The sequence below is a fragment of the Anoplopoma fimbria genome, chromosome 24, assembly GCF_027596085.1.
Source record: "Anoplopoma fimbria isolate UVic2021 breed Golden Eagle Sablefish chromosome 24, Afim_UVic_2022, whole genome shotgun sequence".
NCBI lineage: Eukaryota > Metazoa > Chordata > Actinopteri > Perciformes > Anoplopomatidae > Anoplopoma > Anoplopoma fimbria.
This window is the reverse complement of record NC_072472.1, coordinates 25,197,590-25,308,490: the sequence shown is the minus strand read 5'-3', so window position 1 is coordinate 25,308,490 and position 110,901 is coordinate 25,197,590. Positions and strand designations below refer to the sequence as shown.

At 40.4% G+C, this 110,901-nt stretch overlaps 4 protein-coding genes across 6 annotated transcripts in view; 2 read left to right on the top strand and 2 right to left on the bottom strand.

The window, feature by feature from the left end:
• Window positions 1-8,264: 8,264 nt before the first annotated feature.
• timm22 (translocase of inner mitochondrial membrane 22 homolog (yeast)) lies at window positions 8,265-11,560 on the bottom strand. The gene is made up of 4 exons (XM_054626326.1): window positions 11,302-11,560; window positions 10,676-10,872; window positions 9,585-9,657; window positions 8,265-9,492 (listed from the first exon to the last, which is right to left on the bottom strand). The coding sequence occupies exons 1-4, from the start codon at window positions 11,558-11,560 to the stop codon at window positions 9,416-9,418; spliced, it is 606 nt and encodes a 201-aa protein (XP_054482301.1). The 3' UTR covers window positions 8,265-9,415.
• An 11,090-nt stretch (window positions 11,561-22,650) lies between these two features.
• Window positions 22,651-84,447, top strand: specc1 (sperm antigen with calponin homology and coiled-coil domains 1). Of its 3 annotated transcripts, XM_054625890.1 has the most exons (15): window positions 22,651-22,737; window positions 27,262-27,446; window positions 27,591-27,726; window positions 47,434-48,995; window positions 51,487-51,694; window positions 52,339-52,412; window positions 53,773-53,948; window positions 57,857-58,020; window positions 58,591-58,691; window positions 58,808-58,883; window positions 59,994-60,138; window positions 62,461-62,563; window positions 72,942-73,058; window positions 81,329-81,388; window positions 84,018-84,447. In XM_054625890.1, the coding sequence occupies exons 2-15, from the start codon at window positions 27,285-27,287 to the stop codon at window positions 84,105-84,107; spliced, it is 3,174 nt and encodes a 1,057-aa protein (XP_054481865.1). In that variant the 5' UTR covers window positions 22,651-22,737; window positions 27,262-27,284; the 3' UTR covers window positions 84,108-84,447. The 3 variants fall into 3 exon arrangements, with proteins under 3 accessions (XP_054481865.1, XP_054481866.1, XP_054481867.1); XM_054625891.1 differs by lacking the exons at window positions 57,857-58,020; window positions 58,591-58,691; window positions 58,808-58,883; ... (3 more) ...; window positions 81,329-81,388; window positions 84,018-84,447 and adding an exon at window positions 55,806-57,426; XM_054625892.1 differs by lacking the exons at window positions 22,651-22,737; window positions 27,262-27,446; window positions 27,591-27,726; ... (6 more) ...; window positions 81,329-81,388; window positions 84,018-84,447 and adding exons at window positions 37,390-37,771; window positions 55,806-57,426.
• Window positions 84,448-87,548: 3,101 nt separating this feature from the next.
• Window positions 87,549-101,162, top strand: adora2b (adenosine A2b receptor). The gene is made up of 2 exons (XM_054626341.1): window positions 87,549-87,868; window positions 100,451-101,162. The coding sequence occupies exons 1-2, from the start codon at window positions 87,549-87,551 to the stop codon at window positions 101,160-101,162; spliced, it is 1,032 nt and encodes a 343-aa protein (XP_054482316.1).
• Window positions 101,163-101,183: 21 nt separating this feature from the next.
• zswim7 (zinc finger, SWIM-type containing 7) overlaps window positions 101,184-110,901 on the bottom strand; it is a 13,627-nt gene continuing 3,909 nt past the window's right edge. The window contains exons 4-5 of the mRNA XM_054626342.1: window positions 106,249-106,353; window positions 101,184-104,148 (exon numbers count right to left, since the gene is read on the bottom strand). Of these exons, the coding sequence (XP_054482317.1) occupies window positions 104,038-104,148; window positions 106,249-106,353 (216 nt within the window). The 3' untranslated portion in view covers window positions 101,184-104,037. The remainder of the gene's footprint in view (window positions 104,149-106,248; window positions 106,354-110,901) is intronic.

Below are 110,901 nucleotides of genomic sequence, written 5' to 3'. Positions count from 1 at the left end.
GTACCATTGGAAAGGCCGTGCCCTACTTACTATAGATGTACGTTAGAAAAAAGTTTGTAGGATCTTCAGAAAAAATGTTATTCAAAAAGGCGTCTTGATCCTTTTTCATTTTTTGCCCGTTTCACCCCCTTCCCGAAGTCCTACAGACTCGGGGTCGGTACCATTCGATCGGGCTTGGCCTAATTAGTGGGGGCGGAGACCGTTTCCAAGGCTCTACCACATTCGGAAGAGGGTGTATTTTCAAAAAGGATCAAGAATCTGTGGTTTTCATCCCTTATCCTAACCCTAACCCTAACCCTAACCCCTAACCCTAACCCTAACCCTAACCCTAACCCTAACCCTAACCCTAACCCTAAACCCTAACCCTAACCCTAACCCTAACCCTAACCCTAACCCCTAACCCTAACCCTAACCCTAACCCTAAACCCTAACCCTAACCCTAACCCTAACCCCTAACCCTAACCCTAACCCTAACCCTACCCTAACCCTAACCCTAACCCTAACCCCTAACCAGCTATACCACTAAGCACAGCTAACCCTAGACCGACTCAGGGGTAGTACCATTGGAAAGGCCGTGCCTTACTATAGATGTACGTTAGAAAAAGTTTGTAGGATCTTCAGAAAAAATGTTATTCAAAAGGCGTCTTGATCCTTTTTCATTTTTTGCCGTTTCACCCCCTTCCCGAAGTCCTACAGACTCGGGTCGATCACCATTCGATCGGGCTTGGCCTAATTAGTGGGGGCGGAGACCGTTTCCAAGGCTCTGCCACATTCGGAAGAGGGTGTATTTTCAAAAAGGATCAGAATCTGTGGTTTTCATCCCTTATCTATCCATATCCTACGAGTCAATGGCCTACATCAAAGGAAGGACCTAACCCATACCAAACGGTGGACTCATTAGTGGGAGTGACCCTGACCCTAACCCTAAACCCTAAACTAACCCAAGTCTCTACCACCTTCCAGAAAAAAGTTATTCAAGAATATGTAATCCTCCATGTGTAATCGTGGTTTCATCCCTATTCTAACCCCAACCTAAACCCTAACCCTAACTAACCCTAACCCTAACCTAACCCTAACCCCTAACCCTTAACCCTAACTAACCTAACCCTAACCCTAAACCTAACCTAACCCTAAACCCAAACGGAAAAAAATTAACCCTAGTCTAACCTAACTAACACAGGAAGGACCTAGAGACTACCTAACTAACCATTAACCGTGCCTACTAACCCTAACCCTAACCGTTAACCTAAGTTTGTAACCTTCAGAAAAAATGTTATTCAAACGTCTTATCCTTTTTCATTTTTAACCCGTTTAACCCCAACTTCCCGAAGTCCTAACCTAACCTAAACCAAACCTAACGGGCTTGGCCTAATTAACCTAACCCTAACCCCTAAGGCTAACTACCTGCACCCTGACCTAAGGGTGTATTTTCAACCCCAGGATCAAGAAACCTAACCTAACCTAACCTAACCCTAACCCCTAACCTAAACCCTAACCCTAACCCTAACCTAACCCCCTAACCCTAACCCTAAACCCCTAACCCTAACCCTAACCTAACCCTAACCCTAACCCTAACCTAACCCCTAACCCTAACCCCTAACCCTCTTCACAATACAATAACAGACAGAGTGAGACCTCTTCACAATAACAGACAGGGTGAGACCTCTTCACAATAGAATAACAGACAGAGTGAGACCTCTTCACAATAAATAGCAGACAGAGTGAGACCTCTTCACAATAAAATAGCAGACAGAGTGAGACCTCTTCACAATAAAATAGCAGACAGAGTGAGACCTCTTCACAATAACAGACAGAGTGAGACCTCTTCACAATAACAGACAGAGTGAGACCTCTTCACAATAACAGACAGAGTGAGACCTCTTCACAATAACAGACAGAGTGAGACCTCTTCATAATAACAGACAGAGTGAGACCTCTTCACAATAACAGACAGAGTGAGACCTCTTCACAATAACAGACAGGGTGAGACCTCTTCACAATAACAGACAGGGTGAGACCTCTTCACAATAACAGACAGGGTGAGACCTCTTTGTTACACACTGAATGATGATCATTTCCATTCAGTCGCCAGATGAGTTTTTAATTCTGTGAATACAAACAGAAAGACAGTCTCGGGTGAATATCTTCCACTGCTGCTATCCTGTGTGATCCTACATCAGTGAAACCATCTAATACAACTGTAATTAGGTTAAACAAAATATAAATACACAACCTAAAATGTACAGCTTAACATAACTAATAAAGCACTGCTTATCACCAGCACAGGACAACACATGTATCTGTGTACAGCTTAACATAACTAATAAAGCACTGCTTATCACCAGCACAGGACAACACATGTATCTGTGTACAGGGTTAGGGTTAGGTTATGGTTAGGTTACACATGTATCTGTGTACAGGGTTAGGGTTAGGTTACACATGTATCTGTGTACAGGGTTAGGGTTAGGGTCTGTGTACAGGGTTACACATGTATCTGTACAGGGTACAGGTTAAGGGTTAGTTCACCACATGTATCTGTGTACAGGGTTAGGGTTAGGTTACACATGTATCTGTGTACAGGGTTAGGGTTAGGTTAGGGTTAGGTTACACATGTATCTGTGTACAGCCTGCATGAACAATGCAGTTATAGGCTAGGTTAGTGACGTCACGCTGGCGCCAAACAGCCAGCGGGCTCGACCTTCTTAGTTTAGCTACTGATGCTAGCTTCAGTTAGCTGCCTTATATGTCAACAATAAACACTTCATAAACATGAAAACATGTGAACTTAACATAATGTATATGACGCTTGTGTACTTCTCTCACCTGTGAATACAAACAGAAAGACAGTCTCGGGTGAATATCTTCCACTGCCGCTATCCTGACTGTCCTTTCTTACGGCTTCACTAACTTGCTTCTCTTAAGACTTACAGCGTCACCACCATACAGAAGCCGCTACTGCCCCCTATTGGCGAAAGTGATTTTCGCCCTCCGATTACTTAAAGTGAAAGCAGGTTAGTTTAGAAGTAACACAAAGCGTTTTAAATTATAATAACCAGAAAATAATGGTGTGGGGGGACAAGTTAATAACACACACTAATACATTAACAATCCTGCAAATAATTGTAGCCATTCAAATGTCCAGGGTGCCACACCCTCCCCTACTTAATAAAAAGAAAAAGAAAAATGTTGTTACTCTTTTTCTTTTTTCCCATAACTCCATAAACACTTATTACTGCTCTGATGGTGTCCGTACTTACAGGTCTCAGTGCTAGAGAGCCTGTGTGCAGATGATGTGTGCCTGTGAAAACAGGAATAAATGAAGAAGCAGGCAGTTCTGTGGCGTCTTCATTACATATTTCTTTCAAGTGCATTGTCTTTCACAAAATCACATAAATGTACAACAACTTAAATAAGCAACATTCACACATTCATATATTCACTATCCCACTTAAACACTCCATCCAGCCAGTATAACTGGGACAGCTGGGCATAAAACCCTCTCTAAAACCCTCTCTAGCCGTCCCACAGCTACTGTGGTGTAGGTGACGTCACGGATCTCTAACAATGGCGGCGCCAACAATACGACGAGCGCTAACACAGGCTAACAAACAGGCACAACACTAATATACATCTTTCGGTCACATTTAACCAACATACTCAGTGTGACACAACTCATTGAACATACAGATTTATATCACTTCATTATTTACAAATATTATGATGTGCAGGAGCCAGAAAACCCAGAGGAATGTACTGCTATTATCATTCAGCTAAGCTAACGTTAGCATCCGACAGTCAGTCTTAATACCGAACTCACGTTGCCTCTAAACAAATACATGAAACACAAATTTTAACAATTGTTCTATAAACATTGGTCTCTATTTAAATGGTGTTTATTTTGTATTTACATATATTACTAACCTGTGAGAGCAGGCAGTTCTGTGGCGTCTTCATTGAGAGTTTTCCCGCTGTGGGAAGACGTTGCGTGCGCACATCCTGAACCACAGCGCTGCACTGCCGCCTAGTGGCCACAGGGTGAAATACACTTCTGAGGAAGTTAGTATAATAGATGATTCTATTTCATTGAATATTTTAACTAACAGTACATTACATCATATATTAATCAAATAAACAAAAATGGGGTTCATATATTTTTAACTTGTGCCAGTGCCATTCCAACACACTAGTGTGTTGAGACAACAGTTCTCCTAAAAACTAAAACCCTCTCTAAAACCCTCTCTAGCCGTCCCACAGCTACTGTGGTGTAGGTGACGTCACGGATCTCTAACAATGGCGGCGCCAACAATACGACGAGGCTAACACAGGCTAACAAACAGGCACAACACTAATATACATCTTTCGGTCACATTTAACCAACATACTCAGTGTGACACAACTCATTGAACATACAGATTTATATCACTTCATTATTTACAAATATTATGATGTGCAGGAGCCAGAAAACCCAGAGGAATGTACTGCTATTATCATTCAGCTAAGCTAACGTTAGCATCCGACAGTCAGTCTTAATACCGAACTCACGTTGCCTCTAAACAAATACATGAAACACAAATTTTAACAATTGTTCTATAAACATTTGTCTCTATTTAAATGGTGTTTATTTTGTATTTACATATATTACTAACCTGTGAGAGCAGGCAGTTCTGTGGCGTCTTCATTGAGAGTTTTCCCGCGCTGTGGGAAGACGTTGCGTGCGCACATCCTGAACCACAGCGCTGCACTGCCGCCTAGTGGCCACAGGGTGAAATACACTTCTGAGGAAGTTAGTATAATAGATGATTCTATTTCATTGAATATTTTAACTAACAGTACATTACATCATATATTAATCAAATAAACAAAAATGGGGTTCATATATTTTTAACTTGTGCCAGTGCCATTCCAACACACTAGTGTGTTGAGACAACAGTTCTCCTAAAAACTAAAACCCTCTCTAAAACCCTCTCTAGCCGTCCCACAGCTACTGTGGTGTAGGTGACGTCACGGATCTCTAACAATGGCGGCGCCAACAATACGACGAGGCTAACACAGGCTAACAAACAGGCACAACACTAATATACATCTTTCGGTCACATTTAACCAACATACTCAGTGTGACACAACTCATTGAACATACAGATTTATATCACTTCATTATTTACAAATATTATGATGTGCAGGAGCCAGAAAACCCAGAGGAATGTACTGCTATTATCGTTCAGCTAAGCTAACGTTAGCATCCGACAGTCAGTCTTAATACCGAACTCACGTTGCCTCTAAACAAATACATGAAACACAAATTTTAACAATTGTTCTATAAACATTTGTCTCTATTCAAATCGTGTTTATTTTGTATTTACATATATTACTAACCTGTGAAAACAGGAATAAATGAAGAAGCAGGCAGTTCTGTGGTGTCTTCATTGAGAGTTTTCCCGCGCTGTGGGAAGACGTTGCGTGCGCACATCCTGAACCACAGCGCTGCACTGCCGCCTAGTGGCCACAGGGTGAAATACACTTCTGAGGAAGTTAGTATAATAGATGATTCTATTTCATTGAATATTTTAACTAACAGTACATTACATCATATATTAATCAAATAAACAAAAATGTGACCATACATTTTGTGTGCGTCACACAGGGCTACACTTATATAAAACAGATCTCAAGGATAGCCTTTTTTCATTTACGTAACATTGCGAAAATCAGGCAAATCCTGTCTCAAAGCGATGCAGAAAAACTAGTTCATGCATTTGTTCCCTGTAGACTAGATTACTGTAACTCCTTATTATCAGGCTGCTCTAATAGGTCTCTTAGATCTTTACAGTTGATCCAGAATGCTGCAGCACGTGTTCTAACAAAAACTAAGAAAAGAGATCATATTACTCCAGTATTAGCTTCTCTGCACTGGCTCCCTGTTAAATCAAGAATAGAATTTAAAATTATTTTACTTACCTACAAAGCTCTAACTGGTCAGGCACCGTCTTATCTTAAGGAACTTATAGTTCCATATTACCCAACTAGAGAGCTGCGCTCCATCAATGCAGGGTTACTTGTGGTTCCTAGAGTATATAAAAGTAGGATGGGAGCCAGAGCCTTCAGTTATCAGGCTCCTCTTCTGTGGAACCAGGTTCCAGTTTCAGTCCGGGGGGGCAGACACACTCACCACTTTCAAGAGCAGGCTTAAGACCTTCCTTTTTGATAGCGCTTATAGTTAGGGCTGGTTCAGGTTGGCCTTGGTCCAGCCCCTAGATATGCTGCTATATGCCTAGACAGCCGGGGACTACCTAGGATACGCTGAGCTCCTCTCTCCTCTTCTCTCCCTCCATCTTTATGTATTAATCTCCTATTTATGCACATTACTGATTTTGCTTCTTCCCCGGAGTTCTTGTGCTTTCTCGCCTCGCAGGTTCCCAGGAATCGGGGTTATATTTGGACTGTCATCGTGCCACCTACTGAGGCCCTGCTGACACCCACTACTACTACCACTATCATTATTAGTCACATTACTATTATTATTGCCTGTACTATTACGCTTATTGACTTGCTTGTACCCTGGAGTCTTTGTGCTTTCTCGCTTCGCAGGCTTCTATAAATCGTGGCTGTACCTGGACCGTGGTCGTGCATCCTGCTACGGCCCTGCTGACACCGACTGCTACCACCATTATTATTACTAGTCACATTACTATTACTATTACCTGTACCATTAAGCATTTTAGCTTTACTTCCACCCTGAAGCCCTTTTTGCTTTCTCGCTCTGCAGGTTTCCATGAATCGTTGTGGTACCTGGACCGTAGTCGTGCCTCCTGCTGTGAGCCGACTGACACCCACTGCTACTTCGATTATTATTATTAATCACATTACTATCCCTATTTTCATAATTATAATTCTACTATAATAATTGCTGCTGTTATTATAAGTAGTCTTATTATATGAATCATTTATGTCATATACATTGAATGTGTTGTATCTCTGTTATGCTGTTCGTTCTGTACACATGACATTTATTGCATTCTGTCCATCCTGGGAGAAGGATCCCTCCTCTGTCGTTCTCCCATAGGTTTCTTCCTTTTTTCTCCCTGTTAAAGGGGTTTTTAGGGGAGTTTTTCCTGTGCCGATGTGAGGGAAGGACAGAGGATGTCGCATGTGTACAGATTGTAAAGCCCTCTGAGGCAAATTTGTAATTTGTGATTCTGGGCTATACAAAATAAACTGAATTGAATTGAATTGAATTGAATTGAATTGAACTTTACACAGATTCCCTGACTCAGATACCCACTGAGCCTTTAGGCCCCCAGGACTGCTATGTGAAGAGCCCCTCAAAGTTCACATTCAGGATGACTCTTATTGCTCTTATTCTTCTAATGTAAAGTAAGTATTATGTATAAGGGCTTGAAGTCTTAAGACTCGTTCTCAACTCACAAATATGTTACAAAAAATATCTAACTAATTAACAAACGTGATTTTTTTATATGTTTTTTTACATTTTCTTATTGTAAGTCGCTTTGGATAAAAGCGTCTGCTTAATGACTGTAATGTAATGTAATGTAATGTAATGTATATATATAATACTAATGTCTCGCTGTCTTGCTCACGCCAACGAACGCACGTCAGAAAACGTCATGGAGACGACGCAACCGAGGTTATAAAAGGTCAGCAGACCACTCGGCCTCCTCACTGTGCATTTGAACTTGGACACGAGCTGACAGAGGTTTAAAAATAAATTCATCACAACCTGCTAACATTAATAAGTCCACTATTCAATTTCAGACCTATTCACTGCTCATTGATAACCGTTTTAAAATAAAACCAGATGTGATAAATTATAAAAGGAAAATAAGGGTTGTTTCCTGATGGCACAGGTGTGAATTGCAAATGATATTCAGTCTTAATAATATTAAATGAACCAAAAAAACTGCTGAAAAACTGACCCTTTCACCCCTTAATAATCTTTATTAATTAGAAGATTATAATAACTTAACATATGTATATAGATCCTCCCCAATAACCATTGACACTAACCAATGTGTTCAGGCTAAAATAGTTACAACTCAAGTAAAACAATGTTTAAAATGTTTGAACTATAGGAATTGTTCATGTATTATAATATCGCCATGGATTCAGTGATTCAACTCTGATCTGCCCTGGAAAGCATATTTGGGATACTGTAAAATAAATGTGGGGTGCTTTATATTCATATTGATGGTGATGATTTATAAAGATTATCATCTTATCTTATCTTATGTATAGCAATATCCAGGGAAGTTTGTATTTTAACTGAACACACAGGATGTAGTTACATTGTTGTTTGTGTATTTATTTCATTTTGACTTAAAATTAACTCTAATCTTGAGATCAGTATTCCGTTTGTCAACTCTAAGAGGATCAGTGTTGGATCCTGTCCAGACCAGTAGGGGGCAGTAGTGGAGCAGAGTGGCTGACATCACCACTCTAACCTTCTTCTTTATGCAAACATTTCACACTTTAGCCCTTATAAGCCTCACAAATGTCCCTTCTGAAACAAAATCGATACATTAAAACATAGATATTTTTGTCCTTTTGCACATTTAGGCCATAAAACTGAGTAATCTCGCTCAAAGCACTAACAGAGCCCTAAAGCTCTCTCATTCACTGTTAAAATGTTAATATGTCCAGTTATTTCACATCTGAAAGTCTTGAGCAAAAACACAAATGTGGAGATTTTTTAAACTGATATCCGCCATTTTTTATATCCTCATACAAAGATTCATATGGTGAATTTTTTTGAACAGTTTGATGTGACACATTTCCTGAACCTCAGACAACAGTATGTTGGTGGATATATCGTTTCCTAAAGCCATCTAACCAACATGTTTCAGCACAAAGGCTTACTGACACTAAACTCATCTATACTATTCACTTACTTTGAACTTTATTTGTCCAACACTAATATTTAAAGGCAGTTTAAGATTTTATTGTCATGGATACTTGTAAACAAAGAAGAAATGTTCTTAACAACTTAACAAAACAACATGTTTAATACAAATAATTTGATGTGGATTAGTTCAGTAGACACATGTTCTTCAATAAGAACAGCGTTTATCTGAGTCTGATTTGAGGTGGTTGTGAATGAAGAGTGAACGTGATTATGCCTCCAACACAGAGGCAGATCCCCTTTGCTCAGTTTCTGCAGATTCTCCACATGAAGTTGCTTTGCTTTGTTCAAACTGTCCATATGATAAAAGTAGTCTCTGGGAAATACATACATCTTGTTCAGCCCACTGTACACGAATAGGAACCCGTCGCTTTCACCAAAAACATCAGCTCTGCTTTTGCAGCAATCCTCCATGTGCAGGTAAATATTGACGAGTCCTACACCTCACAGGGCTCGTCCACGCGCGCATCCATTTAGTCCATAGAGTCACTCTTCTGTGGTTCACCTCAAATAATATTCAATGGCAGCGGAGAATGCAGCAAAGCCTCCACATCCCAGCACCCCAGCCTTCAGACCAGCTACAAAAGAGAAAGATAATACGTGTGAGGTCAAAAGAAACAGCCTGCCTTCAATTTAAAACATCAAAGCAGAATATACCAGGGTCACATACCACGAAATCCAATGGCTCCTCCTGTCACACAGCCGCTGTACACAGCGTTCTGCCAGTCAGATTTACCTCGGTGCTAAAAATGAAAAACAGACACAAGAAATAAGTTAATACATTGTTGTGCACTTGAGCCAGAGGGGGGGAAAGTTGAGAGGCTTCAATAAGAACTACCAGTTAGCAGACATCATACAACATTTTGTACCTCACTTAGAGAATAAAAAACAGTTGTGCACTAGAGGGCGCTGTCAGACCATTTCGAAGAGGAAGCAGAACACAAGTCCCATGAGGTTCCCAAAACATCACAAACATTCTACATTAACAAAAATAATAGTTTTGTCAAAGAGCCACCGGGGAGCGTTTGAAACAGAGCTACAAAGCCAAAGAATACATCAAGCCTTGAACATCACTGTGCACTTTTACAACAATAAAAAGCCAATAGAACACTGCTCTCAAGTCAATCTGAAAACCAAAATTGTCGGAACAATTCCCTGAAAGATGAAACGAGTAATTAACGTTGGATAATATTAGTTTCTAGCTCATTTATCAACCCCGTTTCAACCTTTAATTACAGTTCCTCTCTGCTGATGTTTGCAATCTGTATTATGATTTTTTTATATTATTCTAATTGAAGTATGAAATCACTCTGCTGTGTTTTTCACTGATGCCCCTTACATTTGACCGCAAATAATGTATTTGGTCTTTTGGGTGCTGTGTCAGTAAAATCATGCAATTTAAAAAGAACTCCCATGTCACCTAATGTGACCCAGCCTTGTAGAAGTGTTTGTAGTAAAGACACTCGAGTTATAAAGATATAGTTGAAATCCTTGTACAAAGTATTTACATTTCTTGTATATTTCCTGTATTGCTACAGAGAACTGGGAACTGATTTATTAGTTTGTTTTGAGCTCCTGTCAGTAATTATTTACAATTTAGTTATCTTGTTGTATATCTTAAATACAACTCAATGCGATTTAATTTGATTTAATTATTTTATCATGCATTCCAGTGGTGTCTAGATCATAATCACACAATGTCTGATGCTGTTTTTTTGTTTACCAGATGAGGAGATAATGAAGGGAAGGGGTGTGACCTACTGATTCTATGATGCACTCTGTGCAGGAGAACATGGCGCCCACGATGGCAAAGTTCTTGGCGTATGACATCCCCCTCTGGCCCATGTCTTTGAGGACTTCTCGTGCTGATGGAGTCTTCAGAGGGTCTTTGGGGTCGAAGCCAACATTGGTATCGATGCCTGCGGTGAAAACACCAAAAGCTCCTCCGAGGACAAATCCTGTGGAGAACAAAAAACACCTGAGTGTCTGGACAAGAAATCACAACAATATATACAGACTGAGGGAAATACAAGATACCACTCTTCTCTGATCTGAGAAATATTGCTCCCCTTTAGGTTATTGAGCATGCATGTGTAATGTACAGGAAACATTATGCTATTATCAATCATTTGTTTTGTCTGTAAAATACTGAAACATCATCACAGATTCCCAACGCCCAAGTTCTTCATCTTTAAATTGCTTCAAGAGAATATTGTTTTCTGTCAGTAAATCATTTCAGCCCATCATTACAGAAACCACATACTAAAGTCCTAAACCCACTCACTTCCACATATACGATAGAGCTCGGATCTGACTCCAGTTTTTATGCAGTTATCTCATATATATATATATATTTTTAAAGTTGTGATGTTAGTGTCATTGCTTACCTCCCACACAGGCCAAAACCGCCTTGAAGGCGCAGCTCTCCATTCCCCTCTCGATCATCTTCTGCTCGTCGCTTTTGAGAGGCACCGGCAGTCCCCCCATAATGCCGGGGCTCAGCTCCTTCACGGGCCTCTTGTCCCCGATGAGATGCTCCAGAATCACACTGTACTGAATTGGTGGGCTGTCCATACTCGAACCGTCCGAAGCTAGACCTTGTAAATCGGACGAGCCAGCGTTTGCAGCACCCGTGGAGGCAGCCATGTTTCTCAATGACAGACAGAGCTGCAGGTAAATAAAGTCAAAGACGAGCGGCTGCAGATTCGCCACATTTGTAATGTCTGCAGTCTATGGATAATTCTGAAATGATACAAACACAATTCAAGCATGTATATTTGAATAATGTACATTAATGAGCTGTAGTGAGAAAACATATATAATTAAGCTTTAAAAATATATTATTTAGTGCGAGATAGCTAATTTCGTGTCAGCACATTCGACACCAGACTTCAACAGCAGCCCTGCAGTGAATTATATATATATTATATATATATATATATATATATATATATATATATATATATATATATATATATATATATATATATATATATATATATATATATACCTTCAAGGAGGTTACAGAATGTTTTTGTTGAAACCTTATGGTCATTATGGAGGCTGTAGCTTGGTGTTGCGTTACATATGTGCTTCTGACATTGTTCCACCTCACTTAACTATATTAATAGGGGTACACTTAACTATATTAATAGGGGTACACTTAACTGTATTAATAGGGGTACACTTAACTGTATTAATAGGGGTACACTTAACTGTATTAATAGGGGTACACTTAACTATATTAATAGGGGTACACTTAACTGTATTAATAGGGGTACACTTAACTGTATTAATAGGGGTACACTTAACTATATTAATAGGGGTACACTTAACTGTATTAATAGGGGTACACTTAACTGTATTAATAGGGGTAACTATATTAATAGGGGTACACTTAACTATATTAATAGGGGTACACTTAACTGTATTAATAGGGGTACACTTAACTATATTAATAGGGGTACACTTAACTATATTAATAGGGGTACACTTAACTATATTAATAGGGGTACACTTAACTATATTAATAGGGGTACACTTAACTATATTAATAGGGGTACACTTAACTATATTACTAGGGGTACACTTAACTGTATTAATAGGGGTACACTTAACTAAGTATCATGAATAATGTTAACCTCCTATAAATCCCATTGGTTCACCTTGAATATACACATTGCTATTGCAACAGTGTCAGAGTAGTTTGGATTCCATAATAACTGTTCACTAAATGGACTACATATCCCAGAAACCTACCCGAGCACTGCACCAAACTCTGCACGCGCTCCACCTACTGGCTTCAGCACGAGCTGAGACACTGGAATGACTCGCGTGAGCGAAGCAGCATCCTGGACAAACAGCAGCATCGATACTGGACACTGGACAGGTGAGACACTGGACAGGTGAGACACTGGACAGGTGAGACACTGGACAGGTGAGACGCTCATTTACTCCTGACAGTCAACAGCAGCTGCTCCTCTTTTCCACCAATGTGTTGAGTTCAAATGTGTAAACTTTATCGGTGACGCTGCTGTCGGTGACGTGAAGCTGTCAGAGAGAGACGGGCTGTAGAGAGAGACGGGCTGCTCACAGACGGGCTGCTCACAGACGGGTTAGTCAGTCAGTCAGTCAGACGGGCTGACTGACTGACTGACTGATGGCAGCCCGTCTCTCTCTACAGCCCGTCTGTGAGCAGCACAGTCTCAGTCTCTGCTCCTTTAACGAATGACTGGAGCAGACGTGTCTTTCCTGAGACGACAACGACTGTCGTGTAATATATATAATATATCGTATAATATATATATATATATATATATATATATATATATATATATATATATATATATATATATATATATATACAGCCGAAGGACAGGTTGTTTTCGGGCTAATTGAACGTGTCACTGTATGACTGGGATGTTAGTCCGATACATGGAATAACATCTGATGATAATAATAACAATATAATAACAATATAATAATAATAATAATAATATCTTCAGATACTTACAGCGTTAAACCGAGAAGTCGTGATCGATACCGATACTTCACATCTGCTTCATAAACAACCCTTTTATCGGCTCAGTTCTCATTCCACCATGTTAACAACGTAGTGAAAGTCCTGATACAGTGATCATGTTCAGTATTATATCAGTTATTGTATTTATCTGACAGGGCTGTGAAGATACACATACCATCCCTACAAAATTCTGAAACTTAAATAATTAGGGTTTTTTTGCTATTAAGATGATGTGGCTTTTATTTATTTATTGTAAATTGTTTTGGCCTAAACTCAGTCAAGTTTAAATACATTGAGTCTTAAAATATTGGAATTGGTTTAAAGAATACACACCATGTTTAAGTTTTCAAAATGTAAAGTCCCTTCAGGTTGCTATAACCTCAAGTTCTTTTTAATAATACAAATATTTACTTTTATCATTAACTTTCAAGTATTTTAATCAATGAACAGTAGTAACAAGGCACTGTTCAGCACCTGCTTTTTCACAGAGTTATCATACTTTGCTTGCTAAAATAAACCTGGGAATATACAAATTAATTTGCTAAATTAGCTGTACTGCTTAGGTTTTCGTGTAAATTTTACATTTGCTGTCAATGGCAAGTTTCCTTTGGAACCACTTTTGTGCTGCAAGCAGTTTTTCTTCACATGACCAGCCAGCCGTTTGTTCCTCATTAGATCAGTGCCATGTGAAGCAGTCAAACAAGGCCCTGTTGTGTTAAGTTTAGTTGTTTTTGAAAGGTTGTTGTTAATGTCTTTAACAGGTCCTTAATTGCTTAATTACAGCAAACCATCCTGACTAAGCTCCTGTGTGCACTTCTACTCCTGCCACGTAACATTTTACCTGTAACCCCCATTACCCGAGTGTTCCAGTAACATCAGATCCCTGTCCAAATGAGTAATGCTTGAATAAAAACCTTTTCTATTTTGGTTAATGGCTTGCTGTGCAGCATAATTGGAAATCTCAATAATGAAAAAAAGGGAAAATAAAGTTGTAAAATATCCTAATTGCAGAGCTTACGTTGCAGTCTTGTGTTTATAGAAGAGGCCAGCCTTGCAATGGAACGCGCATGTGTTCTTTGGTAGAAAAACCAAATGGGCAACAAATGACAGCTTTCACTTTCCTCTGTTCCTTTTGATTATGTCAGTAGAAAGGAGAGTTCAAACATGAGCCGGGCACCAGTCATTTATGAGGCAGTCAATGTGAATTTTGTTTGTTGGTAATTATACCCTTTGTTTTTCTCATGGTTAACCATCCAAGAAGGGGAAATAGTTGGAAATCTGTCTTTGGCCTTTGGTTCAGGACAGGCGGTGCTAGACACAAAAAGCACCAAAGGAGGCTTATGTCAATGTAATGATGGGCATTCAGACTGCAGCACTGAGTAAAGGGATGGAAACGGTTTTTTTAACCGTTGACATTTACTAATAGATGTCACGTGAAGGGGCTCCTGTCTTTTTCTGTGTCTGTGATGTCTAATGTAAAACATAAATTGCATGAACACGTCTGTCGACAATTAATACGACCGCTAACTTTGCAATGAAATTAATTTATTATTGATTTCATGACCTTCTGTTTGTCATTGATGGAGGTATGAGGATCTGTTGCCTGGACGCATACTTAGCATGTCCTTGTAGAGCCTGAAACGGTGAATCTCCCTCATTTTTTCATCCTCTGTTCAACGCGTTATCCAGGCTGTTCCTGTCATTGTTTTGCTATTTATAGCCAGGGGTTATGTGGGGAGCACCCATGTCTGTGTTGGTACAGTGGTGGTGTGGCTGGTTTTGTTGGACAGTAAAGGATACCCGGTGATCTCCTTGCTGGATGGGAATAATTAAATGTCTGAAGCTCTGAAGGAAATGCATGGTCTCCTCTCATTGTAGTCCCACACTCGAGAAACATCGCCTACCAGTGCTGGTGTCCTGGATTCACTTCTGTAAACTACACACTAAGGGACTGTGCGTAGAAAATTAGCAGCGGCACTGGAGTCTTTCACCGACATGCTGTAACTGACATGTGAAATGAGCAAGGGTGGGGGTTGGGTGACAACGCTTATTGTGACCTTGTCCAGCCGTGGTAAGAAGGTTTAAAGGCAGATACTGCAGTGATGTATATATCGATATACACTGTACGTCAGATGCTCACTGTCCTCTTCAGATGCTGAATTCACTTCCCGGTTACTGTCTAGTGAATGAGATAGCACCATAACAAGGACCTGTAGGGGCACTATAACCCTAAGACATCCATCTGGGTTGACACTCTTAGGAATGGGGAACATGCACACTTATCAAACAGTAAATCCAGTAATCCAAATATATTTATGGCAAGTCTAAATGCTGTCAAGAGATGCAATCACATGCATGTCCAAATATGTGGACATACCCCTGAGAATACACCTATGAGAATACATTGTGAGAAGGACTGGTCTTGTGGCGCAGTTTGACAATGTGAGTAACCAGGGCAGGGGTTCACTAAGTAAAGATACGAGCACCACGTTGAGCTTGCATGACACTTTGGCCACAAGGAGTAATAGCTGAGATGCCCATTTTACCACAACACACATCACCCCACTCCCTACAATACTGAGGATCCAGGAGGCAGCCGAGCCGTACCAGTTCGGACCTGTGGGCTGAGTTCATCAAGTCCATCAGTGGCTGTGTAGTGTTACCTGTCAATCATTGTGGTCTGACAGTTCTGTGCTTCGAATTTTGTTAGATGGGCAACCAAAGTCAGATGTACAACATATTCTGCAATGGAAATGGCCACATTTTTTAAATCGTTTTGTGAGATTTCATCTTTAGTAATGACAAGCAGTAATCTTTGTTTGCAGAAATGTAGTTTAAGGTCGGGCTGTCCTCAACCAAAGAAACTCTATGACGACTTCCACTCAAACATTTCGTTGACTTATCAATTAGTTGATTTAACTGATAGATCAGATCTGTAAAACTGACTAAAGAATCACACACAATCACCAAGATACATCTTGTGTCTACCAGAGATGTGCTCATAAGTTTCTTGTAAATAAGTCATTAATCATGTAAAAAAGTTCAATAGTCGGCCAATCGTCTAAGAGGGGGCAGCCTTAGTGTGATGTAAAATGACTATCTCTAAACAAACTCATGACCAGATGGTGGATTTCCTGCTGTCTATATCAGAGCGGAGCTGTTTTGGAAGCTGGTTCATAAAGGATCAACTGAGCAACAATTCCCCTGCAATATATTATCAGGTAAAGCCATTAGGAACTAATGGTTGAATCCAATGTGTTGCTTAGAAGGCGAGTTGTCTTCTTCAAGTTAGCTATTGTATTTAAGATTAAAATATAAACAAGGCCCAAGATATTGTGTATTGATTTGAAAGTAAGTGGTGACTAGATCATACGTAAATATGCCCTAGCCTGGTTGGCTGTAGATGTACCAGAGAGAGGGGCTGACTGGGTATAGCTCATGAATCCTGAGAAACATATCCGTTCAGTGGGATACAAAGAACAAATGACAAAAATCACAAATGCTCATCACAAGACGCTTAGTACATTTACCAAAGGAGCTTGAATAGTTTTGTGTTGAGGTCAGTTTGCCGGAGCACTCTTGTTCGTCCCTATGTAATCCTTCATTTAGCCTTTAGAGCTGTGAGTATTGACGCTCTTGTTTGTAACAGGATTAGCCTTCACCCTCTTCAGCATGAGGATCTTAGGAAATTACTAATATCGTCAGAAACACATTTCTCTCTCCCACTCTCTTTCACACACATTCAGGGGAAAGAACTCAGTGTAATCTTAGAAGAAAAGGGACGTAATCTGTCCTCAAGAGGCGAGGGCTGGTCTGCATACAGCTGGAGTGGCACGTCCTTTACTGCAGTGGAGGAGGCTTTAATTGAGGAGATAATAGGAGATGGACTGATTGGAGCAGGAATGTACACTGATATGGCATTTAGTCAGTTGGATAAATAAAAGCACCCCTATTTCTGACAGAATGTGAGGCTGCTCAGTATGCTGTCAGCAGGTTACAGATATTTTACGTAATATTTAAACTCAATGCTTTTGCCTTGCAAAGTCACAGATGGCTCCCAGCCTCCACAGTATTTGCCAGACTTCCTTTTCTCAGTTTCTTCTTAAGCTTCATCTACCAAAAGGCTAGGGGAAAGAAAAACACTGCACTGGCACAGCAATGTTTTCTGTCTAAGAGGCATACTTTATATTTGCCGTGAAGGAGGGTATCGGCCAAGAATCTTCTTCCGCTGGCTCTTTTTTTTTTTTTTTTTAGTTCAAGAACTTCCAGGAAACAGACTGCACACTTGACAAGCATCACAGTCTAACTCACTGGCTCCAAGGAATGCTAGCGTTTCTGTAAATGGGTCATCTGGGCCACGTCTGAGGTAAAGCAAATATATGGCCTTTTGACATGAATGCCAGGCTTCTTTGGCCTCCACTATAGAACAGCGTCTTGCAGAGGTGACAAGAGGGATGATTTGACATAATGTTGAGTTATCCCATCCAGGTAAACAGGATACGCAAGTTTGTGACAAGTGTGACGTTTACACATGCACGGGGAGTGTCGGTGTCTTTAAATATTTGCTTGGTCTGACCTATTGTTGTCTTTTTCAAGTCTCTCATACAGGTTACATTGAACACACCCACAATGCACATCAAATAGTTCTCATGCCACAAGTCTGTGTACTGTTGCAAACTGAAAAGACAGAGCAGGGATCGGTTCTTTTAGGTTGGACAGCAATTCTACTCAGTGGCACCAATACTATGATGTTCCACTGTGGAAAACCACTGAGCTCTGTTAAGTGGTTGTCCTTTTATTTCCTCACGGTTCTCATGGATGCTATGCTAGTGTTTCTATGGAATCTGCCCACTCGCTGTATAAGTAGCCAGCAAGACCGACAGGAAAGCAGCTGAAGTTTCTGCAGTGTTGCTCTGACTGACTGTTTATCAGACAAGAACTTTGACACCATTACAACAGGAAGTTTGGCCCCTCGAGGGAGCCCAGCTCTGAGAAAGATGAAACAGAAGATGAAGTAGATTAAATATGCAAGAAAACTGTATCTTTATCAGCCCCTACTACTTTATGCCTGGTGAATCCAGGCAGAGCATTTTTTGGGGTAGATACTGTATAGCTGTGGCTGCTGCAAGGTGGCACAGTTCCGCTGTACATGCCTTTTTATCCAATTTTTAATGAAGGGATTCCTTTTGTTTGTGTCCATTTAGTTAATATAATTCCACAAGATCCAGCAATATCACAGAAAATTCAGAGCACCTAAATGTAAGGATTTTGTGATTTGGCAAACATGATTATCATAATGGACATTTTTCAATGTTTTCTGGCATTTCATAGACAAAACAATGAATAGAGCAAATAATTGACGGATTAACAGTTACAGCCCTATTTAAGAGGACTAACTGTTCTGTTGGAGTTGGTGCTTGGAAATGTATTGTACTAACACAGGTTATAATATACCAATGTAGTAGTTAAGCATAATTATTATGCCCCTGAGTCATTTCTTATTATGAAATAGAAAATTATATTATCTGATGTTTTAGAAATTTCTATAGAAGTTAGTATAGAGGACAAAGTTATATCTGAGTACATGATGTGAAAAAAAGTTTTGAAGTGTGATTCTTTTTTTTCTTTTTTTTTAATTAAATGTAAAATTGAACTCCCCAGCTCCCCTTTTGGGTATGAACTGTCACAAGTAAAGAGCCAAGATCTCATAGTAAGCACTTAATATTTTGAAAGTTTGGGAACTCCTGCTGTATAGGCCCAGAAGCCAGTCAAACAACCTATTGATTTCAATCCAGATCAAAGGAAATCATCAACTCAGCACTTTCCTCACAAGCTCTGCTTTCATCTCATCTCTCTAGGATCTAAATGATGGTGATTTAAGCAGCAGCTCTCCTCTTATTTTATATTCAAATGCTGAGGAGGAGAATTTCTATGTTTTTGGTAGAGAAATTATAGTATCATACTGGATGGCTTGATAGGGTGCTTGTTTTAATCTTTCTAAGAATAGTTCACATCAAAGACACCACACAAAGGCAGTTAGCACATTAATCAGTAGCCTCAAACACTATACATACAAGCATACATACCACTTAGTAGGTTCATGGCTCCATTCACAGGAGTGCAATTTAAACAATTTAAAGTCAAAAGTATTTGTACAGCTGTAGGCCTTCTAGTGTGTTTGGTTTTGCTCACATTCAACTAAAATTCAACTCAAAATGTCCCACATTTGCTGCACTGTTTTGTGTGAAACCAGGCTGCCACTTCCCAGTTACTGTTTTTGGGAAGGAGGTTTGCGTACTACTTTCAGATCCCTTCAGACTAAAGGGGAAACCCAGAGGGAGAGCAGAGACCATCTCACAGCATGGGAGACAGACTAATCCCACCCTCACTTCCTGTTTCACTTTAGCTGAGATAATGACTTACACACCGCTTCCTTCAACCCAGGTGCTGTACAGATGCTCTAGAGCTGCCGACGTGGTAAGGCCCCCTTAAGATATTAATGAATGTATGAAAGCACACAGAGTGAATGATGATACAGTACACTCTATATTTGTATTGGAAGTTATCCGTTCTGGCTTCACCAGCTCTAGTGCTGATGTTAGATGTGCAGCTGCTGTCATGGTAATGTGATATCAGTAGCAGCGTGTCAATATCACACCAACAGAAACGGATGAAATGATAATATCTGCTTCTGGTTGTATGGTTGCCATTTTTAATCACCTTATATTTTGAGTAATTAAGATAGTATGCAGCAAATCAGCGGTTGCTTGCTCATCCGTTCTCTCCCTTTCAAATGTTGTTTTCTGGACCTTTGTGCTGATTCATGTGTTGAATCCCCTCTCACATACAGCTGGAGAGAATGGAATGAACCTTTTGCTGTTTTTAGATGTTTCTTTATTTTTTAAATGCTAATAAATTGTTTGCCACTGGTGGAAATCAAAGGCCAATATTTCATTTCCAATGTGAATCTGGCAACCGTTGCTGTCCAGCCCTGATATTCTACAGTCAGTATTACATGATCTATTGTTTTTCTTTGCAAAATTGAAGCTTGACATGATGCTTGCATGCCATCTAAATCCTACAGTATCTTTACAATTACAACGTTTGTTTTGTACAGTTTTGGATGGTATAAAGAGAGTAAGCTCTACTTTCAATGATCATGGAAAACAGAGTATTTTTAGCCACACACTCACCATCATTCTGCATTATACATTTGTTTTCACATCCTTTGCGACAGTTGTGTCTATGTGGAGAGTCTGACTCAGTGCTTTTTCCTGTGGACGGAGGGAGGAAAAAGGAAGAGAATGAGAAGCAGGCGGCTATAAGGAGCTCCAGCGTGTCTGCTGCCACCTCACCTAGTGAGCATTCAGCCACACGGCTCTATGTTCCATCATTATTTATTAATATTTGGCCGGTTTAATGCTCCAGGGGATTGCTGTTTCCCGTTTCCTTTCCGTAAGTGTTCGATTTTACTGTATACAAAGGATCCTGTCACTATGGAAGCGTATTTCAGTTGGCTGTTTTTATGGCTGAAAAATGATCCAGTTACTGTAAATTACAAGTTTATAGTAGTAAGCTTTTCCTCCAGGTCCATGTCCTATATTGGGACACCTTGGACTGTGTTGTTCTTCTTACACTATGTCCTCTTAGCAATGGAAAATATATGTACTGTTGGCGTCACTGGGGACTCCTACAAGTTGGTCGGGATCATGGTGGTGGAAAAGTCATGTAGCGTGCTTTTCAGTGAAATGTCTCAGCAGCTATTGCATGGCTGGCTGGAATTTTCCCATCTTCAGCAGGCTCTCCACATCTGATAATAAAAATATGCTCTCAGGAATGTTTGTTCAATATTCAGCCATCCATAAACGGTACGCTAGAATAGAAAACAAAGTCACACATGTCTACTATATCTCTACAGATGACTTTGCCATCCTAAGAAAAAAACAAATAAATAGACAGTTTATTAGAACTATGTTTCAGGTGTCATGATACGTAATTTCAACAGAGACCTTCTAAACATAAAAAGATGTGTTTTCTGTGGTCAGGGTGTAATCCACAGTTGCCACACAGACACATGTGACCACTGGTAGTGAACAATCCCAGGCACAGTACAATGTTTTGACAGCATATGGTAGTGTATGCCAGTTGCAACATCGCAGAATCAGTGTATTCAATAGCATGCAGCATAATCTTCGTCAAATCACACTTGAAATCTACATCTGCAGCAGCAGGGTGTGAAACAGTCTGCAGTGGCAAAAAAATATATATTTATGAACTGTTTCTCAACCCTTTGCAGCATCCTTTTTTAAAAAGCTGTTTTCGTGGTGGTGTAGGGGTGTGGTCAGACCAAGTTCCTCAGTTTACCACTAGCCACAAACTGAAGCCTGTTTCATCCCGGACCAGAGTGCAGAACAGTTTCTACCCACATGCTTTACGGCCTTGGCATGCCGTACGTTGTGGGATCCGAATTAGACCAGAATGGTAGAGTATGAAATGCAGACCCCTCCACAAATTATCCACCCTCACATTAAGAAGCGTTTCTCACATAAAGATTGGCTTTGTCACTGTTGGTAGCTGTTGTTTATGCCCAAACAGCCTACAGTTCACTTAGGAAAGAAAGAGCTCATAACAATATAATGAATCAATCCTTTTTTCCAGACTCCATTGCAAAGAATCAGACATGAGTCGGACATAGTGCACAAAAATCTCTCTGAGGTAGCACAAGAACTTGCCTTGCTGTGTTTTTTTATTTTATTTAAGAATACAATGAAACAGTTGTGTGTAACCCCACAAACCACAAACTCACATGGTCCCGTGTTAAATCAAATTACAAGCCACTGCCGTGAGAACAAAGTGCAGACACCTGCATTTCTAACAGCTGTTTGGGCTGTGTGATCATAATAAAAAGTTGTTACCCTTATTCAGACAGTGCTTGACCATATGTTGGAGATCTGTTCCTCCTCCTTGTCCGTTCTCCCTTTCTTGCTGTGTGTTCATCTCAAGTAAGAACAAGTCTGGAAAAAGTGTGAGAGGAGAAAAACATGCCCATGGCTGAGACTCTGCTCCTCTCATCCTCTTTGTATGAGTGAGAGTGAAAGAGGCAACGTCACAGGCAGCACAGCGGTTGGCAACCTGCAGTACTTCCTCATCCTGACTGCCGTGTGTGTTGCTCCTGACCCTTTCGTATTGGCCCTCAGAGTCTCTTCGAAGAGCTCAGCAAAGGACAGATATTTTTGGTCTGCTGTGCTTCAGGGCTCCCTGGCAGAGGGCAGGCTCTAGGACAGCGTTGAGTACCGAACACGTGAGTGAACTGCACCAGTGTTGTTTTTTTTTGTTGTAGCATTTCCCTGACACCGATCTGTCATCATCCTCTTTCTCACTACTCACTTTTTTAAGCTCTTAGACAATATCGGGATATGTTGTTTTATCTTCCGTCATTGTTTTACAGCTTTAAAGGCACAATGGAGTTTGTTTGGGCTTGAAGATGATTGATGACTGGAATAGAAAAAGTTTTGAATAGAAAAAAAAAAATTGGTATAATAAGTTATAGGAAGAAAGTGAAGTAAGAACATCTGCTGCTGATATCTCTTCTGCCAGGTTTTTCACATTTCTGTCAACCACTGAAAGTAAAATGCTGAAAGGGAAATGTGGCCTGTGAAGTACTATTTGCAGGAGTAGTATTTATTCACCGTTTTACAACCGTAGCTAACCAGAGATTGCTATTTTAGGCTTATGTTATGCTTAGTATGGTATCTTGAGTTTATGTTAGCCTTTTAAAAGCTAAATAATGAATCCGACAGGAAAAAATACATGAGAGGATGTGATGACACACATTCTGCGTGGCATCTTATATCCTTTTATGTTTCCAAATGCAGTTAGAAGCTTATAAGATGATTATTAGTTGAATCACTCCCGTTGCTGCTATGATGGTGGAGGTCAGCATGAATATGTGATCAAACAGACACTTAATGTCCATGTTATGATGGTAAAGAAATGCCTTAATTCAACCTTGTTCAGTTATGCTTTGTTGTGTGTTAAAATGCTTGAATCTGTTGAAAGTTATTCACTATATATAGAACAGAATATATTATATTGATTGAAGCAAAGCAGAACAGTCACACCTGAATGCACTTTGCCTGATTAATGGGCGCCACAAGAAGGCAGCGGGTTTTGCAGTCACATCTCTGCAGGACTGCAGTTTGTTTCCTCCCATTATCACCACATATACAGACAGGATGCTTGTAGTTATACAGTTCCTGGTGATGAGAGGAAGCATTTCACTCTCTTCTGCTCCATTTTTCTACGCAAACACATAGACTGAATAGTTGAAGTGTAGTTCACATGGCCTGTCCTGCACTGTACCAGGTCAGCCTGCATTTAATGTCAGAGAATGGTCCGGACTGGTTGGCTCGGATTTCCCTTGTCAGCCAAGTTACACATTTGTGCAATGAATGTGTGCATGCAAGAAGGTATTTCCCCTGTAACGGTTACATAGTATTGGGTTTGTGCAGTACAGAGTAATTATTGGTTAAGTCTTAAAATCTGTCCTATTTTTGCCGTACAGCAGTTCGGCTGCTGGTTGCACCTTTAAAATAATTATACATGTGGATCTTTGCCAATGAAAATATAAATAATATTGTATTCTAAATACTGGATGTATATTTATGTGTATACTGTTAGAGGCAAATGAATCTTAATAGTTTTTTCCTTGTGAGTCTGTTTGTATAATTCATCATAGCAAAACATGGCTGTGGAGGCACTTACTATAGCGGCTACTGCAGAAGCGTGTTTATATGTCTTTCTGTCTGTCTGTGGACAGATTTCCTCACGTGTGTAGTGCAGAACGAAATGGAGGTTGAACTAGAAGATGGGTGCAGTCCGAGCAAGGAGAAGCCAAGTAGAATGTAGGGAGGGGCCAATGGTTCCCCAACTTTACATCCCCGTCGCTGCTGGTTTGATCTCATTGCAAGATGATCTATAGTTTATGAGCGTGATCTCTTCTCGATGTATGAGATATTCACTTTTGCCAAACGAATGGACTGAATATAGGGGATTACGCGTAGCTCAAAATACGTACTTCAATTGTTGACGCAATTAAGTAGTGTGCTGTAATGTATGGTTTCTCAACCTTTTTGTAACTTAAGGGCCCACCTCTGATTGTTTAAAAAAAAATCAGCGGACCACTTTCCCAAATAAACATGACACAACATGACAAAAAAAAGAGAATCACACTTGTGCTACTGTCAGATGTAATGACAACAATGAATATTCTGCTTACTCTCAACCATTACTGTCTGTCATTAGGAATCCAATCTGTCCACAATGCACGCTTTGGAGCTGTTACTGGTGCAGGGTTGTCTCCCACATACATGTTTCATTTCAAAAACAGCTTTGTGTCCCTGCCTCCGAGGGAATGTTAGCTAGCTTAAAGGTGCAACACACGTTTGTCTCTACCTGCTGATTGCCCCGTCCCTGTGGTTGAGAATAGCTGCTGTAATGTCTTGTAAATGACAAATCATTTGTTGACCTTTTGTACTTCATTTGATTTGATTTGAGCTATTTACATTGTGTATAGGTGTTGATCTGGCTTGTGTGATCAAAGCACTTCTACTCCCTCAGGTTTCAGGTCAGATGATATGTGAGGCATGGTTTGAACCAGGACCAAACTGATAACAGTCAGCCGTCCAGTCCAGCAGCAACTGTCAGAAATAACTTGAGAGGCTCTTCCACCACTCTGTCCCATATTTAAGCATTTACATTCATCTTCCTGTTTTTGGAAGCAATATAATTAAGGCGGATGACAACCCATTACTTATGACTGTGTGGTGACTACAAGTTATATTTGGTTTTCTGATTTGGTATTTTTTTAAAGCAAAGTCCATATTTATTTTTTTACCAGCCTTGTATAAGCAACGATGTCATCATCCTACATGTTTGTTCTGTCAGACCGTGCAAGCTGTAGTCATCTTTGGTGGCTGAGTTGCTTTCACAGGAAGATGCCCAACTCACACTCTGTGCCTTAGCTCTTGGCTAGTTCATGTTTAAAATACAACCCGCTGTCTGTCTCTCAAAGACATTTAGGTTCCTATTTCTAATGAGGCCGTTGTAAAGTAAGTGGGACACAGTTCTGGCTCCTGAGGATAAAATCTCTGCAGAGAAATATGGAGAGGTCATATTTGCAGAAATGAGCTCCACAGTGGTCCAAAGAAGGTAAAAACTAAGTATATTTGACTTAAACTGGACAGGATTTTGCTTTACAGATGTTTTTGCAATTTTTTGGGCATTTCTTTTTAAACATTACATTATTGTTTCACAATTGTTTGAATTATTTGGTTGGTTGTTGCTTAGTTCCCTCCGATTTAAAAAGTAAACTAATATAACCTCAAGGGGAACATCCTCAATTTGCCTCACTTCCTCATTAAGCCTTCAAAGGCATCATAGCAGCGTGTGCTTGTCAACGAGTGGCGCCCGAGCCTTGTTAACTGATCTAAAATGAGATGTTAGACTACCAGGCCAGGCAGGAGTTAGTCACAGGATCATGCCTAGAGAGTTCTTGGTATCATATGATGGGCCAGCAGGGGGATAGACACAAGCTCTCGTATGGGCAAAAAAACAAGAAAAAGTACATGCAGAGTGTTCCTCATCAAATAGGTTCCTAAGCAACCAGAAACTTCCCTTAATACAAAAGCAGTGTCAAATGTACAGAATTGATGAACATTTTACTGATGTGGATCCCCAGTATTGTTATTGTCTCTAGTGGTGAGTGCCTACACTGTTCCTATTACACATCATAACATTATCTATAGGACTGCCAACTATTAGTTACTGCAGATTTTTTTATTGCAGCATCACTTTTCCCTGCTCTGAGCTGTGAACTGTTGCAAAATTTAAGTCACTGCAGTAAATTAAATATGTATAACAGTTTAGAGCACGCTTGCGGAGTCTAGAGGCTATCCCCATTAGCAGCACTCTGACTCTAAGATTAAGTTACCTCAACCCAGATCAATGACTCAGCCAGTCATCGGGGAGCAACAGAGGCCTTTACCAGCACACACTCTCCTTGGTTAAGTGCACTCCTACCTCTTTCCATTTCCAACAGCTTGTCTTTGCCCAGATGAGTACATTTCCTTCTGGACGTCAAATGCTCACCTTTAACAGTCTGTGTGACCACATCCTGTTGGAGCTGGAAAAAATGAAGCCATTATTGTACTGCTTGTTTAAACATATTCCTTACAGAGGAATGAGTGCTTGAGGGAGAGATTTAAATTTTCACTTGCATATTTAGCTAGTGTATTTCTAAAACTTTTTATTTGTATTGTGATTATTGCTTTATATTTTTTATTTTTTATTTTGATATATCTGTATGTATGTGTTCTTCTGCACTAGTGGTAATTTCCTGAGTAGATTTAGTTACTGCCCGATAAAGGAAAGAGGCAGAAAAATCAGCTTTTTCAACAAAGTGTATTTATAAAGTTATTTGTTTTAATTAGATACCGGTTACCGTCAAAAACAGCAATTTTACAGGTCAAAGTATCGCACAGCGTCACTCGTGTTGTTTTCAGAGACTTTTTTCTTGTTCAAATAGTTTTTTTAGTGAATGGAAGATCATGCATTCCTATTTCAGCAATGCTAACTGATGCCTTTGGCATATTGGTTTAAGAGAGCAACCTTCAATGAGACAATAGCCTACTGAGCATCTGTTCTGGAAGAATCTGCCCGCAAGCTCTAGGGGAGCTGAATACACAGGCATATTAATGCCTGAGGATAACCATGCAAGGAGTTTGTTATTGAACAATTTCCTCTCTTCTCCTGACTTCTCTCACAGGTGTAGTTAGCTGACGCACAGCCATGATGAAATCGGGCGCCACAAAGGTGGGGCTGCCCAAGTCGGGACTCCAGGAGCGGACTAAGCAAGCCTCCTTGGCCCCATCTTCCTCCACCACCACCTCCACAGCCATGAAGACCTCCAGATCCTCTAACATGCTGGCCTCAGACCAGCGCTTGAGCAGGGTGGGTCACAAGCACACTACAGTCTACCACAAACTAACACGATGATACCTTTACACAAGTAATGAAACATTCAATCACTTCAGAACTTTATCTTATCATTATTAGACCTTATGTTGTTGATACTAACAGCAGATGTGTTTCTAGCTTAAAAGAGCCAGCAGTGATGATGCCTTGACAAAGCCTGCACTGGGAGCCGCTGCCTCTGGCTCCCGGCTGAAGAAGACCGTGACCACTGGAGCCATCTCAGATCTCACGGAGGCCCGCCCTCGCAGCCTGTCTGGTAGGGAAATACCACTCTTATCAGATACCTTCAAATAACTCATTTTAGAGACTTGGTTTGATATAAAAAAAAAGCAATATGTTGCTGGAAAGCAAGGGAAACAGCTGTGATCTTCACAATTCATGGATTTGATTTGTATTTTGTGTCAGAGTTCAGAGATCATCATACTTCAGTATGAAAGTAGTTCAACTAACCACATGTGACCACTAGAGGGCCACAGTACACCACTGAAGCTCCCTGTCTCAACTCCCAAGCACTGGTTGTAACTAGAGGCTCGAGAGATGCTGCTCTTTCCCCTCTACTCTTGTTTATATTGCGTCTCTTTTTTCTTGTTTGGTTGGCATGGATGAGATGCAGGTGGCTGAGGACTAAGATTCTCAGGATATGGTCCAAAACTGAGAGACTGGATGCATTCATAGTCTGCTCCTCACGTGACATCTGGTCAACCGTGTGAGCAGCAGGCTATGTTTTACATGACAAACTAGGAAAAATGAACTTCTTTTCTATCTAAGGACAAAAGACAGAAAAGTTATGTGTTTTTTGGCTACTATGGGGTCAGATCAGTCGCAATATTCGTAAATGCAGGCAGAAAGATTCACTAATGTATTTTGTGCTTTATATATGATATATGTATAATGACTCGCTTCCCAAAAATATTTCTGATGCACACGCAAATATTTCTTGTTTTAAACAAATAATATAAATCCCCAAAAACATGCATTTGAAAGTATTTGTAATTTTCATCAAAAACATATTTTAGTCTGTAAAGATCTGAAAGTATTCAAACAAAAGGATACAGCAAATGGTGAAGGTAACATCCATGATGTTGAGTAAAGACCAATGGCACCTGGCTTGTTGCTATTTAACATTAGCTAAATGAAGTGGTCAAGTAGCAAATCCACTGGCTTAAGTTGTCATAAGAAATCCATGCCTTGGCTTTGAGCGTCGACATTACCATTAACTATGTTTATTGTTATTGTTCTGTCGAGTGGCAGACTTAATCTTAGCTCTAATGTGGCAATCTGGAGCAGAGATGATGGACATGCAGGAAGGAACTGTGGCAGGGTCAAGAGGCAAGCCCGCTACCAGGTCCACCGGCTCGCTCACTTCCCGGCCGAACATCATTGAGTTTGGAGTGCTCCTGATTGCATGCAGCTGTTGTCATATGACGCTGCTCCCTTGATGGTCTCATGGCAACAGACGGTGTCATAAGCTTGAGACAGCTCTTCGTGTGCTGTTCTAGCAGTTTCTGCACAATTTCTGGATCCCTATCGCCTTAAACTACTGACATTTTTTCCATATATGTTGTCTCTCAAAACATGAAAAGCCTTACCCAGTTTGTGGACCCTTTTGCCTCAGTTTAATGGCCACTGCAGCAGCATACTCTGAAAAAGGGCCATATGCGATCTCCGTCTCTTTCCTCAGGCAGCAGTATTCCCACTGAGAAGACAGTGGATTTCTGTGGATGCTTGCCCCCGTCGTACCCACCAAGCAGAACGTTAACTGGACAACCATTGTCTTTTCTGACCAGCTGTTTAGCTAAAGCAGAGCTCTAAAAACCAGCAGTAGAAACTCTTTCAAACGCGTACTGACCAGCAAGTAAGGTGGGTACTCTTTCTCTGTCGTCATAGTCTTCTTCACTCTCAGATGACGGCTAGTGTGCATGGGATGGCTGGGGACTCGGGTCACTCACATTTTAGGGAATCTGTCCAAGTGTCTTTTATTGGGTTTACAGCAATTGGTGTGCAGCCCTGGGCATATGAAGTTTGGGGGATAACGGGACTGGTGTGTTCTAGAAGAAACTCCCCAGGTGGGCATGGGAAAAGGTGTTGGCATGGGGTGTTGCATTAACAGCAGCTGTTGGCATAACCGTGTTTTGCGGCCTTATTGGTGCTGGATGCAAGTTGTCTTTTCTTTAACATTGGATCCAGTGTCTGCATCCCTTTGTTCGGATTGTTTCGGAGATCGTGACAGACTTATCTGTCCAGGTTTGATTGTTTCAACCCTAAGCTGGGGTGCACAAGTCAAATGCACTACTTCGCCAAAGCTAGCTGTCTGACTAGTTTCCGGGAGAGTCCTTTCCACAACGCTCACCATGTATGGTGTGACATCTGATTGGCTACAGCTAATTCCCTGTAGGAATTTAAGTGTCCTCAGTGAATTCTCAGTAATCCACACATATATGCAGTGAAGTTTGACAAGCAGTAAATGCAGGTTGACAAAAATGAAAATTAATTCAGCAAACATCCAAGGTAACATTATGCATGCATGTAGATCTGTTATGGCTGTAGTGTTGCATGGGAACGCCAGAAGAATTGTGTAGATACCTGACAGTCTCAAGCTATTTGATGATTACCTCAGATGCTGATAGTTAAAAACATATGGGATGGATTCTGCCGACCTCCTGTATTTGAACACATTGCTGTTGTCAGAGATTTGTGGTCCATGCTTCAATTTTTATTTCCTGCGAGTGAATCACACACTGTAATTTTTTCAGCTTTCCTAGTCACTGAAAATACTACATTATCAACAGGATGCCATGTCACGACAAACACTTTTTTTTTCACTGGATAAGCACAGCAACTACAAATTAACCTGATAGCAAAACATGTATTACACATAAGAGAAATATGGCGGTAGATTATGACAGGGATTTGTTTGCAGTATTTAATGTTGTTCCCAACACATCATTGGAAAGTCCTCTGTGAGAGCAGATAACTGTGTTTGTTTTGATGGCCCATTTACACATTGTGTAGATGCTGTGCTCTAGTGGAATCCTCCTTCAAAGGGCTGTTGAGCTGAAGCAAAGATAATTTAATTCTACTTGACAAAAGACTCCAGAGGAGCTGAGAATCCAAGGCCAACGGAGGCTCCTGATTCTTCAAACACTATTAGACCATGATTTCACCCGGCTTTCATTGGATTGGGCTCTGAATGTTTGGACAAGAACAGATTCACATTTTGTGCTGTTCATGATACATTCATTACTCTACACATACTTCTTATGCACTAGTTTGACTAGCCAATTTCTGCCAGCCAACCAGAGAATATTAATAATTCATAACATTCTTGGTAAACAAAAAACATCTTTAAAATAGGTCAGAATTGTGATGCTGTTATGTAGCTGACATTTACATCGGGCAGAGTGGCATCCTTTATCCTTTATGTAAAATAAACCCGGGTGTTTGCCATCACTGAACAAAATAAATCAAATAATCAGTCAGATGGGGCATTCTCTGCGTTTTAGCTTCAAAAGAATCCTGATTTTTTTTACTTTTATGTGCTCAAGAACAATAAAGTGGTGGTTTGATGTCATCAAGCATGTTTAACCTGAATAATGTTCTCATAAGGCAAGCTGTATTGTTCTCCACCTGGGTTGGGACTCTACACATCAGTGCACATCAAGACCTATAATGACAGACATGTCAAGCAGGTCTCAAAAATCAAGCCAATCAGCAAGTGGAAAATCAAATCTGACACCTGAAAGTGCGTCAGTGGTTAACTATGCATGCAAGCAGTGACAATCATCATTTATCCTCCTGCTCTCAATCCTAAGTCACTGAGTCTGACCTGAGAGTTCTGCTGAAATATCCACACAGGGGAAATGCCATGATTTGAATATAGATTGGGGTGGTGATCCGTGGTGTTTATAACTCATTGATGTTGAAATGTAATGCTCTGAAATGTCTCGAGTGTTTTCATTTATTGATGTGGACGGGAAGTCTCTGAAGTGAAATCTGTTTTTGGGTGAAGAGAAGATTCAAAAATTCAGCGCTTGCTTTCTGACATTTTTGTCTTCAGGCTTTTCTTAGTAATATTGTCACCCATCAGTGTCGTCAGGTTGGTCATAAACAGATTGGGTTTTTCCCTAGTCGATATGTGACATTACACACTGACAAGATTCAAACAGGACTTACTCACCTCTAAGGCACACTGCAGCAGAACTGTCATCATACCCGTCAGGCAGTAATGGAGTCTTTTCTCAGAGGCCATCCTAGTACATTTTGACAGTGTATGCATGAAAGAATCCCCACTGAGTGGTGAAAACATACTTTTATTTTAGTTGCATGGACTTGTAAAGGTTATTTACGAGGCAATCCACCATCATTTGTACTCCATTTCTGTATCTTGTTTCGAACTGTAATTGGACATCCCTTTTAGCAAATCATTGCTAATTCATTTTTGAAATGAGGACTGCAGTGGCTAGATGCATACTTTTTTTTAAAACCAGAACTGGGTCAGATATGCCTGAGAAACTGTGCATACAGGAGAAGGCAAAGACACAAGCAATGTAGCATCCTTGTGTAATTTAAAAAATGCAGCATTCTGAGGAGCTGCCAACACACTGCTATTCCACATTTTGTCAAATTTCGATTTGTGCAACTGTCTGGCATGTTGGTGAAGTGGTGAGCACTTCCACCTCACAGCAAGAATGTTTTGGGTTCCCCTGGATGCCACTTTCTGCGGGCCTGTGTTCGCGTCGGTCCCCTCTTGGTGTATCCCTTGTCTCATCATCTGGCGCAAAAGCTAATCAAAATATGCCGATCATTAAATCAGATTTCCATTTCGGATTGTCGCGGCCTGGGTTACCAACTAGATGGAAATAGATGATCCGCTGTGGCAATCGCTAACAGGAACAGCCATAAGAAGAAGCAACAGTCCGTCTTCAGTCAGGAAATTGGATTTCGCTGGTTGCAATCAACCAAGACGGCCACAATCATTATTATGATCTTTAAAGTTATTATGACGGTACTTTCTCTACTCCAGTTCCAACTAGACATCAGCTATGCGGCTAAGCAAATGACCGATCTGACTAAAGTCATTATTTTCTGAAAGGTTAAGTCTTGAGCATAAAAAATAAGATTCAAGCCCAGTAGCTATACATTTATTAGACGTTAGTAGAATGCAATAAGATCACAGTAGGCATAGAGGCTGTAAAACTGCAGCGGTCCCTTGGAAATACTTTGTGGTGCTCATGTTCACACACACACACACACACACACACACACACACACACACACACACACACACACACACACACACACACACACACACACACACAGTATTGGCTAAAAGGGTCAGCTGACTGACAGTTTGACCCCACCCTTGTCTGCCCTCACAGCATGCTGTGCTAATGAGTCAAAACTGTTATTCTTGCTAATGGTGTCTCTTCCCCCTATCCCACTTGGCACTTAACCAACTCTACCGTGCTGTCAGACAACGGGTTAAAACCCAGCCTCTTCCTGATGACTTATTTAAAACAACTCATCAATAATTCAGTAAAGCTTTCACTTGGAGAGAGAGTCCGTGTGGAGTGTGCAAGGAGCAGAGGCAGGAGGAGATAACACTGTCCTGCTCTATAAATAACAAGCCTGCTGGGTGGGGGTGACTGCAGGGCATAACTTTACAAATGGGCACTTCAATGCGCTCACATTGATCGTTAATGTTTCGGTGAGGGGAGTTGAGTTTCACATAAGTGTCTTTCAGTCAGTCTTTTCCTTGTCTGATTCACTAAAGTACTGCTTCAGCATTAATCCAACTGTACACATTTTTAACCACCTTTGCAAGTCACAGAGAGTTAAGAGAGTACTCTACAGATGTTGGATTGCATTAGTATAGAATCGTCAAACCCACGATGGAGATTGGGGTGTGGACTGCTAGTAGCAGCTAATGTAGCCTCCAGCAGAGATGAGGAGCAGGCTACATATGTCTGTAACATTCACTTCATTCATTCTCCATACACCCAGATTTTATTCATATTCAAGTTTGTAATCTTCAGCTCCAACTGCTGATTCAAGTTTCATCACCTAAGTAAATATAGCTCCCTCTTCAGCAGCAAAAGCCTTTCTACAATCTTGTACTCCCCAAGATCTATAAACAGACTTTGATGTTTTACGTTCCCCTTAAAGTCCCACATTTGTGTGACTTTTAATGCTACTTGCTGTTTCAGTAGTTGCACCTCAGATAATACATTTGAATAACTTTCATGGGAGATAAGAAAATAGGATAAATTGATTTTTGTTAATATATTTATAATACAAATGGCTTAACAATATACTCTTTGGGATCCATTTGGAGCCCATCATTGGAAATAGAATACAAAATGATATTAAAGGACAAAAGTATATCATACTAAATTCAATTGAGACCTAAAAGCGATCATTTAAATGTTTGTAACTCGACTTTCTGTATTTACCGGTTGAGCCAGAAAGAAATCTGCTTTGCACTAATCATATTTTCTTTTGCCGTATTACATGATTTATTCCTTGTTCCACTTGTGTATGTTTGTAGCATCTAGCATATATTTTCAGTCTTTTACAAGAGTGCAGATTTTGAAACACATGCAGCCGCCAGTTTTACTGCGTTTCGGCTACATGCTGTTTTTGAGTGACAATGTCAGCGCAATACTGTCGCCTCATAAATCTTCCTTAGCAAGACAATTAAAGTGAATGAACTGGAGTAGCTTAGCTTTACCAACAAGCATCACACTCTCTCATGACAAAGTCTTCACTTTTCTGTCCTCGTCATCTGTGACGGACATTCTACTTGATTGTGAACTTAGAATAGTGAAAGCTATCACATACAGAGATAATGTTTCACTGTGCTCTCTACTAACAGTATTGTTGTCATGATATCATCTAGTCAAGAAGAGTTGTTGCATGCTGTTTACTAAACTCTGAATCAAATGAATCTCGTGCTTTTTTTTTTTCTGGTTGAATGCAAAATACTGCATGCTGAAGATTTACAGAAAACCATGTGTCATTCCCCAAAAAGGCATCAGTCAGACACAGGACGTTCTTTTTGTTACCCACCAGCCTTTGCTCTATGAAAGGTCTGCTCTCCGTGCGTAATGGACATTAAGTTGCTCTCAGATTGATTGCCATTCTTGCGGTTTGCCAGCCACACCAGATGGACTATGATTTTCTATTCCCTATCAATCAGCTAATAGCTCATATCCTTTCCTCATAGCAACAATTTGCAGGGAAGATGAATGTATGATGCAAGTGACAGTTGACCTTGGTGAATAGTCACCGTTAAGGATAAGCAGAGCAGACAGGTGCACTAGAACTACCATGGACCCAGAGTGTGTTTGAGCTTTACTATGCACAACTCAGACACCAGACTCAGCCGTAACATGTGGTCCCAGCGGGGGCCCTTCTGTCTGTGTGTCAGTGTTTGGGAGGCAGGAGAGAGAGAGAGAGAGAGAGAGAGAGAGGGAGAGAGAGAGAGAGAGAGGTATGGCCCTTGAGCTCCTCATAACTGTCAGATTAATTAATCAAACACGCTTCGGTCCACAGGGACACCTCAGCCTGCATAAGCATTCAGCCATGACAGACACAAACCGACTCAAGCAGTAGAAAGACGTACACGCATGTACATGCAGATGGACACACACAGATAAGCATGAAAATAATTCACACCTTTACCTTTTATGTCCCCTGTACTGTCCTGTCCAAGTCTAAATACACAATACAATATATGCAGTATTATGGTGCACCCTCTGTCTATAATAAAGTGTTAAAAGGATTATGGCAAGAGGGAACAGCTTTACTCCACTGTATCTACGCATCTGGCATCAACCTTGACATAAACACACCTGGCCCCTTTTAGGTTTGTTGATCAGAGTTTTGGCATCAGTTTGAAATTCCTCTTATGAGAAGCTCGTGACCTCAGCACGTCCCCTAAAGATGCACAACAGAGAGAAATGGTCTTGCCAGATCCTGAAAGAGGCCTGTTTGGGCGCACAGAGATGGACGTCCTGTGGTGAGGAGAACATTCTTAGCTGGATTAGAGGCATGTTTGTTTACCAAGGTAGATGTGCTGCTCCGAGACGAGGAGAGAGGAGAATATTAAGAAAGGAAGAGAAAAATGTTCCAACAGTTTATGCAACATTCATAAGATATAAAAAGGCTTGGAAGCTGCCGTGTACAGTATTGTATCAGAGGGTTGAACATTCAACCTGACGTGGGCAGACTCCTGCAGCAGACATGACCTTCCTAACAGCAACGAGGGATTATTTATTTTTAAATTGCAGCTACGACTTTAAATGTCTATTGCTTTGGTATTCTGCTTATTCCTTTTTATTTCCATGGTTCTTTTCAGCAGTGGACTCGAAGGAAATTTTATGGTAGCCCTGAGCTTATATAACAGTGATGCTCATCCTACAAAAAATATCACTGCTTATCTGTGTCAAGTATGGCTTTAGAAAAATTGATGATGCAGTTGAGATGATTTTGGATGTCTGATAAATAGAACTTCAAACAGAGCTGTGCTCTTGGCTAACAGAGGATTATTTTTGGTTCATAACAGTACGGCACTCTGTATCGTAGACACACGGATGACGTGACTTAGCCAGTCTATTGTAAGCTTTCATTGTTTACAGGTTCCTCCTCAGAAGGGTGTGAATAAAAAATATTTTGGTTGCTTAACTTGCTGCTCTTTTGAACAATTTGTGCGGTTTTAATCATTGTTTATTTATTTTAACAGTAAAAAGTTGCAGGGACATTCATTGCCATTTCTGTAAATGTGCCAGTTTAGCCATTTTAGCTAATTTTCAACTGCAGTACCCAGGCAAGTATTTTCTTGTAACTGGGTATAACCCTGATCTAGATGTATTTTTTGCCCATAGATAAATTAGAATTATCCTTTTTTTATTAATTACTTACAGCAATTAGTGTAGTGCAGAAGAGTAGTTTCTGACTTCTTGTGTTTTGGCCAAACTTCCAAGAGGCGTGAATTTCCTGATAGTTGCACATACGTGCATACACAAGAACACAGCAATGAAGATTGGGGACCCCAAAAAAGACAAGGGCAACTGAAAAAGACAAGTCATTCTTTCTTCTAACTTGGTTTCTCCATGTAGTTCGTGCCATCATAAATATTTAACACGTGAATACATTGTGAATGAGAAAGGACAGAAAAAAAACTAGCCTTACCCTCGCTGGCTTCAGAAAAACTAGAACACCACCCCCCATCTTCATACACATGTAGTCACACTCGCATGCATGCACATGCTATTGTTCCTGTGGAGAAAAACGGGGCTTGCAGGCCTGGGGTGGCCTCTTATCCCCTAGAACAGCATCTCCTTTCCCTTTTTATTAAGACTTTTGTTGGGAAATTGCAGTTGTGATTTTGTGAGGGGGGACGGTCACAGGAGACTTTGTGTGAGGTCCCTGTCTGCAAGTTCCCTTAGCAAGAAGAGACAAGAGCTGCACTGTCACCCTCTGCCAAAAATACAAATAGTGCCTTTCCTTTCTTCCTGCTCCTCTTTCCTTCCTTCTCCCTCTACTCTCTCTCTCTCTCTCTCTCTCTCTCTCTCTCTCTCTCTCTCTCTCTCTCTCTCTCTCTCTCTCTCTCTTATACTCACTTGTCTTTTCAGTTCCAGTGAGAGGGTTGGTTCATCTCACCATTGTTCAACTGGTATTGCTGAGAGTAAACTGGCGGGCAGCAGTGGGAGGAGGTGTGTTAATGTGTGTGTGTGTGTGTGTGTGTGTGTGTGTGTGTGTGTGTGTGTGTGTGTGTGTGTGTGTGTGTGTGTGTGTGTGTGTGTGTGTGGCCGGGTAAGCCACTCCCCTCTGAGCTGATTCTAGTCATCACAGCAATAATGAAGTGCACACGATGCTGCCTGCCTGCCCGCCCGCCTGCCTGCCAGTGTGACATACTGTCACCGTTCTGGAGGACGTGCACACTCGCAAACATTCACACACACTCGCAGTCACTCACTGACAGGACACGCAGCCTGCCTCCTCACACATGCATACACACAGTCACCCACACAGTCCTGGGAAGGAGTGGAGAAAGGAAAAGAAGACCAGTAGGAGGGAAGAATAAGAAGGATTGTATGTCTCTTATGGACTCCTCTCTATGTGACTGACCGACGCTGGTTGTGGGCGCTGAACAGAGACAGAAACCCCGACTCAAACGCACACACCTCTCCCCCGCAGCCACGGATTCTTGGATTAGTCCGCCCCGGTGTGGAGAGTGGGAGTCGCAGAGCGGACCAACATGGGGAACCAGGCGGGGAGACAGGAGGAAACAGAGTCAGGTCTGCTTCTGTTGTTTGGCCGTTTGTCTCAGCATCACTTATCCCTCTTTGTCCTTTGTCTGTCTTTCTCTTTTGACGTAAAAGATAAAGACATGCATTTGCTAAATACAAAAGATATGAGATAATCTTTTGTCATGTCATGTCAGAGTACATCTCTGACACGACAAGTCCTGACTGATGAATACGGACTAGATGAACCCTGACTGACAAGTACTAATTAATATGCCCTGGCGTTATAGAAGCTGTTTAAATGGGTTGCAAGTTAGTCATTTGCTCTGTTCTTGTGCCATTATTTGTGTGAGCGTGTCCACACTTTTTGTGTGTGTAATTATTGATCTGTTGTGTTGTGTTCCTGTATTCAGCGTTTGCACCTGCGTGTAAATATTGGGCGGGGGGGAAAGTGCTGAGTGAGATTTGCCTGACAGTAAGCATGAGGGAACCTGTCAAAGGAGATGGTATCATCAGTCTCAGGCTCACATCACTCCACTGCCCGGAGCTCACTGCGCCTCACTAAGATTTCCATTTCAAAGTCCCTCTGAACTGCATTCAGCAGCAACTTCCCACTCATCGAATCCTCTCCGAATTTCTTTAACAAAAAGAGCATTTGCATCTGAAATGTGTATGTGCAGAGAGGCTCCTAATATGTGTACCCACACTTATTAATCTGTACATACATGTATATATATATATATATATATATATACACCTTTTTTATTATTATTATTTTATTTTTTAATGTGATTATATTTCAATGTTTTCATCTCAACAAAAATGTATGCTGGCTAAATAGCCCAATGCCAGGATGCTTGCTGGGGCAACAGGCACAAACACGCAGACACACACACACACACACACACACACACACACACACACGCACACAATGCAAAATAGAGTGAAGTATTTTGTTAGTAGTGGGTGTTGAGCTGCAACCCTTCATAGCTGTAGCGTGTGTTGCTTGAAGATAGAGCACAGTAGGCTCATACTGGAAGGCAATGTTAGCAAGCTGCTGCATGCTTGAAAAGATTAGCTCCCAGTTTCCTCTCCACGCACGCACCCACACACATACAGCATACAGTGCACAGGTAATACATTATACACAAAACAAAAGATTGTTGAGTCAAAAAGTAAAAACAAAAGAAGATAATAGATCTGTCTATAATCTCAATAATTGTTCTCTATAGTTACTAAGTAAAATCTGGCTGCTTGTTGATGAGTATTCTTGGTGCAAACAATAATTCTGAGATTGTTACAGATAGGTGGTGTGTTGAAGTATGTGGGATGAAAATGAAATGAGTCAGAGTAAAATGTTTGCTCAGCGAGTGAAAAAATACGCTATCACAGTCGCACTCCCTATAATCAATCATCTTCTTCTCCAGGCTATGAGAAGTATTTAAACTCTGCTTGGTACAGTACTTCATGATCCCCGCTCCTACTTCCCACATGAACCTCCATTATGAAATGAACCAGTCAGCAATATTATTAATTGAGCTGGCTGTTATTCATATAAATTAGCACTCTCCATTTTCTCAATTGAGCCTCTATAGTAAATGAGGATTGATCATCAAATGGCTTGATTTTTCATTTTGCCTGCCCATGACATGAAGCCAGATCGATAGATCCAAGAGGGCTAAGACCAAAGATGCAGAAGCCGTTTAATCTATTTTTCACAAGGCACTGAAGTAGTATAATAGTAAACATGCAGACGTTTAAACGTCTGATAGAAACGGTAGTTAATTGTCTGATCTGTTCTGTTGAATGGCAATATCTATATTTAACTCTTTAAATAAGCTGACCTTCGACCTAGACTGTAAAACGGCCAGCTGAGGTTTGTTAGACTTTGGGCTTGGAAAGTAAAATAACAGTTCTGGTGCTGGAAGTAAGGAAAGCAATGTGGGAACGGGAGGAACTCGTTCAGATTTGATTGATGGTGTTATCGCTGAATTGGCAGGCTAAGGAGTAAGCTGTCTGCTGCAGTGATAAGGAGGTCGTTATCAAAACCAAATTGTACTGAGGGCTACTACACCGAGCCCTCCTGGGTCCTTACTGGCTCAGCATGAGAACGGCCAAGACCAGAGCCTGCGGCTCAGCTGTTGTCGGCTGTTGATGAATTATCAGTAATATAGTTTCCAATAACAGTGGGTCTATTTTCAGGGCTACAACTCAAGTAACTTGTACCCATTCGGGCACAGGATTAAAGGAAAGTTAAACATGTTTGTGTAGTGAGGTAAAATAGTTTGTCATGACTTTCACATGGGCTAAAATGGGAAAACATCACACACTTGTGGTTTCTCAGAATTCTTTGGGGGGGATACAAATAGGGAGCTGTAATGTAAAGCACAGTGATTTTTGAAACTGGAGGTTGCTATCAATGTATCAGTTAGTGTGTTGTCATTGAAATACCATTTTCGTTTCTGTTCGCCGTGCAGCACAGTAACATCAAGTTATCATTTTGTATTGGTGCTGATACAAGTAAGCCAGCTCAGCTCAGATGAGATTTTTCAATTTTGAACACTATAATTGCAAAATTAACTGTAAATCTAAAGTCTTCCTGACTTTCCAGTCAGCTTTGATGCATCTGTTAGTGCGAGGAAAGTAAACTAATGCCTTTGTCACCCTAACTGGTGTATGGAGTTTGGTGAACTTGCCAACCGACAAGAACGTAAGCAACCGAAAAATATCTTCTTAGCCAAGATAAGTGCCACTTCAGGGACCACCAGGCAACAGTATTTTAGTCTCAGACAAGCGAAAGCTACATCTCTCCTTACCATTTTCTTCAGTCAGATATTTTTGTTTATTGGAATCTTTTTAACAGCTGCCTTTCTGACAAATATCATATCACAGCATTTAACTCCTAACTCTTGTGTGAAATGCTTATCTGTCTGGTGAAGCACTGATACATTGTGCCCGGTGGGTATCTCTCCCAGTCGGAGCACACTTCAACACCACTGTGAACAACAGGACAGAAGGTGGAAATACGTAGATAATTGTGCTATCTCAACACCATATCGGATCAAATTGACGTAGAGCAGGGATTCAACACGAGGAAGCAAGTTTGTCCAACCTCTGATAGCTGGGACACTGTGAGGAAGTTACATCAGTCATACTTTCCATGGCAGTTAACAGTTTGTACAGTAAACACACCGTCCATTCCACAGAGCTTTGTGTTTACAGAGGGAGGTGTATCTTGTTTAAATGTCCTGTTTGTGTAACAGGAGACTATAGCCCAGACATCAAAAGTTGGTATATTATAGCCTTGAGGCCTAAGCTCATAAAAATCACTAATTTATGGTTGAGCAACTAACAATACTTGTATAAAATTGACACCCCAAAAACCTTGACTTGGATCTGACTTGTAAACCACTAAGCCTGTGATGGTGTGTTTAATGCACACCGTAACGACCTGATATGGATTGTGTATCTTTCTGCAGTTGGCTGTGGTTCGTCCTCACTCTGGGAACAGTAAACTTGGCCTTTCTGTGATTGAAGGTTCTGCTGTCAGCCATCCAGCAGTATTTATGTCTTGAGAGCAGCAGCTCACTGACAGATCAGATCACTGTCACTCTCTGAGAGTGAAGTTGGCAAAACCGGGTGCCATCTTGTTGATTAAGCGTCTTTGTCCAGTCAACCCAGAAAGTGGCACAGCGAAACTCACTGTGCTTGAAAGCAACACATGAATTTACTTTGCCTTGTCTACAATTTTGCTTTTCTAAATGCTGGTTAGACTGAGCCCTTCTTTAGAATCGGTTGCCTCTGTTGGTTATGTTTTAAGCTGTGGAAAGGGAGCCACAGTACCCAAGTGTTGCTTGAGATTAGAAGCTGATGTCTTTTTTTATATATTTACAGCTTAATATTTCCACATAATATGTTTTATGTTTATATATATATATGTTTTTTTGTTTTTTTTTATCCTTTCTGTGGTCAACCCAGGAAAGTAGATCACAGCTTAATACATCCTAAATCTTGTAACATTTATTCCAAAGGTATAAGGCTAAGATGGTAATCATCAGAAGCTTAAAACAAAGTTTAGCAATACTCAAGTACAACCTGTTACCCATCACACAAACTGATCCTATAAACCTGCAATCATGTAAAATGGCATACTATTACTCTGTCAGTGAGTTCTGTGTTAAACACTTTTCCATTTGGAGCATAGAGAAAATTCTCTCTTTCAGTTGGCCCGTGCTATTGGATATCTCTGTAGGGCATTGGCTCCATAAGTAACATTAAGCGGAGTGGATCAGCATAAGGATGCTGTGTTAAAAGTCTTAGCATGCAGGCCAGTTGAAATGATTCAATCAAAATGATTAAAGGAGCCAAAGAACCCAGGCCAAGTGGCCCTCTGTGGCTTGCCAGCTCTCATGGTGCACTTTCATGCTGTGCTGCAGAGGAAGCACAGAGCTGTTCACTTCTCCGGCAGAAACAAACATCTCAGCTCAAATACACAATGAAGTCTCTTTTTATCGAGGCAGGGTGAGGGGTCTGCCTGGTCAGTTGTATGCACGATTGATTAACATGCCACCTGCTGACAAGAGAGTCATAATAATGACTTAAGATTAAGAATGTGTAAAGGTTTATTTCTGCACATTAGTCAGTCGACATTAATCAGAGCCAGTCCATGCTTAATGATTTCTTAAGACTATCCTTCTACCTTATTATGGTATTCAGCGTCTTTATGACCTAGACACAACCAAAACATTTCTTTGATTTGCTAAATAGTTTTTCTACTATCTGCTATTATATTAATATCCCATGAGCTCAGCTAATGAGAACTTTTCTCGTCTCCTCTCGTGCATCTAAAACTTTCTCCTGACTCCCATCATGTAGAAACCTCCTCACAAATACCTTTTTATGTTATTTTTTCGTACTCTGAACATTAAACCCTTATATGCAGCTAAGATTTTGAGTTGAGCCTACTGATGATATTGTACATTAGCAACTTCATAATGCTGATGGCAAAGATCTTTTGCAAATAAAAAATAAAAAAGTATGTATGCAACCAACTGGGTCATTAGGGGGGTTAGCTGACAAAATATAATATAATTGATTTTATTGGGTTGCAAGTCACAGAAGACCCTTCTTCCAATGAATCTCAAATATTTAGCCAAAGGAAAGTTTTGTTTTGGAATCCGTTGATTATGTGATTAACTTCTCCAAAGTGCAATTAGCCATTCAAATCCTCTGTGTTGTCAATCTTTAAACTCAGTTTCAAAGATGGTGTTACACTGTTGACAGCCGTCAGTGAATCTCTGCAGTTTTATGGTATAGTTTAGTATTTCTGGTTTACACAGCTAACTAGTGCAAACACTGCTCTTACAGTAAATTAGATTGCCCCAGTTTTGTATTGTCTGTACTGTTTGCCACCTTGCATATGATGTCATGTCCTAGACTGGAAGTAGAGTCAGAGGTTCAAGCTGTTTTTTGAGGAAATGTTGTGCAAAAAAAACGTCATGCTGTATTCACAAAACATGTTATCTTTATTACAAAAACCAACTTGTGTTCCATGTTTTTGATTTGCAAAGTTCCTTATCATCATGAAAGAATTTTTATTTTTTTTACCTTCAACAAGTGGTGTTGTCATGGTTTTCAGTGGAATATAGTGAGGTTGTGGCGCAGTTTACCATCCAGGCTAATCTCTGCTCAGTCACTGTGGCAGTCATGGAGTCTCGCCTCTGTCTATCTCCCGTCCCAGTAAGAGGAAAGGAATGCCTCTGAGTCCCAGCGTCTGACTGATAGGCGCCTGTTGACCTATTTCATGCCCTGACTTTGGAGAACAGGAAGGCCAGAAACACAGACTGAGTTTTCTGGCTCTCCTCTCCATTTCCACCTGACTAAAAAACTGCACACAACATTTCCTGGAACACAGAAGGGCAGACAGAGGAAAGGCAGCGAGATTCCCATCCAAAGCTTTGTTTGTGCGAATGACGAAGCCAGTGAGTCATTTCAGGTGCCAAATCTCTGACACTTGACCATTAATTCATCATGGCTCGTCCTCACCCATGACCCTACTGTTCTCTTAATTGAAGACTCTGTGCATCCTGCTCACAATGCACTCTGTCACCTATTGGCTGGCAGGCAGGCTAGCTGCAGTTAACCGGCTGGCGCTGGACGGCGTCCAGACACACGGCTCCTGCTGTGATTTGAAAGCTTATCTTCATTAGAAAGAAAGAAGCCAGCACAGTGCATTACTGAGATCAAGGAGCTGACTTCCCATGGAATAACTGACTGGTTTGGAGTACTGGAATTCAGTCTGTGCAATTAATTTAGATAAAATGTAAACAACACAATCGTTTCATACGCTCAGTCTCGTTAATCAGTTTTGGTATTTGTCTGAACCGGACACATCCGTGACTGGTGGCATCATCTTTTCGGGTTGTCTGTCCATCTGTTTGTCTGTCCAACCGTCTGTTTCTTCAAAGTTGGCACACTTGGACTCAAGGATGAACGGATTAGATTTTGGTGGTTAAAGGTCACCGTGACCTCACAAAATACGTTTTTGGCCACAACTCAAGAATTCAATTGCTAATTATGACAATTTCACACAGATGTGTAATTGGTTAAATTGATGAAGTGATGACATTTTGGTTAAACATGGATGTAAATTGCAACATGAAACATGAAATTTACAACCGAAAGGTGGTAATTCTAGTTAAAGTTGGTAGAAAGTCTGTTTTAATAGCTGCTGTCTCGACTCTCATTGCACATAAAAAATTCCTAATGTGGAATAATCGAATATTCTCCTTTAATCCATAATGTAAGCAGTTCATTTTATTTAGACTTTAAGAGGGAGTGTGAAACCGTTCCGGAGACATTGAATATGAATATCTTATCTGTTACGATGTTTTCTGTCACTGGGAATAATTTTCTTCTCTTCCTCCAAAAATGGTGTGTGGTGGTATTTGCGCTTTGGAGCTAGTCTCCTAAAACTGCATGAGGATTTATTCCTTGCTCAAGGAAGAAAAGCTTCTTCGTGAGCCAGTTAACTGCCCACTCCACTCCTTTTCACAGATTTAGTGCTTCTGAGGGGTAGCTATAAATGATCCTGGACCTGAGCCGGCCTACATCAAAGACAGCACTAAATTAAGACTAAGCTAACTCTTTCCCACCTTGGTCTTGGATATTTTTGATTTGTGAAAGAAAGATTTGCACACCTAGTCGAAGTAATTTTCTGTGAATACTATAAAGTAATGCAGTTATTGTGCCCTCTTGAACCAGAAAAACAGTGTATAAAAACTGTGATGCAGTGTGTGAGCTTTGTGATGGGGTGGACATTTTATAAGCTACTATACCCCTCTCTCCTTTTCTGCCGCCATTAAGAAATAGGGTGATGTCAGTGTCACTCTAATACTTTATAGATGCCACTGAGCAGCTCAGCTAGAGCACTTGGAGGTTAATTGCCTCTTTCAGGGACTTCTCAACTGTAATATCCGAGTAAGGGAAATGCTTCTTTCAGTCTTTCTTTCTCCACACTAAACATTCTCCAGCCGCTGTGTTGGTCTTGGAAACAGGTTGTTTAACGGGGGTGCAAATATCAGCTTTAGAAAACAATATTGTTTTTTCGGTCAAATAACGTTTTTCATAGCGGTGGATTTGATCTTTTTATGATAATTATTTGTGGCAGTATATCCCAGTAATATAGAGACTGTCTAACTATCTGCTGCTGTACTTTAGTAGCAGTTTCTTCCTCTTCAGGATCCTCCTGTCTGACTCCTGGCATCTAGTCTGGTGTCATTTCTAAGCATTAAACAGCTGTGGTGATGTCATGGTTAAAGAGGTGGGCGATCTAAAGATGAGTGAGTTCATGTGCTCCATCAGGGTTTTATTCACTAAGAGGGCAAGAGAAAAACAGAATATGAAGGAACAAAAAATGAAAGGTTGTACTACAGTCCCACTCCTCACTCGTCCTCGTTGGAATAGACTGATGTTAATCACATGTCATTCCTTTTTCTGCCCTGTCTGGATGATGCCTCCAGTAGTGCATACTGGTAAATAGTAATTTATAACACACAGTGTTGATCTAGTGTTAACATCTTCCATGTGACACTACATCATTTTGGAGTGCATGTTGTCCTCATTCTGTCAGTCATGGCTTCATCCTCTGTGAAGTGCACAGAAAAGTGGATCTTTGTCAAGTGCAGCTCTGTTTAGTAGCAAATGAATCTAAATGATATGGATGAAGTGCTGCATTGGTTATTGTGAATTTTACAGGACAGCAGTTATTTCTAAAGAGTGGCTTTTAACCGGGAGCCTAACCCACCTCACTTTTTCAACCACAGCTGCACACTCCGGGAATGTTAAACGGCTTTGTACCCCAGTATTTGTGCCAGTGTTGGCAGCTCCTGCCACAGTTGCTAGTTTATTCAAAGAGGGGATAGTCAGTGCAAAGTGCCTATCAATGGCAGAGTACTTAAAGAACCCACAGGGATATAGGATTTCCATCCTAAACTAGGCCATTTGTTTGTGGATTTTATGTGTGTGTGTGTGCTGCTCAGGGTGATGCGCTGTCTATCTCTGCACACAGGCTGTCTGTCTAGCCTCTGCTCTGTGGGTTTGATGATGATGATGATGTATGCATGGGAGAGACACAGGGCCGTCTTTGTCTCTCCACTGCTTAAGCTGCTTTGTGCCTGAACGCTCCACGTGCACAGGGACCTTTGTCATCCTTTGAAACAAGCAACCCCGTTGTGTCTGCATCGCCGTTTGCTGATGATTGGAAAATAAACAATAAAACGTTTTCAGCCGGCACCCTGCTCACGCCGGACATCAGTAAATACTCTTCATATCTGAGAGAGGTCTGGAAAAGGCCAGCGACCCACGCTGATGCCTTTTGAAATGCCACAGTGGAGCTCTGCTGCAGTGATGAATGACAACAGACAGACAGTGCCAGGCAGATGGTTTGCTGTCAAAGCAGAGAACAATACGTGAATAGAGTACAGTGACCAGCAACATAAAACTGCTGAATAATACAAGCATCTGAATGTGACACACTGTCCATTCAATTAGTGTCATTACATTGTGTTAACAAATCCATGGTCCCAGCTTGTCTGTATGCTTATTACATTAACCTTCTCTTTCCAAAGTCAAGCATGCTATATTGCAACTCTACTGAGGAACATTTGATTTTTGAAACTTTAAACTTCCTGAATGTAAATTTGAATCCGTGTTCAATCAGCACTGTAACCAAAATTGCAGTCCAAATGAGTCTTCTTGTTAATTAGATTTATCTAAATCTCAGTCGAACACAATTAATTATTTTCTGTCTGCTTATAATGTTTTTGTAAAGTTTGCAGATATTGTAGCAATATTTCCCTCTTTAATTTACACAGAGATAACACTTTTCTATTGCTCATTAGTGAATGTAGGTTATGGTTATTATTCATGCTTATTTAAAAAGGTTATTAAGATTTTAACTTTAAAGGGCTTATATTGACAGTATCATATTTGGGCGTTTTTAAAGGCTTCATGACTCATGATATAGGACTCAGTCTGCTGAAGTGTCTGTGTAGCTGAAATAGAGAAAGAAACGAAAAACCTTTATCTCCCATTTTACATTTCTAAATCAGACAGCTCCGTCAACTGCTTTGTGGATGGTCCACAGCAAATGTTGATTTAATCTCGTAGGTACACTTTTTCAATATGTACCTCTGCTTTTAATTGTGTTGCAGGTGCACAAGCAACCAAAAAGTCTGGTATCCCAGCTCCTAGAGAGCTCTCTTCTACCATAACAAGAGACCGCATCTCTTTGAGGGACCAGCTAAGGAGCTCTACCAATAAGAGGATGGTTTCTAGTGCCAGCACTTCCAGCCTCTCCACCCTGGCAAAGCAGACACGTAGTTCAACCAAGTCCCGTGGAGATGCAGAGGGCCAGGAAAGGGGCGTTCTGGAGGGCCAGGTGAAGGAGCTGCTGGCTGAGGCCAAGGCCAAAGATTTAGAGATCAGCAATCTCAGGATGGAGTTGCAGCGCTGCAAAGGTAAAGCCTCCAATTCACCCTCACCCAACTCTGTCTCATGGCAAGAGCCTGCTGCAGATCCAGAGCAGGGACAGGTGGCGGAGGCCCTTGTGCTGGTTGGAGAGCTGAGGGAGAAGAACGGGAAGTTTCAGAGAGAGCTTGCAGGACTTAGAGAGGAGAACCAGTCACTGAAGGAAAAGCTGCTTTCCTTGGAGGCCTCTCCTCTCTCTAGTACCAACTCAAGCTCCCCCTCCAAGCCTTTGGTGAATGGCCTACCCTCAGACTCCAACTCCTCAACTCAACAACAGGACAGTCTCCCCTGTCCTACCAGTCCTCTCCAAACCTCTATCTCTTCCAGTTCTGACATCACCAAGGACTCACCATCACCCGACTCCTCAGAGTTTGAGAAGATCCCATCTCTTTCAGAATCAACGAGCAGCGGTGTCAGTGGCGAAGTCGTTGTAGCGGGGGCACTAACCAATGCAGGAGGGCAGGACATGTCATCAGTGCAGAGCCTGACAGAACAGATTCACAAGATGGAGGAGAGCCACCACAGCACGGCGGAGGAGCTGCAGGCAACTCTGCAGGAGCTGTCCGACCAGCAGCAAGTGGTGCAGGAGCTGACGGCTGAGAACGAGCGTCTGGCTGAGGAGAAGCGCCTCCTGCAGACCTCACTTCAACAGCAGAGAGAGCGCCTGGAAATGATGGCCCAGAAGAACGATACACTCGCTGGCAGACTTCAAGAGCAAGCCCAAGCTCAGGCCCAGAGGGAAGAGGAGCTCGGTAGCCAAGGGCCTCGGCTTGCCGAGCTGGAGCAAAGGTATACCGAGCTGGTTGAGAGCTCGCGTTTCGAACGGGAGAAGCTGGTTGACATCCAGCAGCAGTTGACAGGCAGCCTTCGGGCTCTGGAGGAGGAGAACCAGGAGGCCCAGGGCCAGGAGCGCTGCCTCAGAGAGGAGATGGACAGGCTGCAAGCCCAGCTGGACAGAGAGCTGGAGGCCGGAGGTCAGGCAGCACAGGCCGCAGAGGAGCAGAGGGCGACAGCAGACAGTCTCAGGCTGGAAAACAGTAGGCTGAAAGCGCAGGTGGACATTGAGAGGCAAAAAGTTGGTGAGTTGAAGGCCATGCAGAGTGCCAGTGACAGCTCTGAGGTGCAGAACCTGCTGAAAACAGCCCACGCTGAGAGAGACATGCTGGAGGAGGAGCTGACAGAGCTGAGGCAGGAGCTGCTACAGGCCCAGGCCGAGACTGAGCATGTACGATCCACAATGTCCAAGGTAGGAGTGTTGTATGTTTATGTGTGTAACATACAGTATATACACTATAAAGGAAATACTGAATGGTAGAGATATTTTGCTATTTAAAAATGACTCACAAAATTCAGTCAAAACGTAACAAAAGGAATTAGTATTTATCACTGAACATAACATGTTGTTTGTTTGGAGACAAATGTCGACAAATATTCAAATTAATCTATTTAAAACTGGACAAGTCTCTGTTGGTTGGAGAATGTCTCTTCACAGTTCAAACTTTTTCCACTTGGTTGCTTCCATTGTGTTGTACTAAGTGATGTGTGTCAAAACCAGGGCTTGAATTGTACTGTATATGACTCACTGTTATGCTAGTAAGCTCATTAGTTTTCTTGTGTTTGACAAAACTTCCAGGAATTCCCAAAAGAACAATCTCTCCGTCCATATTTACTGTAACATTTGAAAAAGTGAGGCAGCAGTTCATTAGTTTAAAAAACAGTTGATTAACTTTTCTTCATATTCTGTACTAGCAATGCAGTCATTTTCAGGAATAGATTTGGAAGAGACCAGAATATCCAGACAGCATCTAGTACTTGCTAATGATTAAAAAATAACATAACATTTGAAATCATTTTTGGCAGTCACCACTTATTGAATGTGAACATAAGGACACACTATTTCCATTATGAGTCAAACATGACCATTAAACAGGCTTTACAGCTGGTATTAGGTCTTGTTCATCACTTCACCACCACAGCACATGAACTCATGTTCACTCAAATAGTTTTCATATGATTCTAGGGAGTCACTTTGGTTTTCCCCTTCAACACCACAAACACCAGAATGGCTGAGGCAGTGTAAGTTCGGGGTCATATTTGGGGTTGTTGATTCCAATTCAGGGCGTGTCACCATCAGCTTAGTGATGTCGTCATTGTTGGACTGTGACTGCCGTGCCAACAATAGGGTGGTCCACCAGTGTGTGACCCTCCTGAGGCACTGCCACATGGGTGTGAGGGTGAGGCCACTCCATAACTTCACTCACGAACATCCTGATCTATTAGAGCCACATGGTGTGAGGGAAAGGGAGAGAATCCTGCACAACTACATCTATTACTTATTTTAGATCACTATGCTCAGAGATCTGCTTTATGGATGACGAGAATCCTCATGGTACACTGACTTCAGCTTGTATGTAATTCAATAGTTGAACCTATGAAAACATTGATGCGGTCAGAACTAATCCAGTCTGATCTCTTATTTCCATGAGTCACTGTCACCTTGCTTGTTAGTATCATACTGTGACCCAGCGGTCATTGTCAGACATAGTTAAGCTCATGTGTAAACAGCACTGTGTGGACTCAAGCATAACTGCTGTAAGCATTTATTAACATTCACAACCCAGTTGAATGTTTACATGTACCATTGTTTCTATGTGACTTTTATCATATATGAAAATGGGCTTGACATATGTGTAATAAGTAAGTAAGTAATTGTGGAAGCTGCACCAAATGTGCAATGTGTACTTATGTGCAGTAGTCAAACTGGAAATTATGCCACCACCCAATGTCCTAAACAGGACTAAAAGTTTACATTTTTTTCCAAACGGCAGATTAGAGTCAATCCACACATTTCTAGCCAAAAGAACAACCTGATAGTAATGTATGTAACTTGCTAACACACAATATACAGTGGGTACGGAAAGTATTCAGACCCCTTTAAATTTTTCACCCTTTGTTTCATTGCAGCCATTTGCTAAAATCGAAAAAGTGACCATGTGATATTTCAGTTTTTCTTTTTTAATAAATTTGCAAAAATTTCTACATTTCTGTTTTTTTCTGTCAAGATGGGTTGCTGAGTGTACATTAATGCGAAAAAAAATGAACTTTTTCGATTTTAGCAAATGGCTGCAATGAAACAAAGAGTGAAAAATTTAAAGGGGTCAGAATACTTTCCGTACCCACTGTATGTACCTTGTTTTCATCGTGCATGTAGAAATGAAATCTCACCTGAAGAAAAAATCCCCTGCCTGAACTTTGTTTTTCAACTGTTCTTAATTAACACAGGAGAGAAAACAATTTATATCAGCCTTAGATAATTGGATCACCAGAAAAAAAAATGTATCACTTCAATATAAAACACTACTATACCATGAGATTCAAGACTGCTTTAATTACATTTTGGTCAGTGGTTTCCTCACACATACTGCTTGTCTTTTTCAACCAGCCACCCACAAATCTTGACACAGCTTTTTCTGTTGAGAGCATCTTTAATCTAATCATTTGAAAGACAGAGATGTAAAAAAGCAAAAAGAAAGAAATGGAAATGGAATCGCTGCACAACAAGGATGTCTGGGAGATTTCATAAAACATCTGTATTGAGCCAAATGTGACTTAAGTGCTTCCATCTAATTAGCACAGTGGCAGCCAGTAATTACTTTCACATGAAACACAGCCTCTTTCATTTAATCCATCACTGTACTGAACCCATCATAATCTCACAAATGTACACACATACACAGGTGGAGGCTAAATGCCAGCAGGTTCAGGAGCGGGCTGAGAGGAGGGAGCAGGAGCTCAGTGGCCGGGTTACTGCGCTGGAGGAGGCCGGGATCCACGCTGAGAACCAGGTGAAGGAGCTGAAGGAGACCATCTTTGAACTGGAGGACCAGGTGGAGCAGCAGAGGGCCGTCAACTGCCACACCAACCAAGCCGTTCTGGATATGGAGAGTATGTCCTTTCACTGGCTGTTCAGTTTTCTGTGCAGACTTTTAGTCAGCAGTCGAAAATGTTATAAAGAGAAATAAATCAGTTCAGTGTTTTCCAATTTTGAGCTTGCGAGAAAATATTAGAAACACCTCCAAAATGACCATAAAGTTGAAATGATACCACTTTTAACACTTCCAATAATACCTGTATATTATAATCTCCATGGAAGAAGGATTTATTCCAGGGCTGCATTAGTTTTGGCCATGTGTATTCTATAACTAACCTTACAAACTGGAGTGAGAATCAGGCAGGAAAATGAGGCCATACTGTAACACAGCTGTCTCTGACTTGCTAGTGGTGCAGTTGGCAAATATGAAATGGGTGGACACACTGTTTCCACAAGCTGTTATGAATTATGGCAGATGAGATGGGTCTGATACGAATATTATTGCAGTAATGAGAATAATTTCAAGAGTGATCTAATACAGTCCAGATAACTGTTACTTTTATAGGAGCATTTTTGCTAAAGATGGTCTGCTGTATCCTCACACAGAAAACTGTTTGATTAATTGTGAATGCTGTGTTTGATTACTGTGAATCCGTCCTGAATCTACAGTACGTTACACCTGTGGTTCTCAAACAGCTTGAATAATTTGTCATTGCAGATCTTGTCAAAAAGCTGGAGGAGCAGAAAGCTGAATCAGACCGACAACTGAAAGTCTTGGGTAGACAGATTAAGGTAAGGAAGTTTCAGTAAGAAGACAGATGAAGCTCATATAACGTCTGTGATGTGTTATTTATTTATTTTATCAGAAATTTGGCCATCACAGGCTAAAGACACTTAACAGTTGTCAACAAAACAAAAATGATTGAGGTTGTTTTAAAGATAATATAGAAGAAAGTTTCAAATTTCAAATTAGCGGTGTCACTTCGCTACTTTGATCAGATCTACCTTTGTTGCACGTCTGTCTCTTTTCCTGTCTCTCTCTTTTCACCTTGTGAAATAAATAAAAAATAATAAAAGCAAAATTGCATAATAAATTAGGCAGGGCCTCTGAGTTATGATTAGGGCTATAGCATGACACTGAAGCCGGGAATTAACTGTAGCCATAATATTGTGGTTGAATGATGAGTATTTTGAACAGAATGGGCATACAGAGGGACGGACGAAGAGTGGTTTATCTTTCAGTTGTGTATTCAAAAGTCAGTATGGAAGTTTTTATGCCTTTTACTGCCATGATTTTGTGTGGGGTGAGTGAGTGATACTAAAAAGAGAATTTTAGGTGGAGTACTGTACCACTTTAAGGCCAGGATGATGTTCTAGTGCTCCGTTTTTTGTCTTTTTACCAAAATGTTCGACCTTGGAGGCATCTGTCCACCGAGTATTATTCCAGTAGCGTCCAGTTGGGCTGTTCAGACAAGCAGCTATGTATTTTTTTTTATATTCTCCCATGAATATCACCTTTGTTTTCAGTTTTTTGTTAGAAATAAACATTATCAAGAGCACCAGATACCACTTTCCTGGGTTTCGCTGTCATCTCCTTTTTGTACAGTGCTCTGTTTGATCCTTCGAACCCCCTCTCCTTTCTGTCACGTATCTGCCTGATGGACACACAAGTCTTGGTAGATGATGAAAAAACATTCGAAAAATTATAAATGTAGCTAAAAGCCATAACTAAAAACAAGACTACAAGGTACTGATTTTTGCCTCAACAAAATTGAATATAGGCCTACATATTTTTGCAGTGTCTTTTGCCTGCTTCAATGCAAAGAGCAGCTGTTGTTCTGCTTCTCTTTTGGAGTGTTTTTCTTACTGTTTCATTAAAGGGGAAATCTAGAAGTTCATATAGTTTTTCCAGCCTAAACTATAAATGTTGGTGTCTTCAGTAAGTACACGAGAAATTACATTGTTTGTGTTTCATTTGTTTATCAGAATTAATTCATCAGCTGTTAGCCTTTAGTTTAGAAGCACTCAATGCTGACGTCCAACTAGATCCAAAGGGTCCACAAACAGATCCTGTGTCTGTATGACTTTGCATGTGTCTATACTTGCGTCTTCCTGTGCTTCATACTGTATATCCATATGTTTCTTTCTTTAGGACGAAAAAGAAGAGTGGCGTCGGTTCCAGGCGGACCTCCAGACAGCAGTGGTGGTGGCAAATGACATCAAGGTGGAGGCTCAGCAGGAGCTGCGTACACTCAGGAGGCAGCTGCAGGAGGAACAGGATCGCAGTGCAAAGCTTTCTACAGACCTGGAAGCCCTGCAGGGTGTCAGGTACCATATCCACCATACTGCTTTTTTTACAATTCCTCCCACTCCACCAATCTCCCACCTCCCGCCTCCCCTGTTCAGCATCGGGCTGCAGATCCTTTCTCTCTAAACACAATGTGGACATGAGATACCTGCCAGAGTCTTGCCATATCCCCAATCTACTGTTTTAAACATGTGATACAAACAGTAATATATTATAAATTTAACTCTCAATAATCTCTTAAGAGGTTTCCAAAAGTTGTATCTGTTGTAAAAGCAGGATACAATATTTACCTGGATGTATTTAGTGTTTAGACATTATTGGGTTCATGTCTTGGTATTTCACAAGATTAAATCCTCAGAGTTTCAGTGTTTAGGTTTCTGGGGTTTGGCAGACTCTGTTGGTAAATTAGCAGTCTCCTGCGGTATTTCCCTCTGTGTATTCTACTCCTTTAAGCTGCTGCCCTCTCTGTCTCCCTCTTCCACACTGAGCATTGCCCTAAAGTGACATTCAAACCTCACACTGCACAATAAACTACAGAATATTTATTAGAGGAATTATTATTATATAAGAAGGAAAGATGTGCTCTACGCACAGATGCTGCTTTGAAGTGATTTACAATTCAACACAGAAGCAACTGTAACTCTGTCAATATTTCACGGCAATTTGTCATGCTTTTTAAGAATTTATGGAGTGTCGTCGCACTGTGGCCATGCAGTAATGTGATTGATGTACTTATAAAGAGAGTTGCATTGGTTTTTGTGTGGTTATACTGTATATATAAGTGTTTTTGAGCGTGCAATTGCATCGTGTTTTTGACAGTGTTGTCCCCTTTCATAATCATGCCAGGTCAATACTTCCTGTGGCAAAGTCTGTTTAGATTTGCTACTGTATAGCTCTCTGTTTATTTGTTTGGCCAGTCATGGTATAGTGCTTAAAGAAAGCAAATGATCTCTAAACGATTCTACTTGAAACCTATTCAGTCGTACTATATCACCTCACAAACCTCATGAGAGCAGTTTGAGTGTATAAGAAATATTTGGTTTAAAACCAAATATGACTTGTTCACATTGTATGCAGTCCTTGTGAATTTAGTATATTACTTTGCTAGTTTGAGGCCATGGATAAAACAGCAAACTTTCCCCGAGATTAGCTGTTGCGCTGCGTCCGCTCCCCACCTCCAGCAGCTCCCTGTGATGACCCTGTCAAAGATGCCCCTCTGACAAGCCTCCTTATGTAAAGTCCAGGTGAGTTCCCTGCCCTGTCAGCCCTCTGTCAGCCAGCCTGCATCCCCTCCTCTGTGTGCTGCTGCTGCTGCTGCTGCTGCTGCTGCTGCTGCTGTTCACTGACCTTCCTATCTGTGTTTGGCTTCGTGTTGCTGCTACAGCCTGTCTCACTCTGTCCGTCTTTCTGTATGCCGGCTGATTGCACCTTCAGGACTATCTAATCCTTCTGGTTTGCTTTGCCTTGTTCTTTAAACCTGCCGTTCAAGTAGATGTATCTGGTGCCACCTGCTGTTCTTTGAATGAATAATCCTCCGACATATTTGGTGAGATAGCAGGATGGGCTGCACCGCATGATTGGATTAAACTCATGCTATGCATCATGTTCTTCAGATACATTTGCATAGCGTCTTCATCAGCGAGTGAACTAGTCATAATAGACATTATGAGTGACCTTATTAATCCTATGAGGTATGCATGGAACGGAGTTTAAAAAATAGGCCAGAAGTTTCCAGCGGTCTGCTTTTTATAGTATCAAAGTTCAAAAAGAAATATAAGATCTCAAGATTTGCTGCACATGTACAATGCACATACACATACACAGCCATGTTTAAATACAGTATAAAGTAGTACATCCTCCTTCTTCTTTTCTTTCAGATTAAGCACCGGAGCCACTTTTGATACCAAGACGGCAGTAGAAGGGCACTAGAGAGGTGCCCTCCACCACGTGAAGACAGTGTTATTGTTGCACTTATTAACTTTCTCTGTCATTCAAAATGTAATGTTGTGAACCAGTCTCATTCAAAGCCACAGTGACCAGTGTAGATGCAGTACACAAAGAGTCTTGTGATACAGAGTCTGGCTTGAATTTCTTTACATGTCTTATGGAACCTTTTGAATAATAATTCTGTATTTTTCTTTCTCAATGAATGTATTCTTTGTTTGTAGATTTTCTTGACCCGTGTTAAAGAAACGAAAGACATCTTTTCATACTGTGCAAAGCTGATTTGTGCCTTTTTAGAAAGTTAAAGGATAATAATCTGTTACATAAAGCCCAAGAACAAAGTAACATCAGAAAACTTAAAGGCAAGAGCAATGCAGCAGAATTGAGTCAAGTTGATATTATTAAAAAACAGCTGGCTCATGTTTTTTATACTATTTCTCTATCAGTCAAATTACTTTCACGTTGGCCTAAGTCTGCATACTTTAAAGATAGACATTTATGATCTGTTGAAAGAAAAACAACAACCTCACTTTAAGATATAAGTTTGGTCTTTGGTCATGAAATGAAACTGAATGCAGTATCATTATTTATCCATTAGATGGCACTACGGAACAGATAATTACCATACAGGTTTCTTCAATGTGGATATACTGGTATCATTTTCTCTGTTGCTGTTGTATATGTACTTTTGATGATTGCTATGTAACCAGGATGAGTTTGATTTCAGCAATGCAGGCAGATCCAGAACACTGCCAAAATTAGATTTTAAGACTGCCATAAACACAAACAGCCGTACCTCAGAGTCATGTTTTACTATCCTCAAACATACCAAAAGGTTAATAGACCATTTTGACACAACAAATAAGAAGATTTCTTAAATGATTATTTTTCCACTGTCGGATGAGTTGAACTCATTTTCTACCCTTCCTCTTTTCAGCAACATCCCTGATAAGTTCATAAAGAATCAAACACGTAGACCTTTTAACTGAACCTCAAAAGGACACTCAAAGCTCTGATACCTGTTGATCAATCTTAAATCACTATGTTAAACATATTGACAGATATTTTCAGCATCCTTTTGATCCTCATGGTGTGATGTTGCTTACTTAAAAAGATACATCACTTACCACATGGTTGATTTATTTCACCTTTGAGCCAAACCCATACACATTATCCGGTGTTGTTGTAGTACAATGGCATGTTTCAGGATCTCAGGTTCCATTTAGAGAAGTTACATTTTTATCAAAGAAATTCAATTTGTGCATATTTTATTAAAAGCCATACTGCTCTACCAGATAAGGTATTGGTGCTCAAAATGTAAACATTGGAATATGCTCAAAAATACCATCTAGAAAAAAAGAAGATGGTAACTGTTTAATAAGTCATTTTCTGTCTATGGTTAAGCCATATACAAAACAATACAGTGAATGTGTTGTTAATTTATTGTGCAAAGAAAGACTAGAAAGACTGGTTCTCTGCCTGTGAAAGAATACATAAAGTGTACCGTATGTCTGTTTGACTGTTGTTCATTAGGCAAACGAATAAATGACATTACACCAGTCCAACTGTGGTTGTGTATCTCTTTGAGTCTACACTCTTTGGAGGTGAGTTGAGTGCAAAGTTAAAGACACAAATTCCTTACTTGTCATTCATCACTGATAAAGATAGTCCAAATCCCCTCACTCTGTAGCCGGGAGTCCAATGTCCACCGGGGGGCAATGAGTACAAAGTGCCGTGATGACCGGACAGCTCAGATTTAGTGTTCCAAGTTTAAATCTGCAGTTGATCATTGGTTATTGACAGTTCTTCAGTTCAAACTTTGTTCACATGATCTTGTCAATACACTGAGTAAACACTCATTCATTCTAATCAGCAGATAATCTCATAAAATAAATAGTAAAGTAAGGGGTTTTGATTCTCATCTCCACAGATGTATGTATTGTGTATGTGTCTACACAGCAACCCTGTTCATTTTGTCTGTTAGGTCCCAAGGTGACGAGGAGAGGGTGTTCGACTTCGATATCAACCGTCACTGGTGCAGCATCTCCATGATCCCGACCACGACCTCCGACGCCACAGGAGATGCCGACTCAGAATCCGGAGCTACTGTCAAATCCCTCATTAAGTCCTTTGATACTGTTGGACAGAGTGAGCACCGAGCACTCCAACACCACACACACACACACACACACACACAGTGAACCCCAACACAGCAGTGTAACTATAGAGAAGAACAGCTGATGAGATCTCCAGCGTGGATTTCTGTCACATCTCTTCAGCGAAGTCATGAGTAGTTCACTGTTTTGGAGTCTGTGTGGCCTGGGCTGACCTTTGGGACAGTGTCAACAAAAACTGGATATAATAGCCATCATAAAGGTAGACCTTATGGCAGAAGAGTTGTATTGGATTCCATTAGGCTGTGTAGTTGTACCTAATGAAGTGGACACTGCATATAATCAAATAATAAGTAAACATAGCTAATAATCTAACCAACAAATGAATGCTGTCTGTACTGGATACTACAAATTGATTTCAGGATGAAGAGAGGCCAAACACTTGGATGTTATTCTGCTCCTGGTTTTAAGTGCAGTTCTCTCCTTGCTTCTTTTTATATTTGTTTAATCTCAAGCTATACTGAAGACTGAAGAGTCATTTTCTTTCTGCCTTACAGTTCTCTTTCGGTACAATAATCAATGGGTATATTATCTTGGCTTCCAGATGGACCAGGACACACAGTTCAAATGCATTCCTCTCCAAGAACCCCGCTGAGTGGGATCCCGGTACGCACTGCACCTGCTGCTGCTGTCTCCCCTATCCAGGTATACACTTAGATATTTTCCCTCTTCAAATGTAAAGAAAATAACTTCCTACAAGTGATTCACTGTTACACACTCTGATGTGACGAGATCTCTGTTTTTGTTTTATATTCTTTTAGAGACACACGTACATAAAGCCACTTTCAAAGACATTAGAAAAAAGAATCCACCATGGAGAGTTCTCTCATCATCATGGTATGTAACACAAATGTGGATTTAGTTGGAGGTCATGATGTTTCATTAACATGTTTATCCATATTTAATTTATGATTACAAATAAAGGGCCTCTCACACTGCTTTTAGGGCAAAGCACAGCCAGCCAAAGTGCTACTATGAGTCAGATCGTTTAAAAATGGCTGAAATGTTTACACAGAGAGTTAAATAAAGATGTGTCATCACCCGACTTCCGTTGGTTTTGTGGGTAGTTTTATGATTTGATTCTCTGAAAGCAAATACTGTAAATATGGTGACTAAACTCTTAAAATGTCTGCATCTACAGTCAACAGATGTTCCAGCTCCTTCATTCATAAGTTGACTGAGAAAAATACAGTAACATGTGCACGCTAATGTCTATAATGCATTATAAACAGACTTATAACGCGTTATGATCTCATAGCATTGTATAACTAACTATAGCAACTATAGTTATAAGCATTCAAATATTCATAATGCATTATAACAAGAAACATAACACATTATAAAACATTTTATAACGATCTCTAAGGTCAAGTTTTCGAAGGATCATAGTGTACTGTAATTCCCGTAGTTGTAATACATTATCATTTTTTTTATAATGGTTTGTAATGCGATTAGAAGTTGCATGGACATTATAGAAAGCATAACCATGTAGTGTGCTGTTTCAGTAAAACAGCAGGTCAAAATTTTGCGTTTCTTCCATGATCTTTTTAAACTGTCTGCCTTCTCTCAAGCTGAAAACTTCACCCCTCAGTTGCTAAAGTATAGACTTGTTTAGGCAGGACAGAGGCCCTCCGGCAGCGCTATTTAGAGTATTTTGAAGACTGGGATGAAAACGGAAGGTGGCAGGGTTTTCCTATTTAGGACCCGTGGACCATACTTTGACATTTCTTAAAAGATTTGAAAAATCTCTGACTTTTTAGTCCTACAGTAGCATGAATTTGCTTTCCATTTCCAGTTGTTCATTTTTATCTTTTCAAAACCTGCTCTTGAATGTTTATACTCACCCATACTTTTTTTTGCAGTCCTACTACTGCAACAAAATAACTAATGCATCTTACAATGTGTTTATAAAATATATCATGATCCCTCTGTTTCTGACTACCGCAGATAAGTTGTCGGGTTGCGGGGAAGACCTGAAACCTAACAGCCTGATGAGGAAGAGTCCTTCTCTGGAGTCTGTAATCAAACCCCCCGCCTCCCTCAGCAGCCGCACATCATCCTTCAGCTACAACCGAGGCAACAGCAAACTTAGGTTGGCTTCCCCAAATGATTTTGTCCAATTCAATGTTGGATAATTCCACTTGTTTAGCTGTGCAGGTTTCATTGGAACTAGGGGAGCTAGCCTTAACAACCTTCCTTAAACAGCAAAACATTTGTTTCCTTTAGCCTAAAATTAGAAAACTTTTTTATAAACTATAAAAAAGTTTATATAATGACTTCTCTACATGCAACACTTTGGTGGTTGAAATACACAGGAAATCAGACAGAATGAATGTTGTGAAACCAGGTTTGTGCCCTCTCTAACACATCTGCAATCGCACACACATGCTCTGACTAATACAAAAATGCAACAGAACAGACGGTGGAATAATCACTTACATTACAAAAACTTCTGCATTTCAGTGAAACAGAAGTTCCTCCTTCATTCCTTGATAACAGGTTTGGTGTTAATGCAACTACTACTTTGCAACATTGTAGGGTTTTTAAGTAACAACATATTTTACTACAATACAGTTTTAAATATTCAAGTCCAAGTTGAGCAACTTTAGAGTTGTACAACATTAATTACCCACGGTGTTGACACAGAGTGTTCTTATCAGAAGGGGAAGAGAGACGGAAGTTAAACAAACATCTTCCATCTTCTGACCTCTGGCATTAAAGGCTATGATGTTCCAGTACAGATCACTCCCCCTTTGAGTGTACACTCAAAAGTGACCAATTGTAGCACTCCACTTAGTTAGACCCATGCTCAACTACCACTGCAACCAGTTGGATTTTTACATGTTGTCACACAGAGCCAAGCAGCAGTGAGAAGCAGTCAAATAATATGTCATCACACAGGACATTACCCTCAGCTTCAACCAAATGATTATGTACTGTTAACATTGATAAACACTACTGTCAGTGTTACTGTCTGTCCAGCAGCACTTCTTCTTCCTCTGGTATCATGACATTATTGAGTTATATTATTGAATCAATCTATCTATCTATCAAGCTGTGTAAATGCTCTCACATATTTACATCTTTGTACATTATTAATGTAAATGCGTGGAACCATATTGCAGACCTTCACACAGGCCTTATCTCTCAAACAGCAGATCAGCAGCAGGACATTACCGTGTTTGGTATGGTTTCAGGCTTATGTCATGATAAAGCTAATCTATCACTGCTGATGAACGTATACGCACCCTCTGGCCCCTGTGAAATGAGTTTGGACAAGGCCTTGCAGCTTCTGGCCTTGCGGTGACTTAAACAGAGAAATAATGAATTTAACAGCAGAGTTGCTGCAAGGTGTGAAATGTTCACCATGCTCAGAGCAACGACCGTGTCTTGTTGTCTTCCCATGGCCTCAGTTCCAGCACAAACCCCCAGGGAGCAGACCCTCTGAATAAACTTCAGATATGCATTTCAAACAATCTGTTGTACCACTTTGTCATTTCTGTGTCCTATATTAGTGAGCACATGGAGATGGAATTAAGTAAAAAAGTATAGAGAGAGGGAGGGATTCCAAAACAAGCCTGTGCTAAAGCCTTACATTCTACCAAACTTAAAGCCAAACTGAACACTGAGCTGTATATGGTTGACTTGAGCCAAGTCTAGACTCTAACACAAATACACTGAACTGCAAAGATGCTTCAATCTTGTGATGATACCATACAACTCAAGATCAAATAATAAAGTTCCTTTTGTTGATTTAAATCCTGGTTTTCAGAGAGGGAACATATGGAAATTAGATTAACTATGTAGGAAAGGTTAGTAACGGAGTCTCAAATGATTATATGAATGGATCACTTTAGTTCTTTAACTAAAACTTATTTTCATTTTCTCCCTCATGGTTCGTTCTGTGCAGACCATTATACAATATCATCCTGTCATTATGCCTCTATATTAACAGTATTAAGTTTTAAGCTATAGAGGATATTAATGCAATATACATCCATGTTTTTTGAATACATTATATTTAATGGTCTCATTATCATAATTTGATGCACAATGTTAATGGTCAAATGATTTGCATTAAATGGTCCTTTTCAACTGTTTTCCCTCTGGTGTGTAAACAGGACTGCTTACCCTTTTTATCTTTCCTGATCTAAGCCATATTTTCAAAAAGAATCATCAATAATTTAGCTTTTTACATTAATGCCACTTAGACAACAACATTTTTGAAAGGAAATTTGTTTGGAAAAATGTTACACATTCTTAAACTATAAGTAATTACTTACAGAACTTGTATTATTATGACTTTATGACGTTTTGTAACCGCTCCCACTCTCTCTCTCTCTCTCTCTCTCTCTCTCTCTCTCTCTCTCTCTCTCTGTGTGTGTGATTGCTGTTTGTGTTCCCCTGGTGACAGTGTGGAAAGAAAGGACCCCTTGGCTGCACTGGCGCGGGAGTATGGGGGATCTAAGAGAAACGCTTTACTGAAGTGGTGCCAGAAGAAAACAGAAGGCTATCCGGTAGGGATCACAGGCCAGAGACCTCTCTCATATACAAGGCGGAATCCATTCACTTTCACACCCTGCTTTTCTCTGTTACATTGTCCAGCAGCTTTATTTTAGTCTGGTCAGGTTTTTATTGAAAAGTGACATGACAGCTCCCACTCCCTCACTTTATATTGCATTGCTGCAGCATTGGACTGTCTGTAACCCCGGGCTCTGTAGTTTTTTCAGCCATCACTGAGGTGTTACAGTGTAGTGGCACATAACTGTTTGTAGCCCCACCATTCACCCACCTGTCATCTCACTGGGAATATGAAGTCACTGGCACAGAGGTAATGGAAACAATGATGCAAAGCCCTCCATGTTACAGACACACTGGATTTATACAGGTGTGTATATATATATAGCCCTGCTTGTTTTTATGCATGTCCATTTGTTTATGCATTGTTATTGTGTCGTGTCCCCATCTGTGTTCCCTGTGTCCATGGAGCCAAGTGCTGACAATCACCTGGTTTAGCTGCTCCCCTAATACCCAGTTTAAGGAGCCCATTGAGCCCTGTGGGATTAGAGATTTGTAATCATCATGTTTGTGTGCCAGATTGCCAGCTAGCTAATGCTAAAACTCATTACCGACAGGCAGACTGGTCCCAACCTGTAAACTCTCGTTGAGGAGGAAAAAGGAGTCATTTAAAACCTACAGCGTGTATCCCTGTGTCTTGAAAAGCCAAGGGTGTCAATAACTGCTAAAAATAGACCCAGTTTTGCCAGTGATAAATGCCCTGAATAATAGGATAAGTTGTCAGATCAATAGTTCCTATTTCTCAAGCACAATGCTGCTCGGTGAACTTTGAGTCACCCTCCCTTCATCTGAGGTTGGATGTTTGATGGTCACACACGGCAGTGTTAGTAAAACACACACAGCAAATCGTCTGTGATGGAAATATCAGACCAGATGAGATAAAACTGCTGTTGAGCAACAGTCTGATGATCCGCTGTCATAATACGACACACCTGTATAAGGTCTTCCGGGGCTCACATTGTTTAGATTTTTACACATTTTACACATTTTGACACCGGTTTGCAATAGAAGGTCAGCGGTTCAGTACCAATTTCCACCATGAGCCTCATGCATATTTAGCTGAGAACTTCAATTAAAAGTGCTACAAAGAAAAAATAACAAGAAACTTAATTATATTAGTAGAAACCCGTAACGTAAAGTAATGCTACTGATTCGGAAGAGAGACAGCAGCAAATATTTTCAGTATACAAAATCAAGTTTATAAAAACAAGTTTTTAAAAGAGATTAAAAAGGCTTAAGAAAGTCATGCGGTCTGATGTCCTCAGGCAGTTTAAGTTGCCCTGGGTAAGAGCACCAGCTAATAGTCAGTGGTGGAGGTAGAACTCAGATCCTTAACTTTAGTCAAAGAAGTAATACTACACTCCGTTATTAGCAATATTCCTGAATTCAGAATTTAACTTTCTAAAATTACCTAACTACTATCTATATATATATGTATATATATATATATAGATATATGTATGTATATATATATGTATATATATGTATATATGTATGTATATATATATATATATGTGTATATATGTATATATATGTATATATGTATATATATGTATATATATATATATATATGTATATATATGTATATATATGTATGTATATATATATATATATATATATATATATATATATATATATATATATATATATATATATATATATATATATATATATGTATACATATGTATATATATGTATATATATGTGTGTATATATATATATATAGACATATATATATATATATATGTGTATATATATGTATATACACATATATATATATATATATATATATATATATATATGTATATATGTATATATATGTATATATATATATATGTGTATATATATATATACATATATATATATATGTATATATATGTATATATATATATATGTATATATATATGTATATATATATATATGTATACAGTACCAGTCAAAAGTTTGGACACACCTTCTCATTCAACTACTTTGAAGAATCTAAAATATAAAACATATTCTGGTTTGTTGAGCATTTGTTTGTTTACCACATAATTCCATATGTGTTCCTTCATAGTTTGGATGTCTTCAATATTAATCTACAATGTAGAAAAAAATAAAGATAAAAATAAAGAAAAACCATTGAATGAGAAGGTGTGTCCAAACTTTTGACTGGTACTGTACATATTCACTAACAAGTCCAGTAGTTAAATTAGCTTGAAAAGTGCAGTGTTATCAATCAATCTTAGCAATGATCAATCACCAGAAAATACAAAACCAAACAAAAATGACACATTTTCTCTGGTTCAAACTATATATATATATATATATATATAGAGCTTATATTTGAGGAGTTTGATCATTGCTAATATTGATTGATAACGCTGGACTTGTTGGGTATATTTTAATCTACAAACCTCTGTCAAATGTTATTGGTTCATCATATGTTATGTGTGTTAAATCTTACTATGGCAACTTAATGTGTTAAATCACACACTTTCCACCGCTGCTTGAATTTAAACTGACACTTGTTAAATAGTAACCAAAAGGAATTGCAAATCTCGGTTCAGTCCAGGACAGTAGGGTCCAGCGACATGAAACCCCAAACGGAGCCTTGTTTCCATTTAAGTATGGAAACTATGATCCCCTCTCACAAAGGGCTTAGCAACACAGTGTGATTATATGCAAGTATCAGGAATGCAGTAAGAAGATTTGGCTACTAGGAGAGTTTCAGTGTGCGGCATAATCAGTCCTCTCCTGGAGTAACAGTTCCTTGATTTGCTCTGTGATCCTTCATGTTTTTTCTCCATATGGGTCCATGTGCCTGACCTGTAATTGGATTTATTTAAGACTATTAGGCAGTTAACCATAAGTGTTATTCATTTCTAATGAATGAGTTTCCAGCAAACTTGGGTGGATGGAACTTATGTGTGTTTTTTAACAAACCTGATATCTAAAGGGAATAAGGATTTTTATATCTATTGACCAGATCAAGTTTTTATGGAACTTTTTAACATTATGTGGGGTAGTGGATTAAGAGAAGCAGATGAGATAAGATACCCTTATACATTGAGACATCTGAGGTGTAGGATGAGGCCCTGCGACTTAGATTTTCCCAAATATTTTGAACATAAATTTGAGTTTCCCAGCAGAGATATATGAGAGCGGCTGCTTTTGACCTCTAGGGATTCTTTGCTTTTTATGGTGAATTCCACCACCTTCCACAGGGATTTCAGATTTCTAGGATTCATGGATATGCCCTGTATGTTTGTGTGTGTGACATATAGTGCCTGTGCACCACTTACAGTAGATGGAGCCCAGTTGAGTGCTCTGCACCAGAACATATGTGGCCACAGGCCCACGCTTGAGTCTGGCAAGCCTAGGCAAAAGGTTACTGTCAGAGGATGTGTTGCACTTCATATGTCAGGTGAAAGGTCAAGCTGTTACAGTGTTATGAGACCACCATCCACGTGGAAGCCACTAACTACAGGCCTAATACCCAGAGACCGTCTGATCTGTCACACTGTTTGTAGCTCCAGGACAGAGACTACGACAGTCGCCTGAAATACAACGACATCCAGGTCGGCTGCTTTGTCTTTCTTTCTCTCTGTCATGCTTGTGTTCTGCTCTGATAAAGGTCATTGAGGTTTAGTTTTAACAATACATCCAGATGCATTTAGCAGCTCCTCTCCTCTCTGCTGTGAAGTAAGGTCAAAGAGGTAATAACTCAAGACTAATTGGCTTGTTTGGAGTGACCCAGTTGTAATTTATGCTTGGCCTCTTCAAGCTACATAATTAATGGTCACTTGGAAGAGGCAGCTTTGGCTGTCGCTGTTCACTTTGATAACAAGATCTTATATCGTGCTCATCTGCCAGCACGGAGCCAGAAATGCTGCTTTGTGAGACAGGGACAAAGCCGAAGGGGTCAGCCCTGTGCCAGTTCTTATTACAGACCCATTGTTGGCCGACCTTTGGTCAAACAGCAGCCTAATTAAAGTGAAACAGAAAACGTGATCTATTGTAAGAACGCCGGGAGGTTATTTGATGTTTAGATGAAAATAGCTGCCGAGGGCACAATAAATCTGTGTGATTATAGCTGGACACAAAGCCTGGTGTCACACTTAGCCTGTTTACTGTGATCATTAAAGGCATGAGAGAGATGAGAGCTTGTACTCATCACATGGGGAAGATTAAATTAGACGACAGTGTAGGTTGTGATGGACTAAAAAGACAAGAATGAAGCGTCACCTTGTTGATTCATGTGAGGTAAGGTGTGGTTCTGCAAATGCATGCTTATATGCCTCTTTCATGCATATGGGTGACATGGGAAAACAATCATGATCAAAGCAGTAATCATGGCCTACGTGCCTTAAATCATGCATCCTGTTGAGCCATGTGTGTATGTCCGTGTTTATGTATGGATGTGTGTGTGGATGTGTTGGTGTGAACATAGCCTGTCATGTGGATCTTGTCCCTGGACAGCCTGTGACAGCTAACAGTTAGGGAAATAAAAACACACACAGGATAGATAGGATGGCTGTGCCATCACCATGGAGAAGAGCACTTGAACCCCTGAGGGAGAATGAAGTGTAGGAAGGGGTTTATTCACCCAACAGCTGCCTCAATACCCGAGTAATGCAGAGGTCCCCAGAGCAGTTGAAAACGTGACCTGCCGAGGATGAGTCCAGTCAAGCTCCGACACTACAAATGTCAGATTCTGGGAAGCACAGATCGATCGGTGAAGACCTTAAGCTCACTCTGATTGACTCTGCCCCGTGGGAGAGACTAAAGGGGCCTCTCACAGGAAATTGGTATTCACAAGGGATCAGTGCTGGCTTGGACACAGACAGCTTTTAAACAACTTCTGTTACGCTGGTTTTCAAGGTGGTTTGTAAGATCTGGCTCAAATGAGCGTGTTGCTGCACGGCCTGTAACTGGATGTTTTGTGACTTTTATGTGTGTGACTTTTTCCTGCTTCAAAGTCTCAAAGTCTTTACATAGCCAGATTAGAAGGCTGTTTGACCACAAAGCAAGCTGGACCATTTTCATATCTAATTTTGAATTTTTAAGAAGAAAGATCTCTTATTTATGTGAAAAACGTTTGACACCTTAGTTGCAAAATATCTACACATTTGTTGTCTTGTATTTAGAAGCAAAATGCTTTCTTGTTGTGGTTCAAGTTTAACAAAAGTGGCCATTTCTGGCCACGTTCAGCGAGCAGAGTGTTTCTAGAACGTCTGGTCAGTTGAAAATAACTCTAGCCTCATACTGTATATTTATCAGGCTCTTTGATGTCTGAATTTAGGACAGCTCCGGACACTTTTTAAACTTTTCTCAATTAACCATGGAAACCAAACAAAAATAAATAAGCTGTTTGTTCAAGATGGGAACAATGAGCAAAGGCTCTGAACATCAGGCTCAGCTGGGCCTGACAGAGCACAGTTCATCCGGCCACGTCTGGGAAACTCACACACGCACACACACACACGCACAAAGCCATTGAAGAGACAGGAATGGACCCCAGGCGAGTGAGGAATGGAGGTCAGACATCGAGGAGGGGAAAAGGTTTGGAGTTCAAAGAGTAGCCATTAATGTAAACTCTAATAATGTAGGATGAACAACAATAGTAATCTGAGTGTAAAATTACAGAATACAGTTGTTATTAATAAATGTGCTGTATTTTTATTCCTCAAATTATCAGCTATCATAATAACTAAATAATATCTGGTTTAAATTTGAATAGAAACTTGAAACTTTTTTTCTTTGCTTAAGTGCAAAAAAAACATATTGAAGGACATATTGAGTTTAAGAATGAAAATAAATCAATGGTACAGCTATGATGATGTTTGGCTCCCTTTATATAATAATAATATAAAAAAGGCTATGTGCTGTTGTTTTCTGTCTAAGGTAGATCTGTCATAAAGCATCAGTACAGCTGATTTGTGCCCTCTTTAACCTGTGTCGCCCTACCCACCCTTTACCCTGCCATGTGTGCAGAATACATCCATTAAATCCGATGTAGAGATAGGCTGAATCTATGGAGAGCAGCACTCTCCAGCTCCACCAGCTCTGTGACCTTCCCTGTTGCCCTGTCTATTTCTCCATAGTGCCACCATTGGCCAAGTGTCATGAAAGCATGACAGCAGAGAGGCTTCACTCCGTGTTACTGGATGTGACACCAGTCCAGTAGCTTTCCATGTGGCATCAGAGTGCACACACTGAACTCCAATTGCTGCACACAATGTTAAATTGATGTCGGTGCTGCGTTCAGTGCTTGGCTTGTGTCCAGCTCTTCTGTGAATTCCATCTCTAAATGGTTTACTTAAGTCCCATGTAGGTCTGAAATGATTGCTCGATTAATTGATTAGTTGATCAACAGAAAAATAGTCAGCAACATTTTTGACAATCAATTAATTAATAAAGGCATTTTCTCTTCAAGAATAATGATTAACAATTGCTGTTTCCATCTTCTCCACTTTTCCTGCTTTTCTCTGTTTTCTATTATTGTAAACTTAATATTTGGGACTTTTGTTATCTGACGAAACAACATATTTGAGACAGAATCTTGGGCTCTGGGAAAGTGTACAGTCTTTTCTGACTCAATAGTAAGAAATAAGTGTAAGGTACAGCTCTATTTGTATATATTGTTTTGTGAAAATTATAGAAAGTAAATATAACATTAAATCTACACAAATTTCCAACCACTTTTTCCACTTTTCAACGAGCAGTTTCTTCATTAGCTGCTTATATTTTTTATGCTTGTTTTTAGTGACATCTGCAATGTCTTTTATATCAGCTGTGTCTTTCTTATGCACCATTAAAAGGCTAAGAATCAGATCTGTAGCATGGACCCATTTAGTCTGGCATGTCTTTGTCTACATTTTGTTAACGGATGAAACTTTCAAGGCTCATTTTCACTTGAAATTTAAATACTAATTCTACCATAGAATTGATCAGAACTGATCTGAACTGATCTGATTCCCACTTTGAGTCAGAACAATGTAGGCCTATACCGATAAACTTGACATTAACAATTTTTTTTCTCTGTCCAATCATCCTCTGTACAATCCCCTGCTTCTCTCTCATATACTCTCTTTCTCTGAGCCCTAAAAAGCCACGGCTCTGCCTTTTGTGCAGAGGGAGACGCTTCCTGTCGCTTGATGCTGTGTTTGCTTTTCTGAGCCGGCTCCCAGAGAGCTGTTGTTGTCCACTGCTGTTTTAGCATTCATGCCTCTCCCTCTCTTTCTACCCTAAACGAATCCCAACCCCCACAGGCAACCACTTTCTGCTCCCACTCCCACCCTGGACTCAAACCTACCTACTTGCCCTGGCCTGGATAAGGGCATGTGTTCTCCTCAGATCACCCAGACACACACTCTTACACACACATATATAAACTGCACTCTGCAACCTCTCTTATCAGCTTATTTGTCATTGTCTATGTTAGTGTCGGAGTCTCTGGGCTCTGATCAACCCCTGTCACTCCCTCTGTGAGTGTGTGTGTGTGTATGTCTTGCTGCACATACACACACATATATCACATATACATCACACACACACACACACACACACACACACACACACACACACACACACACACACACACACACACACACACACACACACACACACACACACACACACACACACACACACACACACACACACAGCTAATAGTGCTGTTGATGAGCCAGCTAAGAGAGAGACAGAGGGAGTTATGAGAAGAATGTGGGCTGACATGACTGCACAGGTCTGCCCTCCAGACATAATAGACAGGCAGTGAGTGATGGAGAGGAGACTCGAGCATCCAAACACTCTCATTCTAAGCCTCTGTTATACCATGAAAACATTACATGAACAAAATGTTATCTGCACAATAGAGATCACTCTTGGGCTTGATGTAAAACATTGCTGTTATTCATACTGTCGTACATGCTAGTATCAGAGTGTTTTTTTAGTATATAATGATGGAAGTTTTCTTTAAAAGATATACTTTTTATGACTGTGATTGTTTATCTTATGGTAATCAGAATTATGTGACTTATTGGGTGATTCTTGATCACAAACAGATCGACTGCACTGCATGACAAATAATAGAGAACGCAAACAAAGCCTCGGCCCAGGCATCTGCATCCTGCTCAGCTTCATTCATATCCCATTGTGACCACAAATGCTCTGTGACTTTCCATGATAACAATGATTGGATGCACTTTCAGTCATATGTTATTAATATAAAATCTGATTTAAGGCTGATAGATGCTCCCTGGCATGATATAAGGGATGTTCAGTTTCAAATTTAAGGAGATGTTTAACAGTAACATAATTCAATATTTAATGTATATTAATATAGAAAAAGACATGACATCATTTAACAAAACATGACATTTGAAAACAATTAATAAGACTAAGAGTCTACAGTCATGCTAGCAGCAGTGGCTAAGCTAACAGTTAGGTTAGCTGTTTTTCCATCCTATCAGGTAGTTAATTACATTCCCCTGGTGTCACATTTATGGATCAGGCACTGGTTGGATTAGCTCTGGTTCTCAGGGCCAGCACTAAAGACCAATGGCTTAGAGCAACAGTAAACAACACATACTGCATTCCCAATCTTTAGCATCTAACTAGAGCCAATGCTTTGTGTACAGACAAACAGATATACCCAAAGATTTTTTTATGCAGTGCAGTTTATCCCAAACATTAAAAAAAAATTCTAATCCCTTTTCAACAAGTCTTAAACAATTTCAAATGTAACTTTCTTGTTTCATGTCTTTCTGCTTTTTGCAGCATGGTAACAGTACGGCAGGGCTTATCCAGAAAGACACAACTCAATCCCTGTGTGGGGCTGTACCACACACATCTGCATGCCGATAGATATAAATGGAGAAGCAATTTAATGCAAACAGAGGTTTCAGTCTGCACACACTGGTCCACAATCAGAAAAAAGAGTAATCATTTCTGGCATAACTACAGGGACGGTACTGTTTGCACAGTCATGAAGTTCATATTTTTGTTTCTTAGTGAAACGTCTCAACAGCTATTGGATGAATTGCCATGAAATTTGGTACAGACATTCATCTTCCCCAGAGGAAAAAATAAAGAGTAATCTCTTTGGTGATCCATTGACTTTCCATACAATGCCATCAACAGGTCAAATTTTCTGTGTCAAATCCTGGTTTATGGCCAAATACCTGTACACTGATGACATTCACATCGACCTCAGCTGTAATTTGGGCTAATTAGAAATAATATAATACAAAAAACTAAGATGTGAACATTACAGTATATCTGCTAAACATCAGCATGTTAGCATTGCCATTGTGTGCATGATGCTGTAGTTAGTATACTATAAATTTACTTATTTTTAATGTGAGATGTCGAAGTTGCATATTGTAGCTAAAGTTGATTTTGTTCCAAGTCTCTGCTAGCACAATAATCAAAAAGTAGTGGAATTAATAACTTAGTATTAATGAGGGAATATGTCATAATAATAACAAAAATATCTTGATATAATGTGAAAAGAATCTTAGAAAAACAAGAAACTGAGTTTTTTGGGGGTGTCATGGTGGCAGCAATATGTTGCTGTATTTAACACAATATATGCATAGGTTAAGGTTTTTTTTAACCTATACTCGATGGACCAGGATCTAAACTCTGTAAGTTACCCTGGTTCAGTGTGTGCTTGGGTATGGGAGTCCTATGAAACCTCACAGACATAAACTCCTGATCTGGGAGAGTCTCCCTGGCGGTGAGCCCCATTCCCAAAGCTCATGGGACGGCTAAATGAGAAGACACTGGAAATAACTTATCTATCAAAAAGTGAGCCAAACAATGGCCCGGAGGATGTCTTTCCTCCGAACTCTCTACTCTTATCAAGCCTTGAATACGCTGTATGCGAGTACGGGGTGACAATTCGCTGTGAACAGCGCACACACACACACAGACAAACAAAAACACAACAGACTGGACATGCTGCTTTGTACGTTCCTCACACCGAGGAGAGATCAGAGAGAGCATTGGAGTCTTAAATGGGATCCAAGAAGAAAAACCTCCCATTCTCTTCCAAAGGAAACATGATTAGACATTAATGAACTCTGAAAGACCCAGAACAGCATACAATAGCATTCAAATTTAATTGTCATGTTGTTTCCTGTGGTTCTGTGACTTAATGGTGTTTTTCATGGCCTGTTTTCATGGCCTGTTATAAAGAGGCCATTTGCTCTCCTACACAAATCATGGGCACTTTAAGCTCATTATCATTATGATATATTGATTTTGACTTGTCTGTAACTTTTATGTTTTTTTCTCTGACCTTTGCCTACTCTTCTTTGGTTTCTACAGAATATTGATGTGACCAACTTCAGCAGCAGTTGGAGTGACGGATTGGCTTTCTGTGCGCTCTTGCACACATATCTGCCCGCCCACATCCCTTACCAGGAACTCATCAGTCAAGATAAGGTAGAAAGTTACAGGAAGATTGCACACACTCAAGTCCTATTTCACACTAGTCTCAGTCTTAACAGGCAGGTCTGTGCCTCACCAGCATATAAAAACTGCAACTTCAACACACCAAAGTAATCAGAAACTAATGTATTTATGGAAGGGACACACCCATATACAACACCTTTTATGCAATTTTCTCTCTTCATACCCTTAAATGTAGACTTTCCTTACACACATACATCTCCAATCACCGGATCAAAATGCCTACTTGCTTGCATACTTGGATTCACTTATTACTGGGTCGTGACCAACACATACTTGTATATTTAAGTCACATGCAAACTCTGTTGTTTCTCATCAGTTTGTACCAGAAAAGTGAGGTCCTACATAGCTTTAACTTGTAACTTTAGTGTTAACTAAATGCATTCCGATTTGGACGCCTCAGTTGTTAATTGGATCAGAATTTAATGTAAATTGAAACAAGGTCCAAAAGACACTCAAGAGGCAAGTGACAACGACGGCCTTGACAGTTCAGGGTCAGACCAACCACACAATGCCAGTGCCACTTCCAGCCAAATGAAAAGACGTTACAAGGCTAGCTACAACAATCTGGGATTTACCGTAACAGGGCCAGAGGAACTGCAAAGGCTGTATATAGGGGGGTTACTCTTCATTGTTTCATTGTTGGTATAGCATAAGATGACTCCAAGCTCACCCTGTAGCGAGTGCCCAATGTAGGCCTTGGCAGCGGCCAGGGTTTGAGTCACACCTATGGCCCTTCGTGTGTCATCCTCTGTCTCTCTTGCGTCTTTCCTGTCATTCTCCAGCTGCACTAATAAAGTCAAAGAAAGCAAATAAAGGAATAGTATGCTATGAAATGTAAAAAAAAGTCATAGTAAACTATATCATGAAAAAGATATACTAAACCATATCATAAAAAAGTCGTAGCATAGTATGTCGGAAAAAATATCATACTAAAGTATGTCATTAAAAATGTCATAGTATGGTATATCATAAAAAAGTTATAGTCAAGTCATATTTCAGTACATTGAAAAAAGTAATTTAAAAGTCAAACTATAGTATGTTGAAAAAGTGATAGTATAGAATGCCAAAATAAGTCATAAAAAGTCATAGTATACTATTATGTTGAAAGAAATAAAAAAAAAGTCATAGCATAGCATTTAAAAAAAATCATATGTATCGTATGTCAAAAGAAAGTCATGATATAGTATGTCTAAAAAATCCATAAAAAGTCATAATATACAGTGGGTACGGAAAGTATTCAGACCTCTTTAAATTTTTCACCCTTTGTTTCATTGCAGCCATTTGCTAAAATCGAAAAAGTTCATTTTTTTTCAGCAACCCATCTTGACAGAAAAAAACAGAAATGTAGAAATTTTTGCAAATTTATTAAAAAAGAAAAACTGAAATATCACATGGTCATAAGTATTCAGACCCTTTGCTCAGTATTGAGTAGAAGCACCCTTTTGAGCTAGTACAGCCATGAGTCTTCTTGGGAATGATGCAACAAGTTTCTCACACCTGGATTTGGGGATCCTCTGCCATTCTTCCTTGCAGATCCTCTCCAGTTCTGTCAGGTTGGATGGTGAACGTTGGTGGACAGCCATTTTCAGGTCTCTCCAGAGATGCTCAATTGGGTTTAGGTCAGGGCTCTGGCTGGGCCAGTCAAGAATGGTCACAGACTTGTTCCGAAGCCACTCCTTTGTTATTTTAGCTGTGTGCTTCGGGTCATTGTCTTGTTGGAAGGTGAACCTTCGGCCCAGTCTGAGGTCCTGAGCACTCTGGAGGAGGTTTTCTTCCAGGATATCTCTGTACTTGGCCGCATTCATCTTTCCTTCAATTGCAACCAGTCGTCCTGTCCCTGCAGCTGAAAAACACCCCCATAGCATGATGCTGCCACCACCATGTTTCACTGTTGGGATTGTATTGGGCAGGTGATGAGCAGTGCCTGGTTTTCTCCACACATACCGTTTAGAATTAACGCCAAAAAGTTCAATCTTGGTCTCATCAGACCAGAGAATCTTATTTCTCATAGTTTGGGAGTCCTCCATGTGTTTTTTGGCAAACTCTATGCGGGCTTTCATATGTCTTGCACTGAGGAGAGGCTTCCGTCGGGCCACTCTGCCATAAAGCCCCGACTGGTGGAGGGCTGCAGTGATAGTTGACTTTGTGGAACTTTCTCCCATCTCCCTACTGCATCTCTGGAGCTCAGCCACAGTGATCTTTGGGCTCTTCTCCCACGATTGCTCAGTTTGGCTGGACGGCCAGGTCTAGGAAGAGTTCTGGTCATCCCATACTTCTTCCATTTAAGGATTATGGAGGCCACTGTGCTCTTAGGAACCTTGAGTGCTGCAGAAATTCTTTTGTAACCTTGGCCAGATCTGTGCCTTGCCACAATTCTGTCTCTGAGCTCCTTGGGCAGTTCCTTCGACCTCATGATTCTCATTTGTTCTGACATGCACTGTGAGCTGTAAGGTCTTATATAGACAGGTGTGTGCCTTTCCTAATCAAGTCCAATCAGTTTAATTAAACACAGCTGGACTCCAATGAAGGAGTAGAACCATCTCAAGGAGGATCAGAAGAAATGGACAGCATGTGAGTTAAATATGAGTGTCACAGCAAAGGGTCTGAATACTTATGACCATGTGATATTTCAGTTTTTCTTTTTTAATAAATTTGCAAAAATTTCTACATTTCTGTTTTTTTCTGTCAAGATGGGTTGCTGAGTGTACATTAATCTCATCTCATTTTCGTCCGCTTATCCGGGGTCGGGTCGCGGGGGGAGCAGCTCAAGCAGGGGGCCCCAGACTTCCCTTTCCCGGGCCACATTGACCAACTCTGACGGGGGGATCCCGAGGCGTTCCCAGGCCAGTGTTGAGATATAATCTCTCCACCTAGTCCTGGGTCTTCCCCGAGGTCTCCTCCCCACTGGACGTGCCTGAAACACCTCCCAAGGAAGGCGCCCAGTGGGCATCCTTGCCAGATGCCCGAACCACCTCAGCTGACTCCTTTCTAAGTAAAGGAGCAGCGGCTCTAATCCGAGTTCCTCACGGATGGCTGAGCTTCTCACCCTATCCCTAAGGGAGACGCCAGCCACCCTTCTGAGAAAACTCATCTCGGCCGCTTGTACCCGCGATCTCGTCCTTTCGGTCATCACCCAGCCCTCATGACCATAGGTGAGGATAGGAACGAAGATCGACCGGTAGATCGAGAGCTTTGCCTTGCGGCTCAGCTCTCTTTTCGTTACAACGGTGCGGTAAAGCGAACGCAATACCGCCCCCGCTGCTCCGATTCTCCGGCCAATCTCACGCTCCATAGTACCCTCACTCGTGTACATTAATGCGAAAAAAAAACTTTTTCGATTTTAGCAAATGGCTGCAATGAAACAAAGGGTGAAAAATTTAAAGGGGTCTGAATACTTTCCGTACCCACTGTATTATGTCCAAAAAAAAAGTCATAGTATAGTATGTTAAAACAAAGTAATTAAAAAGTCGTAGTATAGTATGCCAAAAATATTCATAGTATAGTGGGTCAAAAAAGTCATAGTATAGTATGTCGAAAATATTCATAGTGTAGTGGGTCAAAGTATAGTATGTTGAAAAAAGTCATGAAAAAGTCATTGTATATTACGCTGAAAAAAGTCATAAGAACGTCATACTATGTATGTGAAAAAAGGTCAAGGTATAATATGTTGAAGAAGTCATAAAAAAGTTATACTATAGTATGCCAAAAAGAATTCATGGTATACTGGGTCAGTATGCTATTAAATGTCATAGTAGGGTTAGGATTTTGAATGAAGACATATCTCGAAAAAAGTTATAGTATAATGTGTCCAAAAAAACATAGTATAGTATGTTGAAAAAAAGTCATGGTATTGTATGTCTAAAAGGTCATAGTATAGTACGTCAAATAAAGTCATAGTATAGTATGCTGAAAAAAGTCACAGTATGTGTTGTCGAAAAAAGTCATAGTATAGTACGTCAAAAACAGTCGTAAAAAAGTTGCAGTATAACATGATCAAAAGATTATTGGATAGTATTTCGAAAAAAAAAAAGTCAACTTTAGAGTCCAACTGTGAAAATATTTCCAAGGAAATTGACAGTAATTCCCTTCTCTTAATGTACAATAACAGAAATAGACATACGGCTAAAAACAGGGACAAAAAGCTGAACAAGGTAAACATAAACATTTGACTACTATAAACATATGACTTGTGACTAATTTGTACAGATTCAAGTACAAAATACAATGGTGCGGCATGCAAAATGTGGAATGATAAATGTAACAGAATGCTTTCCATGCATGAGGTAGGTAAGGATACGACAGTATATACGAAGTATACAGCAATGTTGGTTGTGATGATACTAACACTCTAAAGAACAGTAGATGTTTAAACTATACACTATATAGAGTTTATCTATAAACGATTTTGACTCTATATAACTAGTTTAACTGTTCATCATTTGTGTCTGAGTTTTTTTACAGGAGTTATGCTGTATTGTCTACATAATGGGAGAAGCTGAAACAGCTTGTGTCCAGAGTGTGAATGGTCTACAGTGTTGTTTCCTGCCATTTCTTTACTCTGGAGGTGTCTAAATCTGTGTCTGTTTCAACAGCAGATAAAGTGCTTTTTTGTTATAGAAAAAAATTAAAAAGCCATAGTATATTATGTCGTAAGAAGTCATAGTATATGTCAAAAAAGTCATAGTTTTTTTATGACTTTTTCTACATACCAGACAAAGACTTTTTTAGTTAAGTTTAGTATGTTGTAAAACTCAGTCATTGTATCTTTGTCGAAAGAGTCATATTATAGTATGTTGAAAAAAGTGATAATATAATATGTCGAAAAAGTCATTAAAAAATCATAGTATAGTATGTTGAAAAAGGTCAGAATATAGTATGTCAAAAAGAGTCATATTACAGTATGTCAAAAAAAGTCATAACAAAGTCATAGTATAGTATGTTGTGAAAAGTCATAACAAATTCATACTATATATGTGATATAAAATCATATTATATCATCTTGAAAAAGGTTATTAGTCATAATATTTAAAGTTTGTCGAAAAAAAGTCATGGTATGGTACACAAAAAAAGTCATAGTTTAGTATGTCCTAAAAAGTCATAGTACAGTATGTCGAAAAAAGTAATGGTATAGTTTGTAGGAATAGTCACAGTATACTATGTAAAAAGAGTCATGGTATAATTTGAAAAAGTCATGAATATAGCATGTCGAAAGAGCCATATCATAGTATGTTTAAAAAACCATTCAACCAGTCATTAAAAAGTCATATAACAGTATGTCGAAAAAGTCAATAAAAAGTCACAGTTTAGTAAGTCAAAAAAAGTCATTAAAAAGTCATAGTATAGTATGTAGAAAAACGTCATAAAAAAGTTATAGTGTAGTAAATTAAAGTAATTATAAAGTGATAATATAGGATGTCCAAAAAAGTCATAGTATTTTATGTTAAAAAAGTCATAGTATTGTGAGTTGAAAATAGTCATGGTATAGTATCTCGAAAAAAGTAATTGTAAAGTATGGCGCAAAAAAATCATAAAAAGAGTTATAGTATAGTATGTTGAAAAAAGTCCCAAAAAAGTCTTGGAACAGTATGTCGAAAAAGTCATTTAGAAGTCAAAGTATAATAAGTCGAAAAAGGCATAAATAACTCATAATATATGATGTTGAAAAAATGCATAAAAAGTCATAGTATAGTATGTAAAAAAATTCATAGTATTGTATAGCAAGCAAAGTCATGGTATGGTTTGTTGAAAAGTCATAGTATAGTATATCTTTTTATAAAGCAATAGTTAGGTATTTCAAAGGAACACGCAATATAGTGTAAAAAAATATTAAAAAGGTCAAAGTATAATATGTCAAAAGTCACAAAAAGTCATGGTATAGTATAGAACATGCAAACTCCACACACAGAAGGGCAATGGCACCTGGGTCCCTCTCGCTCTGAGGCGACAGGGCCAACCACCACAACATCCTGCATCTCTATATTATAAATTCATCGGACAATATTTTGAAAGAAATCATCAAAATTTCAAAAAAGTCATAGCATATTGTGAAGGAAAAAAATCATAAAGTAGTCTGTCCGAAATTTATAAAAGAGAAAAAGTATAATCCCAAAAAACGTGACAGTAAAGAAGTCATAGTATAGTATGTCTATAAAATGAACGCAAAGAAATGGTATAGTTTTCGAAAAATGTATTTTATAGTATTTTTAACAAAGATTAATATATCATGTCAAAAAAGTCATGGGATAGTATGTTGAAAAGGTCACAAAAAGTCATAGTATAGTATGTCAAAAAGTTTTATGTATAGTTTACTGTTAAAAAAAAATACTAAAGTATGTTGAAAATGTTCATTAAAAAGTAATATTATACTATGTTAAAGAAAGGTAAAGTATTGTTTGTCTGAAAATGAAAATATATAGTATAATATGTTATAAAGAATGTCATAGTATATTATTTCATGACATTCTCATAAAAACTTTTTATGTATAGTATTCCATAAAAAAATCATAATATGTCACAGTTTTCGTATGCTCCTGAATGGCATAAAAAGTTTTAATTCAGAATGTTATAAAAAAAACTATTAAGATGTCAGGAAGTTGGTCATCAAAAAAGTCATGAAACAGTTTAGTAGGACATGAAAAAAGCAAAGTATAGTATGTTTAAAAAAACGTCATATTATAGGATGTCATTAAAAGTCATTGTATAATATACCATAAAAATTGCCATAGTGTATTATATCATAAATACTTCATAGTGCAGTATACCTTAAAAATGTTTAAAAAAAAGTATGTCATAAAAAAGTCATATTAGAGTTTGTTATAAAATGTCATAAAAAGTAATAGCATAGTCATTAAAAAGTCCATAAAAAAATCATGTCAAATCAAATGCCTTAAAAATATCTAGTAGATGACACAGAGCCCTGTAAAGGTTACCACAACACTGACTGGATGCTTTGCTCGCAAAATCTTTTTCTGTTTATTATATTGAATTAATACAGAATTAATTCAGAGATGGCAGATATGCATTTGTTTAGTAAAAGCGTGTGCTCAGTACGTCTTAAATTAAGTAAAGCTGTGAATTTATTTGAACCTGAAGTGAATGTCCTCTCTGATTTGTGAATAGAGCAAACAAAGTGCATGTTCGGTATCATGTCTTCCTCTGTGGACATGTAGGTGGTATATACAGTATCTATACAAACAATATAGTACCTCTCTGGGGACTGCGGGTCTTTCAGACTGCAACGACATTAAAACAATAGACGAACACCTCCAACCAGGCCTGACATGTCCTACGTGACAAATTAGTAGTCATATAGGCACGTGTTGTGAATGTGTAACTCTGAGCTGATGAAAGAGACATCTCTCTGAATAATTCAATAGACCCCTGTTAGCTTTAATAACTCTTGCTGAGTGACTTTTCCCCAGGCTCCAAACACCCAACCTTTTCCCAGTATACTCTGTCCTTCCAATAATCCCATTACTGCCCTCCTATGCCCTTTTACACAGATGTTTTTAAGAAAACAATGTTATAGTCGGACGTATATTTAGGTAAAAAAGGGGGAAATTGTTACAACAAATCGTCATCATCCATGATGTCTATGGTCTAATGTCTGTTTTGATTTCCCATTTTCTTTCTGTGCGAAAGTGACTCTACCAAAGTCAACAGTTCCATGAGTAGAAGGGCTAAATCTAAATGAATTTAGTTTATGGGGTTGTTATTTAGGTTCACAGTATAGAATTACACTTATCAAATAAACACAGTGGATAATACAACACACTGAAATGCTCATGCAAACAAGCTAAGGCTGTTTAAGACTGTCTCTCGGGTGTTTGGAGGGGTTTATACATGTATTTGTTCAAACCTCCATGTGTGGTGTTGCAGGATGACGGGGTGCAGGGAGTTTCACAGTGTCTGAACGCTGTGGCTGTGGTGTAGTGGAGAGCAAGGTAGTTCTCCAGTCAGAGGGTCGGTGGTTTGATACCCGGCTTCAGCAGTTGATGTGTCCTTGGGCAAGACACTTAACCCCAAGTTGCTCCTGAAGGCTTGCCATCGGTGTGGACTGGATGATGAATGTTAGTTAGAGTCTGATGGTGGCACCTTGATGGTAGCCTGTCATCAGTGTGTGAATGGGTGAATGATATGTAATATACTACTGACTGTAAGTCGCTTTGGATAAAAGTGTCTGCTACATGACTGTAATGTAATGTAATGTAATGTAATGCCAAATGATTTTTTTTCTTCAGGACCGGAATCTGACCCTGGCTTTCCAGGCTGCCGAGAGCATTGGGATCAAAACCTCTCTGGTGAGTTGAGCTGCCACAGACCTCACACACACACACACACACACACACACACACACACACACACACACACACACACACACACACACACACACACACACACACACACACACACACACACACACACAGTAAAGAGATGTCCGGAAATCATTTTATCTGACCATTTTTGTTAAGATTTTTTTGATTGCGTCACATCAGTTATTGATTCTTTTTCCCGGATTGCCTTGAGCCAACCACTGTGTGCTGGAAATGTACGACACTTTGCATCAAAATAAACTAACTGATACATAATTCTGATACAATTTGACTTTGATTGTCTTAGTTGGTTTATGAAAGCATTGGTGTCTCTCCTCAGAAATGACTTAGGTGAGCATAAGAACCCTCCATGTTTTGTCATGCAGTAAACAAAGTATTATGATGGTGAAGCAGTGCAATGTTCTTATGGTAGCAAATGTGGAGTGAGCTATCCATTACTTGAAGGAATAGTCAAAACCTTTTGGCACATATGCTTAATTGTATTCTTGCTGAGAGTTTAAAAATAGATACCACTGTCATATCTGTCAAATACAAAGCTAGAGCCTGGAAACTGTTAGCTTAGCTTAGCATAAAGACTGGAAGCAGGGGTAACCGCTAGCTTGACTCTGTCCAAAAAAAAAAAAGCACCTATAAAGCTCAGACATCTCTTGTGTTTAATCTGAACATTTGTGAAACGAAAGCCATGCTAGTGACACTATGAGGGGGACGTAAATGTGTGTACACCATTTTAATAGAAATCCTTCCAAAAGTTGCGAATGAGCCTTCGGTATTTCCCAAAATGTCAAAATTTGAATTTAGGAACAGCATTTTCATGGTGGCTTTTTCAACAAAAAAACAAAAAGCTAAAGTTGAGGAAAAGACATCCTAGTTATTGTTTTCTAAAGCTTAAATAACTGTTCAGACTGGATTTACAGTAGCCTAGCAAACAACCTCATTACCTGTCATCAATGAAATGTTTTGATTAAATACTTATTGCTGCTGAAAAGTATGTGACATCAACTTTTTTTTAACTGAGCCCCGCCCACTTCAAACCACTGACGAAAGCACAGAGAGAAAAAACACACAATCTCTCATGTGAAAGAACCCACACTGAACAGTTTAATGTGGACCAGGGTCAAGGGAAATCCTCTGCTTATAATAATCTGCTGAGGATCTGCTGCAAACATGATCAAGTAGATCGAAATCTGTTGGATATTCATTCTCTCTGAAGGTCCAACCAAAATAACTACTCTGTTATGACCTAGAACAAACATAAACCAGTCGAACAGTCTGGTCTAAATGTGGAAGAGCAAGGAAAATTAGACTTAAATGTTTCATGAGACCAAGGGTCACACCTCTGATTAATTCTCCATTGCGTGCTTGTGGTAACAAGAGTGGATATGGAAAGTTTGTTCCCATGCCACTGACTTCCAACTTTTCAACTGCTTATTTCTCTGCTGCATAAACAGAAACATCAGACACAGTCCAGAGAGAAGCTGATCATCCTCCTTTAGGATGTTGAGACATGCTTCAGTATAAATCTGCACTAAGGGAAGCTGCTGTGACGCTGGCTCGATACGGAGTCATGTGAGAGCCTGGCTCACCGTCTGACTCATTACTGACAGTCAGGATTTATCAAATTATAACTCAAACAAACTGTAACAAACAACAGCAGTCTAAAAGAACTGTAGAACACATTTTTTTCAGCATACACATCATTTTATACTAAGCAGCACATTGATTTAATTTGTCCTGCAAAGGTCCCTCATTCCCTCAAGATGGTAAACTCACTCTGTTATCTGTCAAAAGTAAATAACTTGCCAAATTGGATGGTCCCTTTCTCAATGGCTAGATCAAGACAGTCAAAAGACTGTGGAAGTGTATCAGTTTGACATAGGACACTAAAAGGATGTATCCTTGTGTGATTCCTCATTGAGACTCTCATAAGGTAACCCAATAATCATGTGCTGTTTTCTCAAATTATAACTCAAACAAACTGTAACAAACACCAGTTTCAACAGACCTTTCACAAGTTTCTAACTGTCAATGTCCATCCTCATTCAGTGATTAATTTAGATGTACTGGGAATCTAAAACACAAAATAAAAAAAGGGAAAAGAAAGTACACAAAAAGCATGTGACTCGCAAACCATATAGAACAGAAAACCAACCATAAATCCCCTCCTACACCTCACTGGCCACCTGACTTATCTACTTTCTCACTGAGTGGTTCAATCAGCAGTGAAGAATGCAAATGTTATCATGATTTTTGTTTTGTGTCTGTCTGTGTGATGTGAGTTTGCAGATATTGCATGTTTCTATGTTCTAGTGTTTAAAGCTTGGTAATCGTAATTTTGGGAGTCTTTTAACATTCGTATTCATGGCACTTGGAGACGCTCGTCTTAGGAGTGAATTCATAATAATGCTGCTCACATTAGACATATACATTAAAAAAACTGTTCAGATCAGAAGATCATATCAGATCTAATGCAGAATTTTAGCTCTGATTGGCTTGACAGATGTGCTGCTTGTAAGAATCAAAATGATTACATTCCAAACACCGTATCTCCCACACCTAAACTCTAGGTCGTTGTTCATTCACCCGTCTTTCTGTCCAGGACATGGAGGAGCTGATGAAGACAGACAGGCCGGACTGGCAGAGCGTCATGCAGTACGTCTCTCAGATCTACAAGTACTTTGAGACCTGACCGACGGGGAAAGAGGAGCTGGAGACCGATGAATCAGAGGCACTGCAGCACTTTTAACGTCTTCCAGAACTACATTCACCTTCCACACAGAACCCTTCTCCTGCTCACAGTTTTACACCAGGGACATGACCGAGGAATTCTCCGTTTGTTGGAAATTTAAAACAGTCACGAAGCGGCTGTTTTCTCATTTCTTAACGGGACACTACGGTGAGCGCTGAGGCCCACATTTACAAAGACTGCAGTCAGGAAACACATCACCTTTTCACAACCTTTAAGTGTCAATTGAGCATCTGAATAACAAACTAATGAAAGTAGACTAACACATTATGGTGCAAAATACTTTTTAAGCCTTGTGGCAGTTGACAGAATGACTGAGATAGAATTCAGAACAGATTTTTTTTCCCCTCTCTATTGACTTTGAAAGAATTGACAAACACACATATGAACTTTTGTCAGTACAAAAGATACTTTTCAATTTTTTGCTCATTATCAGTGAATCAGAATCAAATGCTCGGTTTCTGGTCGTTTTCAACATGTGCCAAATCTTCTTCCAAGACACAACTTGTTAAAGAGCATCTATGCATGGTGAAGGTGCAGCCTAACCTTCTGGCTGTGTGCTCAGTGTGGCGTCTACTGTCACTGAGCAACATTCATGCGCCAGAGAGCGTTTGCTGAAATGTTGCTTTAAAGAATTGGATCAGTTCTCATTCTGAGTGCTTATTGTGAACTAGCTGAGGTTGTAATTTGCAGAGCAGAGAGTATTTTGAACTGACAGGTTTGAGTAGAACTAAAGTCTCTATATTTTTCACCTTTAATTGTGTGCATTCTTAAGAATAGAAAAATTAAACAAACCCGGGCTGCTATCTGTGGTGTGAAACTAAAAATGATTTAAGGATTGGCAGACTCAAACCATCGTATCGTGCCCTCCTGTGTTTTCTTCATGTTTGACTTTCTCAACAAATATGGTACTGCAGCTGCTTTTCAAAATATACATATTTGGCATTGTCATGTTAAATTATGAGGGAGATGATGACTTTTACATGTCAGAGAAGAGCCACAATACCTTCTCTGTGATATATTTTAGACACACCTCCATTTGCAGATGCCTTTATGTTTGGGAAGATAAAAGTGTTATTTATTTATTTACAAGACTTGCATCCTGAAAAGTGAGAATGTGGACAGAATAGTGTGCTGTTTTCTAGTTATGGATGTCAGATTTGGAAGCCTGGTGGATGGATATTGCTCAATAAAGGATTGTCAAGTTTTATATTCAATTATTCACTTTTTTTTAATTATTATTCAGGTTATGTTTTGACACAAAGATGCTGAGTTGAAGCACTCTTTTTTCAGTGAATGCATCAGCTGTGTGTGTATTTCCATGTTGCTCTAGCTGTGGTTAAACTGCTTTTCCACTCTTCCCACTAAAGCTCTGTGCCAGGGCTGTGAAACATTTGGGTATGTGGGAACACTGGCTGGAAAAGGGTTGCCTGCTTGTCACATCACACCTTTTCTACTTCAACACATTTCAGCAGCAGGTAATACATAATGGAAGTAACTTAAAACATTTAAATGGGTCTGAAGAAAATTGACAATGGATCAAACTTTGTCTGGGTTTCAATACTATTATGTGCCTTTTCTTTAAAACCGATTTCCATACACATAATGCCTTTTGCCCTGATGTGTTTAAACGAGAGTAAATCGTGTTGTTTTGGGTCCCTTTGCCTCCAACGAGTCGTATGTGAGCAGTGTGAGCAGGGTGAGCAGTGTGTGAGTGTGAGCAGTGTGAGCAGGGTGAGCAGTGTGTGCAGTGTGTGAGTGTGAGAGTGTGAGCAGTGTGAGAGTGTGAGTGTGTGAGCAGTGTGAGTGTGTGAGTGTGTGAGCAGTGTGAGCAGTGTGTGCAGTGTGAGAGTGTGAGCAGTGTGAGCAGTGTGAGAGTGTGAGCAGTGTGAGAGTGTGAGCAGTGTGAGCAGTGTGAGCAGTGTGAGCAGTGTGAGCAGTGTGTGCAGTGTGAGCAGTGTGAGCAGTGTGAGTGTGTGAGCAGTGTGAGAGTGTGAGCAGTGTGAGAGTGTGAGCAGTGTGAGTGTGTGAGCAGTGTGAGCAGTGTGTGAGTGTGAGCAGTGTGAGAGTGTGTGCAGTGTGTGAGTGTGTGCAGTGTGAGCAGTGTGAGCAGTGTGAGAGTGTGAGCAGTGTGTGAGTGTGAGAGTGTGAGCAGTGTGAGAGTGTGAGCAGTGTGTGCAGTGTGAGAGTGTGAGCAGTGTGTGAGTGTGAGAGTGTGAGCAGTGTGTGCAGTGTGTGAGTGTGAGAGTGTGAGCAGTGTGAGAGTGTGAGCAGTGTGAGAGTGTGAGCAGTGTGAGCAGTGTGAGAGTGTGAGAGTGTGAGCAGTGTGTGAGTGTGAGAGTGTGAGCAGTGTGTGAGTGTGAGCAGTGTGTGCAGTGTGTGCAGTGTGAGGAGTGTGAGGAGTGTGAGGAGTGTGAGGAGTGTGAGCAGTGTGAGGAGTGTGAGGAGTGTGAGAGTGTGAGCAGTGTGTGTGAGTTGTACAAACACGACGCATTTGGGGCGGCTGTGGCGTAGTGGAGAGCAAGGTAGTTCTCCAATCAGAGGGTCGGTGGTTCGATACCCGGCTTCAGCAGTCGATGTGTCCTTGGGCAAGACACTTAACCCCAAGTTGCTCCTGAAGGCCATCGGTGTGGACTGATGATGAATGTTAGTTAGAGTCTGATGGTGGCACCTTGATGGTAGCCTGTCATCAGTGTGTGAATGGGTGAATGATATGTAACATACTACTGACTGTAAGAGCTTTGGATAAAAGCCTCTGCTACATGACTCTAATGTAATGTAATGTGATGTAATGCATTTACATCACACGGAAAGCACGTGGGCGCGTCGTTTAATTGGCGCGTAATTACGCAGCGGGACGTCTGATCCTCCCGTTACGCGCGACCTGTAACCGCGTGTGTGTGTGTGTGTGTGTGTGTGTGTGTGTGTGTGTGTGTGTGTGTGTGTGTTTGGGGCGTGGCTACTGTGACATTGAGGGGTTTTCTTTTCTTACCTCACTCTTTTCTCCCGTCCTCCTCCTCCTCATGCTGTCTGTGACTCTGAGCCACAGACGCAGAGGGACGATGTGCGTGTTGGTTAAGGTGAGCTGAAACACGTCCTGTGACTTCTCTCTGCTTCATGTGAACAAGTTAGCAGCAGGCGTGGATGTTTCATGCACTAACAACAGCTACTTTAAAGTGAATCCTTCCTTCTACAGATGGCTGCTTCTGCTGCTCACACTGGTGGAATATTCCTGGATTACAGCAGAAAGACTTCTTTACTCCTCTGTGACTAGAAGCAGCGTGTGTGTGTGTGTGTGTGTGTGTGTGTGTGTGTGTGTGTGTGTGTGTGTGTGTGTGTGTGTGAGTGTGTGTGTGTTTCAGTGCTTTAACACACTTTGCTGAGATGGATCCGTTATACATCGTGATTGAAGTAGTCATCGCTGTTCTCTCCATATCCGGCAACATTCTGGTGTGCTGGGCCGTCGCCATCAACAGCACCCTGAAGAACGCCACCAACTACTTCCTGGTGTCCCTGGCTGTGGCAGACATCCTGGTGGGCTGCCTCGCCATCCCGTTCGCCATCACCATCAGCATCGGGATTCATCTGGACTTCTATGGGTGCCTCTTCCTGGCCTGTTTTGTCTTGGTACTGACTCAAAGCTCCATTTTCAGCCTTCTTTCTATTGCAATTGATAGATATCTGGCCGTCAAAATTCCTCTGAGGTGAGTACTATTATTATTACTATTATTATTATTTTTTGTTTGATTTGTAATTAATTAGAATCTTCCTCAACCGGTGAAAGTTGTTTTTTTGACAAGATAACGGTGAAGAAGTGAAACCTCAGACTAGTGGAGCCTTTTCCTTCTTTTAACCAATCAAAGTGAATTAAGGACTGTGACTTAAATCAAAAGCGCTGTGTGGTTTAATTAATTGTTAATAAACAATGTGCCAAATACGCATACAAATATTAAGTTCCTTTTTATCCTATCTACATAAAAGAGCGTCTTCGATCGAAAATAATGGAATTCAGGATCTGAAGGATCAGTATATCAGCATTTTGGTCTCATGAATCAGTTTCCTGTGGAGGCTCAATGCCTTGTGTAAAATAGCACCATTAATATCTAAACTTGGAATGATAATCAGATAATACCTCTCTAAACATTATTTGAATCTGGTGTTCGAGACAGACTCAGCAAACACTTTGAAGTGACTGTGTTTATAACCTTGATTGAATAATCTAGAGGGTTTAATAATGTCGCCTTTACATACAGTATGGTGGTGACTTTCAGCTGTAGGAACCCAAGAAATCTATTTTGTTATCGGACGCCTCCTGCAGCTCGTAAAAAGATGCAAGATCTGTCATGCAGCTGTTTGATGTGACACACCAGCAAAAGTGAGCCGGATCAATACCTGGATCAATACCTGGATCAATACCTGTCCACACTGTGTCCGCAGTCCACCTGAGGGGACAGAGACAGGCTGTAAAGTGCTGCTTGATATTTCTGTGAATTTATGAATACAGGCTTTATTATCAGATGGGGAATGTCTGTCTCTAGGTATGGTTGTTTTTGGCTTTTTACCATGTCAGAGAGTTTTCAGTTGTCTTTCTCTAAAAGGGCGACACTCCCTGTTGTGGGCACTGGATGTGGTTCTGGGGGCTGTTTGTGCCTGTGCTGTCATTTCCATTAGGCTCAAACGCTGGCAAGAAAGGACAGTTTGACACTAGTCTGGAATAAAAGTTGTCCTCCGCCGACCAAGTGGCTTGTGATTTCCCCATTTGTGCTTCTATTTTTGACTTACCGGCGGAAACCAAACCTCCATATTCTACCTCCTCATACAGAAAACACTGACTTAAACTGCCTCTAAACCGGCGATACGCTCTTAACATTTTCTGAAAAAAAGTTTTCAACATAAAATGTTATAGTTTCCTCTGTAACCCCATTCTCACAACACACACATGATGGAATAAGACCAGTGTGTACGTTCAGCTTCAAATTACATGTCCACACTGATATGGCCGCCGTCTGTGTGTGAGTTTGGCCAGTCTGCAGGCCTTTGGGGCTCTCAGATTAAAGTGTTTTCACAGATGGTTTTAGTGGAAGTGAAAGGCTAAAGCCAGATGTTTTAAACCCCATGAGATGACAGGCGCACACCCACTCAACGCTCTGTTCCATCCCCCCTCTTCACTGTTTGCCGTTCTCAGAAAAAGACCCTCCAGCTATTTTGTCCCTCTGTCTCGGTCGGGCTTTCAAATAACCTTTAGCACATCAGAGACCTCAAAGGGTCGCGCCCTCCCCCCCACCCACACCAGCAGCACTAACTCAGGGTGGTCAAGATAACTGGGCATCATCATTAAACAGTTTAAGAGTCCTCCTGTCTATGTTTCAGCCCTTTTAGGGGTGTAGTGGGTGTGATACAGTGTCATCCTGGATGAACATCCTGCTGTAGTGTTTCACAAATAATAATAAAATAATAAAAATAATAAAAAAAATGTTTATTAGAGTTGAAGAACCAGTCAAGGCTTCGTTAATGGGTGGACAGGGATATGGGAATGTGGTGGAATATGCTTTAAGATGCAGACTCACAGTGAAACTAAGAGTTGTTCAACTGGAAAGTGGTGGAGTGTTGAACTCATGATGATATGCGGCATTGTATTATTACTGTGAAACAAAGCTGACCACAGCCTCCATTTTCTGAGAGGAAGAAAACTACTACTACTACTACAGGGGCTGAGTATTTTTATACTCCAAAAATAGACTTTGAGGTGTCACTTTAGTAATGAGCCAATACGGACACAATGAGACGATTGTATCTGTTGAGCTTGACAGCAAGACAACTGTTACACTCTCGCAAATCACGTGCCATCTTTCTAATAAAAATGTAAAAAAAGATTAGATCTACCTTAGATTTACCTTTCCTGCTTATGTCAAAACAATACTTGCATGACTACATCTTAATTGAACTGTGAACGCTTCACAACTGTTTTTTAATGTGCCTTTATCTTGCTACAACTTGTTTTTTAGAGACACGCTCACAAATAGAATTCATAATGCAAATGCTGAACAGCTCTGTTTGCATACACATCCTGGCAGTTTAACCCCCTCCCTGTGTGAAGGGCCACCTGTTAGATTGTGATTGAAGCAACACTGCGGACACTGCCAGACATTTAAGCAGATATTGTGAGCATTTAGTGTGTGTGTGTGTGTGTGTGTGTGTGTGTGTGTGTGTGTGTGTGTGTGTGTGTGTGTGTGTGTGTGTGTGTGTGTGGCCGTGTGGCCTGGCAGAGGTCTGTGGCCCCGGGCGGAAGCACAGCGGCAGAGACAAGAGAGGGGGATGTATGGAGAATGGAGCAGGGGAAGAAAGCAAAACAAAGATAGATGCCAGCATGCTGTTGTCATGCCAGAACTAATCCATTCAGCCGCTCGCCCGCTCCCCGCGTCCAAACAGAAAGAGAGGAAGGTAGGGCGGGCGGAACAGGAGGGAGGGTGGGCTGGCTGGCTGGCTGGCTGGCTGGCTGGCTGGCTGCTGGAGATGGACCCTCTGGGAAACGGACCTTGTGCTGCCTGCTGTACTAGTGATTGACAGATAAGAGGGAGTAGAAAAAAGAGAGAAGCAGGGAGAAGGTGCGGAGATGTGAGGAGGTCACCGTGGAGATCTGAAGCTTCCTCTCCTCCTCTGTGGGCACAACGCTGTATTATTCATGGCCCCCGGGGCGACCCACTCGCCTCCCTGCAGGGGGGCCGCCGGACAGAGGCGGAGCTGGCACACCACTGATAAATAATTGAGTGCTGGGAATATTAGTTATTATAAGACTGGGTGTTTTTTCTGCTCTCAATGCCCTATCAGAGGTAGAATGAACTAATGATTGGGAAGTGTCCCTACAGTAACATGACTTTCATTTTTGTAGTAACTTATCTGCTTCTGAAACCAGACGTTGACCGCACATACTTCCTGCCTGAACTATAATGAACAATAAACGTCAGAGGGAATTGCTGCATGTTGAACCCACTTCCTCATAATCTGGCTTCATTCACTTCTCTTGCAGCCTCTTATCGTTTGTTTTATTTATGATGTAGATTATACCTCCATGCAACAGAAGTACCTAGTTGTCCAAAGACTGTCACAAACCGAGAAAAGACGGTTACTCTAGCACTGTGTGGGTCATCATGATGAAAGCTGTCCTCTTCTGTCCTAACTCAACACAGCACTATCTGCTCCTATCCAAGCAAAACAAACTATATTGTGTTGGGAATTTATAGCAACAACTCACAAACAATGGCTTGATAGAGGGTGTTTCTGGTTTATATATATCTACAGTTAAAGATGTATTACTGAAAAATCTTAGTAAACATAAACGAAGAAAAAAAATAGTGGTCAAGTGCATCATTTTAACTAACACAATCATAAGTAGGCATTGATACATGTATTATTAAATTATTTGCTCAGAAAAAATTATATACAAATGCTGATAAAGTCTTTTTGCATAATGAGGTGAATGTTTCCTCTTGGAATAACGTGACAACATCCTCAAATTGTCTTAGTTTACTGACTCCTTATGGCTCATTGATAGTCCACGTTAGGGTCTGCAGAAACCTGCTCTTTCTTTTATTTTTATTTGACTGTTGATATTGAAGAGGCAGACAATAAAAGGGCAGAGAGAGAAGTATGACATGCTGGAATCAAACAAGGAATGTGTCCACAGTGGCAAGCAATAACTTTCGGAATGTACATATGGGGATGTGAATATTGTTTTGTTTTCTTTAAATGAAACGCTCGTTAGGAAGGGGCCCGTTGCTTGGCTCACTGTATTACTGCTTGCAGTGTTCTTGGGGGGCGTGACTGTAGACTGAAGTTCATCGTATGAACGGATCTTCAGATATGTGAAGGACATACCCAGATAGAGACAGACAAAGATTCCTTGCTTTATAAGTAAATGCGAGACTATGACTCTTTGTGACTTATACTGGGTCAAAACTTTGGACCAAATCTCTGACATACTATATCATGATTTTATAGCTTTTTTTATGACATACTATACTATGACATTTTTTACGACGTACTTTAATATGACATTTGTATGGCACACTGTACTATATTTTGATGGCATTCTATACTTCGACTTTAATTACATTTTTGTGACATTACTTATGATATAATATACAATTTCTACGACGAGTTTTGAATGACATACAGTGTTGTACTTGGACATTTTTATGCCATACTATACTATGACTTGATGAAATGGTTGCTTTTTGACCGTTGCCACCAGGTTTTTTGGGCCTAATTCATCTCGTTTTTTTAAGTTTCACAAAAGGTTGACGCTAAGTACAACTGAATAACGAATAAGTAATTTGTATGCGACTAAAATAAAAAATATATATATTTTAATGACCTGAAAGCACAATGTGAAAAGGGTTTATGTTCTAATGAAAACACAGACAACTTCCAGAATGGACAAAGTAGCCTAAGTGGACATCATGCTGTATTGAAGAAGACTTGAAACTAGCGACTGAGACTGTCAACTCATGTTCACAATGTATAATGAGGTAATAACTCAAGTGAGAAGTAGGGTAATTTTCTACAACGGTGTATAAGGGCCATTGTAGGGCAAAATAAATGATGGAGCCAGGGGACAGGAGTAATCATTTCTGATATTTAAGTAAAAAATGCTTGAGAAAAACTTGGGAAAATTGTGGAGTGCAAAGCCATTGTAATAAAAAATAGTGGGTTTGTTTTGTTAGGGAACCCCACACGTATGACACTGAGTGCACTGTGGTAATGTGAGCCACCGAGTGCGAGATATATTATGTTGTAGTGGACTCTCCATTCATCCATTCTCAATTCTTATCTGGGATCGCAGGAGCAGCAGGACGTCCCTATCACCAGGACACTCAGAGGACATAATTCACCATAATCTGAGGTTCAACACAAGCAGTTATGCTGACAATTGGGAACGGCCCCATAAAAGCTTCAGTGCGTAACCATAGTAATGCAGCGTGTTTGGAGTAACGTCTTCTCATAGTTTGGTTGGTAGTGTTAGCTGTGCTGGAATAAAAGACACATGCCTGCGAGTCGTCAAAGATAGCAGTTGTTTCGATCTCTACTCCCCTGTAACTTCTACAATATTAGAATTTATTCAGGTTCATAAAAGAACGCAGAAAGAACAGGAAAGAAAACATCTATGTATCTTTCAAGACCTTCGTGCAGCAAATCGTAAGATAATATCAGTGCATGGTGTAGTAATTTGAATGTAATAAAAGCTTTTAATGTTGTAATCAGCACATAATGTAAGAGAACCATGAGTGGATTACATTGAAACAGTGTTTACTATAAAAAGTTATACCATTATGAACAAATTATCGTTATAAACTAAGAACTATTTTTTGGGGGGGGATCATTAATTAATTAGTAATAAATTTAGTGCTCAGTGTAGTAAAATTGCTTTTTTTAAAAAGACATTTTCCTTTGTTTTGAGTTTGGGAATCCTTCTTATAGGACGTTAGATTCACGAAGCAAGAGGAATATTTACTCTTAAGCCAGTGTAATCATTTAAAAAAGATTACCCTCCTTCCTTTTTAAAGCATTGGAACCCTTCTAGTTTTACATGGCATAAGCTGAGTCCTTATTTAAAGCAACTGGACTTTGACGAAATTCAGAACAAGATATCCAGTGACCTGAACAAATGAGAACTTTTACTGAGATGATGCTGAATTCAATATACTGTGTGATTCTTAGCATAAGAAATTATTGTTCAACACATAATTATTATAGCTACTTTAATTGTTGGCGGACCAAAAAAGGACTGTGACTCCAACTTTTTTTTATATGCACATGACTCCTCCGCTTTCCCTGCCATTCTTGCAAAACATTCATATGTTAGATTCTTTATCTGATAGTTTGGCGTTTGAGAGAGACAAAAAACTGCTGCATCAGCATTATTAGGCTGTACAAAGTAGCTGGACTCACGAGTGGCTTTTTCCAAGCAGCTTTCCGGCCAAGATACCCGTTGGATGAGCGCATGGATTATGATTTGCCTCATATCGTTTATATGGTTCCAAATAAAATACATATTTTTGAAAAAATAGTTTTTTCCTTAACACTCCATTGTCTCCACTGTCTTATATTTTATTGTGTTCCTCTATACTGTGAAGGTTTTGAACCTAGAATGGCGCTGAAGTTGCCTGGCATGGTTTGTGTTCTGGGTTGTAACATTTTGTTGTACCAGCCAGTGGCCTTGCCTTCTGTGAGAAGCACCTGTTTAGGTTAAGATGCCTGATTGATGAGGGCTTGAATTGTGTACATGATACATGTGGAAACTATTTGTCATACAAATATGACTATAATGCTTTACATTACATTACATTACAGTCATGTAGCAGACGCTTTTATCCAAAGCGACTTACAGGAAGTGTATTCAACATAGGTATTCAAGAGAACTACTAGTCACCAGAAGTCATAAGTGCATCTCCTTTCTTAAACAAGCATCTTAAAGCATAAACCAGAGCAAAAGTATAGTGCAGAGGCAAGTTACTACGAAAACAATAATTGCAACAAACTGATACGAATATAATAAGTGCTACAAACTAATATGAATAGGATAAGTGCAGTAAACAAATACGAATACAATAAGTGCTACGAGGAAGGCTCAGGGTAGTACTTCTTGAAGAGGTGAGGTTAAAGATGGGCAGTGACTCTGCTGTCCTGAGGTCAGTGGGGAGTTCATTCCTCCACTGAGGGGCCAGGACAGAAAGAAGCTGTGACCGGGTGGATCGGCCGCAGGGACCTCTGAGCGACGGGGCAACCAATCGCCCCGAGGCAGCAGAGAGGAGTGGTGGGGGGGTGTAGGGCTTCATGGCCTGGAGATAGGAAGGAGCTGTTCCTCTCACTGCCCTGTAGGCACCAGAGTCTGTAGCTGGATGTGAGCTCTTACAGGGAGCCAGTGTAGAGAACGGAGAAGGGAAGTTGTGTGAGAGAACTTGGGGCGATTGAACACCAGACGTGCTGCAGCTTTCTGGACAAGCTCCAGAGGTCTGATGGCCGACGCCGGGGCTCCAGTAGTGAGTTGCAGTAGTCCAGGCGGGAGATGACCAGAGCCTGTAGAGCACCTGAACCGTCTCCTCAGGGAGGAAGGGGCGAATCCTCCTGATGTTGTAGAGGAGGAGTCTGCAGCGTGTGACCGATGCAATGTTTGCTGAGAGCGACAGTTGGTCGTCCAGGGTCACACCCAGATTCCTCACAGTCCGAGTTGGCGTCACCACGGCGTCATCAATGGTGATGGACAGGTCTCGGTGCGGGCAACCCTTCCCCGGGAGGAACAGTAGCTCGGTTTTGTCCAGGTTGAGCTTCAGGTGGTGTGTCGCCATCCACCTCGAGATGTCAGCCAAGCACGCAGCAATGCGTGCCTCCACTTGGGTGTCACCGGGAGGAAATGACAAGACCAGCTGGGTGTCATCGGCATAACAATGGTAAGAGAAGTCATGCGAGCGAATAACAGAACCCAGAGATGTTGTGTAGAGCGAGAAGAGAAGGGGGCCCAGAACTGAACCTTGTTTGTTGCTTTATAAACATATAAAATCATATTGTGTTATAAACTGCTTATTACACTGTATAGTTATAAGCACACATAAATATTCATAATGGTCTGAAACTATTAACTTTCATAACAACATTTCATAATGACATAAGGTTAAATACCATAATGTATTATAGTGTATTATAAATCGCATAGTTGTTATGCATTATAACATCCTTCTAATGCATTATAATAACTGTTATAATGCATTATAATATGATTATACATTTTCTTTAAGTGGTCACGATTTGCTATAAGTAAAGCTAAAATTAATTTTGCAACTTTTTGTGTTTTTTTATTCAATTATCTTTTGTTCACTTTACTTAAAGCCAACAATTACCACTTAGAGAAACGTATCAGATTATTATATCACAACTATTGGAATAATATTACACTATGATACTATACTATGAAGAATGTCAGTTAGTGATCAGCAAATATCACTAACTTGGATTTGATTATTTAATAATTCCCAGATATTACATTCTGAGTTGCTACACTTCGCCTAAGAGGCCATCCTTAGCATGATAACACTACTTCAGGATGATAACACTACTTTACCAATTTAATCTCAGAGAATATCAAAGGTATTTTTGTCAAGAATGTTTAATCCTGTAAATTACCATAACCCTTGCTCTGTAAATATTTACATTTTTTAACTACAGTGGTCCTAATATGCCGTCTTAATTTTCTCATAGACTTACAATACAATACATTTTTTGTAACCAGTGCAGTCGGCCACTACTGGCCATTAGAAAGAATGCAAGTTGAGGGCACTTTTGCATTGTCTTCACGTTCACTTTTCAGAATCAGCTGCACTTTTGCAAAATGACAGGAAGCCACAGACCAGTTAATAAACAAACATAAAACTGTCAGGGAGTCAGAAGGATGCTCTCCTATCACCTTCTTTTTTTTTAATAGTTTTTTACTAAGTAGGGACTGTGAATCTATTTTAATGTTTTTTTTAATGCATTATTGCACCTTATCAGACAAAAAATATTGTGAATTCAAAATGGTTCGCAGGCCTCCCAGCATCCCTTTGGCCCACGGCTGTAAATTGAATATCAATGTAGAACACTACGAGTTGTTATGACATACTATACTATGACTTTTTTTGGACACTTACAAACCTATACTATGACTATTTGAATACATTATATGAGATATTATACCATTAATTATTATGTCACCATCATGACCTACTATGGCTTTTTTTTACCCTTTGCTGCACAGAGAGCTATCACTCGCTTCTTCAAAGTTTTTTGCTATTGAAATGGTCGCGTGTCCAAATTGCACCAACTTCAACACTGCAAGTTCTTGGGTCCCCAGCAATACACCCCCAAAATCTGCATATTTCACAAGATATGCGAAGGATATACCCACATACACACAGACAGAGATTCCTTGCTTTAGTTAGATGTGAACCTATCCATCAACAATACAATACAAATTTAATTAGCTGTAAACAACACACATTCTAAGTGCTGTGATCCTGTTACCATGTATGGTGCAGCTGTAGAAATCAGATTATTTATGGCACCTCCAGCACAGACTATCTAGAGTGTGTGTGTGTGTGTGTGTGTGTGTGTGTGTGTGTGTGTGTGTGTGTGTGTGTGTGTGTGTGTGCGTGCGTGTGTGTGTGTGTGTGTGTGTATGCAGATGTCAGCATGTGTTTGAGTCATTACCATGCGATCGCTCGCCTGAATCACTTTGAGGAAACCGCTCCTTCTGCTTTAAGCGCTGTTCATATGATGGGGACATTCAAGACGACACTCGTGTGAGTCAGCCTCATATCTCCATACTCTGTGCACCTGGCGTTCATAATATTATATCACATTCCAGTGAGGCAATGGGCTTTATGGGAAACACACCGAACCTGTGTAAAATGTATCAATCTAACACTCAACATTAATCTCTTTATCATAAGAGAAAAATAACAGCTGGAACTAGTATGACAGTTTATGTATCAAACCACAATACAGCACTAAAACGAGAAATGAAAAATAAATGTGAGGCGTGTGTAAGTTTAGCAATATGTTTGTTGAGGGAAGACGTATGTGAGAAACTCACAGCAGACTTCATGCCTTCATTTAGCAGCTGATAATTATTATTATATTCCTTTATTGATCCCCATGGGGGAAATTCGGGTGTTGCAGCAGCTCAACTACACAGAAACAGATAATAAATACACATATTATACAATATAATAAAAAATAAGAATACAAATAAAAAAATGTACAGTAAATCCACATGGGGGGCTGGTCAGCATGGTGACAGACTGTGGTCTCTGCTGTTGTTGTACAGTCTGATGGCAGTGGGCACAAATGAGCGTCTGAAGCTCCGTCCTGCTCTTTGGTAGAATCAGCCGATGGCTGAAAGAGCTGCCCAGCTGCCACAGCTCCTCATGGAGAGGGTGAGAGGGATTGTCCAGGATGGCTCTGAGTTCGGCCTTCATCCTCCTCTCACCCACTGACTCCAGACTGTCCAGCTCCAGACCACCACAGAGCTGGCTCTCCTCACCAGCTTGTTGAGTTTGTTGGCATCTCCAGTCCTGATGCCACCACCCCAGCACACCACAGCGAAGAAGAGGGCGCTGGCTACCACAGACTGGTAGAATGCCTTGAGCAGTTTATTGCACACATTGAAGGACCTCAGCCTCCTCAGGAAGAACAGCCTGCTCTGTCCTTTCCTGTAGAGGGCATCAGTGTTGTGTGTCCAGTCCAGTTTATTGTTTATCTGCACCCCAAGGTACTTGTAGGACTCAACCCTCTCCACTTCCCCTCCCTGAATGAAAACAGGGACAGGGGGGCTTCTGTTCCTCTGGTAGTCCACCACAAGCTCCTTGGTCTTGCTGATGTTGAGCTTCAGGTGGTTGTTGCTGCACCATGTGATGAAGCTCTCAATCAGTCCTCTGTACTCCTCCTCGTTGTCCCTGGTGATACATCCAACAATGGAGGAGTCATCGGAAAACTTTTGGAGGTGGCAGGAACCAGAGTTGAAGCGGAAGTCCGAGGTGTAGAGAGTGAAGAGGAACGGTGCCAGTACAGTTCCTTGGGGTGCGCCGGTGTTGCTGATCACAGACTCACAGACACAGCCATCCACCCTGACGTACTGTGGCCGGCCTGTGAGGTAGTCTGTGATCCAGGAAGTGGTGTCAGGGTGCAGGTTCATCTCCAGCAGCTTCTCTCTCAGTAGGGAGGGCTGGATGGTGTTGAAAGCACTGGAGAAGTCAAAGAACATGACTCTCACAGTGCTTCCCAGCTTCTCCAGGTGAGAGAGGGCCTTGTGCGTCAGGTAGATGATGGAGTCCTCCACCCCGATGTGTGGCAGATAGGCGAACTGTAGTGGGTCCAGGAAAGCTGTAAGCTGGGTCCTCAGGTGCCGCAGAACCAGTCTCTCCAGGGTCTTCATGACATGTGATGTCAGGGCCACAGGTCTGTAGTCATTAAGACCGCTGGGACGACTCTTCTTCGGCACCGGGACAATGCAGGACGTCTTCCAGATTGTGGGCACCTTCTTCAACCTCAGGGAGAGATTGAAGAGGTGCCTGAGAGGAGCTGCCAGCTGTCCAGCACACACTTTCAGCAACCTAGGGCTGATGTCATCAGGTCCACTGGCTTTGCTTATCTGAAGCCTGGAGAGCTGATGCTGTACCTGGATGGTGGTGAAGGTGGGGCTGGGTGGTGAGGGGTTTGAAGGGAGCTGTGAGCTCCTGGCCGTGGGTGAACAGTTGTAGGGGGGGATGGGGGGAGTGATGGGCTGTCCTGGTCCACATCTGTGGAGATGTTGGTCTGAAGAGGGCTAGTGGGTGAGGGGTAATGTAACATAAAGATAATCCTGCTTGTCAGACATGATTGTTAAAATGAATTTGGTGGCTTTTAGACATCGAAGTTGAACTCTCTCCAATTTTGGTTTGGTGAAGTTTTATTGATATTTTGTGTTTTGTTGTTTTTTAGCAATGCTTGTGGTGAGACTCTATATATGGCAATGTCTGTTGGACTGAAATGTTACAACAATTATTGGATGGATTGCATTGAAATGATTAGCACATGTTGCTACACAAACACACTGAACTAAGATGGCGATGATAATAAACATTTTACCTTCTAAACAACATGCCCACTATGTCTGGTGGGCCTAAAGCCTCACTGTGCTGTAGACTTTTGCCCTGAGATTTGTTTTTCTGATATTTCCTACAACACTTGAATGCACCAAGTCACAGCAATTCACCATCTCACTTGATCATTCATATCGTCTTCCTGATTCATAGCCATTATTAGGCCGATGTGCATCCTGGTGCACAGAAGGAGCTGCATAAGAATGATGGTATTTGTCAGTAAGGCCACACCAACTATACTGCACAAACTTAGTTTCTCTTTTTAACCATTTTTAAAATCAAAATATAGGGTTTGAATTATGGATCAAATCCTTTTCAGCACTGTCAAAAACATCCTAATCAATAACATTTAAGCCTTCTTAAAGTCACAAAGTGCTTCAAAACAGACAATTATGCTAGCTTTGAGCTATTTAAGGATTTCTAGAAAAATAAATAAAGATGCAAAAGAGGTAACCGTCATGAGAGGTACATTTAATAAAATTGTAAAAAGCACCCAAAAATGTTTTGTTTTGCTCATATACTGTAGTTTGATTAATCTTAGCACTGTGTTGCCATTTTGCTATGTTGTTGTATTTGTGTCTGTTATAGCTGGGCTGTACTCTTTCTTTCCTCCAGGTACAAGGAGTTGATGACGGGAAAGACCGCCAGAGAGATCATCGCTATTTTATGGATCCTCTCCTTTGTCATCGGCCTCATCCCCTTCTTTGGCTGGAACTTGAAGTACGCAACATGCAGGAATGGCAGCTCTGGGGCGGACAACACTACAAACAGGGGCGGAGGAGATTTAGTACAGAGCTGCCAGCTCGAGTGCTTCTTTGAGAGTGTGGTGGACATGCGCTACATGGTCTACTTTAATTTCTTTGTGTGCGTGCTGCCTCCGCTGCTCATCATGCTGGGCATTTACCTGAAGATCTTCACTGTGGCCAGGAAGCAGCTGAGACAGATAGAGCTCAAGTGCGTGGGCAATGGGGACAGCCATCACCACGGGCTGCTGCAGAAGGAGATCCGGGCAGCCAAATCCCTCTCCATCATCGTTGGACTGTTTGCCATCTGCTGGTTGCCCGTCCACATCCTCAACTGCCTCACGCTGTTTTACGAGGAGCTGCATAAGCCAGAGATTGTCATGTATGTAGCCATCATTCTGTCTCATGCCAACTCGGCGGTCAACCCCATCATCTACGCTTACCGCATCCAGGACTTCAGGAACACCTTCCGCAAGATCCTGACCCAGCACTTCCTTTGCCGGAGGGAGGAGCTGTACCTCAGCTCCAACGGCAGCAGACGCAACAGAGACCAGATCCACATGACCATCGACCCTCTGCTATAGAGAGTCGTGACTGTGGGGGAGCATCATCTGCGTCAACTCTGATGTTTCAGTCTTGACTTTGAATTCCACTGAGGTATGTTTACAGAACAAGGGTATAATATGTGAAGAAACGATGTCAAACGCGCCTTGAATGTGGACATTTATTTATGATCAGGGGTCAGACAGGCAGTGAAATGTTGAATGGCAAGTCTTACATAAACCCTTTTGTATTGTGAAGGATTTCTGATTTAAAAAAAAAAAAAGAACATGTTGAAGCTTACTGGATTTGCAGGACTGTGAACAGGATCCAAACTACATTCTATAAAGCTATTCATCATTCTGAGTCCACCCTGTTTCAACTCCAAACACTCCTTTTGCCCTGTTTTTTTATGTTGTCAACAGTGTTTATTAATTTATTTAAAGAACAAAATAACTTTATGTGGCTAGAACTGTACCCATGGACCTAGAGAGGCAACATGGTAGTAGTCTACATCTGTGGGTATTTATGGCTCGCAGCCCTTACATGAATTTATACTCATAACAATCACTGGATCAATCTACAAAAAGATTTTCTGTATCAATGCTTTTTTTTTATAGCAGAAATGTTCTTGAGCTGTTGCTTCAACTAAGTGCCAGTGTTGTCCTGTTGCTGAACTAGTAAATGCTCCAGAAATGTGTGTACAGACGGAGGGACACAGTTGTCTACAGAAGGATCAGAAACGACAGGGACCCTTATACATACATAACTAGAAGTAAGGGGGGAAAATTCAAACACAAAACAAAAATGCTTTGCCAATCCCATGAATCATCTCCCATCTCAAAATGACCCATGTGGCTAAGATCATTGTTGTGGCGACTAAATAAACAGCATGTTCTGATTCAGTCACGAAGACCCAGACATAAGAAGTTTAGAAAAACACACCTGCGGTGGTGCTTTATATAATTTCCATTTTAACATTTATTCAGACAAAAGCTCAGGAAGTGGGAAACTGATTGTACCCTTTATAGAAATATGACATCCGAACAGAGACATTTTGCTTTAAGCCATCAATCGCGAATTTGATACTTCAAATCAATCCAATTTACATTACATTACATTACATTACAGTCATTTAGCAGACGCTTTTATCCAAAGCGACTTACAGGAAGTGTATTCAACATAGGTATTCAAGAGAACTACTAGTCTAGTACTAATTTACGTTTCTCCTCATCATCCGATCTTCTGGTACACGTGTTTTTGTGGCTTACGTCACATAAAGCACCGTTGACATTGACAACCCCCCCTTCCCTCGGACACATCTGGGATCCTGAGGCTCTCATCTGCCCTGTTGGCACAGTGAGTCCTCCAACGAGCTGCTGATGTCACTGACTGAACTCAGATGAGCTGTTTCATTTGAGAGAAACATTCCTGTTTAAAGGGGGAAACCTCTAAAATACGTTGCACTGAGGAATCAATTCGCTTTTACTCTTTAGTGCTACTAAAAGCGCTAGCAAAGATAGGCGACTGACAGACGACTAAGTCCAGCAGAACCCCCCAAAAAATTACATAATGTAATTTTGAAGCAGGTAACACTAATGAAATGTTTTCTGAGAAGCAAATTTGTACTTTTTGCACTTGACGGTGCTCGTATGCAACAACGTATGAGGCAACACAGCTGCAGCACTGCTTTCCGCCGTGTCAAATCTTTGTTAACATTGTTGTGAATAGTCCTGTTGAGCTTTTAAATCTGAAGAAATTGGCATGGTGTGATAAATACCAAAAAAAAATGTATTGTTGAATTTAATCAGAGCAAAGCAGAGTTTTGTTTGGAGTTTAACTTATGTGAAAAAAAAAGTGAGGGTCACCTCAGAGCCATCACTACACAAATGAAAAAACATTGCACTGACATTTTTGATGATTTCCTGTTTGTTGTGCTTTATTGGTGGTGTTGAACCCTGTCGTGTTGGTGTTTAAGAAGTGTTAAGCACGTGCCTCCACTGCTTCACTATTGCCCGTCATCCACCGTTGTGTCCAGTGTTCCACCCGCAACTAACTTCAAGGGCTAAATACAGGAGTGTGCCAAAGTTTAAGTACATTCCGATGGAGACATCTATACTGTAACTGCACTGTACCGTTGTGTCATTGTCTTTGTTGACTGATGTGTAAAAATTAGTACTGTAGGTGTCCAACTTTCTACAAGCTATTGTTTGATGTCAAACAATTGCCTTCTTTTGTGATTTTAAAGGTAAGATGGACAATAACAAGTTGATCTAGTTCAACATTCCTGCCTTTCATTCCGAAGTACCTATCAGTCCGTCAGTATGCTATAGTGTTGTTATACTAATCAGGAGAAACATCCACTGTGGTCAAGCTGATGTTCAAGAGGCCATTCTTTCTTTCATTCAACAAAACTGCAACTGCGAATGGATACTGCCATTGCAACCTGTATGTATGGTGGTTTATTTTGTTAATAAAGGCAATGTTTATATTGTTACAGATCAGTCTGGATTCCTACATTTCAATTTTATATCATATGAAGATTTATTAAGTAACAAGTTGGAAACATTAGAAAATGAAAATGTTTCTGAAGTCCCTTTGGCATGCAGACGTTGACTACGATAATCATTGATGCAGCTTCAGACAAAAAGCATCTAAAAATAAAGCAGCACATATTCAATAAACAGCTGTGTAGTTTCCCCGGCAACCGATTAAGAACCATTCCAAAAAGGAAAAATAAATAAAGCAACAGCTGGTGTCTTTCAGAGAGAGAAAAAGGAAAGAGACAAATGAAAGAGCAGAAAGCGTGGTAGTGTTCCCGTGCTCCGATCCTCTCCGAGATGACCCAAAGTGTCCGTTCAAGACATCATCCTTCTCATCCAAGAGGGCCCACGAGGATGCGCTGAACGTACCTGGGAGTCACAGGGCTGCTGTCCCGCTGAGCAGCACGGACATCTGCTCATCGGACACGCTCTCCTGCTGAGTCACACCCATGGCCTGACACAGGTAGACGGCCAGGATGTGTTTGCACTGTGGAGAAAAAGAGCGCAGACACTGACACATTACAAGATCGTGGGCCCAGATAGATGACTCCGCTGTAAAGCCCTAATGATGTTTCAATCATTTTATTTCTAAGATCTCATGTAAACACCAGACTAGAGTGGAGCTGCTTGGCTCCGACTTGCTGGAAATTTCCCACTGAGGTAACGTCAATCCAAGAATTCACAAAGCAAATGCCAGAACAATTTCTAATATTAACATCAAATTATAAACATTTCTATAAAGGACAAGCACAGTGATGGAGCGGGTTATTATAACTATGAATTATTATCCAAATGGAGTGTTTGTGTGATGAAAACATGTAACTTATGACTTTAAATATGTTTTCATTGACACAGACGCCTGCAGTTCTGCATCTGTGTGCATGTGTCCCTGAACACATTCAGAAGCTCCTCTCATTACTATTAACGTGTTAATCATTGACTTGTTTTTACCCTCAGCCTATTGCATGCATTAAAAATGAGATTTCCTCCACACTAACACACCTGTGGATTAGTGTTTTACATAAACAATGAGCCAAAAGGTGGTGAATAGGACAAAGGTACAGCAGTTTGTTTACTAGCTTCTCCTGTTGACTCTTGTTTATTTGCGCACGGCTGTCTGCTGTTGGTGGGAGAGCTCCTTTATCTGTCCTGTGGCCTGTTTGACCGAGCAGTATGGACCTTGTTTGGCTGTATCCAGTCATGTTGGAATCTATAGAGCGGCTCCAGCAGGGGAGGCCTGCAGACTGCGTTATGTCAAAACCATGAGCCTTATTTTGCACCAACTTTTAGCTTCCACACATGCAGCGACACAACATCATCTCCAACTTCATCTACTTAGCTATAAAAGTTTGATGAGGCGGTGAGTTTTATGTCTGTCTTTCTTTTGTTTTTTCACGGGGAATGATATCAGTGGTTCTGATGCGCTCATGGGGAGTCTCCACGGTCGGTTACAGCTCTCTGTTTCTCACACTGATTTTAGCAGCATCCTCCAGGGAGCTGAGTTTTCCTGATACTCGGAGCCGGAGCGGAGGCCGTTTGCTTACAGATATTTACAGCACAGCAAGTCAGAGGAGGAGACACCCCTCAGTGACCAGTCAGGAACACCACCTGACCACAAAACATCTGTTGCACACATTTCAACTTGTGGTTTGTCTCACTTTTTGACTGGGCAACAGTTTTCTCCAAGATACACAGCTGACTGAAAAGACACAATGGCTTGTATGTAAATATGCTGCTGTGCACACTGTCTACCATGTTGATGTGCTTCCGAGTCGGTGTTCACTATGACTTTTGTCTGCGTCTGTCTAAGGTCAGGCATTTTTGTTAATTGGTGGTTAATTTTGTTAATTGAAAAGGGAAGATGAGCATGAATATTAAATATAACTTATGGCAGTAAAGTACAGTGCTCTTTATAGGTGAGATGCACACTGTTATCTATCATGAAGTATCAACAAAAAATACATGTGATTTTAAGTAGGGTTAGTGTATAAAACTGCAATATATACAGCATTTCTAGTTTTTTATATAATCTTAAGAAAAATTATAAAAAATATTTAAATATTTACTAAAGTAATGTTTGTGCCCTCTCCATCTCTGAAACCAAATCTACGCCCTTTCAAGATTCAGGATAGACATCTCGTGATACTTTTTGTTATACCTTACTTTAAAACATGGTTTTCTACAGCATACTTTCTGTCAATTTAAGTGGCCCTATTATGCTTTTCCACTTTTTCCCTCTTCTTTAGTGTTATATATATTTTTACATGTAAAAGGTCCGTAGAGCGTAAAACCTGAAGTCCACGCCTAAAAGGAGTTACCCTCTCCCTCAGACACACTGCTCCAGAGCTGCCTGAAACGGCTTGATTGAATTGAGCATTAACGCATGTAAACATGTTGTAACTGTAACTTGAGATAAAAATATGCACCTGGAAAATAGCATAATAGGGCCTGTTTAACAACGGAAACTAATCCGAGTAGAATACCCAAAAGAAGAATAAAAATCAGCATTCAGTGCCAGCCTTTACTTGTAAGTATAGATGCTTGATGTGCAGCCCAGCATGTGTGTAACAGTTTGTTTGAGACTCACCAGCAGGCCCTCATTTCTGCGGAGCACGGTGTAGGCGAAGGCCGGGCACGGGCAGTAGTGACAGGACACAAAGCAAGTGTACAAACTCCCCGAGCCTCCAATGACCTGGAACAGATTAATTCAAAGTACATTTTAATATGTGGCAATGCCTGTGTGCATAGAAAAGTGTGAGGTTGTTGGGAGGATGGTCCCTATATAGTATGATCATGATGCTGTTTGTATTGGCTGCCGCTTGCGCTTAGTGCAGCTGAGGAGCAGTGGAGACAGTAAAGGCATGAAGAACAACAAGCTATTTCCTGGATCCCAGATGTCCTTCAACTGGTCCATACATGACTGGCTGAGTTCAGATTATCAGAGAGAACATGATGAGTACATTTATTTTTTTCTCCATCTTACTTCACAGTAAAACAAATCTCTTTTTTGATGTTTCTTTTTTTTCTTTTTACACAGCAGAGAGACAAGACTAGTTATGATGCCGTCTAGCGACAAGCCCTGCAGCTGCTTCACGTGTGAAATCAAACTGTTAACATCTGATGACAGCAGTCATGGTATTTTACTAGGATATAAGCATATCTTCTAATTCACAGCGGTGAACATGTTTCTGATAGCGGTCAACAGTCAGTCACTGTTTCCGTGTCACCACCTAATGTCACCTGTAGACTTCACAATTTCAGGTCTTCATGCAGTGATTTCCACCTTTGTAGAAACTGACTTTGATATTCCTACTTCAATCCTGTTTTGGGGTGGACTCTCCTTTTGCATGTTTCATAGGAGTGACAGACTGGTGGTTGGGTTGAAGGTGAGGTTGCCTCCACCATCATCATCATCATTTCACATTAGTTATTTGGAGGAGACGAGATAGAAACGATGCATTTTTAAACAACCCGTATGTGGAGTCTAATGGCCTCAGCTGACAGAACCTCCTGTCCACGATGCTGGCGCTCAATCTCAGACAGTGATTTAAGTCTCGTCGTCATGCACATGACACATGAGAACATTAAGTCGGTGGATTAGCTTGACACTTCACAATAACTAATGCCTCCCAAGACGGCAGAGCAGGCTCCATTATTCTCCAGAGCCTCAATAAATTACCTGTCCCTGTGACCTACACAAGCAAAAACATCTAATTTCTTCAACGTGACACTTCATTAAAAGAGACAATGACATGGACTTAGAGCACCTCAGTGAGGATGAATAAAGCACCATGCACAGCAGGGTCGGGATGGAAATGAAGTACAACTGTGGAGACCAAGCAAAGGACCTCTACAGTTTCTAAAGAGCCGAGTGTATTGAAAACCAGCTCACACTTGGGCCTTTTTGTTGTACGCTGTCATCATTGATTATGTGGCTCTGCTGCAGCTCACACCGCAAAGTTGGCAGCTAACATCGTCAACACACACCACAAACCGTAGGCCTCCACTGCCTGGAAGGTATCCAGGTCTGCTTAGAACGGCACTACACATCAAGATCTGCCATTCAGTCGCTGCAGAGTTAGAGCCACAACAGAGCTCTGGCTCCGTCTCTGCCTGAAATGCTGGCTCTCACGGGAATACTTCTGTCCCGGTCCTCTGCAGTCTTATGCCAGAAGACCGGGACTTTGGACGGCACTCTGTCCACTGTTTCCAAGCCACAAACAAGGCTTCAGGGAAATTTAAAGCTCTGGGCAGCTCCTTACAACCAGGCATTAACACAGCATCATCACGACGCCCCCTTTCACCACCTTATGAAGACATTTTTGCTCTGTTGCCCACAGACTTGTCGGAAATCTGATCAGCCATGTCAAACATGATCTGAGGCACAGAAAAACGTCATACTCCTAGCTGGTATCTTAAATTCCACTGTTTCCTGCAACTGTGCTGTGGTGAAGATCTCCAAACAAATTATTCTAGTATTTAATGTCAAAAGTCTACAAATTGCTTGTTTTGGTCTACCTACAGTCCAAAATGAGAGATATTTAGTTTCCATTTATTGAAAAAAAGAAAAAAAGCAAATTCCTCAAATTTGATGAAGCTGGAACCTGAAAATGTTTGGCATTATAGCCTGAATCTTATGATTAATTAATCACTTATTCAAATGGTACAATAATGTCATTCAACTGCTTAATCAACTAACTGCTGTAGCACTACTGTCCTCAACAGCAACCTCACTAATTTGTTGCATGGAAAAAAGACCAAACACCGTCATTCACAGAGGGATTGTGTTCATGCAGTTGGTGTTTTATTACTGTTGCGAATACCCTTCTTACTCACTACTTCGGTTTCCTAACAGGCCGCGGTTCACCATCGCATATGAAAAGGTCACTGAACGTTAAGAATGAGATAGAGTGAAAAATCCCAGCAGTGAAATGCCATTCTCTCATGAGTTATTCATTCCTTTTGAGGGAAGAGGAGACTGAACAGACTAGGCAACATGAGAAACTCCATTGTGTCCCACGGAAACGGCAAAATATTAACAGGAAATTACAAAAATGGTGAAATCAACTTATTCAGAATCTCTCTGACACAGTGCCCAGTTAGCACACACACCACGGTACTTCCAGTAAACTCAACGCTCAGTATTGTTTAAGAATACATTTTCATTTCGTGAGCTGATGAGGTAAATCTGCTCTATCGTCCACTCATCACACGGGAAATTTGTAAGGACTCTTGGATGACTAATTGCAGTTGGGCTCTATCTTTTAAGTGAGCCACTGCTTCCCAAAATTGTCATCACTGCTTCCACTCTCTTCAAGAAGTTAAACAAAGTTCTTCTAACTCACGGTGCTGTCACATGCTGCCCAAATATAGTCTACCCTGAGGGAGAAACATGCACACTGATCATCAGAGTGGCACCTTCTTTCCACCAACTTTTGTATCTTAAAAGTCAGAGACTCGCTGCGATTACGTTAAGCCAGAACTTAAATTATGGCTTAATGCCATGCCATGTTCTGGTTCCAGATATATAGTTTGGAAGAGCTTGGTTTGTTTTAAACATTTGCTTAATGAAATACTTGCTGTCAAGTTAAAATCTAGAGTCAGAGAGCCGGGTAAGCTAAACGCTTTGAGACGAGAGCGTTTGAACAGACACCGTGTAAACTAAAGCCTCACTTAATGCATCACTAACCGTTTAAACATAAAGCAGACCAGCAAAACTCACTGCTGCTCATGTCACAAAATAAACTTCTTCCATTTATGACAAAGAGAAGGAAGAACGTTATGTAATTATTAACATGCTGTAAATTTTGTAAAACTTCGCAAAACTCCAACTTGTTGTTTTAATGTTGATTTACTACAGATTAAACAAACAAGATAATATATTAATTAGTGAGATTTAGAAGTGCTTGTAGGCAGATTCTTTCACCTTCAGACGGAGCAAGGCTAGCTGTTTCCAGTGCCATTAATCTACAGCTGTGAGTGAGTGACAGCCTGCGTCTGTATGTGTGTGATTTTGAAACATTGCAGCGATAGAGCATAGCAGAGAGGGAGAAATGTGTGACCTTCCAACAGATTTAGACACATGTCACTTCCACTGATCACTACAGTCTGCAACATATTGCACCAGGTTTATTATTAGTTCTCAACCAACAATCTAATGCCATGAAACACTGCTGCAAGAATGAAATGTCTGGATAGACTAAGGATGTAAATAAACATATTTCATTTTATTATCATATATGACAAAGAAAAGAAGCCAATCCATGTATGAGAAGCTGGAACAAGCAACAGCTATAAAAGCAGATTTGTTTTCTCCAACCAACTAATCGGCTTATCATTTCTACTCCGACAGACTGAATATTACTTTAAAGCCTCGGTTAGTATAAATAAGATGGTTTTGTGGAATCACAGAACTCGGTGTTCAAAATCTAAATATCACAAGGCGCTTCATATATTTGGGAAATCTGACACATTAGTAAACGTATATAATTTGTACTGAGAAAATTTATTTTCCAATAAGAACAAAAATGGAAAACAGATCGTAATTCTCCTGTTCTGTACCTGATAGCCTTGAGTTGAATTAAGTGGACACCAACAGTTGAAAGTGTCCCAACAGAACATAATCCATGTCTTTATTTAGCTGCATTGTGCTTTCCTTTTATAAAACCTGTTTTTGAAGGGGCCTGAAGGAGTTTACAATGTGGGTCACAATGACCACAACCTCAGACATTGTGGGCTGCCTTGTTTCTCCCATCACAAGTCAAGTCCTACTGGGATTATACATTTAAGAACTTAATCAAGGAGCCCCCTCAAGTATGTAACACACACTCAAGTCAGTCCCTATTGTTTAAGGTTGTAATTATATGTTTGTTATAAAATATAATAATCTAACACACAGAATGAAATCTGAGTTTGGTAGGTAACACCTTTACTGTGATCTTAGAGTCACTGTAAGTATCCACCTCTCAGTGCCTTTATTATACAGTTATAAACTATAACATGCCAGGAAATACACACAAATACAGACTACACACAATAGTATAGTGTTTGAACCATGCCAGGACTTGACTAATTGATGTGCCACAGTATGAAAAAGATTCATTAAGTTAAGATCTAACAATTGAATGAGAAGATTTATTTTTGCTTTCTTTAAAAAACTGCAAGCTTCAAAAACTGTATCAAAAATGTTTCAAAGCTTTTCTTTGAAACAACATCAGATCATGTCATTTTCCTGGTGCAA

What these genes read in the sequence shown, in the direction of transcription:
- timm22 (XM_054626326.1), bottom strand. Translation starts at nt 11,560, where the DNA reads ATGGCTGCCTCCACGGGTGCTGCAAACGCTGGCTCGTCCGATTTACAA. An exon ending in GGTTTTGGCCTGTGTGGGAG is followed by an intron (nt 10,873 to 11,301) that starts GTAAGCAATGAC and finishes TGTTCTCCACAG; the next exon opens with GATTTGTCCTCGGAGGAGCT. An exon ending in CAGAGTGCATCATAGAATCA is followed by an intron (nt 9,658 to 10,675) that starts GTAGGTCACACC and finishes TTTCATTTTTAG; the next exon opens with CACCGAGGTAAATCTGACTG.
- specc1 (XM_054625890.1), top strand. Translation starts at nt 27,285, where the DNA reads ATGATGAAATCGGGCGCCACAAAGGTGGGGCTGCCCAAGTCGGGACTC. An exon ending in CCGCCCTCGCAGCCTGTCTG is followed by an intron (nt 27,727 to 47,433) that starts GTAGGGAAATAC and finishes ATTGTGTTGCAG; the next exon opens with GTGCACAAGCAACCAAAAAG. An exon ending in TCTTGGGTAGACAGATTAAG is followed by an intron (nt 52,413 to 53,772) that starts GTAAGGAAGTTT and finishes TTCTTTCTTTAG; the next exon opens with GACGAAAAAGAAGAGTGGCG.
- adora2b (XM_054626341.1), top strand. Translation starts at nt 87,549, where the DNA reads ATGGATCCGTTATACATCGTGATTGAAGTAGTCATCGCTGTTCTCTCC. An exon ending in GCCGTCAAAATTCCTCTGAG is followed by an intron (nt 87,869 to 100,450) that starts GTGAGTACTATT and finishes TCTTTCCTCCAG; the next exon opens with GTACAAGGAGTTGATGACGG.